General features: G+C 40.4%; 2 protein-coding genes across 4 annotated transcripts; both read left to right on the top strand.

Annotated features, from left to right (window-relative positions):
• The first annotated feature begins 49,251 nt into the window (after window positions 1–49,251).
• LOC134216757 (S-phase kinase-associated protein 1-like) lies at window positions 49,252–50,090 on the top strand. The gene has a single exon (XM_062695570.1). The coding sequence runs from the start codon at window positions 49,324–49,326 to the stop codon at window positions 49,822–49,824; it is 501 nt and encodes a 166-aa protein (XP_062551554.1). The 5' UTR covers window positions 49,252–49,323; the 3' UTR covers window positions 49,825–50,090.
• A 32,996-nt stretch (window positions 50,091–83,086) lies between these two features.
• LOC134212626 (diphosphoinositol polyphosphate phosphohydrolase 1-like) lies at window positions 83,087–138,903 on the top strand. 3 transcript variants are annotated; one of them, XR_009979314.1, is made up of 5 exons: window positions 97,034–97,646; window positions 126,265–126,661; window positions 136,847–137,002; window positions 137,070–137,574; window positions 138,747–138,903. XR_009979314.1 is itself a non-coding variant. In XM_062690639.1 (4 exons), the coding sequence occupies exons 2-4, from the start codon at window positions 126,563–126,565 to the stop codon at window positions 137,487–137,489; spliced, it is 675 nt and encodes a 224-aa protein (XP_062546623.1). In that variant the 5' UTR covers window positions 97,035–97,646; window positions 126,265–126,562; the 3' UTR covers window positions 137,490–137,754. The 3 variants fall into 3 exon arrangements, 1 of the variants encoding a protein (XP_062546623.1); XM_062690639.1 differs by lacking the exon at window positions 138,747–138,903 and having other exon boundaries at window positions 97,035–97,646; window positions 137,070–137,754; XR_009979313.1 differs by lacking the exons at window positions 136,847–137,002; window positions 137,070–137,574; window positions 138,747–138,903 and adding an exon at window positions 83,087–83,960 and having other exon boundaries at window positions 96,983–97,646; window positions 126,265–126,547.
• Window positions 138,904–144,179: the final 5,276 nt, after the last annotated feature.

Below are 144,179 nucleotides of genomic sequence, written 5' to 3'. Positions count from 1 at the left end.
ATGGGTCGTAACAGACAGAACATCGTCAATCTACACGGAGTGGCCGTCAGCGAGCATGCTATCAAATCAATATATGTTTGACTCCCAACGACTTTTCGGAGCAGGTGGCTACTTGAGCCTGCCAAACATCACAACATCTTTCCGACGCGGTCGGTCCACCGTGCAACAACTGAGTCCGTCTCTAAAACTTCCGCCTTGGCCTTACTCGATGTCGAGAAGGCGTTCGACAATGTATGGCATGATGGCCTGGTATGCAAACTACAACGGTATCTCGACTAACGCGCTAACCATATGGACTATATACCAGATAAGGAAGGATACGACCAAAGGCTATCATAATCTACGTTTTATGCAATGTGAATGTGAGAATCATCATATATTCTCAAGTGGAAGTGTAACAGGGATAGCAATGAAGAATACAAGTAAAATTAGCACCTTGCAAATATGTGTCTTTTCCGTCATCAAGCTAAATGGAATCCGGAAGGTTGTGTGGGTCAAAGTGATACTGCTGTACGCGTTTCATATACTTGTTCTAGGAGGAGCCAACGAGATTCGATTAGATGTATTGATCGAAACCATATAAACCGACATAATGCAATGAGCGGCAAGGGGTAGGCCATCGCCCCCCCCCTAAATTGTGGAAAGATTTAACGGGTACTGAAATGAATTCCCTCAAAAATGTGCACTTTACCATCCAATCATATACAGAAATAGGTGGTTGAAATTCAAAAGATTCCCAAAACTTATTAGGGCATCCAGGATCCATAATATATGAAAGTTCAAAACAACTCCAAAAATTTCGGGCTCAAAAATTCTTCTTGAAATCCTTCTAGAAGCTCCCCTGGGAACTTCTGAATTCCTCCGGAAAGTTATCCACAAATTCCTCTGAAAATCGTTCGAAAATCCTTCTCATGTAATTGTGATTCCTCCTTATCTAGTAACCCCCCACTATTTTTTTGACGTAGGACTTACGTCTCTCTTTACTATACCGGGTGTCATTTCGAAATATTCAAATCGACCGCGTTACGCTGTGTTGAAAGATTTTAAACGTTAATAGCGTTCGTCTCAGTGGACAAATTTCTGCGGTAAGCCCCTCAATCGACAGATTTCAAGTATGCCTTTCATGTCTATGCTTGATAAGACCCGAAAAACATGTTTCAATAGGCCCAAAACTGTTTTCAAAGCAAAATATTGAATTCACGAGAACCTATAAATATGAGTACCGCATCCTTCTTGCATCATTCCATTGCCACGCTCTGATTGGTGCAGACGTCAGCGAATGAGCTCTCGCTAGGTCAGGAAGGCATAAAAAAGCGCAGCAAGATTTTTTTCCTCTCAATCTGACCCTGAGATCTGACAAGAACAGGCAAAGCAACCGCATCACCAGAACTTTTGAAGTGTTGCTCCATCGTCTCAGCTACGCAATCGCAAACTTAAGCTTTCTCAAGAGCAAGGCAGAATCGTCAGCATCATCGGCATTTTCGGTCCGGCATTGTCGAGGCCACCGCACAAAGGAGAAGCCTACCGGACAGTAAGCGCGGCTCGGCGGTGTGACGATAGACTGTCAATGACAACACTGATCAAGATGAATTATTGACAGTGGCTGATTTTCTACCCGCCACTTTCACAGCCAGGCGTTATCGTATATACGCAAATAGCCGGCATGAGTTAACCTCCAGAAATTGATATGGCGAAAGACATCTAACGCGGGTTTTCTCAAAATTAGGAACTTTTCATGAAAACTATATGGTACCGGTTATGATGGATGGTGTTCGCTAGTACGCCTACCAAATATTTTTGACGTAGGACTTACGTCTCTCTTTACTATACCGGATGTCATTTTAAAATATTCAAATCGACCGCGTTACGCTGTGTTGAAATAGCGTTCGCCTCAGTGGACGAATTTCTGCGGTAAGCCCTCAATCGACAGATTTCAAGTATGCCTTTCATGTCCATGCTTGATAAGACCCGAAAACTTGTTTCAATAGGCATGAAACTGTTTTCAATGAAAAACATTGAGATCAAGGGAACCTATAAATATGGGTACCGCATAATTCTTGCATCATTCCATTACCACGTTCTGATTGGTGCAGACACCAGCGAATGAGCAGCCGCTGGGTCTGCCGAGAAGCCATAAAATAGCGCAACGCGATTTTTCCTTTCATTCTGACCGGGACAAGCGAAGCAACTGCATCATTGATTGAACAGCACTTTTAATAGGGAATGAAGTCTGCACCGACCGCTTTTTCGGCTCGTCACCATCGAAGCGACCATCATCATCCGAAACCTAGCCAGCACATCAGCAGTCCACCCTACAGACCCGACAAAGCAGCAATGCTGAGCAGAGTCGAGCCGAGACCGGCCGGCATCGGTGCTGAGCCGAGACAGTCTGCAGAAAAGCCACATGATGCAGCATGTATGTCCATAAATCAAACGGTTCTTCAGAGAGCCAATAATAGAGATCAATATCAATGCTTTCAATACCCTTCGGGATAGAAATTGTACTTGGGTGCCAAATCCAATATTCTAGAGAAGAAAATTTGTGCGTGAGTTTCATAAATAGCGTCAAAACTAACAGTGGATAATTTTTCTGATTTAACCGCGAAGTGGACGAAGGACTTCGCTTGACCATGCCTTTAAAGATTCATAAGATGTCCAAATCTCTCACATAATCTTATTTGGATAAAGAAAACACCGATTACAGCTAAAACATTAATAAACTATCAATCGATTTTTCATCAAATGTTGGATTTTTTGGCATTGATCAAGAAATATCTAGATAAAAATTGTTTGATACTGACCGCACACAAAGCGAACGTGACTGAATGATCGTCCCATGTTACCAATTCTAAATCTTATCACCCGAAATCCCATGTCCGGGTGTTTCCTTCCATCTACTACTAACAATGTTGTCTCAGAAAAGAACACGTACTTCTCACCTGAACTGCAATTCTAAGCTCGCTTGCCCGGCTTATTGGCCTGCATCAAGCGAAAAGTCCCGTTAGGAAATAGACGCCAGCAGCGAGCAACAAGCGTAAAAAAGAAGAAGCCCTTCTCGAACGCGTTGATGATGATGACGCTTTGGCTGACAAAGAAGCGGGATACAAGACACTAGCTGATTGGCCCACCAATTGGGAAGCAGAGAAGATTCAAAATTAAGTAGTATAAAAGAAAAGTGCATTCGCTCGCAGAGCATTCAGTCTTTTTTATACCCTCACTAGAAATTCGCAGTTATTTGAAAAGATCGTTTTCTTACTTTTTGCACTTAGCCGAAGCAAACAGCCTTTTTCAAGGCTCTAAGAGTTTAAAAAAAAGTCCTCCTTCAGTCGCTATCGCTTTTGGATTAGAGGTGAGAAATTTGGACATATTATTTATCTTAAAGGCATGGCCAAGTCAAGTCCTACGTCCACTTAGCGGTTATGTCACAGACATTACCCACTGTTCGTTTTTGTAGGAAATTCACGAGGAAATTCCTTGAAGATTTCTTTTCTTCTCTCCAAGATTTACTTCTAGATATTTCATCATATACATACGGAATTTCTTCCCAAAATCCTACCAGAAGTTTCTTCAAAATGAATGACGGAAATCCTCCGATTTAGCTCCATAATTTCACTTGTAAATCTATAAAAATTCCTTCGAAATTCTTCTAGGAACTTCTCCGGGAATACCTCCAAACATTAAATAGTGAAATCATCTAGCATTCCAATCTGGAATTCTTCTCGCAATTACTTCAGAATATCCTTCAAGAAATCCTCTAGAAATATCTTCATGAATTTCTCCTGGAATTCGTCCAAGTTGTTCCCCAGAAATTCTTACAGGTATTTTTCGGGAGTTTCTTCAGCTACTTCTCCAGGAATTCCTTCAGGAATTTCTCCGGCAGATTTTCCGCGGAATTGTACTAGAATTCCTTCCGGACTTCACTCGAATTTACTCGGATATCTGCCAAGAGTTCTTCCAGAAATTTCTTTGGAACAATCCGCAGGGATTTTCTTCAGCAATTCATCTTGGAATACTTTCAGGATTTCATCTGGGAATTCCTGCATTAATTCCTTCTGGTATTTTTCTGGGAATTCCTTCAGATATTTTTTCGGAAATTCCTTTAGGAACTTCTCTAAGAATTATTTCAGGACTTCCATATGGGAATTCCTTCGGAAGTGCTTGTGAGAGTTCCTCCGGGAGCTCTTCCAGGAGTTTTTCCAAGAAATTCTCCGGTAATACCTCCAGGATCTTCACAGGGAATTCTTGGACGATATTTGGCAGGAGTTTTACGGGAAATGGGATTTCGGAAGTTCCTACAGAAATATTTTTTCTATTCCTCTAGGGTATTCCACCGGATGTTCCTCTGAAGTTCCACCAGTAGTTCTTTCGGGAATTCAATCAAGCTTTCTTCCAGGAATTTATTTAGCATTTCTTTAGGCATTTATCTAAAAATTCCTCCAGAAGTTCCTCGGAGAATTTCTCTGGGAGTTCTTACGGAAATTCCTCCAGGAGGTTCTTTTAAGAATTCTTCCAGGAGTTCCTCCTGGAATTCTTACGGAAGTTCCTTTGGGAGTTCATCCTAGAATTCTTACGAGAGTTCCTCCAGGATTTCCTCCGGAAATTCTTCCTGTAGTTCTTCAATAAATTCCTCCAGAAGCTCCACCGGCAGTTTCTCCGAGAATTCCTATGATAGTTTCTCTGGAAATTCCTATAGAAAATCCCCCGGGAGTTCCTCCGGAAATTACTCTGGGAGTTCCTCCGGGAGTTCCTTTTCAGAGAAACACCCGGAGAAACTGCCGGTGAAACTCCCGGAGGGATTCTCGTAGAAACTGCTGGTAGATCTCCACGAGGAAATCCCGAAGGAACTGCCGGAGGAGCTTCCGTAAGATCTCCCGTAAGAACTCCCGGAGGAATTTCAGGAGGAACTCCCGGGGGATTTTCTATAGGAATTTCCAGAGAAACTATCATAGGAATTCTCGGAGAAACTGCCGGTGGAGCTTCTGGAGGAATTTATTGAAGAACTACAGGAAGAATTTCCGGAGGAAATCCTGGAGGAACTCTCGTAAGAATTCTAGGATGAACTCCCAAAGGAACTTCCGTAAGAATTCCAGGAGGAACTCCTGGAAGAATTCTTAAAGAACCTCCTGGAGGAATTTCCGTAAGAACTCCCAGAGAAATTCTCCGAGGAACTTCTGGAGGAATTTTTAGATAAATGCCTAAAGAAATGCTAAATAAATTCCTGGAAGAAAGCCTGATTGAATTCTCGAAAGAACTACTGGTGGAACTTCAGAGGAACATCCGGTGGAATACCCTAGAGGAATAGAAAAAAATATTTCTGTAGGAACTTCCGAAATCCCATTTCCCGTGAAATTCCTGCCAAATATCGTCCAAGAATTCCCTGTGAAGATCCTGGAGGTATTACCGGAGAATTTCTTGGAAAAACTCCTGGAAGAGCTCCCGGAGGAACTCTCACAAGCACTTCCGAAGGAATTCCCATATGGAAGTCCTGAAATAATTCTTAGAGAAGTTCCTAAAGGAATTTCCGAAAAAATATCTGAAGGAATTCCCAGAAAAATACCAGAAGGAATTAATGCAGGAATTCCCAGATGAAATCCTGAAAGTATTCCAAGATGAATTGCTGAAGAAAATCCCTGCGGATTGTTCCAAAGAAATTTCTGGAAGAACTCTTGGCAGATATCCGAGTAAATTCCGAGTGAAGTCCGGAAGGAATTCTAGTACAATTCCGCGGAAAATCTGCCGGAGAAATTCCTGAAGGAATTCCTGGAGAAGTACCTGAAGAAACTCCCGAAAAATACCTGTAAGAATTTCTGGGGAAATACTTGGACGAATTCCAGGAGAAATTCATGAAGATATTTCTAGAGGATTTCTTGAAGGATATTCTGAAGTAATTGCGAGAAGAATTCCAGATTGGAATGCTAGATGATTTCGCTATTGAATGTTTGGAGGTATTCCCGGAGAAGTTCCTAGAAGAATTTCCGAAGGAATTTTTTATAGATTTACAAGTGAAATTATGGAGCTAAATCGGAGGATTTCCGTCATTCATTTTTGAAGAAACTTCTGGTAGGATTTTGGGAAGAAATTCCGTATGTATATGATGAAATATCTAGAAGTAAATCTTGGAGAGAAGAAAAGAAATCTTCAAGGAATTTCCTCGTGAATTTCCTACAAAAAAACGAACAGTGGGTAATGTCTGTGACATAACCGCTAAGTGGACGTAGGACTTGACTTGACCATGCCTTTAAGATAAATAATATGTCCAAATTTCTCACCTCTAATCCGTGCGATAGCGACTGAAGGAGGACATTTTTTTAAAACTCTTAGAGCCTTGAAAAAGGCTGTTTGCTTCGGCTAAGTGCAAAAAGTAAGAAAACGATCTTTTCAAATAACTGCGAATTTCTAGTGAGGGTATAAAAAAGACTGAATGCTCTGCGAGCGAATGCACTTTTCTTTTATACTACTTAATTTTGAATCTTCTCTGCTTCCCAATTGGTGGGCCAATCAGCTAGTGTCTTGTATCCCGCTTCTTTGTCAGCCAAAGCGTCATCATCATCAACGCGTTCGAGAAGGGCTTCTTCTTTTTTACGCTTGTTGCTCGCTGCTGGCGTCTATTTCTAACAGGACTTTTCGCTTTGATGCAGGCCAATAAGCCGGGCAAGCGAGCTTAGATGCAGTTCAGGTGAGAAGTACGTGTTCTTTTCTGAGACAACATTGTTATTAGTAGATGGAAGGAAACACCCGGACATGGGATTTCGGTGATAAGATTTAGAATTGGTAACATGGGACGATCATTCAGTCACGTTCGCTTTGTGTGCGGTCAGTATCAAACAATTTTATCTAGATATTTCTTGATCAATGCCAAAAATCCAACATTTGATGAAAATCGATTGATAGTTTATTAATGTTTTAGCTGTAATCGGTGTTTTCTTTATCCAAATAAGATTATGTGAGAGATTTGGACATCTTATGAATCTTTAAAGGCATGGTCAAGCGAAGTCCTTCGTCCACTTCGCGGTTAAATCAGAAAAATTTATCCACTGTTAGTTTTGACGCTATTTATGAAAATCACGCATAAAATTTTCTCTCTAGAATATTGGATTTGGCACTTTAAGTACAATTTCTATCGAAGGGTATTGAAAGCATTGATATTGATCTCTATTATTGGCTCTCTGAAGAACCGTTTGATTTATGGACATACATTTGGTTCATTCAGCAATGACGGAAAAGACACATATTGCAAGGTGCTAATTTTGCCTTGTTCTTCATTACTATCCTGTTACACACTTCCACTTGAGAATATAGTGATTCACATTCACATTCTACATAAAGCAGCAAATTATGATAGCCTTTGGTCGTATCCTTATCTGGTATATAGTCCATATGGTTGGCGCGTTAGTCGAGATACGTTGTAGTTTGCATACCAGGCCATCATGCCATACATTGTCGAACGCCTTCTCGTCGAAGAAAAAAATCAGCAGCGACTCATTGATTGTCAACAGACCAGCGTCGGAATCGTGACCAGAGCTCAAGTGGCTGACGTCTGAATCAGAGCGTAGCAATGGAATGATGCTGGAATGATTACTGTTGCAGAGCCAATGTGGGATCAGATATGGAATTGGCCGAGGTTTGGATTTTCATATTTTAGTTATTTTCCAGAATGGCTTAGCATAGTCTGGGAGAGCGCGGATCATATTGGAGAAATCACTATTTCTGAAATCCACCATTCTGGCCTGGATGATTTTTGTTAAGCGATTGCAACGTGCCTTAATGACGGCAGCTCTGTATGCTGTATACTGCCTCTGAGTGACATTTCGTAGACGGATTAAGTTTTTTGGTAAGTGTATCAATGGTTAGGGTGTTGCTTACCTGTCGAGTTTTTGGCACATGCTGTTCCCGGGCCACCGAGATTGCCTCCTCGATGAAACGCAGCTGCCGGTCGATTGCTTCAGGCGTCTCCGGCCGCGCCTCGTAGTCGACGTTGGAGTCAACACACTGCCGAAACCGCTGGCAGTTCACTCGATGATAGTTTCACCGGGACTGCGGATGCCGATTGACCGAGGAGACCACTCACTCCCGCCACCGGGTAAAGTTCCGAGCTGAGCTCCTGGTAGACGGCCGTCTGGGAGATGTGGTCATTAGGATGTACAATGCGATTGTTGAATGGACACCGGACCGACACAACCGAGTGGGGGGATCCAGGCTTGGTGCTTGGAATTCAGGTTGCCGGCAATGATGTACTGACCTTGGCTCGTCGTTGGCTTAACGATGTCCCTCCGAAGGGCGGCCGTTGCTCCGTCACCGGTTTTAGCTTGAGTTGGGCAGTGCACAGCGATGAGCGTGATTGCTCCGACAAAGGTAGTAACTTTGACACCGATGGCCTCGATGACGTACAGCTGGAAGCTTGGCAGCAGGCGACTGTTGATGTTGTAGCGAAAAGCGATGGCCACATTAGCTCCTCTGGTCAGCCGGTAGTGTTGCATGATGCGAAAGTCCGGGATGTAGACGCTCATCTCCGGTTTCAGGTGCGTTTCGGTGATGAACGCCACGTCTATTTCCTTCTTCTCAAGGAAATCATTCAACTCGTTGGTTTTGCTCTTGAGCGAGCAAGCGTTCCAGTTGACCAGACCCACTCTTGCGGTCATTTTCAATGATGAAATTACCGAGAGTGAAGACCTGGTCGAAGCGGAGAATTCCTACAGGACCTCCGGGATGAGCTCCCAGAGAAAGTATCGGAAGAACTTCGGGAGGAATTTCCAGCTTAATTTCTGAAGGAAGCCTAAATGATTTCCTGAAAAAAGCCTAAATAATTTTCTGGAATAGCTTCTGGTGGAACTCCCGGAGGAATTTCCGGAGAAACTCCCGGATGAATTGCTGGTGGAATTCCCGGAGAAACTCTCGAAGGAATTTTCTGAAAGAATTTCTGAAGAAACTCCCGGAAGAATTTTCAAAGGAGCCCCGGGGAAACTACCAGAAGCATTCTCGGAAACAAGAGGATTCATCTTATAGACAAATCTCGTCTAGCTAAAACCTTTGTTGGGGTTTGTAGCTGGACCATCATCATCATCAGAGGACCTCCCAGAGATTTTCCTGAGGAGCTCGCAGAGAAATTCTCGGAGGAGCTTCTGGTGGAAAATCTATATAAATTCCTGAAGAAACCTAAATAAATTCCAATTCTGCCGAAATTCCCGGAAGAATTTTCAGAGGAACTGCCGATAGAACTACCGGAATAATTCTCGAAGGAAATCCTAGAGAAATACTTGGTGGAAATGCCGGTGGAACTCCTGGAAGAATTCCAGGAGGAATTTTCGGAGAAACTCCTGGAGGATCTCCCAGTGGAAATCTTGAAGTTTCCACCGGAATTCTTTCAGGATTTCATTGCGAATTAATCTAGGAATTCCTCCGAAAATTCCATTGTTGATTTCTTTTTCGGTATAATTTCTGTATTAATTTCCAGTGGAATTCCTAGAGAAATTCTTTGAAATTTTCCCAACAAATTATTCGAAACAATTCACAGAAAATTTTATGGAATTTACACAAGAAATTCGAAGATTTTTCGTGAGATTCTCAGGAATGTTTACTGGCAATTCTGCGGAATTTCCACGGAATCTACTTATTCTTAAAAATTATGGGAAACAGCTTGCTTTTATAAACAAATTTCCAAATGATTGATTATTGAATTTGAGATTATTAAAAGAGATAAAAACATTGTTAAGATAAAATAAATGTTTGGTATATCACATTGAATATACAAAAACTTCAGAACAAAAAATGTATAGCGTGAAGTATTATTTGCTTTTCAACAATGTTGTACATTTGATACCGCTTAAATGTCGTTCAATGGTTGTTGCCTAAGTGTTGACCAGTACCCCCTAAATATCAAGCCTTATGACAAACGAGTACGATGAAGCCTGATGACAAATGGGGATGGCAGCAGTTCAAGGTATTCGCGTGTTCATCGCTGACCGTCGCCTCCCAGCGCCTTCATACCTGGGGGTGGATTTGTTTCTTTGTGTTTATTAGTGGCACGTTGACGGTTGATGCAACTATCTCAAGTCACAACATTTTTTCGTCGTAAGTGGTCTTGAGATTTCGACAGTTTTACTTGTTCCTTTCCCAACCAGTGACCGCATATTGTGGGTTTGTTTGCAATGTTGGATTGCACTTTTAATGTTTATGATGTGTTCCTTGGCGAGTTTTCTGTCTGGTAACGTCAAAGATCATCCCCTTCGTTTGGCACTACTTCGCCACGAACGAACAACGGGATGCAACAGGCAAATATTCAAATCTGATCGCGACGATGATCATTAATTTCAATTACTAGTGACGATAAATTTAATTTCACATGCAACATTTACTCTCGCCACCACCGCCGACGATGATGGGGACAACGGACGCAGCGATTTGTGTCTACGAGAGCGCACCATGTATTTATGTATGTAGGTGCAACAAGTGGAAAAGAGGGCCAGGCTCTGGTCGTCTGCCCGATATAAAACATATGTATAATTTATGCGCCAATCACATGCTTGCGCGATCTGCTCCATGGCCTATACACGCATTTCCCATGTAATGAAACTGGAGGAGGCCGTCTAGAAAATCGGAAACCATTGCACAGCTTCCGCGTCTGCAGGGATCGGCGGAATCACTAATGGAATAATCATTACGTTATATGTACTGTTCAATTTCCCGTACAATGGACATGAGAGCCCTTGTTACATTTTTAGTATGGTAATTTAAATGCATAAGTAATGTACACATTTGCGTATAGTTCGCAGAACTTTTGTGAAGATGTGGATGCTAACCTAAGTTAACTGAACTACCAATCAAAATTAAATAACTTTCCTGTAGCTTCATACAATGTTAGGGAGTTAATCGAAAATCTATTTAAATTATTTTAATTTAAAGAGTTCTACATATTTTCAACTGAATGAACTGTAGGGATAGCCAAGGACCATTCATCGATGTGAGATTGTGTCGCTTATAGTAGCCTACATTTCAGCGTTTCTGCCAATCTTCAATAAACTTTCAAGGCTTTTCTATGTCGTGGCAAATCTTCCACCATTATTTAAGTTCCACAGATTAAGCCCTGGAGGTGACAAATGCATCTAATGCGTGGTTCAGAGATTAAGATAAAAGTGTCATTCTCACCGTCCAAATAAATTTATTTCTGCTCCATCGTGTACAATGAATGGATGCTCCAGCCCCTACTCGGTCCTGATATCACCGGCAACGATGATGGCAACAAAAACCAGTAAAGAATGGCAACAAAAACTTCAAAAAAGCAACTTTTATGTGCCCCTCGTTATCGGCTCTGGTGGACCTATAACCGTCCTGCGACCGGCTTTCTCATTCCGAAATGAAGAGATAATAATAACATAACACCTAATTTTACCACCGCATTTATAGGAGCTGCACCGTCTGAATGGTTGATGGTGCCAGCCTGAATGTCCCAGCTACATAAAAATCTAAAATTTTAGATATGGATGGCCTACGCATGAATGGATTCCGACACCCACAACCGCACCAACGCAATCGCAGCCTCAGGAGCACTACAGTAGAAACAGCCGGCGTATGGCACATGACTCGAATGATCCCCAACTGAAGAGCTTAAAGAGCAAAAAGGTGCGTCCCGATACCAGTTAATTGCTCAATTTTCACAAAACAATATTTCACTCAAATTTATGTTGACTTTTATGATGGTTTTATTCATTTTATGGACACTTTACCGCGGCCAATATTTAATGTCTTCTTAATCGTTTATTTGCAGCTTTCCTCGCAGCGTGGCGTTTGCAAATCCAAAAACGAACAAGTGGCGGCGGCGCGGAGGTCAGCTTTTTGACCACTCACAGCGGTGATACCCCAAAATGGTAACGAGAGCGTTAATATGATACACTTTTTGTTCGACGTAAAACGGAACATTGTCGTGAACGCAGTCTTGAAAGCTTTACCGCTGCCTAAGGAGGGGGAGTGAGTGGAGTACAAAACAATACAGTGCCGTACTGATGTTTGCAACCGACTAAAGGGTACAACAATCTCGATCTGCGATCTGGAAATAAGAGTGCTGTCAAAAGTTTATGGTGTTTTTAACATCTTCAACCAGATCAAAGCTGGGTGGCATGAAGTCGGAAATCAAGATCTTCACATCGTTGATACAAATCTTCCAGCTGGTAAGATAACCCGTCAGGACGTCCAGAGCTCATTGGTGTTTTAAGTGAGAGCTTACATTGTAAACGACGAAGGTGTCACCATTGCATTGTACCTCCTGGGAGCTGGGACTGTTAGCGAGAAGAACAGGGATCCAAGAATACGGCTCTAATACAATCAGCTCGGTATGACACTGAACGTCCTTGCCGACAAACACCTATGATCTGTGAATCAGCTTTCTGAATCAATCTGACATAATCAGCCACATCTGCTAACTCTGCAGTATTACCGTTCATGGTAATTTTAGGATCTTTAACAGGAAAAAAACTGGATGACATGAGGAGAGCGAATAAGATTACCTTCTTTGCACCGCTACCACCATCAACAATGTAGGTGTCATTTGCGAACAGGGTGTTTGCATGTCAAGTGTGAAAAAATGAACAGCAGGAGCCTAATAATACTGTCTGAGAAATGCCTGCAATGCATTGCAATGATGTCGTGCCCATAGGATGTCGCTCCGCCGAGTGAAACTTGAAATGTTCTCACCGAAAGATAGTTTTTAATCATTTTCAACAGGTATCTGGAAATATTGTACCGTTGAAGCTTGTACACCAGGCCATCGTGCCAGATGTTGTCGTTAGCTTTTAAAACGTCCAATAATCCCATTGCAAATGTAAAACAATCGTGAAGAAATTCGAACTATTCTTCGCCCAATACGTTCAGCCGACACAAGAAACTGACGATGCATTGCCTTTTCAAGAAGTTTAGATAACCATAAGAAAAGGCTGATCGTACGCTAGTTTTGAAAATAGGAAGGATGATTCCCATGATTTCAAATAGGGATGACTTTACTTGACTTCCAGAACAAGGGAAAGTAGAATAAGATTAATGATGTACAGTCTCAAGGAAGCCCCTAGTCAGCACAGTCGAGCCCTTGCAGCCAGCGACCTACAGCCGTCCCGGCCCTGTGTACGAGCGAGGTGAAGGAGTCTTCCGCTCTTCTTTAGAAGCCAAGTTCGACGCATTATCAAGCAGCTACTACAACTGAACAACTCGACACCAGGGATTGAACTTATCATTTCATTATCATTTAGTATTTACACAATAACTCATTCCAGAGGCGGAATTCCAACTTCTAGCGCTGATTCCCCTCTACAACTTTGTCTAAGGGTAAATTGCTCTAGGTCTAATATTACCAGCGTGAAACGCTAGGAACACTCAATATACTAAATGATAATAAGTGTTATTATCATTTAGTATATAAAATGATACTAGCGTTTCCCGCGGTGAATATTGAACATAAAGCAATGTACCCTTAGACAAAGTTGTAGAAGGGAATCAGCGCTAGAAGTCCGCCATACAACACTTTTCGTAATTCCGCATCTGGAATGAGTTATTGGCTGAATACTAAATGATAACGAAATGATAAGTTCAATCCCGGCTCGGCACTAGTTCATCAAACGGCTGGTGGCCACATTTCGAACGCCTCTCATCATCGTTTACGCTGTTCCACGATGTCTTCTCCACCGGGACGCACAACTGCCTGTAGCCTTGAGGAAGCCCCAAGCCAACTCATCACAGTGGAGCCCTTGCAGCCAGCGACCAAAAGCTGCCCCGGGCCTGTGCTTGAGTCAGGTGAAGGGGTCTTCCGAACACTTTCCGCTGGCAAGTATATCAAGTCAGTGAACCCTCCGCCGCCTGATAGTTGTTTAACTTACAGCCACGGTCTGCCGCACAACTTACTGCTGTATTACCGACATGTTGGTGGAATTAACTCATTCGTCGAAGACTATCGCCTTGCAGTCGCCGACCATTGCTACGACGTCATTGTTCTGGTGGGTCCGCGACGTTAGGCATAAGTACGTTAGGCATAAGGACGTTAGGCATAAGTACGTTAGGCATAATGGACGTTAGGCATAACGGACGATAGGCATAATGTACGTTAGGCATAATGGACGTTTGGCATAATTCTGCCTTCTTTATGTCATAGGCTGTTCTTTGGGTCATTTTATGCCTATCGTCCATTATGCCTAACGTACTTATGCCTAACGTCTTTATGCCTAACGTCTTTGTGCCTAACGTACTTATGCCTAACGGGGTATACCCGTTCTGGTTGAGACTTGGCTCAATGAGAACACGATTTCCAGCCAGGTGTTCGGTTCGGACCTAGGTTCGGACTATGAAGTTTTTCGATGCGATCGAAGCTGTGACAATAGTCGGAAATCAACAGGTGGTGGAGTTTCGGTTGCTGCGACTACCGGCTTGAATTCACGAATCGTTGCGAAAATCGCATGGGCGAGTCTTGAGCAGATTTGGATGACAATCCAGCTTGGTGACCGTAATATTTTTTTGTGCGCGCTGTATATTCCTCCTGATCGAACCCTGATCCTGATCGAACCCGGGATGTTACGAGTACGTTCATGCTTATTGTCAATCATTTTTTTCAATTATCGAAACGGCCAGCACAATCGGGGGACTTCAATATGCCGCAAATCTCTTGGAAATCTTCACCTACCGGTTTTTTATTCCCGGACACTGAACATAGCACTTTCCACGCTGGTGCAGAGGCTCTACTCGACAGCTACAGTTCCGTCACTTTATTACAAATGAATTCTGTCGTCAATGAAAACAACCGTATTTTGGACCTATATTTTGCCAGTGATCAAGATCATGGTCCGTCCGTAGTTCAGGCTCCTGCTCCTCTGGTAAAATCGGTTACTCATCACCCTGATCGCTCATAATGCGGCGCATGAATTCAATGTTTCAGAAGTAACTGTTTCATACAATTTCTCAAGAGCCGATAATCGAAGTATCGATGAGTTATTGTCTTCATTAGATTGTGAGAGTATTCTGGAACAAGAGGACGTCGAAACTGCGGCGCGAATTTTCTCAAATACTTTAACTTACGTTATTGATCGGCATGTTCCAAAGACTGTGAGGGATGGGGAAACCGACTGTCCCTGGCAAACGACTTCATTACGCAAACTGAAATCAACTAAACGAGCTGCTCTACGTAATTTTACAAGGCACCGTACAGTTCCGCTTAGAAATCATTACGTCAGGCTCAATTACGAGTACGAGCGAGCCAATCAAAGATGTTTTTTTTTTTTCAATACGAGCAAGATATTCAGCGAAGGCTACGCTCTCACCCAAAACTTTTTTGGAAATATGTCAATGAACAGCGAAAGGGGTCTGGGTTTCCGTCCTCGATCCACCTGAATGACGAAATAGCCACTTCCACCCAAGAAACGTATCGTCTATTCGCAGAAAAATTCTCCAGCGTATTTAACAATGAAACTGCAAGCCACCCTCGCTGCTAGCAACGTGCCATTGGTTGGACAAATGCTTGGTACATTCGATGTGGATGCGGATGCAATTTCCAAGGCTGCATCTCAACTGATATCATCGAACAGTCCCGGTCCAGATGGGATTCCAGCATCGTTCTTGAAGAAACATATCTCCTGTCGAACATATCTCATTGTCGAAGCTCTTCGAGCTGATTATCATGGAACCATTGCTCTCGCATTGCAAACAACACCTCTCCTCAGATAGATCAGCACGGTTTTGCTGCTGGACGTTAAGATCGAACGGGCTCAGACAGATGTCATTTACACCGACCTATCCGCATCATTTGATAAGATAGACCATGTCATCGTGATAGCAAAACTCCACAGATTCGGTATTTGCGGCAACCTTCGTATCGTATTTGTCCGACCGACATTTGATGGTGTCGATTGGAGACATTAGATCTGATTGCTTCTATACTACATCCGGTATACAACTAGGAAGTCATCTAGGTCCACTGATTTTTCTACTCTACTTCAACGATGCGCACTTGATCATAAAGAGCTCGCGGTTATCGTACGCAGACGACCTTAAAATCTTCCTTTTGATCCAGTCAATCGCCGACTGCAGTGCAGGCTACTATCTGCAAGAGCAACTAGATCTCTTCGCCAGTTGGTGCCTGCTAAACCGCTTGACACTGAATCTTAGCAAGTGTTCCATCATCACCTTTTCGCGAAAGAGGCAACCGATCACATTCGTCTACAGCTTGCACGGTACCTACGACAATCAAGCGCGTGAAGGATCTGGGAGTTATTTTAGACTCGCAATCAACATTCAAGCAGCATGTGTCGTATATCGTCGAGAAAGCTTCAAAGACGCTGCACGGTGCCCCGGTAGACCGTTATTATAAAATAAAAATGTCCATCAAAACCAAGTACATGGCTCGATTCCTGTGGTAATTCTGCACCTCTGGATCATTTTTTAAGAAAATCCCTAGGAGGAATCTCGAGAAATCTTGATTTGAAGTTTTTAGTTAAGGAATTTCAAAAAAAAATCCATTTAAGAATCCAAAAATATCACCAAAAACCCTGATTAATCCACCTAGTTAGATGTCCTTCAATTCTTCTTGTACCTGCTGGGTCGGAAGTAACCACCAGCTTTGTAGGGTTGCTGTCCGGCATTCTTGAAATATGCCCTGCCCATCGTACCCTTCCAGCTTTAGCTACCTTTTGGGTACTGGGTTCGCCGTAGAGCTGGGCGAGCTCTTGTTTCATCCTTCGTCGCCACAGCACCATTCTCTTCCCGGGTAGAAGAAAACAGCAAAATAATATCAAATTTTACTATTAATATATGAATGACTGAATAGCAAAATCTGCTATTAGTTTGTTTGATATAGTTGCTAAAATAGCAAAAATAATAACAGACATTGCTCTAACAAATAACTCATAAATAACTCATTTTGCTATTATAATAACAAACCAATAGCAAAATATTTGAAGAAAAGAAAATATCAAAATCAGTTGTTATTGATATGTTGAAAATGCAAATGATAAATGAATAACAAACTTTGCTATGATTGCAAAATGTGTTCTTCATTTGTTGTTCTGCTCTTTCTTACAATAACATATAAATAACTAATTTAACTGTTATAACAAAACATGTTGTGGGGATGCTATTTTATGTTATTTATGAATATCATAAGAATAACTAAATCTGATATCATAGCAAAATTTGTTATTATTATGTTATTTGTTTGTAATTCACCTCTACCCGGGTTGCATAACACCAAAGATGGCCCTAAGCACGCGTTGCCGTTATTAGAACCATAAATATTTACAACTGACTTGTCTTATTTTAAGTATGTTTTTGTATGGCTAACTTGCTCGAGTTAAGTATAAGTGTTGCTTGACATGTTTAATAGAATGAGAAGTAAAAATTATTTTAAATTAGGGTTTATGTTTATAATGGAGAGCAGTAAGACCAGAGTTCGTGTAGAATAATAGTAGTTAGAATCTGTTATACTCACAGCACTTATTACCCGATCTTTGCTGCTAAATCTCGTCAAAGTTCTAATCAACAGACTAGAAAAAGCATGTTTGATATGTAAGCCAAGACCTATTCCCGTACCTTTACAAAACTCTGAAACATGATAATTCAATATATGGTACTTTGACGTTAATGGAAGCTGCGGCTTTTTCCAGCTGCTAGCAAAACCATCGAATGCTTCCTCAAAACCATGCTCGAGTTTTAAAGAGCTGTATCTTGCATACACTTTTCTGAAATCATTCAGAGCCTGCTGATTGAAATAATTATTAGAAAATTGGTAATATTTAAGCAGAGTAACTTACCGTGATGTAATCCGAAAGATCAGGATTCTAGTGAACTATATGCAATTTGTTGATGCCTCATCTGTACTTGGTTTACCCATAAATTTACTCAACATGGCGCTTCTTGAGCAGCTTTAAAATCGTATTAACAATACCGAACTAGATGTGTAGTGGCGGAGATAAGCAAAAGTTCATTTTGTTTCTTTATTAAAGTGTTTTTAAAAGTTCAAAAATTGAATATTTTATCTTCGTCGTAACCGAAAACCCAAAAGAATATGCACAAAGCTTGTAAAATTCTTTCTTTCTCTTGTGCATTTTCCCTGATGTTTTCCTTGGTTCTCGAGATCTCATTCTATATGCCGAGCTCACTGTTGAAAATCGTAGCTTTTCCTTACCGCCATCTTTGGAGTCATAACCAGTCCGATGATCCTTTTGCGGGGAAATCTCAGAATTTAATAAAGCTCAGTCAATTCAATTGTTACAGCATCTGACGAAGATCTAACCTTATATACTGCTTAACGACTACACTACTTTAAACAAATCTTTAAGCTGTTGGTTTTTTCATCACTTTCTTCCGTACTCCAATCTTTACTTCTGATGCTCGAATACATTTGTGAATACAATAAAAAACACAAACTTTAATCTGAATGGCATTCAACAAAGTATCTGCAGTCTGCACGTGAATTCCTGAATGGTTCTGAACAAGAAGTATCATTCTTGAAGATAGACGGCTTCAAGCCATACAAAAAACATACAAGTCAGTTTGGTGAGTCTAGTCAGCTGTAAAAATTATAATTGTAATAAAGGCAACAAATGCAAACTGGTTGAAAACAACTTGGACCAGTTTTTGGACGGCTTTGAAGGTGTTTTGGGGATATTATTGAATTAAAATATAGATTCTTTTGAAATTTCTTAATTAAAAACTTCAAATCAAGATTTCTCGAAATTCCGCTTAGGGATTTTTTTAAAAATTGGTCCAGAGGTGCAGAATTACCACAGGTATTGAGCCCTGTACTTGGTTTTGATGGACATTTTTATTTTATAATAACGGTCTACCGGTAGGGGGGGTCCCGTAGCGTAGTTGGCTACACGTTCGCCTTACAAGCGAATGGTCATGGGTTCGATTCCCAGCCCCTCCACCAAACCCTCGTTAGTCGCCAGATCCGCAGCCCATACGGTGGCGTTTGGGGTACGCGCCTTACCGTCACGGCTGCCTGATGACGACTGACAACTTGTTCTTCTCGGAGGCATTCCTCCAATGTTACCCGGATTAATGGCAACCGAACAATGCAACGATCATTGAATACACGACATGGACAAACGGACACAATGGACTCACGATGAGATGGACTGGCAACGACAACAATAATGATAATGGAAATCTAAAAATAGATTCTGTGTGGATTCTGCAGAGCAGAATACCACCACAGTAGATCTTGGCACAGTAGCGGTTAAGTAACACAGAGTGCCTAACAAATAAATAAAGGAATAAAAAAAAAACAGTCTACCGGCGCACCGTGGCTGGGACGACGACGCCAAGCTCCCGCATGAAGAGGGAGGGAAGAGTATCAGTATGGAAGCTGATATATCTCCACTGGCAAAAGGAAGGTGGTTTGATATGCTCATATACCATCGCGTGCGGAAGGGTTTCTATCGACGAGTACTGTCCCTAAATTTCAAATATGGCATCAGCACCAACTCGAATAAGATTTTTATTGCGCAGTTCTGTTTCCTCAATGCGTTTGTCTCGTCACAGCTTACTTAGCTATCTCGGAGCGAGCAAAGCAGAGTAAAGACATTCCTGCTATACCGTCGACCAACAACAGCTGAATTGATGGATGCCCCCACCAGGATTAGTACACTATTAAAGCAAGGGCTTGACGATCTCTCCCAGGCCATCTACGAGTTGTGGTGCCTGCCTAGGGTGTGGTGGGGTTCGACAGTGGGTTTTGTAAAACTTCTATAAAAAGCTGCATGTATCCGCAAGTAGGCTCCGCCAAAGCCACCGTGTGCCGCTCAAAGTGCACAAGCCAAATTCCTGGTGTGAGGTGGGACACTAAACAGACCTGAAACGAACGCTGCCTTTAAAAACAGCCAATTACGAACGACTAAGAAGATAACACGACCCGATACAATCGGCATCGACCTAGGCGACGCAAAAAGGATCATGATTGAAAGCTTGGAACATGGAACTGCAATTCGCTAGGCTTCGCAGGTTGCGACAGGATAATATACGATGAATTACATCCCCGCAACTTCGACGTCGTAGCGCTGCAGTTAATCTGCTGGACAGGACATAAAGTGTGGAAAAGCAGGCATCGAGCTACCTTCTACCAAAGCTGTGGAGCTGGGAACCGGCTTCATAGTGCTGGGCAAGATGCACCAACGCATGATTGGGTGGTAGCCAATCAACGCAAGGATGTGCAAGCGAGGATAGAAGGCCGTCTCTTCAACTGTAGCGTCACCAACGTGCACTGCCCACACGAAGAGAGACCCGACGACGAGAAGGAAGCGTGCTATGCACAGCTGGAGCAGACATACGATGGATGCCCACTGTGAGACGTCAAAATTGTTATCGGCGTTCATGTCGCACAGGTAGGAAGGGAAGAAATATATAGACCGGTCTTCGGACCGGATAGTCTGCATACCGCATCGAACGACAACGGCCAACGATGCATAAACTTTGCAGCCTCCCACGGAATTGTAGTCCGAAGCACCTTCTTTCCCCGCAAAAATATCCACAAGGCCACATGGAAATCACCTAATCAAGAAACGGATAACCAAATCGACCACGTTCTAATCAACGGTAAATTCTTCTCCGACATCATGACACGTACGCACTTACCACAGTGCGGATATTGAATCCGACCACTACCTCGTAGCAGTATGTCTGCGCACAACACGCGTCGAAGTCGTCCGCCGCGGCTAAACATTGGGCGGCTACAAGACGGTAGACTAGCTCAAGACTACGCGCAGCAGCTGGAAGTGGCACTTCCAACGGATGAGCAACTAGGCCCAGCGTCTCTTGAACATGGCTGGAGCGATATTCGATCAGCCATTGGTAGCACCGAATGTGAGCAGTTAGTGGAAGAGAATAATGCAGCATGAGCGAGATTGCTGCAACACCACACGAGGACGAACGAGGCACGATACAAACGGTCGCGGAACAGACCAAACTCGATTTTTCGGAGGAAAAAGCGCCAGTATGAAGATCGAGACCGTGAAGAGACGGAGCAACTATACCGCGCTAATAACGCACGAAAGTTCTATGAGAAGTTAAACCATTTACGTAAGGGCCACGTGCCACAGCCCGATATGTGTAAGGACATAAACGGGAACCTTTTTACAAACGAGCGTGAGGTGATCCAAAGGTGGTGACAGCACTACGAAGAGCACCTTAATGGCGATGTGGCAGACAGCGGTGTTGGTATGGCAATGAACCTGAGAGCATCCGGCTCCGGATCTCTAGGAAAGCCAGGAGGAGATTGGCCCGCTGAAAAACAACAAAGCCCCTGGAGTTGAACAACTACCATGAGAGCTGTTTAAACGCGGTGGTGAGGCACTGGCTAGAGCCGCAGGTTCTGCCGCAGGAGTGGATGGAAGGTGTCGTGTGTCCCAACTACAAAAAGGGCGATAAGCTGGATTGTGACAACTACCGCGCAATCACTTTGCTGAACGCCGCCTACAAGGTACTCTCCCAAATTTTATGCCGCCAACTAACACCAATTGCAAAAGAGTTCGTGGGGCAGTACCAGGCGGGATTAATGGGTGAACGCTCTACCACAGACCAGGTGCTCGCCGTACGTCAGGTATTGCAGCTATGGCAGCTAATGCACGAATACGAATTTCCAGATAAACTGATACGGTTGATCAAGGCGAAGATGGATCGGGTGATGTGCGTAGTTCGAGTTTCAGGGGTATTCTCGAGTCCCTTTGAAACGCGCAGAGGGTTACGGCAAGGTGATGGTCTTTCGTGTCTGCTATTCAACGTCGCTTTGGAGGGAGTAATACGAAGGGCAGGGATTGACAAGAGTGGTACGATTTTCACGAAGTTCGTCCAGCTATTTGGTTTCGCCGACGACATTGATATTATGGCACGTAACTTTGAGAGGATGGAGGAGGCCTACATCAGACTGAAAAGCGAAGCTAAACGGATTGGACTAGTCATCAACACATCGAAGACGAAGTACATGATAGGAAGAGGCTCAAGAGAGGACAGTGTAAGCCACCCACCACGAGTTTGTATCGGTGGTGAGGTGACGAAATCGAGGTAGTTGAAGAATTCATGTACTTGGGCTCATTGGTGACCGCCGATAACGATACCAGCAGAGAAATTCGGAGACGCATCATGGCAGGAAATCGTACGTACTTTGGACTCCGCAAAACGCTCCGATCGAATAGAGTTCGCCGCCGTACCAAACTGACTATCTACAAAACGCTTATTAGACCGGTAGTCCTCTACGAACACGAGACCTGGACGATGCTCGTATTCAAGTATTCAAAAGAAAAGTGCTGCGTACCATCTATGATGGGGTGCAGAGTGCGGACGGTACGTAGAGGAGGCGAATGAACCACGAGTTGCATCAGCTGTTGGGAGAACCTCCATCGTTAACACCGTGAAAATCGGCAGACTGTGGTGGGCCGTGCTCGTAGCCAGAATGTCAGGTGAAATTGGTTCTCGACAACGATCCGACGGGAAAAGAAGGCGAGATACACAGCGAGCAAGGTGGATCGATCAGGTGGAGGACGATTTGCGGACCCTCCGCAGACTGCGTGGTTGGCGACGTGCAGTCATGGACCGAGCTGAATGGAGAAGACTTTTATGTACTGCACAGGCCACTCCGCTCTTAGTCTGGTATTAAAAAAAAAAAAATTTAATGTTCAATCCCTATATCGGACTTGAGCACATCTAACAGAGATAAAAATGCCCATGAAAAGTCAAAAAAGAGTAATAAAAATTAACAAAAGTTCTGTAGAAAAATAATCAAAAATCAGCAATAAAATATGATTTTTCCTAGACTAAAGGGCTTGAAAAGAAGGTGTCATCTGTGGTTAAAATGTTCAGTTTCATTGATTTTCAATTATTAATGAAAATTTACTTATTTTTTTTTTCATCCCACGAAAAACAGAGCAATGAAAAGGAATTCGATTCGTTTATTATTTTTGTGATTTTTTTCAGCCGTGAGCACGCATGATAGCAAAAAGAACCGACGAAATTGGTGCTGTATTTCTTTGTTTCGCAATGAGATAAATATATGTTCAGTGAGATGGAAATCGATATCGATGTTTCGTGACCAAAATCTCCTTCTAGAAATTTTGGCATGATCTTTTTTATTCTTGTGGTCCCCAATGTTGACAGGACTCCTAGTTTCCAATTTATCCTACTGCCAGTTTTCGTTTAAATGAATTCAAACTGCGTTTGCTTGTAAAATTCAATCTCATTCACTATTGAATGTTTAGTATGCTCAGTTGTTGTTTTACATTTCCTCGAATTTCCAATACTTTTTACTATGTAAGCAATTCAAAACTCAAATGTTATTGAATTCAATCCGTTTTATTAATGGTTTTCTCAAAACCATTTTCGAAATTTAAATTGTTTTGCTAGAAATAAGTGTTGTCGAAGTATCGGGTTGTGAAAAACAAGAATGCAATGCATGTATTACGAATTACGATACACCTTGCTTTAAAAGATCCCAGCCAGTGTAGCTGATGCATTTTCGCCGCTGCACGGCCCCACACTATTGTCGTTCGTCTGCCGTCAATTGATTGGAAGCTGCGACCAACTCGTGATGCAAGTATTACTGCACGCGATATGTTGTTTCGGGTTTGGCCTTGCTGATGCGAACACAATCCCGAGAGTCCGCCAATGGGCCTCAGGTGACTCAAATGTTGTCCTCCACGCTTTGTAGAGGTTGTTTCGTACGTCCGCTTGTACCACCCACCTGCCCGTGCCTACTACTGCTAGTACCTAGTCGGCGACCTGCAAAAATGCACTTGCTCCAAGCTGAATGGAGCCTGAGAGGTAAACTTCCTTATAAGGTCATTAATTTTGTTGGCCGGCGCTACACGGTGCACAATTTGCTGGCACGACCGAGCAAGTGAATAGTTTCTGGGTAGGTGGTACTCAATCACGGTTGGTACTATCTAGCTATCCGCTTCACAAGTTTATTAAAGGTGACTCGAAAAGTACTTCTCGATGCCACCCATATGTAATGCTTCAAGTTAATCGCCATCCCTCAGAGTTAGTCGAGCATGTTGTTCCATCCCATCCAACCAGTGAACGTGTTAATTGCGACCTTTGGCATTTGTACCATGTGCGTTTTAACGACCAAAATCTTGGGCACATCGCCGTAGACCTCACAAAAATCCACCACCCTCTTCGCATGAGCAGCATATCTGTATGACATTCTCGGCCCTCGGCGCGACAGTTTCGGTCCCACGATCGTTGCAATCTTCCCAGAGGGACTCAAATGAGCAACAACAATGCATGAACTGTGTATCCCTGGTTGTCGTCTACACTGTGGCGATGCTTTCCAACGAATTAACGATCAACTTTGTTTTCTTCTTCGTTTTCTGTGTACCTTTATTACACACGTTTTTCGAATGAGAATGGTCCGCATTTTTGAGTTATTTATAACGATTCCTTTTTATTACCCCACCCGGTATGTCGCGTCGCTCGTCGTCACTGACTTGGGGATCATACCGATTCGCTATCTCACGGGAGTCGTCGTCGCCGTCGTCTTGGATGGCGTAGAGTAGAGGCAGTGACAATGCCACATAATGCACTAATAAGCAAATCTGTGTTTTTATCACCGTCACGGCTATTCAAGCTCAGAAGATCGTTTAGCGAGAAGGAATAGAAGGGATATCATCATCTTTGAGTAGAGAATTGTAAAATTATTTGATGTGACAGAATATAGAAGGGACAGCTGCTTCTAGAGATCCTGTAATTTACAGATTGCTGACTTTATGCCGAACATCCAGAAGATTCTATTACAAACAGACTGAGATTAATTTGATACATTTCCCAACTACTTGAAATCAAAAATTCTTAAGTACGAAAAACAAGCTGAGGTATTTGGCTGCAATTCCGAACAAATAGACAATTTTTAACTTAGCGGAAGACAAGGCCTTAAATTGCAGGATTTGCCTAACAAATTAATAGGATTTTTTGAGGATATCTGATCACATTCCTGAGCATGCAAGATCTAGATCTCCGAGAGAATTTCTATTGATCGATTCTAAACCAAAGCTTACATAGCCTAAATTTTCATGATTGTGCATAACAAGACCATATAAGCAATAAAAATTGTTTTGCCAAAAGCTTGGAAAACCTGCGTCCGATTATATTTCGTATAGTCTTAGCGCAAGTCTTGTATGTCTACCAAAGTTTATTTATGGAAACCTAAAGTTTAAATCTTGAATCAAATAGTGCCAAATCAGATACATAATTTTGTTTCCTTTGAGGCATGGTAACAAACGACTGTTTTGCGTTGCTTTCTTCAGAAGTTTAGAAGTTCAAATGTATTATTTTATCTACTCCAAATCCAATACAAAATCAGTTCAAATTCCAATCCAATCCAAATCCATTTTCAATCCAAATCCAATCCTAAATCCAATCCAAATCCAATCGAAAGCCAATCCAAATCCAATCCAAATCCAATCCAAAATCCAATCCAAATCAAATCCAAATCCATCCCAAATCAAATACCAATTTTAATCCAATCTCAATGAATCCAAATCCAATCCAAATCTAATCCATATTCGATCCAATTCCAAATCCAATCCCAATCCGATTCTGATCCAACCCAAATTAAATCCAATTCAAAGCCAAATTCCAATCCAAATTTAATCTAAATACAATTTTTCTTGATTGATAACTTGTGAGGGAAGTCAGATTTTTACTTTTTTTTTTGGAAAAGATGTTTAATTTTGATACACATTGTTAAGTTTGATACACATAGTTAAGTTTGCCATTTTAAGGTGTTTTTATGAGATATTGCGAAAAAAGGGGATACAGGGAATTTACTGATATCCCATCGTTATTAGCTGGTTAAGGAACAACTTCTCGCAAGGGCAGCTGTTGTATAATTGTTAATACGCCCGTGTACTTATTGGAATAGTGTGTGTTCAAGTCCCAGCGGCAGCCGAATCTTTTTTCGCAATCTTCTTCTTCTTCTTCTTATATATATATATATATATATATATATATATATATATATATATATATATATATATATATATCTTCTCTTCTTATATATAAAAATGAAATGGTCTGTGTTCGTATCCGCATAACTCGAAAACGGCTGGATGGATTTTATTCATTTCTTCAGCAGAAACATTCGTTATAGTTTCCGACGGGTTTATATGATATTTCCTAATGGGAAAATTACGAGTAAAGTTCAGCAAACCGTGAATAACTAAAATAGTGATTCCTATGCGAACTTTGCATGGGCAGTTCGGAATGCACATTCTCGCCTACTATGCAGGACAACGTCTGCCGGGTCGACTAGTATCTCATATAAACACCCTTAAATGGCAAACTTAACTATGTGTATCAAAATTAAACATCTTTCCAAAAAAACTAAATCCAATTAAAATATAATTCAAAGCACATTCGTCTCACTCCATAATGAACAAAACATCCTACAATAAACAAATCCTGGCATACAATAAACAAAACATACCTGTATGGAGTACTTTTTGCTCCGGAATAATCAGAAAATTACTCGGAGTCCTTTTCGCTCCGAGATGAACAAAAATACGAGTCCTACTTGCCCCGGAATAAACGAAAAATGTCTTGGAGTCCTATTCGCTGATAAATAACAATGGATAAGTTCTTCTCGCTACAGAATAAACAAAAAAGCCTCGGATTCGTTCCGGAATTCACAGAAAATACGTTGAAGATCACTAGCCCCGAGCTAACAAAATGCCTCGGAGTGTTACTTACTCCGAAATATACAAAATATGCCTCGGAGTCCTTTTTGCTACGGAATAAACCAAAAGTGCTCCAGAAAAACAAGAACAAAAGTGTTACTTGCTCCGGAATTAACAATAAATGCCTTGGAGTTTTACTCGCTCCGATGTAAACGAAAAGGACCTTGGAGTCCTCTTCGCTTCGGAATGAACGAAAAGTTCCTTGGAGTCATATTCGCTTCGGAATTGATCAAAAGTGTTTTGCGGTCCTTCTCTCCGGAATTGACCATAAATGCCTCGGAGTCCTGGAGGCTAAGAAAAGGCTGTTCGAGAGCTTAAGAACAGAAAGGTCTAACTGTTGATCAAAAACAAAAATCTGAATAAAAAAAACCTGCTAGGTCAACGCGTGTTTGGGTCCTTTAATTAGAAACTGGCTCAGTTTGTGGCATGTGAGTAAAACTTTCGTGCAGAATACTATAACTCGAGTTGAACTACGTACGTTTAAGATTTTGAAGTCCTCACGGCCAAGCCGTGAAGAGAAAGGGAATACGGTCGCAAAAACCCGTGCCCGGAAGTTGTACGACCAGAAGTTAACTTCAACTGATTTCAGGGCATTCAATGCTGCTTGACTATCAGACAATATGCAAATATTTGAATCCTGAACATAAGCCTAGAAAACAGTTGGCCACTGCGTCAGTCACGTCTACACCAGTCAGTCAGTCACGTCTACAATAAGTTCAGCTTTGAGCCAACGGTGTAAAACACAATTGATCCTGGACGAACATTAGGTCCACCATTTGTCCATATTAGACTGGCCCAGAAAACAAAATGTTATCGAATTCCACGGGGCACCCCTCAGGATTGTGTCTTTTGGTGAGAAAATCAATCTCTCAAAATTTCAGCTCAGTCGCTTGTTGCATAAGCTGGCGCATTTGATTTGAAGTTTGTACGGGGCCAAATTATATAGGAAAATACGCCTCAGTCACTCATTCAATCTGGAAATAAAATTGGTTCTGATTGCTCGATTGAGCTCGGAATTGCAGAAAAGGCAGTTGATATGTTACAAAACAATTTCACGGAACATTGTGCGATGATTAAATGAACTTTTATATAGTTTTCGGCACTAATAACACTAATTGACAAGCTTCCTATATTTGCTGATATATCTTTCATACATCTTTCATTGAATTGTGAGATGTGCAATGGAATGCTCCATCAATGTCAAGAAATGCAGCAGTGAATTTCTTTTGCTTCAAAAGATCATTCCAACTTTGTAACTAACTTGTGAAGCGCTGTTATTTATGATTTGCCCAGAGGCATTATATAGATTGTTATAGAAACCTACCAGAATCGTTTCAAAATCCCGGATGTTATCAAATCAGCATTTTACGACAAATCTGTCAAACATCATCTAGGAAACAAAGTCCAACCAAAAAATTAAATCTTTTCATAGTATATATGAATAATTCTGCATATTTTTGGTGAAGTTTGTGAAATCGCTCAATTTCCTGCAAAGTCAAGCTATTTCCCGGTACTTGCCTCCACCAAGCGGAGTTGCCACCTTCAGTTACCAAAACATGCATCTCCTTATAAGTGAACCCACACGCGCCTGCTTCTCTAATGGACAGCAGCAGGGCGCAAGATTCAACCGCACAGCCAGCCAGGTGATATGCTAATTTCATCCATTTCGAGCAGCAGCTTCATAATAATCAGCTTTATAAGTTTCCTTCTTATCATGCACATACACACGGTAGGAAGGATCGGTAACGGCAGCATGTAGTAAAGGCGAAACTTGTCTTGCGACCTCGCCTCTTCGTTCCAATGTCGAGCAGCACCAGCAATTGGCAGAATCATCGGCAGGGGCCTCAGTCAGCAAGTGATACGGATATGTCGGCAAGGTGTCCACTCCGCTGGCATTGCCCTCTCCCCCCTTTTTGAGGACCCCAGCTTGTTGGGTGGAGGTGGTGCTGACCGATGATGGCCATCCTGTCCACACTGAGGACGAGGTACACTACGAACCACTGATATTAGTGATATGCGGTGGCGCTGGCTGATTGCTGGTGGGAGAGCATCTGCTCGGTTGGTTTCCTGCTGGCGACGGCTGCCGCATTTCGTTGCGTTGGTGATTAAATGCGACCAAACGACTCAAGTTTTGCAATTTGTGCGCCTCCGGATCAACCTGGCGCGGCAGCAAATGATGCATGAACTGGCTGCACCACACAGTGGCGGATCTCCTAACAAGAATCATTATTTTCGTCACATTTTTTTGAAGATGTAAAAAAGTAGAAGGTATAGAACAGCCACTACGTGTAAACGTGGCGATGGTTGAAATATTATAGAACAACATGATGCTGTGGCTAGTCAGATATTACGAGCAGTATAGAAAAATGTAATTACGTGTCATTTAAACAGTTTGTCGATAACTTTTTGCGAAAATGAGACTGTAATGCTATCACCCAAAACAAAAATCTGGCAATTATTGTATAAAACCTTATATACAATTCTGTAAGCTTTTTATACAGAGAAGGCTAAAATATAAGAAACCTTTTTGAACGATGTTGCTATTCGACCTGCAGGCTGTCGGTAAGAGCGATGACCCATTCTGACACTTAAAAAAACGGAAATGTACTCTTACCCCACGCTCACTGTTGCCCCACTATACTCTATGTTGTTTGAAATTTCTAATTGTTGAAGCTAACCCGACTAGAAGGTCATATCAAAATTTTATCAACATATGTTATTATGATATACTAAATTTTTATAACAAAATTTGTTATAAACATGGTGCAGGATGTTGTTAAAATATCTAAATTTCTATCAAAGGTTACACTACTGAAAACAAAAAACTATCAAATTTTGTTACAATTTTATCATAAAAATAACATATTTTGTTAGAAATTTATAACAGAATCAGATACAAAATGTATTGCTTCTGAGCAGTTGGAATTTTTTACAGATCGTGATAGGTCTCCAGATTGTTTTTGTCTGAACAAGAATATTTTTCAAGAACATAACACTAACAACATTCCCAGTTAGGCAAACTTTTCAAATTGTATTGGCGTTGTGATATCTATGGCTGGGAGACTTTGCTACATCTATTTTAATTGCCTACTATTGGGCAATTCGGTATTCAGCATTTGTTTAATCATATTATGATAAAATCCTGTTACTACATTTGAAAGATAATTCCTACTAAGAACAAAATTGTATCAAAATAAGTTACAAATATCACAATATGTTAAAACTGTGTTCAATTTCTGTTATGCTATTCTAGTCGGGTACCGAATTGCCCAATAGTAGGCAATTAAAATAGATGTAGCAAAGTCTCCCAGCCATAGATATCACAACGCCAATACAATTTGAAAAGTTTGCCTAACTGGGAATGTTGTTAGTGTTATGTTCTTGAAAAATATTCTTGTTCAGACAAAAACAATCTGGAGACCTATCACGACCTGTAAAAAGTTCCAACTGCTCAGAAGCAATACATTTTGTATCTGATTCTTGATAGAAATTTAGATATTTTAACAACATCCTGCACCATGTTTATAACAAATTTTGTTATAAAAATTTAGTATATCATAATAACATATGTTGATATAATTTTGATATGACCTTCTAGTCGGGTACTCAGCATTTGTTTAATCATATTATGATAAAATCCTGTTACTACATTTGAAACATAATTCCTACTAAGAACAAAATTGTATCAAAATAAGTTACAAATATCACAATATGTTAAAACTGTGTTCAGTTTCTGTTATGCTCTTCTAGTCGGGAATCAACGTTATTGGCGCTTTGATGTTTCTAGAGGCGAGGGGCAACTTTTATAGGTCTTCTGAATCGTAGTTTTATAGTAGGGGAGGAGGTTCGGTTGTGGGCACTGTTCGGTTATGCGCATCCCTACGTATCTTTTGACATATAAGATGCTGTCATTCTGACAACCGTTATTAGTTTGCTATTGTAACATGATGTTTTGTGCTCAATATCGAACCGGATGGGGATCTCTACTTTGAAGTAGGGACAAATCAATTTCTTTTACAAAAAAAAACAACACGAATTTTTTTTGCCCTTTTTCGAAGTGTTATAAATTAAAGTGATTTAATTTAAAAAAAAAGAGTTTCAATGTATATATATATAAAGTAAATTTAATCTATTTTGAGGCTCAATGACGATTGCCATTAAAATTTTGGAGCGAAATTTTTTTTCTTCATTTTCCAAAACGACTGCAAAATTCGGTTGTGGGCACCTTTATTGGTTCGGTTATGGGCACTCTTATTTCATTGACAAATCATTCAATATCGTTTTAGTTGTCCCTAACTTATTTCAAATGCCGTTTTTATGCAGTTTTTATAATTATTTAGACATAATTGATTGAAATTGATGAGTTTCATTCATATTTTTGTTCTTTGAGTATGTCTAGTTATTATATCCACACTTTTAGAACAAATCGTTGACTAATTTGCTTGAAACAAGTTGCATTCGACGGGGAATCCTGTCCCATTGTTTCCTATTGAAAATTGGTCAGATCGGACTATGGGATCAAAATTGATGGCCAAAATATTAATTTTTGTAAAGAACGAGAAAGGCACTATTACCACTAGGGTGATTAATCAGGATTTTTTTGGCTGTGAGGTACATCAATAAAACATAAATCAATGAAAAATTGAAACCCATTTACCTAAAGTGCTATTTTAGACTTTTCTCAAGTGATTTTTTTTTTCAATATCCTCCCTAATACACCGATGAAGCCATCATCACTGCTGGGTGGATTGATCTGATTTTTTAGTGCCTCCTGGCTATTAGAATGAATAAATTATCCCCTTTCTTTCAATCTGAGTGGTTTCTATTCATGTTTTCTTATTTTTAGCTGAGTTTTCAAGAGTGCCCACAACCGAACCACAAAATTGAAATGTCTAAAAATGTCAAATTTTCAAAATTATCAATATCTTTTTTTTCAAACCCGATGAAATCAAACTATTTTTTTCGCTAGTAGTAGATTATTAGTCAAGCTTTCCATTGGTATACAAATGTCGGCATAAGATCAACTAGGGCCAAAGTTATTGATCAGAGACAAAATTGTGCCCACAACCGAACCTCTTCCTAAAAACGCATGAATATTAGTGCTTGGCACTATTTCCAAAAACTGTGAAACCAAATCCACAACCAACAGTAAAGGCTGGATCACAATAGCGTGTTGCGCGGCGCGTCGCGCTGGGCGTTGAAGTCTGCGTTTTGTACTAAAACGCAATGCCAATGAACTTGACGCATTACAATGCAACATTCGCGTTGTGCGTTTATTTAACAACAATAATGATTAAAACAATAATGGATTTAAAAATGCATGATTTATTACTCATCAGATATTTTTAAATAAAGTGAGAAAATTATTAACGAACTTAGTATTCAAAAAGAATATAAAATCGGCTATAACAATTATTATAAAAATCCTGCCTTCTTCCATGAGTTTTAGAAAACTAGAACCATACATCTGAATTTCTAAATGGATCCTCTCTGAAATAATATTTATTATGAAATAGGCAGAAAAAAAAAACAATATGCCAGCTTTCTCCAGGAATTTCTTCGACAATTGCTCCAGGGATTCTATCCGGAATTCTACTCTTGAGGAATGCCTCCAGCAACTTCTTCGACAATGTCTTCAGGAATTCCACCATAAATTTCGTCGGAAATTGATCCGAAAATTCCATCGTTATTTACTTCTCCTTGGAGGAATTCAGCATAAACAGCCCTGACACGACGGCCCTCCGACGAGACAGGAGGTTTGCGCAGGCCCAATAAGCCGCCTAGAAAACCAATCATTACGAACAATATAAGAGATAATGCGACTCGATATAATCGGCAAAGACCTAGGCGACGAATACAGGATCACGATTGGAAGCTTGGAACATGGAATTGCAAGTCGCTAGGTTTCGCAGGTTGCGACAGGATGATCTACGATGAATTACATCCCCGCAACTTCGACGTCGTGGCGCAGCAGGAGATTTGCTGGACAGGACAGAAAGTGTGGAAAAGCGGGCATCGAGCGGCTACCTTCTACCAAAGCTGTGGCACCACCAACGAGCTGGGAACCGGCTTCATAGTGCTGGGTAAGATGCGCCAACGCGTGATTGGGTGGCAGCCAATCAACGCAAGGATGTGCAGGCTGAGGATTAAAGGCCGTTTCTTCAACTATAGCATCATCAACGTGCACTGCCCACACGAAGGGAGACCCGACGACGAGAAAGAAGCGTTCTACGCACAGCTGGAGCAGACATACGATGGATGCCCACTGCGGGACGTTAAAATCGTCATCGGTGACATGAACGCACAGGTAGGAAGGGAGGAAATGTATAGACCGGTCATCGGACCGGATAGTCTGCACACCGTATCGAATGACAACGGCCAACGATGCATAAACTTCGCAGCCTCCCGCGGAATGGTAGTCCGAAGCACCTTCTTTCCCCGCAAAAATATCCACAAGGCCACATGGAGATCACCTAACCAAGAAACGGAAAACCAAATCGACCACGTTCTAATCGACGGTAAATTCTTCTCCGACATCACGAACGTCCGCACTTACCGCAGTGCGAATATTGAATCCGACCACTACCTCGTTGCAGTATGCCCGCGCTCAAAACTCTCGGCGGTGTACAACACGCGTCGAAGTCGGACGCCGCGGCTTAACATTGGGCGGCTACAAGACGGTAGACTAGCCCAAGAATACGCGCAGCAGCTGGAAGTGGCACTTCCAACGGAAGAGCAGCTAGGCGCAGCATCTCTTGAAGATGGCTGGAGAGATATTCGATCCGCCATTGGTAGCACAGCAACCGCTGCACTTGGCACGGTGCCCCCGGATCAGAGAAACGACTGGTATGACGGCGAATGTGAGCAGTTAGTGGAAGAGAAGAATGCAGCATGGGCGAGATTGCTGCAACACCGCACGAGGGCGAACGAGGCACGATATAAACAGGCGCGGAACAGACAAAACTCGATTTTCCGGAGGAAAAAGCGCCAGCAGGAAGATCGAGACCGTGAAGAAACGGAGCAACTGTACCGCGCTAATAACACACGAAAGTTCTATGAGAAGTTAAACCGTTCACGTAAGGGCTACGTGCCACAGCCCGATATGTGTAAGGACATAAACGGGAACCTTCTTACGAACGAGCGTGAGGTGATCCAAAGGTGGCGGCAGCACTACGAAGAACACCTGAATGGCGATGTGGCAGACGAAGATGGCGGTATGGTGATGGACCTGGGAGAACGCGCGCAAGACATAATTCTACCGGCTCCGGATCTCCAGGAAATCCAGGAGGAGATTGGCCGGCTCAAGAACAACAAAGCCCCTGGGGTTGACCAACTACCAGGAGAGCTATTTAAACACGGTGGTGAGGCACTGGCTAGAGCGCTGCACTGGGTCATTACCAAGATTTGGGAGGAGGAAGTTTTGCCGCAGGAGTGGATGGAAGGTGTCGTGTGTCCCATCTACAAAAAGGGCGATAAGCTGGATTGTAGCAACTACCGCGCAATCACATTGCTGAACGCCGCCTACAAGGTACTCTCCCAAATTTTATGCCGTCGACTAGCACCAAGTTCGTGGGGCAGTACCAGGCGGGTTTTATGGGCGAACGCTCCACCACGGACCAGGTGTTTGCCATTCGCCAAGTACTGCAGAAATGCCGCGAATACAACGTGCCCACACATCATCTATTCATCGACTTCAAAGCCGCATATGATACAATCGATCGGGACCAGCTATGGCAGCTAATGCAGGAACACGGTTTTCCGGATAAACTGACACGGTTGATCAAAGCGACGATGGATCGGGTGATGTGCGTAGTTCGAGTTTCAGGGGCATTCTCGAGTCCCTTCGAAACCCGCAGAGGGTTACGGCAAGGTGATGGTCTTTCGTGTTTGCTATTCAACATCGCTTTGGAAGGTGTAATACGAAGAGCAGGGATTAACACGAGTGGTACAATTTTCAATAAGTCCGTCCAGCTATTTGGTTTCGCCGACGACATAGATATTATGGCACGTAACTTTGAGAAGATGGAGGAAGCCTACATCAGACTGAAGAGGGAAGCTAAGCGGATCGGACTAGTCATCAACACGTCGAAGACGAAGTACATGATAGGAAGAGGTTCAAGAGAAGACAATGTGAGCCACCCACCGCGAGTTGCATCGGTGGTGACGAAATCGAGGTGGTAGAAGAATTTGTGTACTTGGGCTCACTGGTGACTGCCGAAAATGACACCAGCAGAGAAATTCGGAGACGCATAGTGGCTGGAAATCGTACGTACTTTGGACTCCGCAAGACGCTCCGATCGAATAGAGTTCGCCGCCGTACCAAACTGACAATCTACAAAACGCTAATTAGACCGGTAGTCCTCTACGGACACGAGACCTGGACGATGCTCGTGGAGGACCAACGCGCACTTGGAGTTTTCGAAAGGAAAGTGCTGCGTACCATCTATGGTGGGGTGCAGATGGCGGACGGTACGTGGAGGAGGCGAATGAACCACGAATTGCATCAGCTGTTGGGAGAACCATCCATCGTTCACACCGCGAAAATCGGACGACTGCGATGGGCCGGGCACGTAGCCAGAATGTCGGACAGTAACCCGGTGAAAATGGTTCTCGACAACGATCCGACGGGCACAAGAAGGCGAGGTGCGCAGCGGGCAAGGTGGATCGATCAGGTGGAAGATGACTTGCGGACCCTCCGTAGACTGCGTGGTTGGCGACGTGTAGCCATGGACCGAGCCGAATGGAGAAGACTCTTATATACCGCACAGGCCACTTCGGCCTTAGTCTGAATAAATAAATAATGGAGGAATTCCTAGATTAATTCCCAAAGAAATCCTGAAAGAATCCCGGTGGAAACTGCAAGATCCACTTGGAGATCCTCCAGGAGTTTCTCCGAAAATTCCTCCGGGAATTCTTCCAGGAGTCCCACCGGCAGTTCCTCCAAGAATTCCTCCATTCCTTCGGGAGTTATTCCAGTAATTCTATCGGCAGTTCCTACGGGCGTTCCTCTGAAAATTCTTCCGGGAATTTCTCCAGATTTGGAATTTATTTAGGCTTCTTCAGGAATTTATATAGAAATTCCACCAGAATCTCCTCCAAGCTAGGGGGTCCCGTAGCGTAGTTGGCTACACGTTCGCCTTATAAGCGAATGGTCATGGGTTCGATTCCCAACCCCTCCACCCTCGTCAGTCGTCAGATCCAACTTGTTCTTCTCGGAGGCATTCCTCCAACGTTACCCAGATTAAATGCCAACCGAACAATGCAACAATCATTGGATACACGGCATGGACAAACGGACACAATCGACTCACGAGAAGATGAACTGGCAACGACAACAATAACGAATAATGGATACCTAAAAATAGATTCTATGTGGATTCTGTACAGCACAATACCTTAGTAGATCAAGGCACAGTAGCGGTTAAGAACACAGAATGCCTACCAAATAAATACATGCTCCTCCAATAATTTCTCTGGGAGCTCCTCAGGGAATTCTCCGGGAGGTCTTCTGATGATAATGATGGTCCAGCTATATACCCCTACAAAGGGTTCAGCTAGACGAAATTTGTCTATAAGATGAACTCTCCAAGATTTTTTCAGAGAATTCTTATGGTAGTTTCACTGTCAGTTCCTCCGGGGGTTCCTTTTAAAATTCTTCCGGAAGTTCCTTCGAGAATTCCTACGAGAGTTTCTCCGGGAAATCAACCGGCGATTCATCTGGGAGTTTCTCCGGGGATTTTTCCGGGAGTTGCACCTGTAGCTCTTCCAGGAAATCACTCGGGCTTTTTCCAGGGAATCATTTAGGCTTCCTTCGGAAATTTATCTGGAAATTCCTCCCGAAGTTCTTCCGATAGTTTTTCCGGGAGGTACTCTAGGAATTCTTCTAGAATTTCCTCCTGAAATTCCTCCGGGAGTTCTCAGAGGAATTTTCAGAAGAACCTCCGGTGGAGTACCCGGAGGTGAATTTCTAGAGGAGCTTCCGAAATCCCATTTCCCGTGAAATTTCTGCCAAATATCCCTGTGAAGTTCCTGGAGGGATTCCGAGGGAACTCTTGGAAAAACTTCTGGAGAAGCACCCGGGCCACTATTTGCATGAGGTTCTTAAAAATGCCTAAATTTATATTCATTCGAAAGCTTTCGGCGAGTATATTAATGATCCGAGTTAAATTCTTCAGAAAGATGAACCCCTCGTTAGTTATACACGAAATCATTTTAATGGGCCCCTCGATTTTTGTCAATTTTTGACTCGCCAAAACTGTCATAGCACCAACATTTCTCAACCGATCATAGAGATCAGCATATCGTTGGAAAGAGGAAGAGTGTATCCTCAATTTAATAAAAATATCAGCAGCCATGTTGAATTTGGCAGCCATCTTCGATTTCTTTTTGAAAACTATTCTCTGCCAGGTTTGCAACCGCCTATTTTGAATATTAATACATCGATGGAAAGCTTAGCTTATATTGTGAATTTTGACCGAAAATCTCAGATGTATGTTTTTTCTATCAAAAGTTATGTACGATTTACCAATACCAAAATTCTTGAATTATTTAATATAATAACTTAAATACGGCTCCGTTATCCGTTATGGGGTCCAATAAAATGATGGCATGTATAACAAACGAGGGGTTCATCTTTCTGAAGAATTTAACTCGGACCCTTGATATTCTCGCCGAAAACTTTGGAATGAATATAAATTTAGGCATTTTTAAGAACTCCGTGCAAATAGTGGCCCGGTTTCAGCAAGAATTACTCTAATGCAGAAATTCCCAGATAAAATCTTGAAAGTATTCCCAGATGAATTGCTGAAGAAATTACCGGATGAATTCCCGGTAGTTTGTTCCAAAGAAATTCCTAGAAGAGCTCTTGGAAAATATTATGGAGGAACTCTCAAATTAATTTCCGAATGAAATTCTGGAGTAAATTCCTAGTGAAGTCCGGAAAAAATTCTGGGACAATTCCACGAAAATTTTCCTGGAGAAGTACCTGAAGGAATTCCCGGAAAATACCAAAGAATTTCCGGGGAAATACTTGGACGAATTCCGAGAGAAATTGTTAAAAAAAATTCTAGAGGAATTTTAGAAAGACTCCGTCCGTGAAGGCATATGGAGGCGCGTGGTACATCGTACGCTAGTATCGCATCGGCATTTCAGTTTTTTTTTTCAACCTTTTCGTTTGTAAGAAAGGTGCGCTGTAAAGAAACGGACGTGAAATTATATTTCCGTTCCGTCAAATCTATCATTTTTACCAAGAAAACATTTTTTTAAATTGAGTTTTAATCTATATAATAACGTAAATTCCAAATAATGGAACGAAGACCAAGAAAGGATTCCCCGAAAACGCACCATCTTCCCCCACGGAGTCAACCTCAGCAACAAGCCCCAGCCATAGGAGGCAGCGGCTACAAAGATCAGCAGCGGTGGTTGATAGCATTTCTGTTACCGTCAACAGACGAATCGATAACCGAGTTTGCAGCAGTGGCAGTGAATCTGGTGTTTGTTGTAAGTTCCCTTCGCCTAGTTAATCGGCTGGGAATGAAAACGAAGGACTTCGTCTCATGCGGCATGAAACTAAAAGGATCGACAGCGACTAATTCTACTGACTAGAAGGTGCTACCACGGCCGAAGATTCGGACCATGAAAACATAATGGCAAGATTCATGTTAATGTGTGCAAGGATGTTAATGATCATTCAGTAATTTGCGTTCGATCATTTAGTAGTTTGTCAATAACACATTCCAGAGACTGAATTTCAAAATACGTTATATGGTGGACTTTTAGTGCGAAGGTTTTTCTAGAACTTTGCCTAATGGTTCGTTATTAGAATTCAACTATTAACGGAGTTAGAACGCTAGTTGCAGTAACTCAAACTAAATGATTGGAATTTTGTTATCATTTAGTCTAAGTTACTGAAACTATAGCTATAACTCCGTTACTAGTGGAATTCAAACAACGAACCATTAGGCAGAGTTGTAGAAAAACCTTCGCACTAGAAGTCCACCATACAACATATTTTGAAATTCAGCTTCTGGAATGTGTTATTGACAAACTACTAAATGATCGAACGCAAATTACTGAATGATCGTTAACATCCTTGAATGTGTGAAAATATTGTTGGAAATTATGCAAGAAACCAAGCTTGTGGACGGAAATATCAGCTGGATCGCATCCGGTTGGATGAGAATGAGTCCTGGAAGTGATAGAATTTGTCGGCTGTAAGTTATTGGATTTTTGCCAGCAGCTGTTGATTCAAGGCACGATCAGTAAGTCAATTTAAGTATGAATATTTCTGGGAATATACGATAAGGTGAGTGTAATTTTGCTTTTACTTCAATAATAGATTGGCACAATTAGAGTGGTGTCAGAGTCAAATATTGAAATCAGGAGCCACATTAATTAATGCGTTTTGATTTTTTAATTTATTAATATGAATTTGGGATTTAGAGGAAAATAGTTATTTTACATATTGTGAACGTTCGCTAATTGTTTTTAGCAGCTAAACATCGAAATGTGATGTCAAAACCGCGTTGACGTTGACGTCTTTAGCGGGATCGATATATTTTAGCGCGTACAATCCTTGGTTCAACGCAAAAAGTAAACAGAATTGACACTTGACAAAATGCCCCAATTAGAGAACGATTACTAGGTGTTTCCAGAAATAAAATTTATCTTGTATGGCATGATCAGCTTTTACAACAGAATTTTATTTCTTCTGTTTCAACCCTATATTTCCTATGAAACTTGCCAATTATGCGCCAATCAATGAGACAAAGAACATCAGCACCCCCTTTCCGTATCCGGTTCGTCTGTCATGAATTATTAGATATATTTGAATATGTGATGTACCTCACTATATTTGGATACAAAATGAAGACTATGGAAATTAATCAACAAAATATTGATGAAATATGACGATCTTTGAATCTTAGATCTTTTGTTCAAGAACCTACATCCGTATTTGTTTTGTATTGTATTTGTATTATTTGTCAGAAAATACCTTGAACATCGCCACGTATAGTCGCAATTGAAAACGTTTGGCTTGGAAGATGTTTGAAACCTGTTTGTAATTGAGTAATTGAGTTTTGTGGCTTATTAAAATCTACCCGGGATTTTTTTTGTTTTTCAATTATTACTAGAAGTTTTTAAACGGAGACCCCAAGCTTGTTCTTTTATATACATGTTTATTAAGATGTCACTTCAGATGGTAAAGGTGTCTTGAGGATGATTTTTTTTTTCGTTTCTTCATTTTTAATGCTCACTCACCTTTCGCGAAAATTTGTGGTAAGCAATTTCAATAAATTGTGTATTGACGGGAGTAATTAAAAAAGAACGATTCCAAGCACGGATAATATGGAGATTGTAAGTAAAAAATGACATAATTTTATCGTTTTATGAGTTTTCACTTGTTTTCATCGCTTTTGTTTCTTTTTCTTTTTCTCGTTACAGAGAGCGAGTAATGGCGCTTTAACCTAGGCCTATATTTACATTGATGTACATAAGTATTCCTCATGTTTTCATAGTAATCTATCTGAATTTTGCGAATACTTTTATCCATCAGTGTATAAGCCAGGGCACTAGACTAAAAACTGTGTCCCATCCCAAGACGTCGAGGACCCAAGGAGTGTACATTAATCTTCTTAGCAAAGTCACTCCCAACGTTTCGTCAATCATATTTCCCCCTGAATGTGAAACGGTTGGTACGGCTGTCCCCGTTTCTTCCTTTCGTAGATTCAAAACTCTTCATTGATCATGTTATTTATTACTAAATAATCTGATTGCCGGGGAGTTATGGATTATCTCCCAAATTCAAGCCTGCACGGTGGGCCTGGCCGTTTTAGTATCTGTGTCATATTTACAATATGCCGCAAATATTAATGCAGACAAGAAAATGCTCGGGAATACAACCAACATTTCCAGGATGCTTTTCAATACTGGCTGTGCATGTGCTAAGACAAGACAAGACAAGACAAGACAAGACAACCTTTTCGTTTGTAAGAAATAGCTTGATTTTGATGAAATAATGAAAGGCCTAGTTTTAAGTAGCACTTGGTCCCCAATCTCCGGAGGAAACGTGACTGCCCATTTAATGTCAGCTATAATAAGCAAACATATAGATAATCGCAAACAAAAAAATGTTTGTTCTCCATTACGAAATGTACTGTGATTTGCATTTCATTCTGACTGATCTTGTTGCAGTTTGTTCTGCTTCGATCTTTTCACCGGATAACAGTAAGACTTTGTCCATCCTCCGGCCACTGCAATGTGCGCCTGCACACTTGACCGGCCTATTTGCAGCTCGAGTGTTGCGTATCATTGTACAAAGGTTCGGTACGTGGTATGAAGCTACACCGGACGACGACGCAACGGCGAGGATGATCGGCCCCACGCTCCTTTTCGTACCGGGACGAGCACGAACGGGAAAATAAGAGAGAGAGGATGGCAGTAATTATTTTTCAATGACACATTAATGTCAAAGCAGTTGTTTATTGTTGGGCTTGAGACTCTTGAGAGCAACAGCTCCAGTCTGCATAACTATTCACATATAGTCAACGAGGGTGTGGCATGGAAGGTGCCAAGAGCTGATGACGAAAGGACGAGTGGGCCTCGGGAACGTCTACGACCAGAACAGGTTGAACCATTCGAAATGTGTTTTCACGGCCATCGCCTTGGACAGGAGAGTGGAATCGAATGTAAAGGGAGGCTGGCCAGGCGGTGGGGTTTGGTCGCAGCATAATGACTGTATCAGTTATCAGGTTTACTTGTAAGAGCAAAAGCTGCGATACTTATCATGGGTCGTGGCAGATGTTTAGTGTTAGGAATCGCGTTTTTGCATACCGAACAGGTTTGTGCCGAATTATATCAAAGTTCAATTAAAATTTATTTTCAAAAATTAATTCATGATTAACTATTTATACACCAACTTTCATGGAATCGCAACGTATCGTTCGAAACATTTGGCTAATCTGTAAAAATATTATAGGTTCTCCGAAACGGTATTGAATAGTATACCCATCAATACTGGAGCAATAGTGATTCAGTAACCCTTTCTCCTAATACACTGGTGTCGCTTTTTACGCAATTTGTGTTTGGTTTATTTCTAGTTTTTGGATTTATTAAAACATTGTGTTGATCCCACGAGAAAAATCCACAAAAAAACGAACAAAATCAGTTTTTTTAATAGTGGAAATCGAGGTAGACCGAGATATTGATGAAATCTATCCGCATAAAAAGTGGTCCTTTTTCAATCAGTTACTGGAGTGCAATATTGTTCCGGATGATTGGAGGCAAGTGAGGGTGATAGCCATCCAGAAGCCCGGAAAACCCGCGTCGGATTGTAACTCGTATCGCCCCATCGCGATGCTGTCCTGTCTTCGGAATCTATTGGAGAAGATGATTCTCTTCCGGCTAGACAAATGGGTTGAATCGAGTACTTGTCATAAGACGAGTTTATACAATCCCATTGAATTCCACCACTTAATTGTATCTTGACAGATACGTATTTCGACCTCAACAGTAAGGCCGTCTTCAGTGTCTTGTACTTGACTCGACTTATCTTATATGAATCGAGTAGTTTTTTGTCAGATACACAATTTGGTTTCCGCAGGGGCAAGGGAACGAACGACTGTCTTGCGTTGCTTTCTTCAGAAATTCAGCTTACTTTCGCTAAAAAAGAGCAAATGGGCTCAGTGTTTTTGGACATTAAGGGGGCTTTTGATTCAATTTGCGTCGATGTCTTAGCATGAGCATGAGCATGATTGACCGCCCACGGTTGCTACTCCGTTATTGCCAGGTCAGCTGTAGTTACACAGAGAACCAACAGATGATGTTTGGGACTAACTTCATCTTCAATGTGTAAGAACTGGTGACCCCAAATTAAGCAATACCAGCGCCGGCCGTGTCCGAATGCAGGTCAATAAGGGAATTGGTAGGAAAATGTTGACGTGATACTCGATTTGATAGAAGCCGACGAGTCATCTGCACTTCCACGAGAAATCACTGGGATGTTGGATATATTGGGAAGGGAGTGTGGCGGGGTTCGTTTTGGTAAACGGAATGCCGGGTGTAGCGTGTAGTTTTATCGAGGTGTAACAAAATCACAATCGAACGCGCACTGATTAATTGACTTATCGACCGTACAAAGCAGAACACAATAGTACGATAATCGCGCGATCGTTCTGCGTGCTATTAGGAACACAATCGGACGCGCACTAAACTTGCTAATTAATTCACTCATTCGCACAACGCAGAACAAAATATGATCGCGCGACCGTTCTGCATGCAAAAGGAAACAAGATTAGACGCGCATTTCAAAACATGTAATTTTTACTGACATAGACTATAAACCGAATTGAAATAACATAGGTCCATGTAATATTGACCGATGCACTATCTTTTACATCTATAAACAAGATAATGCTTTAGTTGATTAACCCGATTAGAGTCACACGGCGAACACTGTTATGAACACTTATTTGATCGAAAAAAGCATTCCATGCATATCCCCACATAAAATAATAATGAATGCAGACCTCTTATAGTACTAAATAATCAATTAGTAACAACCAACATCATGGGATCAACCATCACCAATAGAACGATTTCGCATGAGTCCTGCTCCAATATTTGGAAAGTGACAATAAATGTTAATTCCACCCTTTCCATTTAATAACAGTTTTTGTACGTTTTTGAATTGTTACTTAATGATTTACTAATGTCCCATTCATACTGCTGCATTGATAGTTAACAAAACACTGCATATGACCAAGCATCAAGTGATTTAGGTTTTTGGTATTATAAACTCACTAATTCCCCAGCGGCGACGGTGCCCCTCTCGTGCATTACAAAATAGATAATAAACCCATTAGAATGGTTTCAAATAGTACAGAAAGGTGAATAAGTTATAAGTGCCCAAATGACGCTTTTATATATTATAATATTATAATGCCACATCCGTTCCTTTACGTTCAGTTCCTAAAGATAGATGAGGAATCTGATAGCCGATACATTGAACTGACAGAGTATCGATTTATGTCGTTGTAAATATGGTTATGAATTGTATACCCCCTGTGTATAATGTGCATAGCAATTATACAGTGAATTTAATAGATTTAACTAACATTAATGCGCTGGTGCATTTCATGTGCCATCTTCTGTAGGATAAGATTGTTTTAAAGATATTTCACTAGTTTGAACTTAAACAGGGGGCGATGCCATATTGTTTGATTATTCAATTTGCGTCGGTGTCTTATCCGACAAACTGCACTCGTGTGGACTTTCACCAATTTTGAACAACTATTTGTACAATTTGTTGTCAGAGAAGCGTATGAGTTTTTCTCATGGTGACTCGGCAACTTCACGAATTAGCTTCATGGGTCTCCCCCAGGGCTCATGTTTGAGCCCCCTTCTTTACAATTTTTACGTGAGAGACATTGATGAATGTCTCATGCCAAATTGCTCGATAAGACAGCTTGCGGATGACTGCGTTGTATCCGTTTCGGGGCCAACCGCAGTTGATCTGCAAGGACCATTGCAAGATACTCTGGACAATTTGTCTACTTGGGCTACAAAGCTGGGTATCGAATTCTCTCCGGAGAAAACTGAGATGGTTGTCTTTTCAAAAAAACATAAGCCGGCAAAGTTCCCGCTCCAATTGATGGGTAAGACAATCACTCATAGCATGTCTTCTAAATATCTCGGGGTCTGGTTCGACTCGAAATGCACCTTTGGGAAGCACATTGCATATCTGACACAAAAATGCCATAAACGGATCAACTTCATGCGAACAATAACCGGAACATGGTAGGGAGTGCATCCCGAAGATCTTATAATGTTGTATCGAACAACATTTTTTTCGGTCCTCGAATACGGTAGTTTCTGCTTCCAGTCCGCGGCTAAAACACACATGCTGAAGCTTCAACGGATCCAGTACCGTTGTCTCCGTATCGCGTTAGGTTGTATGAATTCGACGCATACAATGAGTTTGGAAGTACTTGCGGGAGTACTGCCTCTGACAGATCGTTTCGCGGAATTATCGCTCCGGTTCCTCGTCCGCTGTCAGATTCTTAATCCATTGGTCATTGACAACTCCAAGAAGCTGCTCGAACAAAACCCTCAATCTCGATGAGTATTTACCACTGGTATATGACGCTGGAGGTAAGCCCATCTTCGGTTGACACCAATCGTGCTAACTTCTTAGACTCTTACAGTTCCTCTGTTACTTTTGATCTGTCCATGAAGCAGGAGGTTCATGAAATACCAGACTTCATTCATGCGGAGGTCATACCTCCATTATTTGCAAGCAAATACGGGCACGCCAGCGAGGAGAGAAGCTTTTTCGCAGACGGGTCAAAAATGGATGACTCCACTGGTTTCGGTGTTTTTAACGTTTTTCATAGCGCCTACTTTAAGCTCAAAGAGCCTTGCTCCGTGTACACTGCTGAGTTAGCGGCTATACACTATTCTCTCGAGCAAATCGCATCCCTACCTCCTGACCACTTTTTCATCTTCACCGACAGTCTAAGTTCCTTGGAGGCTGTTCGGTCAATGAAACCGGTTAAGCACTCAGCGTATCATCTGAATGGGATACGAAAAGCTTTGAGTGCTTTATCACAACGGTCCTACACAATCACCATGGCTTGGATCCCTTCTCATTGCTCGATCCCGGGAAATGAGAAAGCGGACTCTCTGGCTAAGGTGGGCGCTATGCAAGGTGATATTTACGATCGGCAAATCACCTTCGATGAATTTTTCGCATTAGTTCGTCAGGAAACCTTGATCAGCTGGCAACAAAAATGGACAAATGGGGAGATGAAAAGATGGCTGTATTCAATTCGCCAACAGGTGTCGAAGCGACCATGGTTCAAAAAGTTGAATGTGGGACGAAACTTCATTCGAACCATGTGTCGTCTAATGTCCAATCACTACTCTTTAAATTCACATCTTTTTCGAGTGGGGCTCTCAGAAGGCAATCTCTGTGTTTGCGCCCCAGATTATCAGGCCATTGACCATGTCGTGTGGGCGTGCGAGGAGCATCGTGGCCCCAGATCTACGCTCACTGAACATCTTCGGGTCCGAAGAAAGCAGCCGAAACCTATTAGGGAAGTGTTGGCGGGTCTTGATCTCGAATACATGTCCCTTGTCCACCAATTTTTGAAAGTTGCTGACGTTAGACTGTAATCGTCGTCCATCCATCCCTTTTGCTGTTGTTATCCCTTCCTCTCGTTGCTGTCTCCCAAAAAATGTTTGTCTCATTACAGATGTGAATCATTGCCAAGCATTTCAACTGTTTGACCATCAGCATTATAATTATTTAGGAATCCTAAATTCCCTTCCTTTCCTATTGTATAATTGTATTCCCTAACCTCAACCAAACCGCGAGTCTTTCGGTTCCCCAAAGCTAACATTAGAGTATAAGAATCATGAAAAACTGTATTTAAAATCGTATCGCTTCACGGCAAATGAGCCTACCAAATAAACGATAGTTAAAAAAAAGTGGTCCTTTCATATAAGCTAAAACAATTATTTATAATTCCACAAAGCTTTGTTTTCCTAGGACACAAAAGTATAATACACTGGGGTTGCTTTTTTGCTATTTGTTTTTGGTTGATTATGGCCATTGGAATTAATGAGCCATGCGTTTACCGTACGACAAAAATCGAAGAGTAATCAGGCTTTGAATAGTTGTGGAAATTGATGTTAACCGAGAAATTAATTATTTTTTCCGCGTAAAAGCGGCCCCAGTGTACGCGATGGGTCGTGTTATCGCCTGGCGAGGTAGCTTGTCCACACAGACAGGAAAAGTTGTTTAAATTTACACGAAAGATAATGCATATCAGTGGCGCCGGGAGTGGGTGGGACAGGTAGGACATGTCCTATGCATGATTTTTTCTGGGTGGGACAGTCAAAGAATTGTCCTACCCATGATTTTGGTAAGAACATATGAAGTCATTCGATGGTAACAAATTTTGTGTTAGCAGAAGGTTAAAGCGCTCAAAGATGTCTAAACTTTACTTCTTAGACTATAAACGTTTTACCGAGGTGAAATAGAAGTTGTAGAAATCTGCGAATATATTTTTTTAGAAGTTATGATAAAGCACGATTATTAGAAGCCCACGGAAATACTTTTCTTCAAACCTTAATAGATCTATTGAAATTTCAGAAACCAGAAACATACCGAAGTCCGCTCTAAATCTGATCCGTAAGGAATTCTGAGCTCCCAAAACAGATTCTTTGGCAATCATGCGATTTTGGGTAGATGAGTATTGTTTCAAATTTCTGTGACCCCTGACTTCTTTTTGAAGCTGTAATCGATAATGGAAAAGCAATTATTGGCCTAAAAATCGAGGAAATTTTCTCAAACTATATAAATATTTTGGACGTAAGAACTTTTCAAGTTCTGATTATTTTTAAAATTGATTAAATGGCAAACATAACTTTCCCATAGCGAAATGGATTTCATATCAACATGGAACAGTTATGCTTTCAGTGATAGTATTAAGTATAGTTAGAATGTGCATCGATTTCTCATTACCAGAATTGTTGCCGTAGACAAGCTCAGTGGTCTAGTGGCTATCATTTCCGCCTATAAGCAGGAAGTCATGGGTTCGACCACAGCCTTTACCTTTTCCTATTCTGTATGGTTTAGTTTTTTTTTGTATTTCACGTTTTACCAAAACTATTCCTACCGTTAAACCACACTAACTGTTCCATAACCTCCCGTGGCACCGATGAGAAGACGTAGCTCCTTTCTAAGTATAGATATCCCAATTAATAATTCTTTTCCCTCCACCATTCACAAGAACATGACTCGACTATGCCTTGCTTCCATCTTAGAGATAGTGATTAGTCTAGAATCATTATTTGTGTAAACGGATGGAAGTGATGCTACTTCCATACAATATAGTCTACCCAAGTAACATTTTTAATTTAATAACAAACCATAATTTGCTTTCCATGACCTTCATAAAACCAGCATAAAACCAAAATGTTACTGGACTGCCGTAATCTGAAAAAGTGACGTATGCGCCATTTTACAATATACATGTTTTCCATTTTTCTGTTAAAGAGTACGATGAGTACTACTAAAAGATATTTTAGTTACTAGATAAAGATTGTCGCTGTCGTCGCTGTCCGGAACATCTTTTGCTGGCGAGGATAGGGGAGCTAAATGTCAAAGAAGGAAAATCCATACGATTTGACAGGTATGTACCACACATGTTTCGGACAGCAGAACAAAGGGAACAGTAGCGACAATCTTTATCTAGTAACTAAAATATCTTTTGTACTACTCGTTAACACTATTTTTGGAAAATTGCGTATACGTCACTTTATGCCAGATTACGGCAGTGGAGTAGGTTCACTTTATGCCAGATTACGGCAGTGGAGTAGGTTTGTTCTTCTTCTTCTTATTGGCATTACATCCCCGCACTGGGACAGAGCCGCCTCGCAGCTTAGTGTTCATTAAGCACTTCCACAGTTATTAACTGCGAGGTTTCTAAGCCAGGTTACCATTTTTGCATTCGTATATCATGAGGCTAGCGCGATGATACTTTTATGCCCAGAGAAGTCGAGACAATTTCCAATCCGAAAATTGCCTAGACCGGCACCGGAAATCGAACCCAGCCACCCTCAGCATGGTCTTGCTTTGTAACCGCGCGTCTTACCGCACGGCTATAGAGGACCCCTGGAGTACGTTTGTAATACCTGCGAATTTATATGAATCGCTTAATGTTACCGCCCAAATCGGCATTTTTCATTTGTCCTACCCACGACTCGGAACGTGGATGCGCCTCTGATGCATATAAAGGTACTGCAAGTTCCAACAATTTATTGCCTATACAATTTGTATTGCAGTTTGACTGATAAGCGTTCATAATTTTCATCTGTGTAGGAAACACAAAACAATTTACTATCCAATTCCTCCTTTTCGATTGTTATTTATATGGTTACATGATATGAATTCAAGATGCTGAAATCCTATAAAAAATATATTTACAATGTATGACTATGAAATAGTGCCTTTCTCGCAGGGGTAAGAAAAATCAAATTTTCAAAAAATCGAGTGTGTTCAACACTCACACGCGTACTTTTGAGTTTTCAATTAACCGATTATAGTTCGACTGAGATATTTGTTCTGGCTTTTTTAGACTGAAAAATATTCAAACGGGTTTACATTTACATTGCCTCACGTTTCGGCCGGGACTGGTATAAGTAAAGCTGGACATTTAGCTGGTATAAGTAAAGTTTATATTTTAATGATAATTCTGTGTTTATTATCGTTTGAGTCAAAGATTTGAGAAATTATCGCCGGTGACAACTAACCTCAACCCGTCGAGCTGAGTTGATTGGTTTGGAAAGCCAGCCTTCTTCCATCGTTTTTGAAGAAAACACGTATGTCCTTTTCGTACGAGTAAGTTGGAATTTGAAAATATTCATTTTCTAAATTAATATACCTACCATCACCATTCGTGTGATTCCGCAGAGAAACTTGTGTACAAATAATCTATTCCTAGGTACATATATGGTTCTCCTACAATGTACCTGTCGTATATATAAAGTTTCAAAATCTTACAAATGATATCACAATAACATTTAATCTGCATCCCCTAGTTCATCAAAAGCTTTTTCTTACTCAACAAACATGTCAACCATGAAACTACAGTCTGCTGATGGTGAAATATTCGAGGTCGAAACCCGTGTTGCCAAGTGTTCCAGAACCATAAAAACCATGATGGAGGATTTGGGCATGGACGAGAACTACGCCGAAGTGGTTCCTCTGCCAAACGTGCACTCCTCCATACTGCGGAAAGTTCTCGAGTGGGCCAACTTTCACAAAGACGATAAACCGCCGCTGGATGTTCTGGATTATTCGAACGAGCCTTATAGACGCACCGACGACATCTGTGATTGGGACCGCGAGTTTCTGCGTATCGATCAGGCAGTGCTGCTCGAGCTGATATTGGCCGCCAACTATTTGGATATTGAAGACCTGCTGGATGTGACCTGTAAAACGATCGCCAACATGATCAAGGGAAGGACACCCGAACATATTAGGAAAACGTTTCACATTGAAAATGATCTGACGCCGGAGGAGGAAGACCAAATTCGAAAGGAGAACGAATGGTGTGAAGAGAAGTACTGAGGATGGTTAATATAGTAGAATAAAAAATGTATTTAAATTAAAACTGTTTTCGTTAATTATTAATGAAAGAAGAAACACTAATCCCAAATTGCTGTATGAACCATCTTTGAAAAATCGCTGTTCACAAATAACCCGCAGTAGACCGTAACACACATGGAGATATTACGATCTTCATTTCAATTCTCCAATCTGCAGTGTATCGTTTTCAATCATCCTCTTGCATCGACGGTTGCCATCAATTAGCAGCGAGTGCAAGTCCATTCGCTTGTTATCACATATTTATTCAATGAAATAATAATAAAAAGATAAAATTTATAACTGTCAAATGGTAATTAATTGATTCGATTCACTTTTTCATCCGTCCGCAAAACCGATAGGTATGGCAAACGAACATACATATGTGTCCACTGTCCAGCCTCCGCACCGGCCGGACCAGTATCATTGCAGGTAAATGATGCATTCACTCAGTCTGTCGCCATCAGCAGCAGACACGCACTCCACCTTCTTCGGGTTAGCGGCTTCAGATGTCCCATCAGCCCGCGGACTCGATACCTATTGCTTACATTTCAAGGCACAGACACAGCGTTCCCTCGTTTAGCGCACCGCAGTGGGAAAAATTGAAATTAGACGCTCTGTTTTTCCAGACAATTTCCGCTGCAACACTGTGTGCTGTCCACGCCAAGACCAGATGTGAAGGAATCTTTCATGCGATATTTCCCATATGGGGAAGAAATGTGCATATTGGATGAAAGAATCTACATCAGTCTGACGATACAAGCAGACAGCGAAAAAAATCTCCTCGCTCAACATCCATTGCGTGGCATTGCCAAGGAGGGTTCATCGCTGACAACACTCAAGTCACCACGCACAAGCTGCCCGATCATCATCATCATCCGTTCGTCGTCGTCACAACAGGAAAAGGCAATTACACTATTAAACCCGACATGCCAGAGGCGTTGCAGTAGCAACAATATTTGCTATCGATGATCCATAACAGCTAGCTGATGACCATGACGACATACGCCTACCCTAGTAAGTGTAAGCAATAGCCATTTTTTCCTCATAGCTGATTCTCCGAACCGGTGTGGCCGCTGTGGACGTTGCGCGTCATGATAAGGAACAGTGTTGACATGCTCCCGCGGGGCAGAAAAACACACAAAACCAACATAATAATTATTTTGGAATATAGAATAGGCGAAAGAGCCCGATTGCAATATTTCCATGTAGACTAGAACCTTAGCTTTTTCATTAACGTCTTTTAAAGAATTTAGGAACCCTGCCAAAATTTGAAGCGATTTTGGGTGCAGTTTAAATAACAAGTTATGTTTATGAAAGAATGAATCTGCATGGGAAAAAATAAAATATATGTTAGGTTCAAGTTATTTTAACTTCCAACGTACAATCCTAATAAACATAGTAGCGTAGCTAGACTCCCTGCCATGGCCCCAGCTGGTGAGGGATAATATTCTATGGTGATATAGATCACTGCACGCCAAGGGTTTTTTTTATGCTTTAGCCATTTGTTGTTTATGCTCATTTGTCTTATTATTATTAACATAACTTAATAAAAATAAACTGATCTCTAGTAATGGTGTGATTTAGTGTCTAATTTTCATATTAATTATACTTGATTATAGTCCGACTGGGATGTTTATTGATATATTTTGAATTTTTCAGTCTGATATATTCAAACGGGTTTATATTCGCATTGCCCGACGTTTCGGCCCGTTTATTGGGTCTTTTTCAAAGGAAAAGCTGTCTGCCGTTAAGTGTACGAAAAACGGCAGACAGCTTTTCCCTTGAAAAAGACCCAATAAACGAGCAGAAACGACGGGCGATGTGAATATAAACCGTTTGAATATATCAGACTGAAAAAGCCAAAATATATCATTAATTATACTAATTTATAGATAAATGCGTGGCTCAGACTTTTTTTCATTCTTTATTATAGAGGTTTTTGCGAAAAAGAATCCACGTGTCTTGGAGGGAATCAGACCCTCAACCTTCTACTCTCTAGAGCAGCGGTTCTCAACCTTTTTCATGAGAGGTACCCCTTCGAACTTTTGCAATAATTGAGGTACCCCATCTCGCGTACTTTAGGTACGGGTCAACACAGTCAATCATCTTGAAAAAATAATTTCGAACCTCTTGAGCTTGAGGGTAGTTTTCGTGTCACTTAAAAGGAGGCTCCTTTTGCATCTTGAAAGGACGCTTCTAAACCTCTTGAAAGGAGGCTTCCAAACCACTTGAAAGAATTCCGAGCTTCTTGAAGTGATTCTACCAAACCTGTTGAAAGGAAGCATCTGAGCCTCTTGACAAGAGGCTTCCGAGCCTCTTAAAAGGAGGCTTACGACCCTTTTGAAAGGAGGCAACCTAACCACGTGAAAGGAGTCTTCCGAACCTCTTGAAAAGAGGCTTCCAAGCCTCTTGACAGGAGCCTTCCGAGCCTCCCCGAGCAACACAGGTCAGACAAAAATGGTTGCAGCAACTTGATTGTGACTGAATCTGGTCACATAAGTGTTGCAGTAACCTATGTTGAACATGTGTGCTGCTAGGGTCTTGAAAGGAGGCTTCCGAGCCTCTTGAAAGGAGGCTTCCGAGCCTCTTGAAAGGAGGCTTCCGAGCCTCTTGAAAGGAGGCTTCCGAGCCTCTTGAAAGGAGGCTTCCGAGCCTCTTGAAAGGAGGCTTCCGAGCCTCTTGAAAGGAGGCTTCCGAGCCTCTTAAAAGGAGGCTTCTGAGCCTCTTGAAAGGAGGCTTCCGGGCCTCTTGAAAGGAGGCTTCCGGGCCTCTTGAAAGGAGGCTTCCGGAGCCTCTTGAAAGGAGGCTCTGAGCCTCTTGAAAGGAGGCTTCAGAGCCTCTTGAAAGGAGGCCTGAGCCTCTTGAAAGGAGGCTTCTGAGCCTCTTGAAAGGAGGCTTCTGAGCCTCTTGAAAGGAGGCTTCTGAGCCTCTTGAAAGGAGGCTTCTGAGCCTCTTGAAAGGAGGCCTGAGCCTCTTGAAAGAAGGCTTCCTGAGCCTCTTGAAAGGAGGCTTCTGAGCCTCTTGAAAGAGGCTTCTGAGCCTCTTGAAAGGAGGCTTCCTGAGTCTCTTGAAAGGAGGCTTCCTGAGCCTCTTGAAAGGAGGCTCTGAGCCTCTTGAAAGGAGGCTTCTGAGCCTCTTGAAAGGAGGCTTCTGAGCTCTTGAAAGGAGGCTTCTGAGCCTCTTGAAAGGAGGCTTCTGAGCCTCTTGAAAGGAGGCTTCCTGAGCCTCTTGAAAGGAGGCTCTGGAGCCTCTTGAAAGAAGGCTTCCTGAGCCTCTTGAAAGGAGGCTTGAGCTCTTGAAAGGAGGCTTCTGAGCCTCTTGAAAGGAGGCTTCCTGAGCCTCTTGAAAGGAGGCTTCTGAGCCTCTTGAAAGGAGGCTTCTGAGCCTCTTGAAAGGAGGCTCTGAGCCTCTTGAAAGGAGGCTTCTGAGCCTCTTGAAGGAGGCTTCTGAGCCTCTTGAAAGGAGGCTTCTGAGCCTCTTGAAAGGAGGCTTCTGAGCCTCTTGAAAGGAGGCTTCCGGAGCCTCTTGAAAGGAGGCTTCTGAGCCTCTTGAAAGGAGGCTTCTGAGCCTCTTGAAAGGAGGCTTCTGAGCCTCTTGAAAGGAGGCTTCTGAGCCTCTTGAAAGGAGGCTCTGAGCCTCTTGAAAGGAGGCCTGAGCCTCTTGAAAGGAGGCTTCCTGAGCCTCTTGAAAGGAGGCTTCTGAGCCTCTTGAAAGGAGGCCTGAGCCTCTTGAAAGGAGGCTCTGAGCCTCTTGAAAGGAGGCCTGAGCCTCTTGAAAGGAGGCCTGGAGCCTCTTGAAAGGAGGCTTCCGAGCGTCTTGAAAGGAGGCTTCCGCGCGTCTTGAAAGGAGGCTTCTGAGCCTCTTGAAAGGAGGCTTCCGAGCCTCTTGAAAGGAGGCTTCCGAGCCTCTTGAAAGGAGGCTTCCGAGCCTCTTGAAAGGAGGCTTCCGAGCCTCTTGAAAGGAGGCTTCCGAGCCTCTTGAAAGGAGGCTTCCGAGCCTCTTGAAAGGAGGCTTCCGAGCCTCTTGAAATGAGGCTTCTAGGCTTTCCGAGCCTCTTAAAAGGAGGCTTCCTTTCATGTCTCTCAAACGAAGGATTCCGAACCATTCGATTTTCGATTTTAGTTCAGAAGCATATTCTTAACATATTATTCATCCTTTTGTTTCCAACAGTTATATAGATTGCATTAAAGAAAACAAAGTTCATTCGACGTTTTGTTCCGCAGCCCTTTATACATTGTACTGGTTGTGGAAGGCAGGAATCAATCGGATTTGATTTATTGATCGCATTGTACAAGACAAAATTTTGAAACAAAGAATACACAATTATTAAAACTTTATCAATGAGTTTTGATTGGAATTATTATACGTCCGCCATTACGCATTTTTGTCCGAGGTACCCCCTAGGGTCAGCGAAGGTACCCCTAGGGGTACATGTATCCCAAGTTGAGAACCGCTGCTCTAGAGAAAGGTGTTAACCCCTACACAACAAGACCACTTAAATGGCACGTTTACGGAAAAGCCATCAGAATCCGAGTACCGTCCTCGACCGCAGTAAGCTCTTTTCTGCAAATTGAATATCTTTCGGATGCTTGGCACATCATAGCGGGAATTCTGTCTCATTGTTTCCTATTACAAGTTGGCCAAATCAAAATATGGGCTCAAAAGTTATGGCCAAAATACTAATTTCAAAACCTGTATTGGAAAAATCACTTTTTTGGCACTTATGCCCATCCGATTTGGTTGCAACAAGTTCCGTTCGGCACAAAATGTGAAAAATAAAACCTTTCCACCTATCAGTGGAAAGACTTTGGACTTTTCTTACATCAGAAAAATATATTAAGCTCGTTTAGTGGAATGTATTAAACCGTCTAAGACGAATTAAGTACTGTCCATTTAATTCCACCAGTTAATTTTCGTTATCTTTGCAGATACGTATTTCGACCACAACTGTGTGGTCGTCTTCAGTGTCTTGTACTTGACTCGACTTTTCTTTTCTTACATGTTTCTCATTTTTTTTAAACGAACGAGAAATGCACCATCACACTAGGTGGAGTAATTAGGGTTTGAAACTTTACTACAGTGATTCTTATACCAGTATTTTGCGCTCCATAATGGCGGCAGAGTGAGTGTCTTTTGACATTCAAGAGGTAGAAAATATTTACATATTTTAATCAATGTAGGCGTAGATTATTTGAAAAACATTGGCACTCATCCGGTGTCTACAACAAACAAAATGTCGAATATTTTCAATATAGTATACCCGTTTTCCAATATTTGATAGCTTTCGCGCATATTTTTGAATTAATTTTACATTATTTTCTAGGAATATGTGCCACAACATTCCTCTACCTCTTAGTGAAGGTGCCCAAAAAGGGTGACCTGACTGTATGCGATAACTGGCGAGGCATTATGTTGCTGTGTACCGTTCTCAAAGTTCTGTGCAAAATTATCCTAGCCCGGATTCAGGAGAAGATCGATGCGACTCTCCGGCGGCAGCAAGCCGGATTCCGTGCCGGAAGATCCTGTGTGGACCATATTGTCACGCTCCGCATCATTTTGGAGCAGGTCAACGAATTCCAAGAGTCCCTTTACTTGGTATTCATTGACTACGAAAAAGCTTTCGACCGTCTCAATCACGAGAATATGTGGGGCGCCCTGAGACGCAAGGGGTTCCTTGAGAAAATCATCGGCCTCATCGAAGCACAGTACGAGGCCTTTTCGTGTAGAGTGCTGCACAATGGGGTCCTGTCCGACCCTATCCGGGTCGTAGCTGGTGTGAGGCAAGGATGTATTCTATCACCGTTACTGTTCCTCATCGTAATCGATGAGATTCTGGTAGATGCGATTGACCGTGAACCAAACCGCGGGCTGTTATGGCAGCCTATAACCATGGAGCACCTAAACGACTTCGAATTGGCGGATGACGTCGCGCAACGGCGCTCTGATATGCAGAGTAAGCTCAACGACCTTGCCGATCGCTCCTCCTCGGCAGGTTTAGTCATCAACGTCAACAAAACCAAATCGTTGGATGTAAACACGATGACTCCTTCCAGTTTCACAGTAGCCGGGCAACCAGTGGAGAATGTTGAAAGCTTCCAATATCTTGGTAGCCAAATGGCGTCAGACGGCGGTACCAAGATCGACATAGGCGCACGGATCAAGAAAGCAAGGGCTGCCTTTGCGAGTTTAAGAAATATCTGGAAAAACAGGCAGATAAGTGAACGCACCAAAATACGAATTTTCAACTCTAACGTGAAATCTGTGCTGTTATACGCTAGCGAAACATGGTGTGTATCAGTGGAGAACACTCAACGGCTGCAGGTGTTCATTAACAGATGCCTGCGGTATATAATTCGGGCCTGGTGGCCTCACAACTGGATCTCAAACAACGAGCTCCATCGTCGTTGTCACCAGAGGCCGATAACAACAGAAATTCGGGATCGGAAGTGGGGCTGGGTCGGCCACACTCTACGTAGGGGCGGAAACGAAATCTGTAAGCAAGCATTAGACTGGAACCCAGCGGGACATCGCAGCAGAGGCAGACCCAGAGGCTCATGGCGGAGAAGCCTCACTAAAGAAATAAAAGAAGTCGACCGAAATCTAACCTGGCAACAGGTTAAAGCGATAGCCGGGCATCGCTCAGGATGGAGATCTTTCAAGTCGGCCCTTTGCACCACCGGAGGTGTACAGGATCCATAAGTAAAAAAGTAAATTCCTCTACCTTAGCGTGGTGACAATGGAGATGCTACAAACTAAGAAATGAGTGTATATCAAACGACATCAAGCCATTCGTCCTGATATTTGTACATGAATCCAGGGCTGCCATATATACAGATTTATCTGTATTTTACAGATTTTTAAACGTCAATACAGACATGATACAGATTACAGATTTTATACAGATTTTTCAAATAGAGTACAGATTCGTACAGTTTTTTTGTTATTTTAAATGTTATCGTCCCTTACAAGATCTAATAAAATATTTAAAAATTCTAAATAAAATCCCTAAAGTCTAAACTGTAGAGATTATTGTGAGAATAGGCAAGCAGGTTTGGTGGAAAACTATCATATATACTGTCTGCCATGGTTCACCACAGGTATTCAACTGACGGCAAATTGCCACGATTTCTTTGAATCACATTTTGGTGGCTCTCCGGTGTGCTTCATATAAAGTCTTCTTCGATGCTTTCAAATCTTTTGGATATTGCCTTTCCATAATTCAAACCCAGTACCATTTCACTGTCACACATAAACCATACTTGAAACTAATAATTTAATAATAATATTATAAATTGAGTTGTGACTGCTTTCTGCGTATTTGACAAACTCAGTTGAGTTTCAGATAAAGTACTGTTATTTCTAATGAAATTGATTGGGCCTCAAAAAAGAACACCAAATATGTTTTAAAGAAGTTTCGAATATTTGAGCCTAAGTAAGTAAGTAAGTTTAATTATCTACCTTGATTATCTTGGCCAAAGCAGTCAAATGTTGATAAATATACAGTTTTAATGAATTCTCAAAATACTAAACCCGTTAAATCACGAGTGTTAAATTGATCATTACGAGCTTACAACCACTTACAACCATTTAAAACCATAACTGCTCAAGGTGACAAGAATAGTACAATTCGGTTAGACTGCCAGCAGTATTATTACTCCGCATCGATTTGCGGACTCCGGAGGATTTATGTAAGGGATTGATAAAACGGAATTGACTATTCGATTTATAAAAAAAAAAGCTTCCGTGAAACAGAACCAATAGTGGTTTGTACCACTAGATTCTAGCGATCAATAAGGGAAGATCCATAAAGTACGTCACGCAAAAATTGGCGATTTTCGAACCCCCCTCCCCCCTTTGTCACACTTTTTGTATTAAACCTCTAAAATTTTTGTATGAGTCGTCACGCTGCTCGGAACCCCCCCTCCCCCCTAGGAGCGTGACCTACTTTGTGGATGGCCCCTAAGTCCAGTGCGACGCTTAGATTGAAAATGTGGCCAAGCTGTAAAATAAAAACAATTCTTTAACGAATGTCAGTATAAATGATTTGATGGACTTGACGAGTAGATACAATATTTTTTTATGATAGCTCCGTGTAAGGTTATGGCTTCCAAATTCCTAGGAAATAAAAAAATGTTACAAAAAAAATCATGGGAAAACTATTTATACCAAAACAATAAATAACAAGAAGGAAATGTTTTGACATTGTTGTTTATTTTAAGAGTTCCGATGCTTCTTATTGAATCAAGGCCTACACTGATTAAAATACGTAAATATTTTCTACCTCTTGAATGTCAAAAAGGCACTCATCAGAACTCACTCGGCCGCCAACATTCTACTCTTTGACGCGATGTATTAGTTTTGATTTTTTTTTGCTTAAAATTGAGAAAATATTGTTGACCAAAAACATTTTTTTTGTGTCGAATTGGTTATTTTTGGAAGGTGTTTTCTGGTAAATTAATATCTAGAAAAATAAAAAAAAGGTTTAACTGTTAGATCAATATAATTTTTTAAACTGACGCATACAAATATCTGTTTTGTTGCATTAACGACGAGATCCGGTTGAAAAACAATTTCAGTGACATAAAAACTCCAAAAATCCTCAAAAATTATTTCTAAAAATGAATATCATCATTAGTACGGATGTGGCTATAGATCAGACGATTTTCAAGTGCGATATACCATCGGTTTGATTAGTGAAAACGAGAGCTCGTAATTATTTTTCATGTTTTTCGGTGCTAGTCGCTATTAACTTGAAACTGTTCATGTTCTCGTCCGATCGTTATCATTTAAGTCTATAATGCTTGTTAATGAGTACAAAAACTAGATGAAATGGATTAAGTACAAAGGGGGCCCAGTGGGGATGTAATGTCAATGCCAAGAAGAAGATAAAAAGACAAATAAAACAAATAAGAAAAATAAAATATATTAGACAAATAAGACAAATAAACTAAAGCGATCACAGAGAATGTAAATCATGCTTGACGAAAACTCTAATCGCCTGATTAAACATTCTGATTTATTTAAAAATTCAATCAACTTTGTCGTCGGGGAATACATATCGTTCGTTACATGTTTTTGATATTGATGTCGATAGACCCACCTGCACATGTGACACGATCGCCGTCATCAGTCATGACTTCGCAAGAAGTACAAGAAGAGAATGACACTCATTACAACGGAATGCACGCGTACATGTCGTTTGTCAAGATTCCCATTCATTGCTGCTACCGCGGTGGTGCACCGTCTGATGCCGCAATTGGTTTCCGCTCAAGTAGCGCGATCCCTCTGTAGTTATCATTGTCCCAAAGGAGATCATGTCGCCAAACGGCACGACAACACGCAGCATGCTGTTCAACAAAACGAATTCCCATTCTTAATATTTTGAACCATCGAACCGTATGTTTGCACACAGAGCGCGAATAATAGCCACCATGATGAAACTAGCAGAGCATCATTTCGATGAGTTTTTGTTTGTTTGAATTGATGTTTAATTATAATACTAAGAACAATTCCCCTAATCGGTGTTCAAAGCTTACTTACTTACTTACTTACTTACTTACTTACTTACTTACTTACTTACTTACTTACTTACTTACTTACTTACTTACTTACTTACTTACTTACTTACTTACTTACTTACTTACTTACTTACTTACTTACTTACTTACTTACTTATTTACTTACTTACTTACTTACTTACTTACTTACTTACCTACCCACTTCACCACCCACCCCACCCACCCACCCACCCAACCCCACCCCACCCACCCACCCACCCCACCCACCCACCCCACCCACCCACCCCACCCACCCCACCCAACCCACCCACCCACCCACCCACCCACCCACCCCACCCACCCACCCACCCCACCCCACCCACCCACCCACCCACCCACCCACCCACCCCACCCACCACCACCCACCCACCCACCCACCCACCCACCCCACCCACCCACCCCACCCACCCACACCACCCCACCCACCCCACCACCCACACCCACCCACCCCCCACCCCACCCACCCACCCCACCCACCCACCCACCCACCCCACCCACCACCCACCCACCCACCCACCACCCCACCCACCCACCCACCCACCCACCCACCCCCCCCCCCCACCCACCCACACCCACCCACCCCACCCCCCCACCCACCCACCCACCCACCCACCCACCACCCACCACCCACCCCACCACCCACCCACCACCCACCCACCCACCCACCCACCCCACCACCCACCACCACCCACCCACCACCCACCACCCACCCACCCACCCACCCACCCACCCACCCACCCACCCACCACCACCCACCCCACCCACCCACCCACCCACCCACCCACCCACCCACCACCCCACCCACCCACCCCACCCACCCACCCACCCACCCACCCACCCACCACCCACCACCACCCACCCCACCCACCCCACCCCCCCCACCCACCACCCACCCACCCCACCCACCCACCCCAACCACCCACCCACCCACCCACCCACCCACCCCACCCACCCACCCCCACCCCCCCCCCCACCCTACCACCCACCCACCCCCCCCACCCCACCCACCCACCCACCCACCCACCCACCCCACCCACCCACCCACCCACCCACCCACCCACCCCACCCACCCACCCCACCCCACCCCACCCACCCACCCACCCACCCCACCCCACCCCACCCACCCACCCCACCCCCCCCCCCCCCCACCCCCCCCACCCACCCCCCCCCCCCCCACACCCCCCCCACCCCCCCCACCCACCCACCCACCACCCCACCAACCACCCACCAACCACCCAACCCACCCCCCCACCACCCACCCACCCCACCCACCCACCCACCCCACCCACCCACCCACCCCACCCCACCCCACCCACCCACCCACCCACCCACCACCCACCCCACCCACCCACCCACCACCACCCACCCCACCCACCCACCCACCCACCCACCCACCCACCCACCCACCCACCCACCACCCCACCCACCACCCACCCACCCACCCACCCACCCACCCACCACCCACCCACCCACCCACCCACCCACCCACCACCACCCACCCACCACCCACCACCACCCACCCACCCACCCACCCACCCACCCACCCACCCACCCACCCCACCCACCCACCCCACCCACCACCCACCACCCCACCCCACCCACCCACCCCACCACCCCACCCACCCACCCCACCCCACCCACCCACCCCACCCCACCCACCACCCACCCCACCCCACCCACCCACCCCACCCACCCCACCCACCCACCCACCCACCCACCCCACCCACCCACCCACCCACCCACCCCACCCCACCCACCCACCCACCCACCCACCCACCCCACCCCACCCACCCCACCCCACCCACCCCACCCACCCACCCACCCCACCCACCCCACCCCACCCACCCACCCACCCACCCCACCCCACCCACCCACCCCACCCACCCCACCCACCCACCCACCCACCCCACCCACCCCACCCACCCACCCACCCACCCACCCACCCCACCCACCCACCCACCCACCCACCCCCCCCCCCACAACCACCCACCCCCCCACCACCACCCACCACCACCCCCCCACCCCACCCCCCCACCCACCCACCCACCCCACCCACCCACCCACCCACCACCACCACCACCCACCCACCACCCACCACCCACCCACTCCACCCACCACCCACCCACCTTACCACCTTTACTTACTTACTATTTACTTACTTACTTACTTTACTTACTTACTTACTTTACTTACTTACTTACTTACTTACCACTTTACTACTTATTTACTTACTTACTACTTACTTACTTTTACTTACTTACTTACTTACTTACTACTTACTTCACTTACTACTTTTACTTTACTTACTTACTTACTATTTACTTCATTTACTTACTTACTTACTTACTTCATTTACTTACTTACTTACTTACTTTACTTACTTACTTACTTTACTTACTTTTACTTATATTTTACTTACTTACTTACTTATTTACTTTTAGTATGATCCATGAACAAACTACATAAAGTGTTAAAGTGTTACGTGAGAAATTATAAATCAGCTATGTGAAATATTTTAAACGGTTACGAACCGATGCAAAAATGTCGGCGTGATGTGATGCCAAAAATATTCGGCGGTGGCGCACACCACTATTTACAGGTTTTCCGTTGTCAGGTGTCAAGCTTAGCAGGTATCTAGGCTTAGTTTAATTGAGCTATGTTCAATTTAACCATGAATTGGTAAAAGGTGAAAACAAAAGAAGTGATTTGTCACATATCATACCAGTAGCTCCATTTTACCACCCCATTCAGCGATTGTCGAAAGAATGGTGCATCACGTGCCAGTACGCATCTCCTTTTCCTCCACTTGATGCCTGCGAAATCAAATTGGCTAGCATATCCTCGGGTCCAATCATTCTTCAGTGGAAGCCGACGACGATCCCCATATACAATTGTGACTGTGAGAGCGTTCACGCAGAGCGAACGCAGCAACACGGACTTTACTTTTAACTGCCAAGCAGGTAACCCGACTTCAACGTCAGACGGCGTGAGCGTGGAATTAAGATTGCGGGGGACTATGCTTTGCGCAATATCAGGTCAGAGACACACAGTTGGACTAAAGAAAGAGAGTGAAAATGCCAATACAAGTCTGGGCCAGTCCGCAAACGCACAACGATCGATGGCCGACCTGCCAAATGTGGCATACAGTTGGAATTTCAAAAAATGTCCAACACAATTGTTAAGAACAATCAATATGATTATAAACCATGTATCAACATATCGACCAAAATATGAACAAGTTTAGGTACATAATTAACTATTAGGTTATTGCGTTTCGACATACCATCTCAAACGATTTTTTCAAGTTTATTTTTAAGTTTCAATATTCTGGTGATTTTTATGCTACACAGTTTGTTTAGTATAAAACAAATCCAGGATTCTAATTCTAATTTCCAAAAAATTCTTGAAAAACATATGTAAACATAATAAACTATTTCATTTTTACATATAGGTATAGAGTGCATATCTTCCACTCTCTGAGGACCGGCAGGGCGAGTCCATCAACATTTCCCTCCCAAAAGTATCGACATCTCGTACTGCGGCGGCCTTCGATATAGGGGAACTGTTCCGTTTTCAATCTCACTGTACATATATTCATCTCATCGCGAAACAAAGAAATACGGCACCAATTTCGTTCCTTCTTTTTGCTAACATGCATGCTCACTGCTGAAAAAAATCACAAAAATAATAAACAAATCAAATACCTTATCGTTGCTTTGTTTTTCGTAGGACCAATATCGGAGCTATGAGATGAAGTCCAGGAGCAGTAACCCTAGGTTTTGTGTGGAAGACACACCAGTTTTGTGGGGGCTCTGTCGAGACAAGCTCGCGGCTCTAGATTCATTCCAAACTGATCCGAAAGCCGTCGAAAAAGTTCGGCCATTCGCTGCGCCACCACGCCACTCACGGGGAGGAAAATGGGAGTGAAGTGCCAATTGTAAACCGACCGAGCCCAAATCTACAGCATTGGAGATGTTACTTCATAAACTTCGTTGAAGGAGGAGGCATGAAAAAAAAAATGAAGCACCTAATAACAATATTATCCGTAGGTATCCGCTCCCACACTCTTATCAGCGACATGTAAAAAGCACATAAATAATGTATTGCCGTCGAGTGGAGTGGACTCTGTCGAGATAGTTGTGGGATTTATTCAAGTGGGTATCTTGTATTGGCACTTTACTCCAAGTTTCAAGCATGTTTTCCATTCTTACTCGTTGGTCTGTTGAGATAAGGGTATTCATTTTTTTCGACCAAATGGTACTCTTATACAAAGGAGCTGTGGGAGGATGCTATGCTGAGTCGTAAAAACCCCTGACCGTCGCATGCATATCATGAAATATAAAACACGTTCAAAATTTTAGAACTATCAATCAACATTAGAGGAGAACGGGGCTGGTTGCCCGAGGTTTGCTTTCGGAATTCGGTTTTCGAAAAACGGTTTTCACTTTCATAAATATACAAGGCTTAAGCACATTTGTGACATATTTTCATCGATGAAAACAAATTGATAAAAAAGTTATGAACAAAATCGGCCATGTTTGTTAAAATAAGTGATACACATTAAATGAATAAGTGAAAAATGTTTAAAGTGGGAAAAAGGTAGTGTTTGTATTTTTTTATATTTAGGCACGTAAACTATTAACTATTTACATCTTAGTTTTTCTAACATTTTTGATGACCTTTTATAACTCTTTTTGTGTTTTCTCCACCGTTTTTGACAACAACGGTTTTATGCCGTTTTCTCGAGAATTTTCTCTCCCTACAACGCTGATTTTATTGGAGAATCGGCCAAAAATTGTGTCGTGTATAATTTACTAAATTTTCAATTCGACCAAACAGAGAGAACAATCCGATTTACGAGAACAATCTCCATTTACAGAACAATCAAGAACACAAGTGTGTTATACCATTTTGTAGGATTTTGAATACTTTTTCCAGCGTACCACGTTTATGGAATCCGGATTAATTTAGGCACTAGCCCCAAAATAGTGAAAAAAAAACACAGATTAATCCACCCAGTGGTGACGATTCCTTTCTCGATTCAATCCCTTAGTTTTGTCTCAGTGTGATACACATCATAAATAATTGCCTACATTATGGCTCTTGCAAACGCTGTAAGGCAAATCAACCAACCAAAATGGTTCAACACACCATTAATACTTCATAACTTTTGAACGCAATGACCAATCGTGATCATATTCAATAGTGATCAACTACAACTACACGCACACACACATACACACACGGACTGACAGACATATGATCAGTTCGACGTGCTGAGTCGATTGGTATATAACATCAAGGGTCTCCGAGACTTCTATAAAAACATTCGAAACGAACGTTCGGTACAATTTTGTTGTACGAGAAAGGCAAAACGTGGTCCTATTAGAACGGAAACACAAAAATATCTGATATTTCATCCGTACATGGGCGACCTAATACCCCACCAAAATCACTATCTTCTTTTTCTTGGCCTGCTTTTCAACTTATTCTATTATCATTTCCTCAATTATTAATTGAAAGCTTTTCTATCAGAAAAATATATATAGCTCTTTTAGTGGAATGTATTCAACCGTCTAAGACGAATTAAGTACTGTCCATTTAATTCCACCACCAATTAACTGGTGGAATTAAATGGACAGTACTTAATTCGTCTTAGACGGTTGAGCTTTTCTATGCCCGCCATTACATGAGCATGTATCTTGTGTGGCAAGGAAAGGGAGTCGGCAATATTTCCCACGCATCTGTAGACCGGACCGAGAATCGAACTCGCCATCACCGGATTGACAATCCTATACGCCTTTGCTCGCAATGCTAACTGGAGACCACACTATAATGGACATTAAATGCACCTTGAATTTTTTTCACAAAAATCACTCAGCCAACTCAGCCAACCAAAAATCACTCAGCCAACCGAGTCTTCCCTAATATTTGAATTTTTAGAATAATTCTGTAAGCACATCATTTTAACTAAGAAATTGTTGAGAATTTATTTCGATGTGCAGTAAACTTCTGACAAGTTTCTACAAAACCTGTTGGGTAATCAGTTCATCTTTTTATCATAGACTTTTTTTTAACTAATTTTATTTGCTAATTATCTAATGCATGCATTCATCTCTTAGACTAGGTGTTCCGTGTTTTCTTAACACTATCATCCTTATTTGTTATGTTATTTTTTTAGTTATTATTAATACATTTCAATTGCCTCTGGCAGTTAGAATTTTTCCTCTGGTTGAATTGAACCATGTAGGAATTACAATGTTTTCAACTTAAACTAATCTAAACCTTTTTTATACTAAAGGTACAAGGAGTTAATCGTTGCAATAGAAGATTGCAACGATTTTTGTCTAAAATTGGAAATTATTTTGTTGGACATTTGTTGCAATGTCTCAATATTAGAAATTCTATGAAGTTCATTGGTACTATACCACGGAGGCAACTTCAGAATCATTTTCAAAATTTTATTTTGAATCCTCTGAAGTGCCTTCTTTCTGGTATTGCAGCAACTAGTCCATATTGGCACAGCATACAGCATGGCAGGTCTAAAAATTTGTTTGTAAACCAAAAGTTTGTTCTTAAGACATAGACATAGACACTTAATATATTTGTTACATTTGGCTTGAAGGCCTTCAATGTGATTTTTAAAAGTTAATTTTTGATCTAGCAGAAGTGCTAAATATTTAGCTTCGCTAGACCAATTAATTGGAACCCCATTCATAGTGACAATATGTCTGCTAGAAGGTTGCAAATAAGAAGCTCTCGGCTTATGTGGGAAAATTATAAGCTGAGTTTTGGAAGCATTCGGGGAAATTTTCCATTTTTGCAAGTAAGTGGAGAAAATATCCAAACTTTTTTGCAATCTACTACAAATGACACGAAGGCTACGCCCTTTGGCTGAGAGACCCGTGTCATCTGCAAACAAAGATTTTTGACACCCTGGTGGTAAATCAGGTAAGTCAGAAGTAAAAATGTTATACAAAATGGGCCCCAGTATGCTGCCTTGTGGGACACCAGCCCTTACAGGTAATCTATCAGATTTAGAATTCTGATAGTTTACCTGCAGTGAGCGATCTGATAAATAATTTTGGATCAGTTTAATAATGTACAGAGGAAAATTAAAATTCATCAATTTTACAATCAAACCTTCATGCCAAACACTGTCAAATGCTTTCTCTATATCAAGAAGAGCAACTCCAGTCGAATATCCTTCAGATTTGTTGAGCCGAATTAAGTTCGTAACTCTTAATAACTGATGAGTGGTTGAATGCCCATGGCGAAAACCAAATTGCTCATAAGCAAAAATAGAATTGTCATTAATATGAACCATCATTCTATTTAAAATAATCTTTTCAAACAGTTTGCTTATTGAAGAAAGCAAACTGATTGGGCGATAACTAGAGACCTCAGCTGGATTTTTGTCCGGCTTCAAAATTGGAACAACTTTGGCGTTTTTCCATTTATCCGGAAAGTATGCCAATTGAAAACATTTGTTAAATAAATTAACCAAAAAGGACAAAGAGCTCTCAGGAAGTTTTTTAATAAGTATGTAGAAAATACCATCATCACCCGGGGCTTTCATATTTTTAAATATTTTAGTAATAGATCTCACTTCATCCAAATTAGTTCCCAACGAAGGGTCAAAAACATTATCTTGGTTGAGAATGTCTTCGAAGCTTCGTGTAACCTGATCCTCAATTGGACTAGTGAGACCTAGACTAAAATTATGGGCACTCTCGAACTGCTGAGCAAGTTTTTGAGCCTTTTCGCCATTTGTTAATAAAATTTTATTTCCATCTTTAAGCGCTGGAATTGGCTTTTGAGGTTTTTTAAGAATTTTCGTTAATTTCCAAAAGGGTTTCGAACTGGGATCCAACTTCGAGACATTATTCTCAAAGTTGGTATTTCTCAGAATAGCGAAACGTTTTTTAATTTCATTTTGCAAATCTCGCCAAATAACTTTCAACGCGGGATCGCGAGTTCTTTGGTATTGCCGCCTCACATTTTTAAGACGGATCAGTAGCTGAAGATCGTCGTCAATAATAATGGAGTTGAATTTAATTTCACATTTAGGAATTGCAATGCCTCTGGTTTCGACAATTAAATTTGTCAAAGATACGAGAGCATTATCATTTTTGGTATCGAGAGGAATATAAACATCAAAATTCCTATCGATATACGTTTTATATAAATCCCAATCAGCTCTATGATAATTTAAAGTAGAGCTGATTGGATTATAAATGGCTTCTTGTGAGATTTCAAATGTCACAGGAAGGTGATCAGAGTCAAAGTCAGCATGAGTTACCAATTGGCCACACAGCTGACTTGAATCCGTTAAAACCAAATCAATTGTCGAAGGATTTCGAGTGGATGAAAAACAAGTTGGGCCATTGGGTTATTGAATAGTATAATATCCCGCAGAACAATCTTCAAATAAAATTTTCCCGTTGGAATTGCTTTGAGCATTATTCCATGAACGGTGTTTGGCATTGAAGTCACCAATTACGAAGAATTTTGATTTGTTGCGAGTCAGAATTTGAAGATCAGCTTTCAACAAATTCTTTTGCTGCCCATTGCATTGAAAAGGCAAATAGGCTGCAATGAAGGAAAATTGTCCAAAATTTGTTTCAACAGAAACTCCCAAGGTTTCAAAAACTTTGGTTTCAAACGAAGAAAATAATTTATGTTTGATACGTCTATTGATGACAATGGCGACCCCACCACAGGCGCTGTCAAGACGATCATTTCTGTAGATAAAATAATTTGGATCTCTTTTAATGGAGAGTCCTGGTTTTAAATAAGTTTCTGTTATAATGGCAATATGCACATTATGAACTGTTAGGAAGTTGAATAATTCATCTTCCTTACCCTTTAGAGAGCGGGTATTCCAATTTAGAACTTTCACACAATTATTTGGATCCATTGAAACGGAGTCCGATAACAATTTTTTGTGTGTACTTTATACCAACCTGAACAGCTTCAGGAATGGTATTTGCTTTGAACATTGAACAATCATGTGATGCAATTGTTCAGTTAAAAAATCAAAATCGGAAGCAGTCATGCTACCTGAATCGGTAACATGACCGTTATTTTCCGTTGGGACATGGGTATAAACCTCATTTTGAGAAGAGAAATTTTGTCTACCAGCAGCGATGTTTGCATACGTAGGTACATTCGAAAAATTGGAATTTACTGAAGTGCTTGCTACCCGTTGACGAGCGGCAAAATTTGTTTGTGAATTGTGGTGGGTATGAATTGCTCGACCGGTAACCGGTTTCGAAATTTGAACGTTTGAAAAATTTCTACCCATCGAATCTGGGATCCGATTGGAATTTCCCGTCATCAATTTTGCACGGGAATTCAAAACTTTTTGCGTGAAGGGCATTCCCAGAAATTGGATTTATGATTGCCCCACAATTTGCACATTTAAATTTATTGGAATCTTCTCTCACAGGACATGCGTCCTTGGCGTGAGAGGTTCCACCACAAATCATGCATTTAGCATCCATGTGACAATGTTTGGTTCCATGACCCCACTTTTGGCACTTACGGCACTGGGTGGGGTTTTGGAAATTTCCCCCAGGCCTGCGGAAATGTTCCCATGTAACACGGACATGAGACATAATACAGGCCTTTTCCAAACTTTTCATATTATTTAGTTCACTTTTGTTAAAATTAACTAAATAAAATTCTTGAGAAATGCCCCTCTGGGAAGTACCAGAGTGGGATTTCTTTTTCATCTTAATTACTTGGACTGGTGAAAATCCAAGTAATTGAGAAATTTCAATTTTAATCTCATCCAGTGATTTACGACTTTCAAGACGACTTTGAACAGTCGCTCAGTTTTGTCGTCGTATGTGAAGAATATATAGCGCTTCTCAGTTAAATACTGAATAAGACGTTTGCGATCGTCAAAGGATCCCGGCAAAACGCGGCAGTCACCCTTCCTAGCAATCTGAAATGAAACCTTGATCCCCTGAAGGTTACTCAAAATCTCATTCCGGAAGCCAGAAAACTCGGCAACAGATACCACAATTGGCGGAATCCTTTGCTTTTTCGCATGAATCGAATCACCTGGGCTAGAGGTATATTCGATTTGCTCAATTTCATCATTAATCAAATCGAACTGATTGCTCAGTTCGATTGGAGAAGAATTATTTCCGATATTAGAGTTAGAATAAATATCTGAAGTCTACAGCTTCCTTCAATTTTTACGGCGCTTTGGCAGGACGGTTTTGAAACCTTGTTTCTTTGAAGGAAGTAAATAATTCAAAGACTCCCCTTCCTCTTGTTTTTATTGCTGAACGCGGAGACGTGACCTTTTAAGATGTTTTTTTTTCAGAACGGTGTCCCTGCAGGATTACCACCGCTTGTCAGAATTTTACTTCCGCAAACGGGTCCAACGTAAAACGAAGGCACGGGTCCTTGCAAAGATCGTAACGGGATCAGTGGGTACAAATAGCGCTAAGAAGCACCGTTGAAATTAAAATAGCTTCGGGTAGTATTCCGCAAAGAGAGAAAGAACCGCACAGCACGAAAGCACGATGCGGTCTGTTTTATCATAGACTGATCTCGAGTGAGTATCTCGTATAGCTTAGCAACGCAATATGATCGCATATAGAAAATAATCAACAAAAGCAAATGTATTATTGATACCATATGTATTATGTATTAAGGTCGCTCCTGACGGAATCCAAGTTCCAAAGTGCTCGCGTTTTCGGGGGCACACTACTCGATTTAGAGGCGGCGCACAACTGTCATTTTTGTTGATTTAGCTTTGCTGCGTCGCAGCATGCGTGAAATAATAAAAATGACAGTTGTGCGTGGCTTCCGTATCGAGTGGTGTGCCTCCGAAAACGCGAGCACTTTTAAACTTGGATCCCGTCATGAGTGACCTTAATGATACCACATGATCGTCACTTCGTCAAAATATGCTGCATGCTAAATAGGAGGCTCGCGGCAAAAAAAATAGTTTCAATTTAACGACAAGTACCTTAAATAATCAGTGTTTTTCGAATCCAGTAAATTCCTCTGCAGCAGTGCTATTATATTTACGTGCACTTTAAACACCATAAACATAAATCAAATCTTGACAACAGGTGCATCTTTTTCGCGCCAGAGAACTATCGTTTTGCCATTACTCGTTGTACATAGGAATCGGTCATACGAACAAGTCTCGATGCCTCGGATCTATGAAATCGAACTAACAGAGCTATTGGCGTTGGGGGACCACACCATGACTCTGCAGTTCACACTCAGTGAAGGCTAGTATCATATCCTTTATTGCTTACATAGTTTCGTTTCTGAGTAGAACGTTCACTTTAAAATTTAGAATAGATAAATCACCTGCGTTTAATTCATCGTTACGCTCAACATACTCTATCAGAAAGGTGTCGTCAGCCATTTCCAGGGAAGCAATAATCGGGCCGCTTAACAATATACCCTTTGTTATCAACTGAGGTTGTTACTGACAAACGCACCTCGCAACAAGCCTTTATCGGAACACGAACACAATATGACAAAAATCATTTGCCTTCCATGTTCCGATATTTCCGGGAATACGATGCTATTTTTGTAATCAAGGTTAGATTGCCGAATATTTCCCCAAAAGAAACTGCCAACACTTGCCAATGAAATTATCCAAAATTTTAGATAAAAAGTTTGCAACAACAAAAACAAAGCTGCGTCATATGTCGTTTGTCTGTATTTCAAGAGCACCGATCAAATTTTGATTCACTTTTCTATATTATCACACTTCTTTTTCCCCTACCATCTTCCTTCCTAATCTTACGTTTTCCTTCATCCTTTCTTCATAATTCTTCTGCGATCTTCCTTATTCCTACTTCCTTATCCCTCTTACTTCTTCTTTTTCCTTCTTTCTTTATTATTCTTTCTTTATCTTATTTCTCCTATCTTCTTTCTTCTATAAACGCTGTCGCCAGATTTTAGAAGATGAAGCAGGTGGTGAATGGTTTGATATCTTCTGGTCATTTCCATATCGTACATCGTACAGTTTCATTTCAGTTTTTCGCCCAAGTAGCGGAAGGTTACTTGAGTTATCTTCTCTGCTAATACCCTGGTTCCCCAAGGAACTGCCTCCCAGCATTACTTCTGGGGGATAGGCAGTACTTAATGTACTCGCTCATTCACGCTCACACAGGCACTCATCCCGTATGAGGCTTACTTGGGTACTCTCTCTAACATACCCTCTGACACACCCTGCCACTCCTCCTGACACACGCTCTGACACACCATGTGGGACTTACTTACACGGTTAGAAAAAAGTACCTAATTTTAGGTACTTTTTTTCTCTTGCATCTCCCTCACTCTTCCTTTTGTTGTCATAAAATGAAGAGCAAAACCACTCAACAAGGGCATTAAAGTGTGGGAACCCAACGTTGAGTAATCTCATGTTTACAAAAGTTGAGTAAAATTTACCTAACTTTTGGTTAGTTTCTATTTAAAATTAAGTATATTTTACTTAATATTGAGTGAATTTTATTTAATTTCAAGAAAAAATTACTTAATTTTGGGTTCCCACACTGAACCCCCGATTTGAGTGAAAAGTACCTAATATTAAGTACTTTTTTCTAACCGTGTAGGTTCTCACTTCTGACATATGCCATGTGAGGCTAGGGACGTTCCGATACTTCCGATTTATCGGAATATCGATATTTTTGTTTCGATATCCGATATTTTTGTATCGATATTTTGCTTTCAATATATCGGTAGTATCGATATATTTGCTTTCGATATCGATAAATATATTGAATCAGAACAAAGTAACACAAAAATAACAATTTCGTTGTATTTTGTGAAAGAAAATACTTAGAAATGAATCCGAAATGCAGCATTTTTAATGGTTTAGAAGATTTTTCTCGGTAGCGCGGATGGTGTGAGGTGTGCGCTGCCGTCACAAATAGTTTTGGAAACTCGACACTAGGCGTGTTGTGCAACATCTGTCATGCCGCTGGTCCCTGAATCCTAATGCGAATAATGCAATTATATATTTGACCTGTTCCTACAACCATAAAATAAATCGCAGATTTCTGTGAAATTTCACCGAAATCTCAACAGCAGAACTGTTTTCATTTTTTTTATGTCTTTATTAGCGAGACTTTCAGCCCTGGCCTGGCTCGTTTCGTAGCAGAACTGTTCGGTGAATAATTTACAGATTTTCGGTTGTTTTGACAGTTGAACAAAGGAAAAATCGCAGAAAATTTGGTGAAATAATTACCGAACAGTTCTGCGAATTGAAGCAAAATTCACCGAAATCTATTAAATGATTTGAGGAAAAGGAAATTTAGAAGAATTGGAAAACATACGAAAATTTCCTTCAAAATAATGCCTCGTAGGAGTTCAAGAGAATTTCCTTAAAATATTTCTGATGAAAGTTTTGATTTTTTTTTTCTGGCGGAACTTTTTGCGTTAATTTTAAAGAATGCCTGTTAAAATCGAAGACAATTTCCTGCCGAAATTCAAGGGAGTTTCATGTGAAACAAAACGATAATTTCTCGTGAAAGTTTAAGAGAATTTTGTTATTAGTTAAGCATATTTTAATGGATTTTCTGAAAATTCTAAATTTCTTTTGAAAAATTAAATCAACCTTAAAAAACTTCCGTGGAAATTCGCAAAAGAGAATTTTCGGTTGTCAAGAATCAGAATAACCCGAGGAGAAATACAGAAAAATTGTCAGTGGAATTTCAGCAAATTTCTCGATTGATCAGTTGATTTTTTCGAGTAAACGGAAACTAGTGAGGTCAGCAGCATTCCAAAAACGACGCCGCTACCGGTTAAAAATACGCCGCTGCCGATGATTATTGAACAAACACCCTCTAGAAGCTGATTGGATTAAGTAATAGAAAAAAGGTCATTTCTAATAATTATTGTTAAGAGGTACTATACGGTAATACGATAGTAGTTGAATAACCAAATATTCTAAAAAAATTCATTTACGAAATATCATATGATTTTCCGATATATCGATATTTTCATTCCAATATATCGGTGATATCGATACTTTGATTCGATTATCGTATCGAATCAAATATCGATATTTTCGGAACGTCCCTATGTGAGGCTGACATGGGTGCTCGCCATCAACATGCCATGTAAGTCGGACCTGGATGCTCACCTCTAACGTACGTGGTTCGTGATTTGCCCAACTAACTGAAATCAACAGATGTCGTTAGTGTTTGAACGACGATGAATTTGATAAGTAAATGTTCAATGTGTTATGTCTGTTTGTCTGTGGTTCTACGCTACGACCCTCCTACATCGCCATGTGCTGTCCATACTTACACCTATGCGCTCACTCTTCTGCCATGCCTCATGGTGGCGACTGCGGTTGCCACCCGCTGCGCCACTCTTACCTCGACATGTGCAAACCTCTCAATCACTTCCCCGCGCTCAGCCTGCTTTCGCTCTAATTAATCAATCAAAAGTTAATCATGCATAGGCTGCTGCTCGACGCGCCAGATTCGCTGCAAGCTGTAGGCAATCCGAGTGGTTGCAGTCGAAATTGCGTTCCACTTCTCCACCGCTTGGCACATTCTCTGGACATCCGGGGTTGTGTCCCGACCGCGAACGTCTAGCATAGCAGTTTCATCAACACCTGGGTATTCAGGGCAGACGGGGCTCTCCGCGTGTAGGGTGACCATATGGAATTTTCTCAAAGGAGGACAATTCACCCGAATCGTAGCGAAAAAGGAGGACATTTGATCAAAAAGGAGGACATAAAAAACATCGATCGGTTTTTGTTTTTATTGCAAATTTCTTCCAAAACGCGAAATGCAAAGATCTTGCAAGAAGTTTCCGACCAAAATGCAAGCAGCGAGCTGTCAACTTTTTGTGTCAAATCCTATCCTTCCTATGAGCTTGAAAGAGAAGGACGATTAGACGTCAGCTGAAAGCTGTCCGTTTGTTTTCGTCGAGCTTTTCTATTCGATGCGCGCCAAAAACAGTGATGCCAGACTTTCAGGAATGATTTTAATTATATAATTACGACAATCAAAAAATATGCCTTTGAAGTGAAATTTGTCTTGTTTAAACAAGTATTTTACTGTTTTGAAAATTGAACATTTCTTGGAATATAGCGTGGCTAAAAACCAAAGATTTTATTTAACTCCTCCAAGACTGAAAAATATTGTTTTACGAAGTTCAAAAACATTTTTATCTTAATTGCCAACAACACTGGTTGCAAGATGTTCAGGCGTTCCTCAACATTTGCTAGCCAGATTGCATGCATTTTGACATTCCACTGCAACCTGCAATAATATGATTTGTTAGACTTATGCACATTAAAGTTTATTGGAAGTAGTTTTTGTAAGTCGAGGCAAATACGGCATCTTCTTCTACTTCATTAACATTACATCTATAGATGGAACATTTCCATCCCTCATTACTCAAGTGCTTTCCAATTATAAACTGCAACCACCATCTTTATAATAGGAAAATGGTAGCTTCAACTAATTTTAAGATCAACAATGAACAAATGTTGAATATCCTTATGCTGGCAATATTACACAGAATTTTAACAGGAAAAGCTCATCGCATTCTGAACATTCAGCAATAGATAACATGTAAACATTAGGTTATAATAGAAACAAACACAAGTTCGATGGTCATTTTCCCATCGTGGTTAAAATTTTACCCTGAAGCCGACCCATTTGAGTTTTGACAGATTGATAGTTATTTGGAACAAAATAGATTTGACGCCAATTTTATCGCGAACAAAGTTTAACTATCTAACTGTCAAATCTAACCATGCTCCGGAGCAGGGTTATTTTTAACCACAGAGAAGTTTTAACTAAATGTTAAACGAATCGGTGGAATGGTTCACAGCCTAAATAAATTTAAAACTGTTCGCATTTAAACCGAAGAAACCCAAAACTGTTTTAATTAGTTCAGATTTCCATTCCATTCTAGGCATAATTTAGCGACTGCCCTTTGCGTCACATATTCAAGAAACATACCGTGCGATGCGTTCAAAGGGCAATTCGATGGGTGAGAAGTATATGCATTTTTTCCTAATCCATTTTTTTACAATTCCGATTCTTTTTGATATCTGCGACACATTAAATTTATTCGAAAACTTATGAAGGAAAATATGTCTGATTAGAAACCAAAAAAGCATAAACGTGTGCAACTTTTTGCACCGGATGGATCTCTGTTGTAGTATTGTTTATTAATATTAAGTTAGAAAAGGTTATTCATGCTACTGTTTTCTCAAAATATCTAAAAAGGAGGACATTTTTATGCAAAAGGAGGACATCTGATTTTTAATGAAAAAGGAGGACATGTCCTCCTTTAGGATACCATATGGTCACCCTATCCGCGTGCCCAGACCTGTGGAGGTACTGCCGGAAGCAGCCATGGCCTGACAGGAATTGTGTTAGATGGTAGTGAACTTCCCCATGAGGTCATCGCGATATGTTAGGTATCAGCCACCTACCTTTAGAAGAGTTATCCCACTCGCGCTGTCATCTGGCAACTGAGGTCACCCCGATGCGTTCGCGGGCTCCTCTGGTACCACGTGGCTCGAAACAATCCTCGTCTTTCCGGATGATTAGCCGGACTGGCATCATGCTCGCTATCACGCAGACTGCATCGTGTGATATCGTTCGGTAGGCAGGTATTACTCTGAGACACATTGCATCCTTCGTCTAGCCTTGAGGCAGGTTGATCGAAGGGGCGCAATTTCGGACTCCACCAGTATACCGGGCGTCTGCCATTTCTCGGCAGGGCTTTCCTCAGCATGGTGGCGTCGCACGCGCGTGATAAGACAGCAATAAGGCAAAGACAAAGGTGCTGTTTGAACGAGATGGCGCCACAACATTTAAAGTAAAATGAATTTCCTTGTATGGACAAATCATCCGTTCTCGTTAACTACGCATCGCATCAATATGAAACCTAGGTCAAAAAGCAACAAATAATTTTTAGATTTTTTGTTTCCACGACTTGTTTTACAGTTCTAAACAATAAAAGAGATTTCAATGTACCTCCATACTAAATTCTAGCTGTATACTTTCAATTTCTTCAAGACTGTTCTCCACCTCGTGTGTGTGGAAGGAACATTAAAAGCTTACGATATCGAACAGCAGATGTCACTAGTGTATATGCAATATTACATTGATACAAACACACAGCAACACCTCCTGTCGTCTGATAATGGAAATATTGCAATTATACCATCAGGTGTAGTGGCTGTTGTTAAAATATTTAGGAAGGGCCTCAAGCGGAATTTTTGCTAGAATGCAACTGACGATCTCCTATTAATGCATCCCCGGTTAGACCTTCAGTATTGGCTGTTATAACGGCCACCTTGGTGGGGCATAGCAGCTACAAAACAACACACCCTTGATCTTGGCTATCGCGACACCCTCAGCAGAGGAGTGTACTACCTCTTGGATCGGGTAGCCCGGATAAAAAATACAATGGAGTTGCAATAAAATATCATAAAAATACAATACATTTTATTTATGAACATTACATTCTACAGTAGCCGTTCGATAACTGCAAAATGTTTACTTTTCAGTTAACGAATGCCGTTCGATAACTGCAACGCATTCTAGACGTCAAACGATTGTCAATCGACGTCAGATGCAATAAAAGTGCACCTGTGCAGCGCAATGCAGCTGTCATTGAGTTTGACATCTGTTTGAAGTTTAGCGGTCCGATAACTGCAAAACTGTTGCAACTATCGAATTGCAGTTAAATGTCTTGCAGTTATCGAACGTCTACTGTATTGTTTTTATATCATACTAGTCGAACCGGCAGATGTTGTCCTGCATAGTAGGCGAAAATACCAATGCGAAATTTCCATACGAATCTTCATTTTAGTTTTTACGATTTACTCAACCTTACCCGTGATTTTCGCATGAAAAAATATCATATAAACTCGTCGGAAACGATAACGGACATATTCGCTGAAAGAATGGAGAAAATCCAACCAGCCGTTTTCGAGTTATGCGGATACGAACACAGACCATTTCATTTTTATTATATAGATCAACTAAAGTGCCATATTGTTGTAGTTCCAATAGACGCACAATAGATTCTATTGCCAGTAAAAAGTTGGCAATAGAATCACCATAAATTCAATTGTAATGGCAAAAATTTGTTTAAAAAAAAGATTTTTTTTATTGTAAAGATACATATCAACCCCCATTTTCTGTTGTAAAACTGCCATTTTCAATAGGCTTTATGGTTGAAAACAATATTTTTTGATGTTATTCTATTGGGAGCCACCATAGAGTTTACCGTAATTACTATTAATTTCAGCGTAGTGTTACAATAATTTCTATTGTAGGGTAAATGGGTAGCGAAATTTTGCTCTTTTTGTCATAAAGAGTAGAAATTTTCAACATATTAATTCTGCTTAACATCTAATACCAAGTCCTGCATCTCCATCTTAAAGTCTGACTGAATTCGCCCCATAGTAGACCCCCTGGGGGTCCATAATAGGAATTTGCTTCCCTATAGTCGACACTTCATTTAATTTTTATGTTCCGTTTCGGGACGTTCTTCTTCCCTATTATGGACCACCCAAAATATTCCTATAATGGACACTCTCGTGTTTATTTTTTATGGAACTGTAAAAAATCATTTAATTTTACTTTCCATAGCATTTCCAATGCATGTAGTCAAATCATAGGACTGTAAGGTAGGTTCTCCCGATGGAATTTCATAGCAAAATGTTAATATTGTGCTGTAATAATGCAAAAATGACTGGAGGGTCCACTATTGGCTGGAGGGTCCACTATTGGTTGGGGGTTCACTATTGGGCACTTTACCCTAATTGTTTTGGAATTTTTTATTAGGGAGACCCGTCCGCCACCCAATTGCCGCTATCTACAGGTAGAGGTGTGCGCCGCCGCGCCACGCCGCCGCCGCCGACATTTTTGTATCGGCGCGCCGCCGTTTAAAAATTGTCACGCCGCTTATCTATAATTTTCCACGCCGATACAAATTTGAAGATGTCCGCAGAATTTTGGAAGTGGAAGTGGAAATTCTGAACATTCAATGGATTTCCTGTATAATTTCCTGATCCATCACGTTGAAACACCAGAGATTTTTCCGTGAAGATACCAATGATTTCCATACTTGAATTTTTGAAAATCACTCCGTAAAAACTAAGAAAAACTTTGTGTGTAAATTGCGAAGGATTTCTCTTTGAAATCCAAAGAATTTACCATTGAAATTAATTTTTGAATGGAAAAGAGGCGTTCAGCAGAAAGCCATATGTAAGGAGATCACAAGGCTGAAAGTTGTTTCGCCGAATATGTCGTTTAACCGAAAAGACTATTTGGTAGAAGCCTATCCGAGCAAAGATTGAGAGCAAATCGATAACTTGTTTCAATGTTGTGAAATAATGGATTATTATTACTTAACTTGATATCTTTTTGGTCGTTTTAACGGTTGAGTAACAAAACGTATAGCAGAAAAGTCTTACTGTGACATCAAATCGAAAGCTATTCCTGCTGTCATTGAGAGCAAATAGAAAACTAATTTTGATATTGGTTTCCGATAACAAAACAAATACACAGTTTGATGTCATATCATGCAGTTTAGTAATCTACAGCAAAATTAGATCAAAATATGTAATCAATCATGATTATTCATATTTGAAAACAAATTATGAATCAATTTTAAGTCAAAATCAAAATATGTTTTATAGATGCACTCATTACATTTTCAGACTTTGCTAGGGTATCTAGCATAGAATGTCATTTGGTCGGATAGTTTCTTTGGCTGAAAGAAATGGTTAGATGAATAGCTTAATAGGCCGAAATAGTAATTTGGTCGAAAGGGCCATTTGACCGAAATGAACATTCGATCGAAAGTTCGGCTGAATCGGTCATTTTGGATATTTTCAACACATTAACGGGAGAATCTTTTGAATTTCGTCAGAAAATTCTTCAAGTTTTTCAAGAATATTCATTTGGAAATTATTTTCAGAGTTTTCACGGGAAGTTGTTCAAAATTTCCTTAGGAAAATATTCAGAATATGCACGGAAAGTTCTGTTGAGAATTTTTCGAAATTTACACTTCCTCAATCTACATCATTTAAGATGGTTAGTTTTTTTTATTCTTTATTAGATTGCTTTTTTTCGCAGGGAGAAGTTCATCACTAGACGGCTAGATTGGCAAAGCCAACTTTAAAACAGATTTTTTTTTTGCAATATCCGCGGGAGACTGTAGAATTTTCACGAGAAAAACTCCGGCATTTCCAATTCTTCAAAGTTTCTGCAGAAGATGGTTCAAAATGTAGATTTCAACGAAAAATTCTTTGAAAAATTGCTCGGAATTTTCAAGAAATGTTTTTGGATTACTTCAGAACATTCTTTCTATTTTCGATAAGAAATTCTTGGGAAATTCCATTGACGGAAGGCGACAGACGGGTAATTTGGCACAGAAAGCCGTTTGTCCTAACAGGTCGTCTGGCCGAAAGCATCGTTGGCCGAAAATGCTGTTTGGCCGAAAAGGTTTTTGACAGAATGGGCCATTCAGCGGAAAATGTCATTTGACCATTGAACAAAATTTCGTAGCCTCTCTACTTTTAAGTCGATACTGGCTTTTAGGCCAAAAGTAATCTAGCCGAGTACCATTAGCAGAACTAAGCGTTTAACGGTAACTGTTATCTGGTCGAAACAGGTTTGACAGAAAATGTAGTTGAGTCGTAAGCGACGTACAAGAACATTTGGCCGGATTTTGACCGTAACAGTTTGTCCTAACAGGCTGAAAAAGTCGTTTGACTGAATACCCAACAAACAATTAGGGCTGAATAAGCTAGTTTTTTATTGTAGAAGACCATTTTTGGTTGAATAAGTGCTCTATCAGCTCACAATGTTTATTACAAAAAATGCCGGTTGATTGTCATTTGGGAAAAGGAGCCATTTGGCCCAAAAATGTCCTGTCTGCAAGACAACCTTCTTCAAAAAGTGTCGTTTGACGGAATTGAATAAAAAAACAAGTTCGGCCGAATAGGTCATTTGACAGAAATTGCCATTTGGTCGGAAGGGTATTTTGCAGAAAGGATATTTTCGTGTCAAATGACCATTCCTACCACACGGCATTTTCGGTCTAATGATTTATTTGGTTAAATGATTTTTTCGGCCTAATTACCAGTTCGGCCGAATGTTCCTTTTGGCTGTATGTCGCTTTCGACCAAACTACATTTTTTTGTCAAACCATTTTCGACCTGATAATAGTTGCGGATAAACGTTAAGTTCAGCTTAATAGGATTTGATTAGATGACCTATTCGGCCAAACGACCTGTTAGGGTAAACGATTTTTTCGGCCAAATTATCAGTTCGGCCGCTTGACGCTTTCGGCCAACTGAATTTCCCAAGAATGTCTTATGGACAATACACTAGTCGTTCGATAACTGCAACATGTTTTCGTTTTAGTTAGCGAATGCAGTTCTAAACGTTCTAAACGTCCAACTATTGTCACGTCCGACAACGTCAGATGCAATATAAGTGCATTTGATTGTTCAGCGCAATGCAGCTATCATCGAATTTAAAATCGTTTCGAAGTTTAGCGGTCCTAGTTCAAAACTGATGTAACTATTAAATTGCAGTTAGAAAGCATTGCAGTTGAATAAGTTTCAGTTGTCAAACATCTATTGTACAAAGAATTTCCTAAAATTCCTTAAAAATTCCGAACAATTTTCCGTTTAAATGCAAAGATTTTTCATATTAAAATCTACATTTTGAACAATCATTCGCGAAATTCTATTAAGGTGATTATACAATCAAGCCATGTGGTGAATTTCAAATTCACCACACGGTTTTCTACTCCTAATATCAGAAGTTCAAATCTAGCGTAATAATTTTCGTTCAATGCTGAAATTAAAGTCGATTGTTTAGCATGAGTAAGCAAACCATCTACGGATGTTTCATCCCCGTGGGCGTTGTGGTTCTCTAAATCCGAGCTCTTGAAAAATCACCAGAAATAGCACGTGGTTTCCAAGATGGCCGATTTGTGGATTTGTTGTATTACCACCTTAAAGTTCCCGTCAAATTCCGGAGACTAATTATTTTAGTCTGAGCAAGCCAACGTTAAAACACCGATTCTATCAGTCGCACACAGAGAAAAAAAAAGTTGGGATTCCAACATTTTCTAATTTTATTTTAAGAGTATGGGAAATTTGGTATTTTTAAAAGCTTAATCTTTCAAGTACAATGCAAAATTGATAGATCTGACAGTTTTTGTTCAGTTTAATATTCTGACTTTCACAGCGAAAATTGTCAGAATAAAAATTGTAAAATAATCAAACATACTTGAACATTTCTCATTTTTGGCAACTCTGTCAGGATAAAATAATGTAACTGGCAGCCTATCACTGTCAGTGACAGTTGCAGAAAAGAATAAAATTTAAATTGTTTCGAATGCCGTCACCGCTCCCGCAAAACAAAAAAAGATCCAAGCAAATTTCTGCCAAGGTTTCTGCTGTAAGTTGAAAATATGAATTTTCCTCATTTTATTAATCGTCTTAACCACACATTTCTTCCAATTCCAGAACGATAAGGACCCTCGCATGAAGAAAAAATCTCCCCACAACTTTAGCTGTGGCACCGCAGGTCAAGAAATTTCGGCGAACGAGGAAGACAACATGTTGCAGCACATTTGAGCGGGTTTTTTGACCACAAGATGCCCCGGGTTAGGATGGACTACTGCTGCGGAGAGTGCCGGATAACGCGGACCCAACAGATAAGGCTGTAAAATTTAGCCACGAAAGGGACACATAATCGGCCGCTTTCGGAGCTCTGAATACAGGCCGTTTTTTGAAGTGGTGGGCTACGCCTTTTCTAGCCCGGACAACAAAAGCAGTATGACAAGTGTGACGGAACTTAATAGTGTGAGTTATCATATAACTAGTATTCATAAATGACCATTCAGTATCCCCCCATCTTCTATGACACACACATGTTTATGTAACCGAATGTAGTAAGAGAAACAGACAAATAAATCAGTTATTGTTAGACACCCGACCAAGCAAGTTGTATTCATTACATGGTGTCAGAGTCGTGGATTCGACGCGCGCGACCGGCGGAATCGCAATGAGTTTAAAAAATCAGCGGAAGTTACGAAATCTATTGAAATTTTGATACAGTGTCATCTGGTGAAATGGCGAATGCAAATATGAGTTTGGATCAGAAGGCTATGTCGTCGCTTGGCGCGGTGATTAAGCCTCCAAAGCCATTATTGATAGAAGAAAACATGGCGTCTAAGTGGAAACAGTGGTGGCGTCAGTTCCAGTGGTATGCAGTAGCAACTGAGTTGGATCAAAAACCACCACATGTGCAGGCAGCAATGTTGCTTAGCTGTATTGGTGAAGACTGCATTCGCGTAATGGATACTTTTGGTCTAACGGATGTGGCGGAAAGAGATATCAACGTTTTGAAAGATAAGTTCAATGCGTATTTCGTGCCAAAATCGTGCCTGACCTACGAAAGATACGTGTTCGGTAAAATTGTGCAAAATCCGGGAGAGCAATTTGACACCTTCCTGACTCGTGTGCGTTAGCAGGCGAGAAGGTGCCCATTCAGTGTTTTGAGTGATTCCATGGTGAAAGACAGACTAATTTCTGGGACGATTCATACGAAGCTGGTTCCTCAGCTTCTTAATGATGATTTCGATCTACAAAAATAATCTACATATGCCGAAACCATGAACAGTCAGTGAAACAATCACAAGTGATGCTAAAAAAATCAAGTGCTGAGGTGGATTTGCTCAGGCAGAGAAAAACACCATCTGATGAAGTGTTTCGGTGCAATCGCTGCGGTTATGATCACAAGAAGAGATCGTGTCCGGCGTTCAACAAAGTATGTGTGAAGTGCAAACGCAAAGGTCATTTTGCCGATAGATGTTTTGGTACAACCGGTACCGAGAAGAGAAGCAATCAATACGTGCGAACAGTGTCATGCGAAAAAGAAGAAGAAGACGATAGAAACGAAGAACTGTCAGTGGAAGAACTGTACATTGGTGCGGTGATTGACGATGACGAAAGCAACGATGATGTATGGTTTGAAACAGTTCAGATTAACGGTAAAAGCATTTGTCTGAAGTTGGACACCGGCGCAGCGTGTAATGTGTTGCCATACAGTGTTTTTTGCGTGCTGGGAGAAAAATTGAAGCCATCAACAACGAAGCGTTTAGTATCGTACAGCAACCACAAATTAGCAGTGAAAGGGGAAGCAGTTCTACCAGTGATTGTGAAAGGACGACTAGAGAGGGCAGTGTTCAAAGTGGTCGACGGGGACGTGACGCCTATTCTTGGTCGTAAAACGTGTGTTCGTTTCAAGTTAGTTGCTAAAATGGAAGAGTTGACAATGGATGAATCGTTGTTCAGTGGCCTGGGTTGCGTCAAAGGATTCGAATATGACATCGACCTAACCGAAAATCCAACGTTCCAGTACAACCCACCAAGAAGAATCCCACATTCTCTCCGGGATCAGGTTAAAACCGAGCTGAACTCCATGGAGGAGTTGGGCGTAATAGAAAAAATCAGTGAACCTACACCAGTGTTGAATTCAATGGTAATCGTCAGACAAAAAGGTAAGCTTCGTATTTGCATTGACCCGTCACAGGTGAATAGGAATATCCTTCGCCGTATTCACCCCCTTTCTACCATCGAGGAAATTTCGAGCCGAATCTGTCATTCAAAGTGGTTCACTGTATTGGATCTTAAGAAAGGCTTCTGGCAAATTCCAGTTACAGAACGAACGAAGAAGTATTTAGCATTCGGTACCCCGTGGGACAATATACATGCAAACGATTACCTTTTGGGCTCGCTTCTGCACCAGAAGTTTTCAAAAACTTATGAACTCTGTCTTGGAAGGCTTGGAGGGAGTAGAAAGCTCTATGGATGACATTTTGATACATGCTCCGACAATTGAAAAATTGGAAGAAATCACGAAAGTAGTTCTCAAAAGACTAGAGCTGGCAGGATTGAAGCTTAATAAAGAGAAATGCCTGTTTTCCAAGCAATCTCTCAAGTTCTTAGGTCACATTGTGTGTCACAAGAAGGGCTTAGGGCAGATCCTGACAAACTCACTGCTGTTCAACGTCTCAGACGTCCTGAAAATAAGGTCCAGCTTCAACGAGTATTAGGAATGATCACTTATTTGGGGAAATTTGTCGAAAACCTTTCTGCTATTACGGAACCTCTCAGGAAACTACTAGTTAAGAATGTTGAATGGGACTGGAATAAGGAGCAGGAAGAATCTTTTGAACAAATAAAACAATTAATGCAACATCCTCCAATTTTGGCCTATTATGACGTTAGAGCCGACGTTACATTGTCAGTCGATGCAAGCTCAAAGGCGCTAGGGGCTGTTTTATTACAAAACGGTAAACCGGTCGCGTACGCCTCGAAATCGCTAACGCCTGCGCAGGAAAATTATCCTCAAATAGAAAAGGAGGCTGCAGCGATTCGTTTTGCTTGCAATAAGTTTCACGAATACGTTTACGGGAAAAGGTTAATCATAGAAACTGATCACAAACCTTTGGAGTCCATTAGCAAGAAGACATTGGACCGAGCACCTCCCCGTTTGAAAAGAATTCTCCTTGATGTATTGCAATATGCTCCTACTATAATCTATAAAAAAGGCTCGGAGATTCCTATTCCTGATATATTAAGCAGGGATGTTGAAAATGCTCTTGAAACAGAAGCATTTGATGAGCTCGAAGTACATATTGTTTTGCAAATGTCGAAATCTGCAAAGATGGAATTAATCGAAGAAACTTCTCGGGATTCGGAGCTAAATCTTCTAATATCGGCGATAACGAAAGGGTGGCCGGATCATAAACTAGGGGTACCTGAAAGGATTAGAAAGTATTGGAATTTTCGGGATGAGCTCTCGGTTTATGAAGGGATAGTATTCCGAGCACACCAGGTTTTAGTGCCTAACAACCTGAAGCAGAAAATGTTGCAATCGATACATGCCGGTCACTCGGGAGTTCGAGGTTGTATCAGTCGTGCAAAACAGATGCTTTTTTGGATAGGAATGGTCAACGATATAACAAGGATGGTTGAGCACTGTTCGGTCTGCGAGAAACATCAACGTTCTGCAACAACACATGATATTTTGGAAACCGAAGTTCCCACGTTACCTTTTGAAGTTGTGGGATCGGATTTATTCCAATTTCAAGGAGCTGATTTCATTCTAATTGCCGACAGCTATTCCGGATACTTTGATTTTGTGAAGCTCAGGGACACTTCGTCAAAGTCAGTGATAGTCGAACTAAAAAGATGGTTCTCAATGTTCGGAATTCCAAGAGTATTGTTCACAGACAATGGGCCGCAGTATTCCTCCTTCGAATTCTCGAACTTTAGCAAGCAGTGGACCTTTGATCACGTCACTTCCAGTCCTCACTTTCCAAGAAGTAACGGTCTATCTGAAAGGTACGTGCAAACTGCGAACAACTTATTAAAGCGTTGCACGAAAGATGGATCAGATATACATCTTGCGCTTCTTATGCAAAGAAATACTCCAAGAGATCCTCAACTATTATCTTCTAATCAAAGATTGATGGGCCGAGTCTTGCGAACAACGTTACCGGCAATGAAGAAAGCGATACAACCTAAGCTGGTTTCTAACGTTCCAGAAAATTTAACACTTCTTCGGAACAAGCAGAAGACTTACGCGGATCGCGGTACTTGCAAAGCTCCTGAGTTCGCAATTGGTCAAAACGTGGTAGTGCAAAATACGAAGTCTCACCTCTGGGAAAAGGGAACAATAGAACGTAAACTGGAACAACCTCGTTCTTATAATGTCAAATTAGCTAACAACAGTCTATTACGTAGAAATGTTCGGGACATCAAGCAATCTAGAACGTCAGCTGATCCTGTGGACGACGATACATTCATCGTTCCTGCCACAATATGGGAAGGAGAAGCTGGAACAACAAGAGTGGATCGCACACCTGTGAGCACTGGAAGTGGTAGAGACAGTTCAGAACAACCTACAGTCAATGAGCCAATTAGAACGAGAAGTGGTAGAGAAGTTCGAATGAGGAGAGACTTTGATTTTGAATATTATTAAACGTTTCATTGAAGGGAAGATGTGACGGAACTTAATAGTGTGAGTTATCATATAACTAGTATTCATAAATGACCATTCAGTATCCCCCCATCTTCTATGACACACACATGTTTATGTAACCGAATGTAGTAAGAGAAACAGACAAATAAATCAGTTATTGTTAGACACCCGACCAAGCAAGTTGTATTCATTACAACAAGGAATCGATCCGAAATCTAAACTGTAAAATCTGAAAACATGTAAACAAAATGATACCAATAAATAAAATAGAAAGAAATTGAAATGTGTACAATTTTATTTTAACATGCTACATTCAAATTGAAAGCGCTCATAACTTGTTATTTTGAATGCTTCATTGGTAAATTCTAATGTAAAATACATATTTAGTTTTAAGAAGAAAATGTCATTCTAAAAAGTCGGCACTTGTTAGAGTTTATACAGAAGTAAAATTTTTACATTGGTAGATTTAACAGTCGTATACTTTCTACTGAAAATCACTAACTGATTTTCTTAATTTTACTAACGTTTCTTTGACTTTTACCAACGATTTTTTTTTGTGTGAACTTTCCTACAATTATGAAGTAAATTTCGAAGAATACTCAACAGAAACTCGACAAGAACTTTCCGTGTATATTCCGAGGATTTTCCTGTAGAAATTTGGATCAATTTCTCGTGAAAATTCTGACGAGTTTCTCATGACAAATTTTTTGCTGAAAGCTTCTCTTGGTAATTCCATAGATTTGTCTAAACTTTAGGTAGTTCCTGAGGAAAATTACAATTAACTGCATATTATTCGGCAACTCGAAAACCTTTTTTTTGTTGAATATCTTGGCTGTGCATATGCACAGCACATGTTTCAAAATGGACAAATTGATATGAAATTTGCGAAAAAGAATCCACGTGTCTTGGAGGGACTGGAACTCTCAACCTCCTACTCTCTAGATAGGCGTGATAACCCCTACACAACAAGACCACTTAAAGGTCACATTTGCGGAAAAGCCATCAGAGTACAAACCTCCATCGCGGTTAGTTTTTTTGCAAATTGAATATCTTTCGGATGCTTGATTTGTCCTAAATAATTTCCAAATAAATATTTAGGAAAAAGGCAAAAAAATTAAGGGACGTGATAAAAAAAACGCCACGCCGATGCACGCCGCCGCCGACCAAAATTCTGACAAACGCCGCCGCCGATGAATATTGGACCGGCGCACACCTCTATCTACAGGGACGTTGTACGGGTCGGACAGGAGGGCAACATCGGTCCTCGACTCCGAGACCAACTGCCACGGCAGCTGCTGGGCAGTTGCACAGTGCGGTTAAGATTCAGCTGTATTACTTGCACGGCTTATTCTTATTTTTCTCTCCGATGGGACACGAAGATCCACCCATAACGTGGTTACACCACAACGACGACACATGTTGCTACGGTCTGGGCCCTTACAGTTGCACTGAAAATATTATACACGCCCACGCTACTGGTTTCACACATGAATTTTCACTAGTTGCTTGTCATAAGATAATAACGTGTAATTCCAGTTCCAAATGTCAAGAAACAGAACATTCGATGCATTTCAAGAACATAAAGAAAAGAAATGAAAAACACGTTAAATCTTTATGAATTTTTTTGGCAGGAAACGGCTGAAACAGGGCTGTTTGTTTTTTACCAGCTCCGAAATGTATTGAATGTACGCACACTTAAAATAAATCGCCGAATTCGGTAAAATTTTACCGAAATCTCAACAGCAGAACTATTCGGTAAATAATTTAACTGATTTTCGGTGATTTTGACAGTTGAGCAATGGAAAACATTACAAACAATCTGTAAAATAAATTACCGAACAGTTCTGCTGTTGAGATTTCGGTAAAATTTACCGAATACGGTGAAATGAGTTAAGTGTGCGAATATAAATAAAACACATTTTAAATTTTGCTTGTTGACACATTTTTACATTTCTTTATTTGTTTTACATGCTGCGGAAGGATACCTTCAAATACTTGTTTAATTCACAAGACACGGTTTACATCACGGACGTTCACACCTCGGTTCACACAACATATGCCATCCTTGATTTACAAAAACTTTCATTATCCTCGAGACCGTGCTGGTATATACGAATGGCTGGTCACTCGTTTTAGATATGCTTATATACCTGTAAATTTCATAATATTTTTTTGAGAATTCAAGAAAAAGTCTGCCAATTAGCTTACCTTCTTAATAAAATAGTTTGCATTGACGCTCCTCTCTGGTTAATTTTCGCTGAACTTTCAAGATTGCCACAAATTCTGATGATGTATGACAGCGCAGCAAAGTTTTCCTTTTCTTGTTTTAAAAGAGTTCAATATACCAAACCGATACAAAATGATGTTCAAAACACGTTATATTGAACAGGATCGGCAAGTGGTGTCGATTCAATTAAATTTACGATAAGTTTAACGTGGATCGCTAGTCATAATTAAAAATAATAAGACGCGTTAGATACACGTGAGAAACAATATTGAAATTAATGTGGAATATTGGTGAAAAGCTGGGTGCTGCGGATAGAGCCGCTTTTCTGCGCTCAAGCGAGTAGAGGGATATTTTGAAATCACTCCCATAAACAAAATTATTTTGCAGTTACTTGACTGTCAAACATTTCCCGCTCTTCGAATTTCTCTTTCCACGCTGCATGAGGGCGCACTTATGCGCTAGACTCTACATGACTTTACGATTGTTTACATACATTCATGCTCCAATCAGCTGCTGAATCTCGTGAAATTTCGTAACGAGTGCTTTTTAGATGCATTCCTACTAATTTTCCACTCGAAATATAATGTGAACAAAGTTTATTTTCATTATTTCCCCAAATAATAACAATACTTATCAATATTAGATCAGAAACGAACATAACCACAATCTTCAATGTTTGGCTCCGGCACAATAGAAAATTTTGGCTTCAGTTTGACAACCAAATCGATTCTATTCGCACCACCCAGGTGAAAAGAACAGGTGATGGAACACGTTAAATCTACGTTGTAAAGAACATTGAACGAGCGTGTAGATTATTTTCAGTGCATGTAGAACTTGTGCCAGGTTATTGGTTCCTGCTATAGATAGTGGAATATATAGATGAGCGAAGATAAATCCACTGTCTCCAAACGAACTGTCAAACGTGTCTCCAAACGAGCATGACGTCACGATTTCAATGGAAACGTTAAGGGCTGTGACGTCACATGCGCGTGTGCACGGGCAAAAAAATCGACTCAGCCATGCTTTCGCTCATCTATAGATTCTACTATCTATAGTTCCTGCTATAGATAGTGGAATATATAGATGAGCGAAGATAAATCCTCTGTCTCCAAACGAACTGTCAAACGTGTCTCCAAACGAGCATGACGTCACGATTTCAATGGAAACGTTAAGGGCTGTGACGTCATATGCGCGTGTGCACGGGCAAAAAAATCGACTCAGCCATGCTTTCGCTCATCTATAGATTCCACTATCTATACCCAACAAACATTCACTACACTGAAAGAAGCGGCATGGTAATATCTACCGAATCGAGGGTAAAATTAAAAACATTTTACCACTTGATTTGTGCAGACTACATCTTACACTTAAATCGACCATGACTGCGGTTGATTTTACTATGGATTCTTTTTGACACTTCTTGTCGAGTTGTACTATAATTTCAGTTGAAACTACTATGTTCAGCAGTAAACACTGCAGTTGATTCTACCATGCCCGTTTTCGATCCATAGTAGTATTAACAATGTATATGGTTATTCATATTGTGGTAAATGAATAGGTTTATTTTATTGATTGCATATTAAATTTATTGGCATTTATTATTAAAGATTCGAATTACAGAGCATTTGCACATTGGAAAAATTATTAGTGATAAACAAAACAAAATTCCTGGTCGTCATTCCACTGGTTCTCCGTCGTTTTCGGCAGCAACAGCATGTACGTTTGCTAGTGAGCCACCAACGCCAGATCACTTTGATGGTCGCTTTCTTGAGGCCTTTATACTGGTTAACCTGCAGAACCTATGACGAAAATACCGAGCCAGGGCAAATTGATGCGAACCACTTCCGAGATTGCAAATAATCTGAAGCTGACATGGTGGCCGACGATAATCTGTAAGACAAACATGCGTATCAATATCACCCACGAATTCTTTCCCATTGTCTAAATCTAAAAACTAAAACATTAAATACTTACCATCATGGCCCAGAGTATTGAATTGAGCAGAATTGAGCCAAAATAACTTCAGCGAAATTGATTTGCCACCCGCAAATTCCGAACAGTATTCTTGGTGTTGGCCCGAAAATGGTGTTTACTTTGTGAATTTTCTTCACCACACATTGTTGTTCTTTGGACCATGCGTGTGGTAAAATTTACAACAGTGTTATTGTTATTTTAAATATGCTTCGTTTATATCAACAACAAACTGAAATAGTGATTTTAAGCGCTGCTCCATAGTTAGTATTACTACAACATTATTTTCAGTGTAGTTGAACTAACATCAGTGTGATGATTTAATTCAGCACTGTGTTGAATAATGTCTGTACTATTTCTTATCACAACTTCTGTTCAAGCTTTGTTCACACAATTTTGGCGAAGTTATACAACTACAACATCTCATTTTGAAAAACAACTTTATTAACTGATTTGTTAAACCTTTAATAAGCATTTTACTAAGCCTCAATTCAGCTACATGTGAATTCTTCGAAAATAATAACGCATAGAAGGTAACATCAGTAAGATCTCCAATGAACGTATTTTGAAGCAATTGCTATTTTCATATATGTAATCATTTTAAAATTTTCCTAAATCGGGTCTCGAACTGCTGTCATTTGATCATCCGCCGGTATCGTTGCCATCCGCGCCATCCTTGATTTGTTAGATATGGCTCACTCAGTGCATAACATAAATAATCTTATTGCTGAATATGAATCATAATTGGACTCTTATTCAATAAGTCGATCTGTCAAACTACAGTTTGTTAATAACTGTACAAGATTTTTATTTCAACCATTGTTCAGCCAGTCATAACCATCGCACACTAGGAAAAATACGTAAAAATAATGTCGATAAACGATAAAATAAAATCCGTCCCTAATGTTATTTATGGATTTATGAAAATTAAATCAATGTATATTCGGCCTTCCTCAGAATCTCTTGATAATCGGTTGCGATATGATTGTCAAATGCTAAGATTATTCCAATTTCGCAGCAATAAAGATCAACATCCATGCGATAATCACATCAAAGATTCAATAATTTTCCTATGTTATTCAATGGCGTTATGTCCGGCTTTTAGTAAATTTAGTTCCGCATGAATGCATGATTTTTTTATTGCTCCAGTAGTTTCGTTCGTTATAATCTCCGACAGTTTGATAAATCACGAAAATAAAAAGCATGTCTTGAAAGTAAATCATTATTTTCCTATAAATTAAAAGATCTAGAATCCAGATTTTCTCTCAAACTGAAAAAGCATGTTTTTCCCACTGTGCGATAGATCAGATAAATGTGAAATCCAATGGTTAAGAAGGACAAAGGTAAAGAAGGATGTCTAATGCCTGCTTATTAACTTACTATTCAAACTCAATTCGACCACCATTTCAGAGCATCACACCATAGTCGAATAGAGAACCTCAAAAATCATTAGTTCAGTACATTGTTAAACTTCCCCAATGTGCTGAAATGTGATAAAACGAAAACGTAACTTCGACTTCAAATAAAGGTAGTAAACAAATAAATAGGCCATGTCGAATATTAGTTAGATTAAATACTGAAATGAAATCTGTCTAGCAAATTATTCAGCATCCATTTTATTCAGCTACAAAGATCACAAATAAACAATAATTCAACCTAGATGCTTATTTGTAGCTTGTCGTTGTTTGTTGGGTAGTTCCTGCTTGTGCCTCAACTCTAAGCACCGATAGCATCCGTCCACTGAAGGCGGCTGAAGTTTGCTCACTGGGCATACTGACCAGCCGATCTTCAACTTCCCTCACTCCATTACTTTTTTGGCTTCCGCAACCGGTATAGGTAGACCTCTATACCGCACTGATGGTCTCTGACGGCAAATACGACGTCGTCCGCGTTCGTAACCTTATCCAGTTGCTTGCACTGAAGGGTCACTTCCGCCCCCAACGACCTCACCTCGGCTTCGTCACCCAAGACCTCTTGGGCCAGCTTCCTGAAGTCAGTCCCACTAGCCGGCGCTTCGCACGTTCTGACCCAGCGCCGAAAGTTTTTCGGCCGCTTACATTGATTTAGTGACTTCAGCGTACTTTTCCTTATTAGCTTTCACAAAAGATATTTTAGTTACTAGATAAAGATGGTCGCTTCGGTTCCCTTTGTTCTGCTGTCCGGAATTTCCTTCTTTGACATTTAGCTCCCCTATCCTCGCCAGCAAAAGTTGTTCCTGACAGCGACGACAGCGACAATCTTTATCTAGTAACTAAAATATGTTTTGTTTTCACCAACAAGGCCTCGCCTGTGTCGCCGTTCAACTATATTGTGTATCCGGAATAAATTTATACCGCTTTTTATACCGAAGTTGGATTTTTCTCCAGGTACAACGCATCAATTAGTTTGACAAATAAAACTTCGGAAGAAAGTTCGGTTCGGAAGTCCCGACTTCTGAATTCTAACTTGGTGCTACGCCGACAATATATCTTCTCGCCAGCACTACCCGAATAAAAAAGTCCAATAGAATTACAATAGAAATTATTGTAACAATACGACAAATTTAATTGTAATTACAATTAACTCTATTGTTACTCACAATAGAATAACAATTAAGAATATTGTTTTCCACCATAAATCCTATTGTAAATGGAAGTTTTACAATAGAAAATAGGGGTTGTTAGTTACCGTAACAATAAAAAATCGTTTATTTCTCGAACAAATTTTTGCAATTACAATAGAATTTATAGTAATTCTATTGTCAACATTTTTCTGTCAATAGAATTTATTGTACGTTTATTGGAACAACAATAAGGAAAATTAATTGATACAATAAAAGAACAATAGAATTGATTGCTCATAAGGGCCCATTCACAAATTACATAACGCTTTTGGGGGTGGGAGGGTGTCTGTCCGAGCGTTACGGCAAAAGATATTTTAGTTACTAGATAAAGATTGTCGCTGTCGTCGCTGTCCGGAACATCTTTTGCTGGCGAGGATAGGGGAGCTAAATGTCAAAGAAGGAAAATCCATACGATTTGACAGGTATGTACCACACATGTTTCGGACAGCAGAACAAAGGGAACAGTAGCGACAATCTTTATCTAGTAACTAAAATATCTTTTGTTACGGCCCATACAAATTTTAGAACCATTCCATACAAAAAAACGTTACGAGGGGGTGGGTGGGGGTTAAAAATGGTCAATTTTAGCGTTATGTAATTTGTGAATGAACCCTAAATAAAATGCCCGCATAATCATGGACCATACGTAGACCGCATCTGTTATAATTGAAGAGAATAAGTGGTATTGTAGCGATGGTCTCACTAATAGTAGTCAACTATAAATGGACAGTCTCATATACTGTTTCAACAGTAGCTAAGATGGTAAACGGCCAAACTACCATATGAGTAATGGGCGGTTAAGTATAATTAACATTTAAATCTGGTCGTTTTTTCGAACAAAATTTTCGATGTACCATACATCAGTTGGTAGATGTACAATTCAAGAACTATATAATTACACATCGACAGCATGTTATGTATTAACAGTAAGTGTTGATGTAGGCTTGGTATGGTGAATCAAGCTTAAAATTGTATGCTAACAATGAAGTGAATAGTGACAATATATCTTATAACACATATGTAATTTTGACTGCATGGCATGTCGTTTTTCATTATGCGGGTGTATTGTAATTTTATGATATTTTAATGTAATTCTATTGTATTTTCTATTCGGGTAAATTGAATTCCGACTTCCGACTTTTTACTTCCGAAGTGTGGAAATCGACTTCCGAACTTCAATTCGGTGCCAGCTACGTTGTCAGCGACAAAACAAGCTCGATTTCGTGACAGATAATACCGTGCAGTGCTGCATATATTTATTTTATTTTTTTCGTGTGAATCTCGTCGGAAGTGGGCCTTGCTTTCAGTTTATCAGCGTCATACAAACAGTTTGGGTCTAAATCTCGGGTACTTATTCAAAAGGACGTATGTGATTTTGAAAACAAAGATTCAAACGTCGATTTGTCCAATCTGATGGCACTCCCACGCAAACCAACACCACCAACACGTAGCCGAAGGAGTCGGAGTGCCATCAGATTGGACAAATCGACGTTTGAATCTTTGTTTACAAAATCACATACGTCCTTTTGAATAAGTACCCGAGAAATACACAATAGAAATCTTAAATATTGCCGATTTCACCAATTTGAAAGGTGGGTGTAGATTGTGATTTGCCCGCTTCTTTTTCTCACACCCACTCTTTTCAGGTTGATCGATTTTTCTGTTTTTTTAAGTGTATTATGCATCTCGAGAAAATATAGAATACTGCGGCGTCCTGCTGGCTGCTTCTCAGGTAATCGCAACAGTCACTAAACACGACAGAGTCAATAAAAATCTTACCCACCGTATGCACTTGTCATGATAAACACTCTCCATGTATGTACTCAGTGACTCCGGTTGCCTCTCACTAATACAATCGAGTACTGCTGTCATTTGGCGAAAAGCACGTGGTTTTGTTTTGAGAGGGAAAATTTTCCCTATTTTTTAACCTGGCGGCTATCTTGACGTCTACCTTCGCAGTCGAGCCTGCGAGAGTACGACCGCCGCGAAAGTCTAGAAAAAGATAAGCGCGACAATATTGAGTGTGGGAAAAAGATGACCGTGAGAAAAATATTCCGCAAAACTCTTCACTGAGCAAAAAATCCATATCAAGTTTATGTGTGAGCGATATAGATTTTTGCAATAGCTTCCATCTAATGCATTTTATGTGTAAGCCTTATAGAAAATGTATAAGTGAGCACACATATAATTTATTTATGCTTAGATAAAATTGAATGGATTTGATTAATTAAATTCATTTCTTAATTCATTTGAAATCACAATATAAATATATTGGTATTCGTAACATGAAAAAATAATAAAACGAACTTTTGTATTTGATTATATTTATTTCTTCATTATGAGTAGCAATTGGAGCATGATGCAATCGGAATGGCGAAGATCTTCGTTTTTCACAATGTCTATATGCTTTTCACTATCAGTAATCCAGAAACGACTGTGAAATCCATCTAATGGTTAAAACATAACTAACGGCACACAAATTTGCCAATAACGTCCCTAATGTTTGCCTCATCGTGTTTAGCAGCAGACTTTCGGCATCATTGTTGAGCTTCCCGATCTTTATTCAGCACCTTCTTTCTAGTGTCCGCATCAGGCCAACAGGCGGTTCAGCAGCATTATCCCCAACATCCGCAACAACCGTCTCCAACTACATCCGCAATCCAACATCCACAACAACCGCAACAACCGTCTCCGTCATCAAATCAAAACGAATCAAAGGGAGAAGGCATCCCTTCCGGAGAAGGAAACATGCATTCGGCCCGAATTCACTCAGCGGGTTATCAATCACAATTCACAACACTATTTTTTAGCTTGTTCCACTCCCGTTGGCTTGTTCCCATTCGCACAGCATCTGAATTTATTGAACAAAGAACCATAAAATGCATTAAGTATAAAATAATAACTATAGTATGTATGTATGTATGCAATAAAAATTAGAAAATGAGAACAAAAAACATTCCATTTAGCAAATCAAATAAATAAAAACCGAAAACTCCCAAAAAAATTATTCCCCAAAATAAATTAATTCAACATCATACATTTTGGACGGTTTTACATCACATTCATTAATACATCGCTTCGATTACATCATCTTATTTATTACATCGGGAGAAATTACGTCGCTCTTGTTTATTACACAGCAAGCTCTCGAGTGCGTCGCGCAGTGTAATATTCATATTCCGATGGACTCAACTGGTTGCAGCGATTTCGATGTAATATTCAACAAATTTTTTTGCTGTGTAGGTATAATTAAAAAGTCCTACCTGCAAGAAAACCCAAATTTCCGAAGCGTCGTTCAGCATGCGTTCACTTGTATTTTTGTCCTTCCTTTTGACACTTCTCGTGGTTTTGCGCATGGTTAGTATCAGTATCAACTATATGTTTCATCATTGTCTGTTTTATGTGTGAGATGTTATGGTTTTTAACCATTGGTCCCCACATATACTTTCTAAAAGAGATGCAGTTGTTTGTTAGCATTCATGCTTATTAAGAGTATCTGCATGATTTTATGTTCTATAAAGCCCATATAAAATGTATAGCGGATGATTTCTGATTGTTTTATGTGTCATTACATATGTAGAAAATTATTGATTTTTTAGCAGTGTTGTAAAGTGCAAAAAGCGCAATAATGGCAATAATTTTTTTTTCTTTACGTATCTTTCGTCGATCGCGTGCCCACTGTGCGCTTTTCCGACAAAAGTCCGACAGTAAAAAATTTTACTTTAATTTTCAGAACACAAAATAACAGTGTATATCATACGTCAATTTGACATCTTTAGTTTGACAGCAAGCCGGACGGGAATAATCGCACGGTCGGAACGGACAGCAGGAGTGACGGAGTGTGCCGTGGGGTGTTGTGTCGCATTTCGCCCGTCGTCGTTTTGTGTGTGTGTTTTCCATCACCATCAGCCGAGCCGCGGAGGAACTACTAGTTGTAATCGGAATACTTTTCTTCTTGCTGGAAAAGCGAGAAAACTTTCTTTTTGCCGGAAATTGTGCAAACGAACGGATCGAGAGGAAGATATTTCGCGATCCCTCAAACGGTGAGCTCGGCACGATACATCGCAGTGTAAGCATTAAAAGTGCAGCTTCCCGAGTTGTGTGTGATTTGTGGATGGTTGGAATTTAAACGGATTTGCCGACGAGGATACTCGCTTGGTGAGAAGCGAGGGCGGCTTTCAAGTGCCACCGCATCAACGAGTTCAAAGCGGATCCGGCCTACGGTGGGATCTCGGAACAACGCACAACAGGGAGAAGCAATTCTCTAACCCAAAGCTATCCTTCAAGATGGATGCTCTGCCGGATTCGGTCCAAATTAGTAAAAATCGTTCGTTGATTGTGATCCGTAGCTAGCTGCTTTGTGCCGCAACCAAAGGAACGGAGATCCCTTCCGGGTGGTAAGTTGAATCTTGGGGTGGGACTGACAAACCGGTCAACAGGTGTGTATCTCAAGGGCTTCGCGGCTTGAGTATAAAGACGAGGCAGTAATTTGAAGGTTGTTTCACGATTCAATATGTGTGTTGCGAATAATTTTATTTTTGTTCGATAAGAATAAGCGGTTTACCTAGTCATAAAATAGAAGAAGCAACACTTGCAACAATCTTGGAAGCATTACAATAAAAGTCATATTTAATTTATTAGGTTTTTTTCATAGCGGGGTAGTTCATCTTTCAGAATGGAAAATATTTGTATAAACAACTAAACAAAGCTACTAGTCGGTTATCACAGATATGACTCATTTGCTTTCCATATGAATTACAAAATTAAACCACAGTATGTACAAAAATAGTTCCACTAAATTTATATAATCCTTCCATAAAATCACATGAGTTTCTGGCTTTGGTCTGTTACGACTATGACAAATGAAAAGCATCAAAATCACAAGAATTCATTCGATCGTACTGTTTTTCCAGGGCTAGTGGCGAATCAGTTTGAAATGGATTCATCATTTTAAGTTTTGGTATTGGCTCAGGAAGTTTATTAGAATCAATCCTTTAGCTGCCTTACCTATACGAATTTCTTGAAATGATATTCTGGACAGCTCCATCATTGTATTCGAAGCAAACCCAGCAAAGTTTGTTATTGGCATTCGCATTTTAATTTCAAGCTGAAAATCAGGTAATTCCAAAAGCATGCTTACGCCAAAATTAGGGCATTCGAATGTTTGCATCGTTTGCATAGTGTCTGATAGCATTTTGCACATCCAAACTTGTTTGAAAATTTGTTCAATCACTTACAAAGTCATGGATGCTCGTATTGAAGTAAACATATATGTATTGGATTCATAGTAATTGTGGTTAAATAAAACTAACGGTTGTCCGACATTTCACGGTAAAACATTCCGCGGTGTACCATTTCGCGGTCTGTATCATTTGGCGGTAATCTGTTTCGCGGTTTATACAATTTGGCGGTATTCCGTTTCGCAGTATGTATAATTTTGCGGTGCTCCGTTTCGCGGTATTCAAGCTTAGCTTATCTTTTAAACTTTATTTTTATTTTTAAGAGTTCGCCATTCTTATCTACCAACTCTTAATTTCCTCTTCTTTATATGGCCGTTTCTTTCAATTATTTTCCTCTTTTCTTTTACACACTATTGTATGCTATTTCCAAAAAACATATACATTTCTTGTAATTAACAGTACACAGTGGTTGAAACAGGAACAAAAGTTTATTGAACTGATCTCGTGGAGAGTGGAAATGGAATGAACAAATTTTCTATTTAGTTCTAATCAATAGGTTGCTAGGGTGGTACTCTATAGAACCAATGGTAGCTTTGACTCCGATTATATGTATCAACACCCCCTCTTAATCGGCCAGTCCAAGGGATTTGCACAGTTCTTGAAAGTGACTTTAAGTGCTTTAGTGCTTTAGTGAAAACATCTGCCAATTGCTTGTTGGATGAAACAGATTCAATCTTGATATTTCCTTTGATGACATGGTCTCGCAAAAAGTGGTGCTTTACATCAATGTGTTTCGCCCTCTTGCATTCAAGATTTTTTGCTATTGAGATAAATCCGTGATGACGCAGCGGAGAACAATGTCGGGTATATGGGTCGAAGTCGACGGAACGATTGGTTCGACGAAGAGTGCAGACAGATTCTGGAGGAGAAGGACGCAGCGCGGGCGGTCGCGCTGCAGCAAGGTACCCGGCAGAACGTGGAACGTTATAGACGGAAGCGGAGACAGCAGACCCGCCTTTTTCAGGAGAAGAAACGCCGCCTGGAAGAAGCGGAGTGCGAGGAGATGGAACAGCTGTGCCGTTCTCAAGATACACGCAAGTTCTATAAGAAGCTCAACGCATCCCGCAAAGGCTTCGTGCCGCGAGCCGAAATGTGCAAATGTGCCGGGATAAGGATGGGAGCATCTTGACGGACGAACGTGTGGTGATCGAAAGGTGGAAGCAGCACTACGAGGAACATCTGAATGGCGCTGAGAGTACAGGCAGTGAAAGTCAAGGCAGCGGAGGAGATGACAACGTCAGTTCAGCGGACGATGGAAGCCAACCAGCCCCACCTTGAGGGAAGTTAAGGATGCCATTCAACAGCTAAAGACCAATAAAGCAGCTGGTAAGGATGGTATCGGGCTGAGCTCATCAAGATGGGCCCGGAAAAGCTGGCCACTTGCCTGCACAAACTGATAGTCAGAATCTGGGAAAACGAACAGCTACCGGAGGTGGAAGGAAGGGGTTATATGCCCCATCTACAAGAAAGGCGACAAGCTGGAGTGTGAGAACTTTCGAGCGATCACCATCCTTAATGCCGCCTACAAAGTGATATCCCAGATCATCTTCCGTCGTCTGTCACCATTAGTGAACGAGTTCGTGGGAAGTTATCAAGCCGACTTCGTTGACGGCCGCTCGACAACGGACCAGATCTTTACTGTACGGCAAATCCTTCAAAAATGCCGTGAATACCAGGTCCCTACGCACCATCTGTTCGTTGATTTCAAGGCGGCATACGACAGTATAGACCGCGTAGACCTATGGAAAATTATGGACGAGAACAGCTTCCCTGGGAAGCTTACCAGACTGATCAAAGCAACGGTGGATGGTGTGCAAAACTGTGTGAAGATTTCGGGCGAACACTCCAGTTCGTTCGAATCGCGCCGGGGAGACAAGGTGATGGACTTTCGTGCCTGTTGTTCAACATTGCGCTAGAAGGTGTCATGCGGAGGGCCGGGGTAACAGCCGGGGTACGATTTTCAACAGATCCAGTCAATTTATTTGTTTCGCGGATGACATGGACATTGTCGGCCGAACATTTGCAAAGGTGGCAGAACTGTACACCCGCCTGAAACGTGAAGCAACAAAAGTTGGACTGGTGGTGAATGCGTCAAAGACAAAGTACATGCTTGTGGGCGGAACCGAGCGCGACATGGCCCGCCTGGGAAGCAGTGTTACGATAGACGGGGATACCTTCGAGGTGGTCGAGGAATTCGTCTACCTCGGATCCTTGCTAACGGCTGACAACAACGTTAGTCGTGAAATACGAAGGCGCATCATCTGTGGAAGTCGGGCCTACTACGGGCTCCAGAAGAAACTGCGGTCGAAAAAGATTCGCCACCGGACCAAATGTGTCATGTACAAGACGCTTATAAGACCGGTTGTCCTCTACGGACATGAAACATGGACAATGCTCGAGAAGGGACTTGCAAGCACTCGGAGTATTCGAGAGACGGGTGCTTAGGACCATCTTTGGCGGTGTGCAAGAAGACGGTGTGTGGCGGCGAAGAATGAACCATGAGCTCGCCCAACTCTACGGCGAACCCAGTATCCAGAAGGTAGCTAAAGCCGGAAGGGTACGATGGGCAGGACATGTTGCAAGAATGCCGGACAGCAGCCCTGCAAAGATGGTGTTCGCTTCCGATCCGGCAGGTACGAGACGGCGTGGAGCGCAGCGAGCGAGATGGGCAGACCAGGTGCAGAACGACTTGGCGAGCGTGGGGCGTATCCGAGGATGGAGAGATGCGGCCTCGAACCGTGTATTGTGGCGTCAAATTGTTGATTCAGTGTTATCTGTTTAGATGTTAACTAAATAAATGAAATACATCCGTGATTATCTTCATAGATAGTAAACGATTCATTCATCGACATTATATTTAAATCTGTAAGAATTTCTTCAACCATATGCCTTCAGAAACAGCCAGACTAAAAGCACCATACTCCGCTTCACTTGAAGATAATGCCACTGTTTGTTGTTTTCTACTGGCCCAAGATACCGTATTTCCGAATACTTGAAAAACTTATCCACTTACTGACGTCTGTACTGTCAGAGGCCCAGTCCGCGTCGGCACATCCAATTAAAACTGAAGAGGACTTGTTACTCGTATATTGGTGTTTGAGATTTTTCGTGCCTTTCAATTAACGAGCTACCCGCTTGAGGGCTTGGAAATGTGAATCCACAGGGGTTTGTTGATATCTCCCGAGGTATCCGACAGAATAACTGATGTCCGGTCTGACACACAACATTGTGTACATAATACTTCCCAGTAGCTCTCTGTATGGCTTAGTTGTCGAATTCTTTTCTTGTACGTTTAACTGACACCCTTTTTCCATTGGAGTCTTCGCAGGGTTACAATCTTGCAGTCCGAACTTGCTTAGAATGCGGTTGATACCAGTTTCATGCGAAAGATACAGTCTTCCTTCGGCTTTATCATATTGGATCTTCATTCCCAAAAAGCAGTTCACATCACCACAGTCAGTCATTTGAAATTTCTTGAACAGTATCTTCTTAGCTTCAAGGATGTTATCGATCATTTAGTAATCTGCGTTCGATCATTTATTAGTTTATCAATAACTCATTCCAGAGGCTAAATTTCAAAATGTGTTGCATGGTGGACTTTTAGTGCGAAGGTTTTTCTACAACTCTCCTTAACAGGTCGATGTTCGAACTCCACTGCTAAAGGAGTTATGGTGCTAATTGCTATACTTATACTAAATGATAACAAAATATGCAATCATTTAGTATAAGTTACTACTACTAGCGCTATAGCTCCGTTATTAGTGAAATTCAAACAACGAATTGTTAGGCAGAGTTGTAGATAAACCTTTGCACTAGAAGTCCACCATACAACACATTTTGAAATTTGGCCTCTGGAATGAGTTATTGACAACTACTAAATGATCGAAGGCAGATTACTAAATGATCGATAACATCCTTCGGCCTGTACAGAATTGATTTCGTCTCCAAAAATTAAAACGTCATCGACATATATTATTAAGTAAATGTTGCCTTGATTGTTTGACTTGGTATAAAGACAGTAATCATGTTTTGAGCGTGTAAATCCATTCGACAGCAGGGTTTCGTTGAGCTTGTTATTTCAGCAACGAGGGCTTTGCTTCAATCCGTAAAGTGATTTTCTGAGCTTGCACACCAAGTTTGCTCTCACGCCATCAGCCAAATAAACTGTTTCTTCAATATCACCGTACAGAAAAGCGGTCTTCACATCTAATTGTTGAATATGTATCTTGCATTGAACAGATACTGACAGGACGGTCTTAAGGACATAGTTGGAAGAGTACCAAGATGGCAGTCAATATGGCACCGGACCTTCCACGGATCAACCCCACACCTCCCGCACTCCCACCAACATTCGAATGCATCGAACAGCATCGAACAAAAGTTTAATGTTCAGATTACTAACCTGTTCACAGTATATTTATGTACTTCCCGTGATAATTAACATGTTTCTTCAAAAAGTCCTATGCATTTCGGCTCGAAATATACCCTAAACCAGCAGTTTCGTGCCAATTTAAATGTCGTCCGCGATTTTTTTGGTTTATCACTGCACTTCACTTCTTCTCAAAGGGCATTGAAAAAATCATTTTTTCACACACTTCTCCGCACATGAGCACCCCGAAATGTTGATGGAATGCAAATGAAACATCACTTTATGAAATCAGTCACTTGTTTGACGCGAAAACTTAATATAAACTGCTATTTTTGTTCGAAAAAAAACGACTAAAAACTGATCGCGGAGCGAATGTAAACACCGGTACCGATAGCAGCAAACTAATAAACAGGGTGGCTCAAAACTGATTTTGCTCCGCCGCGCTCAGTCGGTTATGTTTCATATTTTGGGTGTCGTTCGCTGGTTTCGGCTGGTTTGAATAGGGGCTTACCGTGCTCGAGTCGTTTCAGGTTTGTATGGCAGTTGATATGGCGAGGTTGAATTTTACATTATTCTGATTGTGGCACTCCGTGATTGGGCGCTGATGAGGGGAAGACCATATGACTGGATGAAATTCAAGGGCTTTAACTCCTTAGACAATGCATATTAAATGAACGTTCCAATAGTTGGGAGTCGATTTTAATCGAGGTTGCAAATCTTTAGCATGATAATAAAGCCCCAAATACAATGTCGGCGGAACAGAAACGGAAACGGCAAATTTGACAGTTAGCCCATATATTTTCCGTCAAATTTGCCGTTTCCGTTCCGCTGACATTGTGTTTGTGTAATTCAACAAAATAGCAAGATTTTTTCTGTGATACATATCTATCTCACCAGGAGCAGATACTTCATACAAAAAGTGTGACATGGGGGTGAGCGGAGTATAAAATGCTATTTCAACGGATCTTTCCTAAGGTGCGTTCAGTGAAGTTTCTGGAATGTTGCTTTCAGCTATGTGGGTTCTCTTTTCACCAGCGTTTGGAGGGGAGAAGCTATAGCCAGTGTAATGAATGGTTTAGTTTCCCATAATAGTTTTCATACAAACTTAAATCGTTCAAACTTGTTCTCAATCAGTTTTTGTTCAAATCGGCTTTTGGAGGACACTCGGAGCATGGGACAGAATCAAGTGAGCGTGGTGGAGCTGGGTCGTTTTTTGAACCACCCTACTAATATTCTTTGTTTTTTTCATAAATACGACACCAATACTACTACAGTATATGACAGTTTGTATTGTACCAATACTTTCAAAGCTTTGTTTTGGTACTCAACCCACCTTCACCTTAATCGTTGCCATTCTCACTACTGGTGCATAGGTTTCACCATAATCCAAATTTGTTGAAATCCCTTGGCTACAAGACGGGCTTTATAGCGGACAGGGTTGTTTTCCTTGATGCGAAACACCAATTTCGTATCGATCGGTTTGATTCCTCTAGGACATTCTTCAAGGCACCACACATTGTTTTGCTTGCTCGTGGTTACCGTATCAAGGTTTGAACCAAGTTCTTGTTGCGAAGGGAGCGCTTCTGGTATCGAAGTTTCTGTATTGGATTCACCATCTTCGGATTCGTCATCTGTCATGAGCATCGCATCTGAACCGACATTTGCAATATTCTCCCCCTCTTGCTCGGGTCTTGGTGCAGTTTGAATTTCTTCATTGATGTTTACATCCAGATCGTACGGAACCACAATCAAAGGAGTCGCCGGTTGCTTCTGGTTAGCGAACGGAAAAGAGAATTCATCAAACTTCACATCTCTGGATATGAACAGCTGTCTAGACTCGATGTTCCATAAACGGTAGCCATTTGGCGCATAGCCAACCATCACTGCCGCTCTGCTCTTCGGATCCAGTTTCTTCCTTTGCTGCGACGGTATCCATGCATAAGCTTTGCATCCAAACACCCGAAGCTTTGTCAAATCCGGTTTTTGTTTCTTCCACAATTCGGCAGGGGTTTTACGATCAACAATAGCACGTGTTGGACTTCTATTAATTAGATAAACGGAAGCAAGTACCGCTTCGCCCCACAAAGATTTAGGGGCACTTGACTCGACCAGCATCGAACGCACCTTTTCTATTATCGTCCGATTCAATCTCTCGGCTACTCCATTCTGCTGAGGTGTATATGCGGCTGTTGTTTCAACTTGAATGCCTTTTTCCTCATAGTATTCCTTTTGATCATTGGAACAATATTCGCGGCCTTGATCAACCGTGAGTTTGGATATGGCATGACCCATTGCTGCAGTTGCCATTGCCTCATAACAGCGAAACTTCTTGAAAACCTCGGACTTAGCCTTGATTAAGTAAACGGCTGCAAAATGCGTAAAATCATCTACAAATGAGACGAAATACCGCGAACCATCCCAGGCTACAGGAGTGATAGGACCGCAAACATCAGAATGGATTCTTTCCAAAGGACGAAGGGTGCGAGGTCTGGTGCCGTTGAATGGTTCACGGCATTGCTTTCCAAAAACACAAGCATCGCACATTTCCAGCTTACCATTCAAGTTTGAAATACCTGTGACCATATCGAATTTCAAGAGCGCTTCTAAATTACCACAACTAATATGGCCTAAACGACGATGCCAAAGATTGATATCTTGCACAGCACACGAGTTTGCAAATCCATCAACAGAGTAGAAAACATCGAGCTCGTAGAAATCGCCTCTTAGCGGGCACTTTGCAATCACCGAGTTATCGTGTTTTATTTCTCCAAATTTTGGTCCAAAACTCACCAGCCTTGGTCATACGCTTCACCGATAGCAAGTTTGCACGTAGATTCGGCACAAACAGCACGTCATAAATGGTCATAGCTACACCTTGATGGTTAACACAGAAAATTGTACCTTTATACCATGCGGTCATTGACTGGTCATTCTTCGCCACACCAATAACGACAGGTTGCTCCAGTTTCTCTAATGACTTGAATACTTTCTTCTCATTAGCTAGATGGTGACTTGCCCCGGAATCTAGCTTGAATGTTATTATACTACGGGTATCCTTTGTTGTTTTTCTTCCAACCATGAATGCAACGGCTTTGTTATCCGTGGCAACGTTGGCTTCTCCATGCAACTTGACACGACAGTCTTTCGCCATATGGCCCTTCTTCTGGCACCTGTTGCATTTACAATATGTGTATAAGGAAAATCACCCAATTACGGCATCAAATATTAAAATCTTAAGAAATGTCTCTTCCCCATGGAAACTCGATGTAGCTGAGAGTTTGGAAATCCACCGACAGGTACAAACAGCGCTGTTGAATAAGGATCAGGGAAATGGCAGCTTTTTTTTTTTTTTTTTTTTGACGTAAACTACGTCTAAGGGGAAGACTCGGATACAGGGTGACAAATGAAAATTTCCAAATTCGAGACCGTCACGAAATCATGTAAGATTTGTAACATTAATAGGTCTCTTATCTTTCAATGGATTTTAAAGATTTATATATCAATCGATTCGCAAACTCTCCACCAATTTGATAGTAGTATTGAAACTCTTGAGTATCAACGCTAAACTATTAAAAAATTTAGATCTGTCATGCTTCATTCATCTCCTATGCAGCGCGTTCCAATCCTTGGTAATTGCCTACTTTTAGGGAATTTCGGGAAGCCCAGCTGCTAGACAGTGGGGTCCCTACTCCCTCACAGGGTGGGGAGTGCTGCTAAAGCTGGGTATGTAGTAATGTCGGTGGGATAGTTCCTTCTCTTCTATATAGAGCGGAATATATGGCTCAATGTACTATATTTGGTTTTACGTAGTTTACGTCGAGCGGTCGTGTCTTGTATACAACCTCAAACAATTTTTTTTATTAGCTTTATTAAGGAGACTTGCAGCCCCAGGCTGGCTCGCCTCCGGAAAATGGCAGCTCTTGGCTCTTCAAGTTTCTACCTAAACAATAAAGTTATTTACTGTATAGGTAAATAAAGTAGGCAAATAAGATTAGATTAGGTACCTAGCGTAGTATAAATAGTGTAAGTTGCGATTGTTTTCTTTAAGTCGAGTCAAGTACAAGACACTGAAGACGACCACACAGTTGTAGTCGAAATACGTATCTGCAAAGATAACGAAAATTAACTGGTGGAATTAAATGGACAGTACTTAATTCGTCTTAGACGGTTTAATACACAGTGGTTGAAACAGGAACAAAAGTTTATTGAACTGATCTCGTGGAGAGTTAGAAATGGAATGAACAAATTTTCTATTTAGTTCTAATCAATAGGTTGCTAGGGTGGTACTCTATAGAACCAATGGTAGCTTTGACTCCGATTATATGTAAGTATCAACAACATTATTGTCAATATGATAATTTGATATGTGAACTTTGTCATCAAGAATGTATCTTCCTTAAGTGTTAGCCGGTATTAGGCGAAATATCATGTGCTGCCTTCTTTAAATGTTCGCATTTGCCCGTAATAAGGCAAAATGTTTCGTCTTCTTTAATTTTTTGCATTTGCCCGGTATAAGGCAATGTGTGTTTTGCTTTCTTCAAAAGTTTGCATTTGCCCGATATAAGGCAAAATCTGTTGTCTCGCCTTCTTTAAATGTTCGCATTTGCCCGGTATAAATCAAAATGTTATGTTTCGCTTTCTTTAAATGTTTGCATTTGCCCGGTAGAATGTGAAGTCTGTTGTTTTGCCCTTTTTAAATGTTCGCATTTGTCCGGTATAAGGCAAAGTGTGTTGTTTCGCCTTCTTTACATAGTCGCATTTGGAAATATGTTCTGCTACCGTTTTTTTTATTTGAATTTATATAAGTTTGGTATAAACTCATGTACATTATAATTAGGTGAATTTTGAGGCTTTAAAAAGCTAAAGAACACATTATTAAGCTACTTAATTGTAACATTAGTAAAATTAAACCTGCGAATTGGTTTTGACCGTGAAAAAGTTCACCGCGAAATAGTACTAACCGCGGAATGATATACCGCCAAATAATATAATCCGCAAAATGTTGCACCGCGATAAGATCTGAACGCGAAGTGGTACACCGCGAAATGGTTAACCGCGGAATGTTTTACCGCGAAATGTCGTACAATCAAACGAACAAGCTGATATGCTGGTTCATCTGGACAACTTATTTTGTGGCGTATCGCCGTTTTCTCTTAGAAAGGAACACAAATCTTGGGATCATTTAAAATAGAGAGGTGAAAAATTGATTGTGAACTTAAAACATTCTTACTCTGTCATACAAAGATACTAACACATTTACAGGCCTCTCTACATCTCAATGTTCTATACAAGGATGTTATCGATCATTTAGTAATTTGCGTTCGATCATTTAGTAGTTTGTCAAAAACTCATTCCAGAAGCTGAAATTCAAAATGTGTTGTATGGTGGACTTCTAGTGCGAAGGTTTTTCTACAACTCTGCCTAATGGTTTGTTGTTAGAATTCCACTAATAACGGAGTTATAGCGCTAGTTGCAGTAACTTAAACTAAATGATTGGAATTTTGTTATCATTTAGTCTAAGTTACTGAAACTATAGTTATAACTCCGTTACTAGTGGAATTCAATAAACGAACCATAAGACAGAGTTGCAGAAAAACCATCGCACTAGAAGTCCACCATACAACACATTTTAAAATTCAGTTTCTGGAATGAGTTATTGACAAACTACTAAATGATCGAATGCGAATTTCTAAATGATCGCTAACATCCTTGGTTCTATATCTCGATATCTCTCCCTATGTCAATGGTTTTACCGGTCCCTTCAATCTACATACATTTGGGCATTCTCCATCTCTATTCGCTTTGACGCAGCCGCGCTGTTGCCATCTAGCGGCGACGGACGTGTGCGTGAAATCACTGTCTTTCAACATGGTGAAGTATAGGAAGTATATTTTAAAATGCTTTTTACAAGTTATTAACAGTGATATGTTGAAAACTTTTAAATACGTAGGGTTAGAATTTTGAAAAACTACATGTTAGGCTCCTTATCTACACATGTTTTTTTAATCAAAATAATTCAACTTTCGTGTTACCTATATGAAAGTAAATTAAATTTCTAACCCAAAAAAGTGAAATCTTAGGCTAAAATGTGTTTTAACGTTTTAATAAGAATTTTAAAATTGACGTCCTATATCCCTTGCTGGGTGAAATAAAAAAGCATCAGCTGGCCCCCATTTTGTTTTCTCGCTTTCGTCAGGGAAAATAACCTCCCTATCTCGATATCTTCCTGTGTCGATATTGGGCACTGCACGGACGAATCTCTTCCTCTTTCGTTCTTCATGAAATTTGACGTTTACTGGCCTTGTTGTTTTCTAATTCCTTTGCAGTGAAAAAGAGACAAAGCAGTCCGTGCAGTGGCCTATAGGGCACTGCACGGACTGCTTTGTCTCTTTTTCGCTGCAAAGAAATTAGAAAACAACAAGGCCAGTAAACGTCAAAATTTATGAAGAACGAAAGAGAAAGAGATTGTTCCGTGCAGTGCCCTATTAGGTTCTGCAGCATGACGTCACGAATGAATTCGGTCCTCGTCGAATGAACTTTTTTGACAGTTCAGTAGTACTTTCGACTGACTCCGACAACGGTCGAGCTCGTGATTGGTTGGCTGCCCCTGAGTCCAACAAGAAGTACTACTGATCTTTCACCAGATTGAGGTTACGTACAGATGCTGCAGAACCTAATAGGGCACTGCACGGACTGCTTTGTCTCTTTCTCGCTGCAAAGAAATTAGAAAACCAAGATTCTTTTATGTACAGGTTATCCGACTTCGTCAGTAGATGGGAATAACCAGCGCGGGGGGGAAACATACATTTTCAGTGCAAAAAGTAAACAAACGAGCATAAATTCCATACAAAAATCCAAGATGGCTGAGTTGGGGATATTGACAAGTCGGATAACCTGTATACATAAAAAATCTTGTAGAAAACAACAAGGCCAGTAAACGTCAAACTTTATGAGGAACGAAAGAGAACGAGATGTTTCCATGCAGTGCCCTTATAGGTTACTAACAGTGTTGCCACAAGTACAGATTTATCTGGAAAGGTACAGATTTTTTGACAAATTGTGGTACAGATTCTGTCCGGTACAGATTACAGATTTTCTCCAATAAGTACAGATTGGTGCAGATTTTTTACAAACCAAGCCTTACAAAAGAATATTTTGTTTCAGTTTCCATCGAATAGATGCTTCTGCTATAAAAAATATTTAACTCATGGAGGTCAAAACGAAAAGTTCGTCCAACGACATTTCAGTCTCGATTATTCGAAGGCTAAATTATCAGTAAAAAATGTTTGACCAATGGTCGCTAATATTAAGACATTTTCAAAGGATCCATTCCAGATATAGAAATCTACATTTACATTTGATTGTATGTGATGACAATCAGAAACAGATGCAAAATGAACATGAATTACTTAAAAAAATGATTTTCTTTGACAATTTATTTTTCAAATTTCCGGATAATTTCAATTTCCTTCAGGGAACGATGAAGCTAATCATCCTGAACGCGTCAGATATTATCCCGAGTCAGAAGTCATCGGTTCATGAATTCTTGATCTATCGTTTGTAGCCATAAACGAGGTAGAGCTATTTTTAGATATTGTGAAAAAAATTACTAGATACTTTTCAAAAGTTGACCAAGTTTTTTTATCTATGCTCTCCTATGAGACCATCCATCCATCCAAATTGAAAAAACTTTTTCAATAATAAATTGAGTTGCATTGCATATTTTTAAATATTTACTCACAAATTTACCATACTGTCTGGTACAGATTATAGTATAGATTTTTGAAGATTTCGGTACAGATGAAAAAGATTTTTGAGCCCATGGTACAGATAAAAATGTGGCAACACTGGTTACTAAACCATACGCTAGGAGAAATGTCAAAAAAGAAAAAGTAGAATCACGAAAAAATTTCCACAACGAGATATGGGATGCAATACTTCAAATAATTTTAAAATTTTCAAAATGATATGTATTTGAGGGCCCTCCTTAGCCGTGCGGTAAGACGCGCGGCTACAAAGCAAGACCATGCTGAGGGTGGCTGGGTTAAATTCCCGGTGCCGGTCTAGGGAATTTTCGGATTGGAAATTATCTCGACTTCCCTGGGCATAAAGGGCTCATTCACAAATTACATAACGCATTAAGGGGTGGGTGGGTACACAATATTGCGTTACAAAATGTTACGGTTTGTCTAGGGGGTGGGTGGGTTTGTTTAGTTCTGTTACGGGTGACATTTAAGATAATAAAATAATATAAAAAACGAAATTCCTAATTAAATTCAAATTTGACAGTATTATTATGTACCATGAAGAAAGTTAAGGAAGAGTTCGCTAAAAATACCAATTTATCATTTTTGTGAAATTTTGGTAAGACGTTATGCGTCACAGATGGGGGTGGGTGGGTATAAAGGAAATGTTACAAACAAGTCACGGAGGGGTGGGTGGGGGTTCATATCTGTGTTTTTTGCGTTATGTAATTTGTGAATGAACCCAAAAGTATCATCGTGTTAGCCTCATGATATACGAATGCAAAAATGGCAACCTGGCTTTTTTTATGTTGCCGCAGCCTAAATAGATGTCGACAAAAAAATTGTAGTGGCGGACTATGAACTAAAATTTTCTGAACAAATCAAGACAAAATTTTCAAAACGACTTATCTGCTTTTGTAAACAAAGATTCAAACGACGATTTGACGAATCTGATAGCTCTCCCACGCAAACAAACACCATCAACAAGTAGCGGAGTCTTTCACCTACCTATTGATGGTGTTGGTTTGCGTGGGAGAGCTATCAGATTCGTCAAATCTTCGTTTGACTCTTTGTTTACAAAAGCAGATAAGTCGATTTGAAAATTTTGTCTTGAAATGAGTCTTTGAGCTCGAAGCTCTTCAAGGAAGTAAGCTTAGAGTGAAATCAGGAGTGATTCAGTTTCATTCCAATTTTTCGACCACTATTCTAGTTTGAATCTTGAGCCAAATAGAACAAACTCGCTGGTTTCCCCAGTATTGTTCTATTAATGTTTTTCAAATTTCCAATTAAATAAAATCATCATGTTGGCGCCAAGAAAGGCGCCGTAATTGCAAAGTGGATTGATCCGTAGATAAAGTAACTCATTCGTACACCAAAACCATTGCAAATATTTGAATCTCGTGATTCAATCGTGGTTCAAATCTGCAGTAAATAGAACGGAGCGTTATACCAGTTTTATTTTGTTTGAGATTTGACTGGTATAAAAAATGAATCTAGAGCAGCTGCTGGGAAAATGAATGTTTCAGATTCATATTCAAACTGACAGCCCCGAACGATTTGAATCACTGCTGATTTTACCCTTAGAGTGAAATCAGTAGTGATTCAGTTTCATTCCAAATTTTCGACCACTTTTCTACTTTGAATCTGGAGTAAAATAGAACAAACTCGCTGGTTTCCCCAGCAGTGTTCCATTCATGTTTTTCAAATTTTTAATTAAATAAAATCATTATGTTGGCGCCAAGATAGGCGCTGTAATTGCAAAGTGGATTGATCCGTAGATAAAGTGACGCATTCGTACACCAAAACAATTGGAAAATATTTGAATCTCGTGATTCAATCGTGATTCAAATTTGCAGTAAATAGAACGGAGCGTTATACCAGTTTTATTTTTTTGACATTTGACTGGTATAAAAAATGAATCTAGATCAGCTGCTGGGAAAACGAATGTTTCAGATTCATATTCAAACTGACAGCCCCGAACGATTTGAATCACTGCTGATTTTACCCTATTAATAAAGTAAACTAACAATTCAAGACAAAATTTTCAAATCGACTTATCTGCTTTTGTAAACAAAGATTATTTCCACGGTAATTTCCATTCAAACTTTAAATGATGCGTGCACAATCAACCAAAAAAATAAACAAAACAAAATTAGTAGGCTGATTAAAATGGCAAATCTAGTGAACAACAGTTACTGGATAGGGGAGGGAAGCGAAAAAGTCAAAATTTGAATCACTCTAACGGGGCATGCATATATCATAATAGATCAGCTATTGGTCACAATCCAACAAAAAAAAATCGGTTCGAGGCTCCTCCAATTTTTAAAATTTGAAACAAGAAATCCGAAAAGTGTGCAATTTTATTTTGGATTAACATTCGCCCGATTTTGGATTAACTTCAGACCAGTTTATACTGTAGTACCATTTCATTTATTTTTCTTGATTTTGAAAATAATTAGTGGTGTTTAAAATAGGTATTTCTTTGGAAAGTTGATCTTAAATATGTCAAAGAATTGATAGAGACAATATATCCTTTATGTGACCGATCTGTAAAATCGCTATTCGGTAAGCATAAAGCCGCGTCACACTGAGAATCAGAAGACACCTGTATGGTGGACTTTTGTCACTGGAACAGGCAATCTGTAGCGTTATTCTAGATAACCAGCTGCCGACACCACACGGCTATCCGGGCTGTTCGTGGAGAGAAATTGAAATAAAAACGTATACCATCCACATATTTTTGCAGTACCAAACCATAAACTGATTTACATTTGTAAAATAAGTACAAAAATTGAAAATTAAAAATACCGACTTTAATTTATTATCACTCTAAAATCTAAAAAGGGTAAAAAAACGGAAATTACATATTCAAAAAATCACCCCCTACATCAAATTTCATGCGTAAAACACTATTTTCATTATAAATTAGGCGACGTCTTTTAATTTCGGGTAATATGCAAATGTAGTCTGCACCAGCCCTGTGCACAACTCATTTGAAAGAGCTGTTCTTAACATACAATATACGAGATTGAAGAGGTTCTATTTGATCATCACTCCCATTCCCGCACACAGCGACCATATTATTACTTGATTCCTATTTCTAGAATCATTTTGTTAAAAAGCGATAGACTATAATTGGTCAGAAAAACTAATACGAGGCACGGGGGTGCTGCTTTCCAACCATAAGTTTATCATATCACCAAAAACAATCCGTATAATCGTACAGATCATATTATCATGATACAGGTTAAACGAAATAATTCCTAAAAAGTGTTTTAGAACGTAAAGGTTGAATAATGTAGGAGTGTCATGCGTGCCTCCAATTTTTTCGTTTATTCGACCGAACATATGCATAAGATGTAGGAGGCAAAATTAATTAGGTAAGCAAAAGCAGGATTTCAAGCCAATGACGCATGCAGAATGTGAGCACGAGATTCAATACGAAATAACCGCGCATAGGAGATGCGAACTGAAACATCTTGATGTACTATAGTTTGCGGTAGGTAGATAGATGGGAGTTAGGAGACAAACAACTAACAATGAATGATCGCTGGTCGCGGTAAAATGTCAGTTCATTGATAACTCCTGATGGCTATAGGCAATACAAAATGCTCTATCACCATTTACGATGTGGCGCCTTCGCTTCAGTACAACCAGGGCCGGATTTAGCCGGAAGGGGGCCCCGGGGCCGACGGTATGTGGGGGCCCCAAAATGTACAAAAAGGTTGGTTTTGGTACATAAGATTTGTGGGGGCCCGGGGCCACGGCCCCCCCGGCCCCCCCATAAATCCGGCCCTGAGTACAACTATAGAATATATACTTAGATTCATATTCGCTCGGGAGTCGCGTTTGCTTACTACAACATGCCTCATCTGTATAACTATGGATAGATTGATTATTTTATTTTAAAAAGTTGTTTAGTATTTGACTTGCAGTGCTAACAGAATCAAATATGGAAACAGTTCTGAGGTAATGTATCAAAACAATGCTTATAATTGCACGCTTTTCGTACGAGACGCTTCTAAACAATAATTTTTAATATGTGAGTAGAATTTCATACATTCACGTTTACATTTTGCAAAACTTGAGAAGAAATTCGCCTAAGCGAATGTAATTTGTATTGGTAGTGTTGAATAAGCCTGAACGTTCCCGTTTCTCTTCAGTGGAACAGAATCTATACGACCGTGCAATGATGGTGCCGCTCCGCTGCACGCCAGATCTGCCAATCGCACCTTTGATAGCAATGTAGGACAGCAAAACAGGTTAAACAGCAGGGACACAAGGATACTGCCCTAGGGAATGTCCTGGCCGATAATTAATAACAGATAATTGATGATGATCTTTCAGCAGGCAGCGGGGAATATTGTAGCGTTGTAGTTTGTGCGGCCATAATGCCAAGCATTATCGAATGCCTTGTCGACATCTAGTAAGAAGGCCATGGCAGAGGTGTTTGATCTTGTCTGTTCTTGAAACAAACTTGTTCGACCTGAGGACGTTGGTAACTCGAGTCAGTTGGTGTACGATTGACACCAAAATGATTCTTGAACAAGATGTAGAATCAAGTAGCCTGAATAACCATGAGAGAAGGCAGATCAGACGTTGAATTTGAAGAGGGGAAGGATTCTCTCCAGGCTTCCGGATGGGGATGACTTCCAGTAGCTAAGAAGCAGACACTGATTAAAGATCGATTATTTAATTGCTATAGACCGTCAACTCGTCAGCTGAGATTTTCAACTCCTCCAAAAAGACGTTGGAAGTCAAATGGTTGTTGATGCTTGTTAACAGTTGCTTCGACCTATATCGGCAACCTTCCCTGCAGAAGTTATCAAGCGATTCTTAGACCCGTTGTCGTCTGGGACGTCTGGGATCAAATTGACCTTTCCCGTCAAAAACTTTTATTCGCTCAATCGACTCTTCAATTTATTTGAGGTCATCTTTCCCAACGAACCCATATTTTTAACTATTCCCTAATGAAAGTTTCGCCTGACATTCGCCCAATTTCGAACCAATATCAACCCGGTTTACACTGTTCACGTTCCCAGCAAGGCTGGGAGAACGCGAATCTTATTGGAGAAATAACTATTTCTGAGGTTCACCATTCTGGTCTGGATAATTTTCTGTCATTTGATTGCAACGTGTCCTAACCACAGACAGTCCAGTACGTTGGTACTGCCTGCGAGTCACAATACGCAAATGAAATCTTTGATGAGCGTATCAATATTTAGAGCGTTGCTTACTTGACGAGCAATTATTGGTACATGTGGTTCACGGGCCTGGAAAAACGCCTTTGCTGTGAAGCTACACGTCAACTTCCTCAGTTTATGGGTGGATATCGTTGGTAATCGATGTTGTCTTCCACGCACCATTAGACCAGCCTCAGTCGACTCGGTGATATCTTCGACGGGACTGCCCAATATCGCCCCTTTAGAAGGCGCCATTTTGACTTGTCTTTGGCTTGATGTTTGGCATTTAGGTCGGCAATGATGTACTGACCCTGCCTGCCCGTTAACTTGATGATGTCTCTGCGAAGGTCGGCCGTTATCCATCGCCGGTTTTGAAGTGGTAAGGAGGATTGGAGTGATAATTGACCAGTGCATGATGACGTAGGTTGACAGTTCACAGAGCTTTTTCTCCGGGACTTAGCCTCCGGCGCAGCTTCCGATAAAAATGTTTCGTCATTTTATTCGTATGTAGATGTTCTTTGCGATTGATTTCTTGCTGAATGCAAAGAATAACACTAAAATATTCGGATCACAGCAATTTTAAACTAAAAATATGAATTTTAATTTTCCCTTCATCGATTTTTCTTCTAACACCTTGTAAACAAGCTCTGTGAACTGTCAAAATAAGTGAGGTTAAGTTAGAGTTTGCATTCACGGTTACTGGCTAAAACCCATTAATGGGTACTATGGCACCCATTTTCGTCAAAACCGCCACTACTCATTTAATGAGTAAAACCGGTTTACCCATTAATGGGTAAGTCATGTTTCTGTCAGAAGATGGGTATTATTTTACCCATCGGGACAAGCTCAAATTTTTGCAAAATGGGTAAATAAATACCCTTTTTCCGGCAATGAAATTGTGTTTGCTTTGATACAGATTATTTGCAGATTCTTAAACATGAAAACAAAAACGAAATCAACAAAAACACATTTTTATTCACCAAATATATCTACTATGTACACTATAGATAGTGGAACGTGTCTCCAAACGAGCATGACGTCACGATTTCAATGGAAACGTTAAGGGCTGTGACGTCATATGCGCGTGTGCACGGGCAAAAAAATCGACTCAGCCATGCTTTCGCTCATCTATAGATTCTACTATCTATAATGTACACCTAATTATGTGCCCCGCATGCAAATAACGCTTAATGAAATCTTCTTAGATGGTAACGGTTAGTCTCCGAATGATTTCTTCCATTAGTGGTCCGCATTTCAGGTGGTTTTCAGGCTTCTCTGGACCAAGTCCTTCATGGATTAATTACCCCACGATTTACCTGTAACGAAATTCTAATGAATCTAAAGCACTGTTCACATATTTATTTCAAAGACTTACCATTTCTCCTATTACGGAATCGTCAGGCAGAAATATAAGATGGTCGATTCTATTTTTCTCTGGAATTCCGCACCCGAAGACCTTGGAGCAATTAAGAATTTTTAGTAATAACGATAAATCGTATTTAAAAGACTGTAGTCTGTAGTCGTTTACTTACATCAAAGATGACTATAAGTTCCTTCCAGTTATCTTTGCTTACATTTAACGTGAGTTCGTTGATTTAATTTCCCTAGCAGTAAAAAAACGGGAGTACAGATGAAGAAATGTTTACAACTATTTTTTCACCCATTTTTCTCTCCAAACAAGATTTGAATATGGGTATTTTTTCACCCATTTGTCAGTTTAAAAATTTACCCCTTTTTTGACAGATTAATGGACCATCGAAAAATGTATACTTTTTTACCCATTAATGGGTTTTAGCCAGTAACCGTGTTGGTCTATACTCCATTGCACGGTGACGTATGATGGATATGATGCGTCTATCTTTTTTCCACCAGTTGAAAATTAGAAAACTACACGTGAAAAAATAACCTTATATGTTATGGCAAAAAACCATTCGAAAATACTTATACTCTTTATTATGCCACCTAATGAATGATCCCATATCAAAAAGCTAATGACATTTATAAGTTAATGAAAAGTATAAGTTTTGGAATGTATGTGACTAATGCGAAGTATAAGTTTTTTCTTATACATATCATTAAGCGCCTGCTTTGGCAAAAAAGTATTAGAAATCTTAATAATATTGCGCTTTTTGCACTTTATAAGAGTTCTGCGAGATTTTTTTTCTCACAGTCATCTTTTTCTCACACTCAATACACTCAAAAAAGTTTAATTTTCCGTGTATAATATTTGTGTGTGAGTGCTCAATTTGAAAACAAACAGACGTCAAATCATGGCGGGAATCGATTTAGTGTACACGCTTACATGTGACTAACGAGTAATGGGTTATAATTGGGTAAATTTCAGTAATAAAAATCGATCAACCCGAAATGAGAGTGAGTGTGAGAAAAAGAAGCGGGCAAATCACAATCTACACATAACTCTTCAAATTGGTGAAATCGGCAATAAATAACATTAAATTTTTTTACGTGTACAGGACCAGTACTTGTCAAATTTGACAGGTAGTGGTCCTGTTGTTTTCTAATTTTTATTAAGTGGGAAAGAGATAGCAAAGATTCGTGCAATGACCTATACCTCGATGAAGCTCAGCTGGAAGTTTGGCAGCAAGCGCCAATTGATGTTGTATCAAAGAGTGATGATCACACTAATGCTGTCCAATGAGCAGCTCGAAGTAACTCAAAGTTGTTCCCATCCCTCTCATGTCCATTTGTTGACAAAGAAGAGCGAGCAGGACGGGGACAACTTCGAGCTACTTCGAGCTGCTCATTGGACTGCCGGTCAACTCTCATGAATGTGCGGATTTGTAATGTTCACCTCCGGTTTCAAGTGGGTTTTGGTGATTTCCTTTCCTCGAAACAATCTGCAAGTTCGATAGTTTTGCTCTTCTTGAGCGATCAAGCGTTTCAGTTGATCGAACCCACCCTAGAAGCCATTTTCAATGATGAACATGCCAAGAGTGAAGACCTGGTCGAAACGGGTTTTGCAACTGCGCAGCCGAGTGGCGTGCTACGAGAAGATCGGAACCGGTTGTTGCAGAAAATTGTTCCGGTGGGGCAGTTTCTCAAAGTTAGCAGTTTCAGTTAGCTCAAAACCTTCATTTCAATCATAGGTTATTTCACGCATAGAATTGTATTGTAGAAACAACAATATTTCGGGTTGAATTCAACAATACATATTGTTGGCTCAGGGTTAATAATATTTACCGTTTGAAATAATCCATAATATTGTTGTTTCTACAATCACAAACATTAAATGATCCAACTGAAACAACAATGTTATTGTTGAAATAATTGTAGCTTTATTATTGTTTCAATATATATATATATATATATATATATATATATATATATATATATATATATATATATATATATATATATTTTTAAACTTTATTATCGTTTTTTTTTTATTTTACATATAAGTTCATCACGTAAGTGTTTCAATATATGAACAAAGTAGATTCAACAATATAATATTGTTTATTCAATAATGGTTTATATGTAGCTTATATTTTTTCCCTTTTTAGGTAAAAGTAAGAAATAAATGAATGTTGAGATTTTGTTATTTATATGTATTCTAGAATAAATTAGACACATATTGATACATTTTTTTAAATAACAAATCTTCTGATGCACTGGATGCCCTACTTCGATTGTTAGGATGTGACAATGAGTGAAAATTCTGAAAAAAGAGATATGGCTATGAACTTATCCTTTTGCTTCAAGGTTAAAATTTCATCTCTATTTACCAGACATTTTCACCATTTGTTCATTCGTTACGCTTATTTTTGACAACTTATAGCTTCTTCCAACATTTATTCTGGACACTGGAACTCTTTTATTCTGGAAGAGTTTAAAAAACAATCATTTTGGATTTAAATTATTTTAAATATTTGAACTTACATGAGTTGCCAGTACATCCAGTACAACAATTGTTATTAATCCTCATATGGCCAGGGTTCTGCCAAATCGCAATCTTGTAGCAGATTTAATTGATTACAAATCGCATCAGAAATTGTTTAACGCTTTCACTGAGGATATCCTACAATAAATGTACACATGAATTGACATAAAATCATTTCCATTTTCCGTTTGTGGACAGATTTAAAAAAGTCAGCCAAAATGTCGCTTGGTGCGGTTTGGCAGAACTCCAACTATAAAGCATGCTACTGCAGGCCTGGTCACTTTTTAGTGCATTGGTCACTTTTTTCGGGTCAGTCACTAAAAAGTCTCTTTTTTCGATCTCAAGTAACTAAAGTCACTTTTTCTCGGAAAAATTCACTATTTTTAATTATTTTGATATATTTGACTTTGTTCCGTGAGCATTGTCGTGAAATGAGAAAAACTGTTGAATTGAAACTTTATCTGTCGAAAGATGCTTTATTCACGACGGACATGAAATGACGAATTAAAAAAAAAATGTACCTTATGGCCCAAACGCTGTTCGAAACTTCTTCGTGATTCCAGATTTGCTGTGAATCTCGGTGTTGTCATTAGATTTTCAACAGCGATTAATTGAAGAGGTGTTGTGTCACAGTTTATGATTGGGTATATAGTAATGAAAGCAGGATGGGCACAGCGGATTGAGTATCTACATATATTCACAAAGCAGTTGACAATCGCTTCTCGCGCGTGGTAGACGTTTATTCCGATAGCTAGAACCTTTGCAACCTTTGACGAACATTGCACTCGACGCAATATGTCACACAGGAGAAACACACTTGTCGTGGACTTCAGTGGCCTACCAACGCGACCCAGTCTAGAGATAGTGAAGAGATTTTTTGATACTAAACTCAAATTAAACATGGATGATGTGAAAAACATTCAACTCCACAATATTAAAAACTGCGTAATTGTTGAGCTGAGCGATTTAAGCGAAGCACTTCGGCTGCAGAAGCAACACCACCTTCGGCATTCATTCGTGTATCTCGATGTGCACTACTACATCCCCATGTACGTGGATGAATCTATGACAAAAGGTCGAAAGACAAAAGGTCGAAAGGACAAAAGGTCGAAAGGACAAAAGGTCGAAAGACAAAAGGTCGAAAAGACAAAAGGTCGAAAGGACAAAAGGTCGAAAAGACAAAACGTCGAAAGGGACAAAAAGTCGAAAGGACAAAAGGTCGAACGGAACAAAAGGTCGAAAGGGACAAAAGGTCGAAAAGGACAAAAGGTCGAAAGGGACAAAAAGTCTATCCAGAACAATTTGATAACAAAATGGGTGTATTCCAAAAGAATTTATGAAATCTTAATTAATATCTTTATTAATGAGGTTTTCGGCCCTGGGCCGGTTCACCTCGTAGTAAATTATGAAATCTATTTACTTTCAGGCAGAAATAATTCACTCATCCTATCAATCAAAGTTGAAGAATGAGCAATTTGCAAAGAAGGAGTAATAACTGTAAAAAAATATTATGAATATCTAGATAGTTCTGATAGAGATAAAAAAGATTGTTGATAAGAAATGAATAAACTTGTATTTTGCGAGACAGAGTTGTCCTATACAGTTGGCAAAAAATGCTCTTTTATTTTTCACTATTTTTAACATTTAAATGAAATTCATTCAATGAGTGCAAATAATACATGAATATCTAGGTTTTCTGAATGTCACTTCGATCTGTCAAAATAGTGGACGCCGTAGCCACGCAGACGCACGCATTGAGAATACACCGCATATAATACACACTGGAGCAAGATTGATTCTCTCCGTTTCAGTTTCTTGTCTACTTCAAGCTTTTGTCCCTTTCGACCTTTTGTCCCGTTCGACGTTTTGTCCTTTCGACCTTTGGTCCTGTTCGACGTTTTGTCCTTTCGACATTTTAACGCCTTCGACGTTTTGTCCTTTCGACCTTTGGTCCCGTTCGACGTTTTGTCCTTTCGACCTTTTGTCCCTTTCGACGTTTTGTCCTTTCGACCTTTTGTCCCTTTCGACCTTTTGCCCTTTTCGACCATTTATCCCTTCGACCTTTTGTCTTTCGACGTTTTGTCTTTCGACCTTTTGTCCTTTCGACCTTTTGTCTTTCGACCTTATGTCCCTAACCCTACGTGGATGGTGGATGGTCCTATACAGTTGGCAAAAAATGCTCTTTTATTTTTCACTATTTTTAACATTTAAATGAAATTCATTCAATGAGTGCAAATAATACATGAATATCTAGGTTTTCTGAATGTCACTTCGATCTGTCAAAATAGTGGACGCCGTAGCCACGCAGACGCACGCATTGAGAATACACCGCATATAATACACACTGGAGCAAGATTGATTCTCTCCGTTTCAGTTTCTTGTCTACTTCAAGCTTTTGTCCCTTTCAACCTTTTGTCCCGTTCGACGTTTTGTCCTTTCGACCTTTGGTCCTGTTCAACGTTTTGTCCTTTCGACATTTCAACGCATTCGACGTTTTGTCCTTTCGACCTTTGGTCCCGTTCGACGTTTTGTCCTTTCGACCTTTTGTCCCTTTCGACGTTTTGTCCTTTCGACCTTTTGTCCCTTTCGACCTTTTGCCCTTTTCGACCATTTGTCCCTTCGACCTTTTGTCTTTCGACGTTTTGTCTTTCGACCTTTTGTCTTTCGACCTTATGTCCCTAACCCTACGTGGATGGCCCTTCCGCTATCGTGAGGTTGCATGATCTGCCGCCGAAACAATTTCATTATTTCGCTTCAGTGCTTTGTTCACTAAGTCCTTTCTAACACCGAATTACTTCAACTTATCCTAAAAACTTGTGATAATTTCAAATTCTGTCCCTTTTTTTGTTGTGGATCTTTACGTTTTGGAAGAAGTCTTATTTCGGCCGGAGATACGGGTTTGACATCATAACTTGAAGATTCATATGCGTACTCTTGCCCCACCGGTTCCTGCGTACTTTTACCCCACAGTCCCAAAAATTATTCAAGTAATGGTTTTGACTTCTTGGAAAACCAACCAGATTGGTGTTCTGTACCATAAAGTACTCTATACAATAGGTTATCGAAATGATATAATGTTCCCCTGATTGAACGTATATATGGTAATGAAATACTAGTTGCAGAAATCCAATTATTTTTAGCAAAATGACCAAAAAGTTATCTAACTCCATATCTCCCTTGTTGTTTATTCAAATCGTTTACAATTACACATGATAATAGTTGGCCAGAATACCTGTCAAACTGATGCAGTGCTGCTAGTTTATCTTTTTTTATTACTTCAAAAAATCGAAAACGTACTCTTACCCCACGCGCACTCTTGCCCCACTCTACTCTATGGCAAAAATATATCCATACACAACGAGATATGGAAAAGCTTCTTCCCGGGCATCCCGAACGGCGTTCGAGTGATACGACTGAGGCAAGAGAAGCAAATACCATCTCGTATTGTAATCGAAAACGAGTCTACACTCGTTACTTTCCGAGACGTAAGCAAGCCAGCCGAGCATCGTTCAAATGTCTCTGGTTCTGGTACATCAACAGTGTCGAACGAAGAAAATCAAAACCGAGAAGCATCAAACTCAACCGATAGACAGAACAACGACGATGAGCAAAACAAAGCAGATAACCCATCGGCAGGAGCCGATCCAAGTGAAGGCGAAAACGATGACGGTGACGGCAATAGTGAAAACGGAATTAACATCAACGAGATCGAATACGGCACCGCGGCGGCAAAGAGAAGATTGTCAACTGGAACAAACGAAACTAATGAAACGGAGCCCATAGAACAAGAATGTAAAAGAACTTGAGAAGATCAGAGCTGCCCAGACAACGACGGAAACTTTTCCAAATCAGAGTGGAAAGTCTACAATACTAGATCTAAGAAAAAATAATTTGAATTGTATTGTTTTTGAATGTAATACAATAATAATAATCTTTCAGAGACGAGCCAGCCAAGGGCTGCAAGTCTCTCTAATAAAGAAAAAAAAATTCACAAAGCCAATAGCTGAGTTGTAAAAACCTCTTTTAAAAAATGGTTAAACTCTACACTTTATTAGTTGAGCTTAACAGTTTTCAATAGAAGTTTTAAGCTGTTGAATATTCAAATTGATCTTTTTAATTTTAGATACATTTCCTGTTGTTTTGGGGAAATCATAAGTGAGCGAGGGCCTATTGCTCTAATTCTCATTAGGGCCAATTTCTTCACCTCCACTTAACTCTTAAGCGGTGCTTACCCATACGCTTAAACCTGGTTTAAGCACTAAGCGGAGGTGAAGAAATCGGCCCTTAATGCATCAGTGCACCGTTTGATTGAAGTTAAATATTAAAAAAAAACGCGTATAAAAGGGACCTGAAATGATACATCCAATACAAACGATTCATCTTTAAGCGTATTTCCCATATGTTTCATCAATCTGCTTCTAAGCTACATCCCATTTATCGTGAATTAAGTGAAGAACTAATCACTGTATCAACATTTACAAAAATAAAGTTTAAAATTACCATGAGCATCATTATCCTTTTTAATATGACAGATAAGACATCTATCTATCTATTCAATGGAACGATATCTTTTAATTTAAATTCAAGTTATTTCGTACAATGAGATGAATCTTAATAATTAATAATTATTGTTATAAGTTAACCAGAGCATTGAAATACATATAGTAAGAATGATTAGACGGCTAATACACATTTGTAATTAGCATGTCATACATATCAAAATAATCTAAACGTTCCTCAATTATTATTTTTTTCCATTTTTAGTTTATTCATTTTTTCCAAAAGAGCTGTTCTCATACCACGTGGACAGAAGTCAAACAGTTTTAGATATGTACTTCCCTCCACCAGCGTACACATCTGCTCATGCATTTTTTTATTAATTTATCTGAACGATGGACATTCTTCATACCTCTCTACCGCCTAAGTTGTCCACATGGTATATACGAACAGCTCGTAAATATTTTGGTTATTGGATTTGAAGAAAAAATCTTCATAAGCCAAAATCCCCATCAATATGAAAGACGCTTTTGCTCCGATGTGCTTATTCAAAGCCGACTTTTGCCATAGGCGTCTCATGGGGCATGGGACGCCCACGGCAAAAGTCCGGCTTTGAAAAAGCCAGGAGGATGAAACGCCTGTCATCCGCGGTACAAACAGTTTTATTACTTTACTTCCCATTTTTTATTTTATTATACTCATTATTATTATAATTGAGAATTTTTCACAAAACAAAAATAAATAGCACTTTTAAAAATAAAAATTGCAATAAAAGAAGTATTTTCCATGAAAAAATCAAAATGTTCCGCAAAAAAATACAAAATTTCCATAAATAAATCATTATTAGCAATAAACAATAACAAAATTTTCCATACTTTTTTTTCCACAAAAATATTAAAAACTTTTCACGAAAAAAAGAGCAATAAAAAATATTAAAATTTCCATAAAGAAATAAAAAAAATCAATAAATCTGAGCATTTTTCCATATATGACTCTTTCTTTAAAAGCGTTTAAAGTTCCACACTTAAAATAAATCGCAGATTTCTGTGAAATTTCTCCGAAATCTCAACAGCAGAACTGTTCGGTAAATAATTTTACAGATTTTCGGTGGTTTTGACAGTTGAACAAAAGAAAAAATACCAGAAAATCGGTGAAATAATTACCGAACAATTCTGCTGTTGAGATTTCGGTGAAATGAAGCAAAATTTACCGAAATCTGTGAGATGGCTTAAGTGTAATGGAAAATTTTATCAATTTTATTGCTTTTTATTGATTATTTTGTGTAAATTTTTAATTTTTTTTGAAAAAAAATTATTTATTTTGTTCAAAATTTTGTAATTGTTTATTGCTAATAGGGACACGGCAGGTATTTTCGTCTGTTCGCCATAGTCTCGAAAACCAATAAAAGAGACGCTTTTTTGTAAAGCTCATACGTACCAAATCGTAAGCTCAGGAGAAACATTCTGCTATAGTGGAGTTCTAGCAAATGTACCTTGCTTTCGTTGGTTTTAGCCCCTACGACGATGGACGGAAATATCTGCCGTGTCCCTACTAATTATCTATGGAAAATTTGTATTTTTTTTTTCGTGGAACATTTTGATTTTTTTGTGGAAAATTCTTCTTTTATAATTGCAATTTTTGCCTTGCAAAGTGCTATTTTTTTATGGAAATTTCTCAATTGTTTATGTAAATTTTACATTATTTGTGAAAATTTTAAATTTATTTATTGCTCATATCCTGATTTCTTTATTGACAATTTCCCAAATGTTCATTTTCTACATGAAAATTTCATTTTGCTGCCATTTTTAAAATTCATTATTCTTCACAGTATGTATTCAAGTTCTATACATTATGGACTCACGTTTATATGTACATACATTCTTCAATGTCTAACATATCAGGCACAATATTCGGCTATGTAGCGGTGCTGCGAATGACTTTCGGTAATCCAAATCGATTTGCCCAATCTTATTCACCACTGCCTCCAAAACAATGCATTTTTTTCGCGTCCAACTAACACAGTTCCTATACCAAGCCAATTGTTAATCCGCTTACTTTTTTTTCTCTTCTTGATTCACAGTGCTTAGAGAACGAGGGAGTGTAGTGCCAGTTATCACTTATTAGTTTGTGTCCTCCAACAACCACCAGTAGAAATAAAAACGCGCCGGAGTCGGGTCCTTTTAACAATAAAAGGACAAAAAGTTTTAAATTTCGGTTGGTCCCCCCTTGTTTAGAACAGAAGGTCAATACCCGTTGCCGAAGACCTTTGCAACGTGCACACCTTAGTAGTAATTAGTAACGATTAGTCTAAAAAAACGCGGTCCGGAGGAACCGACGAATTCTAGAACTGTGCGCAAAGATTCCTTTGCGCGGACATAATGGTCAAGGAAAAGCCCAATTCAACTCGAATCTACGATAAGGACGGATACCGACGACGTGCCGCTTGCATCTGTGTGCGGTCCGAAGCGGAAGCGGAGGTGAGTGGAAAACTAAAACTACTAAACGAAATAATATAATAATCTGACAGAAACTTAAGAAATTTAAATCCTGCACTGATAACGTACTGCTTAATTTGAATAAACATTAGTTGTACAAGCGACCATGTGAGGCGCCCGATTTTTTTTTAAATTCAACGCTTGCCATTTGACTTGTGATTTGTTCAAGTTAGAACAAAATCTGTGCAACGATAAATGTCTATTTGTCTTTATGCATCGCTGCACAAAATCTATCACGCCACTGATCCATAATTTCTCTCGACGGTAAAATTTTGCAGATGTCTACACCATTCTAGATAACCTGAAAAATTAGGCAAAATTTAATAGAAATCCTAGAATTCATAAGTGTTTCTGGCGAACATTCTGAAAAATTCAAAAGATTTTTCGGAGAAATTAAAAAAAATAAACGTGGATATTTAGAAACCAAAATAGTGTTGCGATTCATAATTTTCCAAGGAAATTTAAATTCGTTTAGGGGTCGTTCAAAAATGATGTCACAGATTCTAGGAAGGTCTAAGATGTTGTGACATTACAGTACAGAATTATTCAAATTTATACTTTTTCGCTCCCCTATGCCTTAAAGGTGATACATATTTGCGGTTTTAATAATTTTCCTAAGTTTTAGCTAATTTGGTTGTTATTTGACTGAGCACGCACAGTTTGAAAACGTGAGGTGACTCATTAACTTTTTTAACATATTCAACCCTGTAAATTCATAAAATTCTTCCTGAGCTAAAAGACAGTTGTTTTGGGGATCTGGCTTTTGTAAGCAAAGTTAAAGAAAACAAAAATGCTCATTATTGATATTGATGTTATTCATTTACGTATTAAATTGAATTTATCACGATTCAGCATTTCCTAAACAACTTTTCTTGCAAACATCAAATCGTTTCACAACAAAGACGATCCGTTCCCTTGCAGAATTTCCTTTGTGAGCAACGTGTTGAAACGGTTTTCCACAAAAATTACTGTGTACAGTAATTTTTATACGAATCCATTATTACATTACATAAAGGGTGTATTCGATAAAAATGGCACGCCGAAAATCTCCTATAACTTTTGAACCGTATGAGTAAAAAACCTGAAACCTGTAAAAATTTGACCAAATCTTATTCATAGTGTATTGTTTACATCTGCAGAGTTTCATATTTATTCATACAGTGGTTCCAATCATATCGTCGGAACAAGAAATTGCCAGTGAAAAAAAATTGTGCACCTACAATCAAAATCCGGAGGCGTCCCACCGATCGATAGCAAAACACTTAGGATTGCAAATTCAACTCTATCTCGTGTAACTTCCTGGGCATGAATACTTCGTTGCCAAGTCCAAGTTTGATATTCCGGAGGATGTCCGAACAAAGAAGTTATTAAAATTTGCTAAGAAGTCAGGCGATTTGCGGATGTGGTGAAGTAAGCGCTCCTTTCATTACCTCCGGAACATTCAACAGTACGATTTAGACCGAATAGTGTCTCAAGAAGCATTATTTCGCCATTCATAAGAAAACACAAAGTAACAACACTGTTTTGGCCTGATCTGGCGTCTTGCAACTACGCTCGTAACGTATTGCAGTGGTACCGAGCAAACGATGCTGAATTTGTGCCAAAAGATATGAACCCACAAAACTCACCGGAACTTCGCTCAAATGAAAAATTCTGGGCAATTGTGAAGACGAAACTTCGAAAACATCCTAAAAATATTAGCTGAAGATGAAGAAAATTTGGGAAAAAACAAAAATATAGGATTGTACAAAATTTGATGGGTGGAGTGAAAAGAAAGGTGCGCGCATTCGGGATGGGTAATGAAATCAAATGAAACAAATGTTGTAAATCATAACTTATTAAAAGTTTTTCATTCTCTGAAAATTTCAAGACAATCCGATAATCGGTTTAATTTTGGTGAGTAAATATGTGTGTGCCATTTCATCGAATACACCTTTTTTTTCATACTCACAAATTATTACTGAATTAACTAGAAATTTGGAAGGATTATTAAAACAGTAAATATCGTTTAAGCACAGTTGATCGAATATTACACAGATAGAAAAAGTTGTTGAAATTTACACGAAAGTAATGCACATAAAGGGAATGTCAAAAAGAGCGTAAATTTAAACGATATTATCACCTGAATGTATGCAATTTGTATTACATTATGTCAGTTTTTATACGAATAAGTGTCATAATGCTATGTAAAATGCATACATTTAGGGTAAATTTCCACGTCTTTATTGTTTACGCGTTGATTACTTTTCATTATTTTTTCTGTGTAGAATCACTATAATATATTGCGATTCTTTTCTAAAATTAGCATACTGGCTCACCAGTTACGCGCCGGGTCCCATGCGCCGAGTTGTGCGCCATGCAAAAAGTAAATAAACCAATGTCAAACAGGAGAGAGCTTTCGGTAAGCTTTTCCACATTCGCTTCTAAGGTATGCAGCATATCGTCGTCCCATTACGAAAAGATATTCTTTATTGAAATTGTTCGAGGTTTAATATTTTTTTGCTTTTCGTTCGCCTGCGTTGCGTTCGGTTTATTGTTTAAGTGAATTTTAGTAGTGCAATTGTGTTTAATTTGTGATGTCATATTCTACACTTAAATTGAGTAAGTACCACTTTATGACAAAATACCTTAGCGGCGCACAACTAAGCGAGACAGAGGTGAATGAGCAAAATGCTATATTATCTAGAGAATCACAATACATGGTATATAAAAAAAGCGTGAGTAGAGGATGTCATATTTGAACCACCCCTTCTTATGGCAATTGATTAATCAAGGTTCAGCACGAAGACTGTTTAATGTAGCCATCAGGTAATACAAGCCCGTACAACGCTGGTCAGAACTGGTTGTGCACATCGATTGGAAGTGCTGTCGTTCCAGCTGCTCAGTCATTTGCTTTCATTGTATTAATCTTCAATCGCCAGATATGTTTTTGTCTATCTAATTTGTCCCCTAGCCATGGCTGGTAGCGAGCCACTTTTCAGTGACTTAGTCACTATTTTGAGTCTAGTCACTAAAAAGTCAGTCTTTGCATCCAGAAGTCACTGAAGTCACTATTTTTCGGAAAATGGTCACTAAATTCACTTTTTTTATTCACCGCCGATTGTAAATAAAATCATTTGAACCTACCATTTATATCAACCAAATCAAATGTAAATCTTGTAGCAATAAATAAAGTTTGAGAAATTGCATTCATGTAAACTATGATCTTCTTCTCCATGAATAAAGCTGGTTAGAATACGAAGTACTGAGTACATAATTGAGGAGTATACTGGAACCAGGCTTTCCAATTAAAAAAACGACTGTGCGTTAATACCCTGAAGTGTCTAAAATAATGAAAAGATCTTTAGCTGCACTGCTTGACTCTATGTCAGGGAAAATGATGAATGATAATAAGGTGTCGATGATGGAAAGTAAACTAAAATCGTTTATGATTGTTTAATCCGTCTTGTGATCCTTCAAGATCCAATAATAGTCTCGAAAACAAAACTTAAAAAAGCGAGATATGTCAGAAGAAAATCTGCACTGAGGGGCCCTCCTTAGCCTAGTGGTAAGACGCGCGGCTATAAAGCAAGACCATGCTGAGGGTGGCTGGGTTCGATTCCCGGTGCCGGTCTAGGCAATTTTTGGATTGGAAATTGTCTCGACTTCCCTGGGCATGAAAGTATCATCCTGTTAGCCTCATGATATCTTCTTCTTCAATGGTTCTACTTTCTAACTGAAACTTGGCAGACTTTGTATTCTATTAGTATTTCCTCAGTTATTAATTGAAAGCGTTTCTATGCCCGCCATTGCATGAATATGTATTTTGTTTGGCAAATACAATGGATACACTATGCCCAGGGTGTCGAGAAAGTTCCCAACCCGAAAATATCCTAGACCGGACCGAGAATCGAACTCGCTATCTCCGGATTGGCAATCCTACGCCTTTGCTCTCAAGGCTACTGGAGACCCCAGCCTCATGATATACGAATGCAGAAATAGTAACTTGGCGGCGAGGCCGAAATGTCCCAGTAGGGGAAGTAATGCCAGTAAGAAGAAGAATTCTGATTCTGCACTAAGGAAACTGGACGTAAGATTTTCAATCAAACGCCTTATGAAAGTTAACCACAAGTAATCGTTATAAATTTAAAAAGCCTTATTAAAAACGATTTCAATTTAACTGGGTTCGAACCATGGGCGTCGGGATCGAAAGGCCTGTATGCTGACGACATAGCGAAGCTTGGACATACGTTTAGGCAACTCCGTATATAAAGCACAAGATTGTTACGACTACGACTACACCAACGGAGTCGAGTTACCAACTTCCTCAGCCGGAACAAATTTGTCTCAAAAACATCCGCCATGGCCTTACTCGATGTCGAGAAGGCATTTGACAATGTATGGCATGATGGCGTGGTGTACAAACTACAACGGTACAATCTTACCAGCTACCTGGTGCAAACCATCAACAATTACCTGTCGGTAAGGACATTCCAGGTCTCAATCAGCGGAGCGAGTTCCAATGCGCACAACATCGTCGCAGGCGTCCCCCAGGGCAGTATCCTTGGGCCCCTGCTTTTAGATCAGGTCACCTCCGACAGGCCAGAACCTCCAGAAGGCGGCATTCTGTCTCTGTTCTGATGATACCTCCATCGTCTACAACGGTAGGGTGATCAGAGCGCTACACAGTGGTTAAAATCCCGAAAAACGTGATCGTCAGCTTTCTCGGTGTGAAATCGTGTTTTAAATGGCATAGTATGTTCAGCAAGTTCATTGCATACATCAAGGGGTATCATTTGAGAGAATTTTATTTTTAATTAATTCACCTAAAAGTGTAAAGGAAATTTGATTTTTTTTTCAAAATTTGTTGAAACAAAATGGCGTCTATGGGAAACTGATATATATCGAGATAAGGATCAATTAAAAATTAAAATAATTACAGCAAAAAAATATTGATTAAATAGTGGAGGATCGAACCCAGATCCTCGAGATATGCTGGCTTAAACGCTAGCATTTGTGCCAATTCAGATCCATGAAGGTGGGGGCAGCAGGGACTTTGTCCAAGGGCTTGACGACCACTCCCCATGGGCACTGCGAGTTAGACCGGGACCATCGTCCCTAACCCCTAATCCCAAGGCGTCAAGCGACCCGTGCCGAGGGGATGCATGGCTAGGGGGGTGAAATAATAAGCTAGGCCTTTAACGGAGTCTGTGGGGTACCTGGGCACCCTCCACAGTAATTGTCCCTTACCGCGTCATGCTGGGCTCTGGCGTGGTGGACCTTTTTTCCCGAGCAACTCGTGGGACCAAAATGGAAAACCAAGTCAATTCTTCAATGAGTGGTAGTAGTGTAGGCGACAACCCCTTCGCAAGAGGTGGGTTGTTCAGGTCTCCGCCTAGGAGGCCAGAGGCAATAGTCGGCAGCTCAGTGCGCAGCGCCAGCGTGGGTCACTCAACCTTCCTCTCGGCTAAAAAAACGCCGGTAGGGGCTATTGACGGCCCATGGCTTGTGGAGGCGATGAACCGCAAACGCGATGGGCTTTCGGCCTTCGAGGTGGCGACGGAACAGCTGGACGCCATCATCGACTTTGCGTCATCGAAGCATAAGGACCTCAAGAGGAGCTTGCAGAAACTTCGAAAGTCGATGCTGGACGCCAAACTGGAGAGGGCGGTCGGGACGGCCAAGTGTAAACCCGTGAAATCGGTGGAGTCGAGGTCTACCCAGACTGAGGCCCAAGGATTCGCGGACTCGGGCAAGGTCGAATCGACCGAGGGCGTGCCAGCGAAGACGGTGGTACCAAAGTCTACCCAGGCTGAGGCTCAAGTATTGGCGGGTACGTCGGGGGTGACTGCTCCAACGAAGCAGACACAAAAACGGGGGAGACAGTCTCCAGGGGATGAGCTCCCTGGGGGCCGCTCCAAAACGCGGAGGGTTACTACCCCGAACAAGGGTAGTGGGGCTGGGAAGCTGAACCCCGGCCAGGTACCTCCAAAACCGGGGGAGGAAGGACCTGGAAAGATCCGTCCACTCAGGAAAGACGGTGGTAAGGGGTTACGGCAGGCTGAAAGTTCTCAGCCGCACCAGACCAGGGAAATAGAGGGGGATGACGCCTCCTGGACCCTGGTCAAGAACAAGAGGAAACCGAAGATTTCACATTTTCGCGCAATGCGTGACCAAATGCTTGCCACATGTGGTCTGGACACTACCCCGGACAACCTAGTTCGGAGGATGGTGGTCGAACTCGATCCTTTTATCGAACAAGTGGCCGCGCGAAGAACAACATGGTATCGTCGCTTTCGCGGCGTTGGTCCACCGGGCGGGTTCCGAGCCCGAGGACGGAAAGGGGTCCTCGTCAAGGCTGGGGCAGGCGTAGGCACCGCGTCGGCAAATCCCTCTGTGTGCTGGCGAATAGGCCCTATCGCAGAAAAGTCAATTTGGGGTGCACGCGGCATCATCATTCTTGATACAAGTCGTGCAGAGGGAAGCAGGCGCGAAGTCGACCCTTCCCACCTTCCGAGAACATAGGGCGTGGTAAGGCCACCTGGAAAGCCGGCAACGCACTGGCACGATACCATGGTGTTCTTCTAAAAAAGCAAGTTACGATGTTCGGTGCTGCAAGGACACGCAGCTTACCTCGAGGGTGCGTTGTGCACTGGCCCCCCTTTGAATCATTACTTTCTGGTTGTACCGAAGGGACTATGGGCTTGGAAACGGAAATGGAAACGGTTTAGCGGGTCGGGGATGTAGTCCTGCCTCCCTCGGTGATCCCTAACCCCGCACTTCCTGGTCAACCCAGGATATCTGTTGAGCAGATTCCCCCTCCATTGCTTAGGAAGAAAAAAAAATGATCCATGAAGGTTGTGCACTATAAAGTCACCGATGACGATTTTGACGTCCCGCAGTGGGCATCCATCGTATGTCTTCTCTAGCTGCGCATAGAACGCTTCTTTCTCGTCGTCGGATCTCCCTTCGTGTGGGCAGTGCACGTTGATGATGCTATAGTTGAAGAAACGGCCTTTTATCCTCAGCTTGCACATCCTTGCGTTGATTGGCTGCCACCCAATCACGCGTTGGCGCATCTTTCCCAGCACTATGAAGCCGGTTCCCAGCTCGTTGGTGGTGCCACAGATTTGGTAGAAGGTAGCCGCTCGATGCCCGCTTTTCCACACTTTCTGTCCTGTCCAGCAGATTTCCTGCAGCGCTACGACATCGAAGTTGCGGGGATGTAATTCATCGTAGATTATCCTGTCGCAACCTGCGAAGCCTAGCGACTTGCAGTTCCATGTTCCAAGCTTCCAATCGTGATCCTTTATTCGTCGCCTAGGTCGTTGCCGATTTTATCGAGTCGTATTATCTTCTATGTCGTTCGTAATGGTTGTTTTTAAAGGCGGCTTATTGGGCCTGCGCAAACCTCCTGTCTCGTCGGAGGGCCGTCGTGTCAGGGCTGTTTAGCGTCCCACCTAACACCAGGACTTGGGCTTGTGCGCTTTGAGCGGCACACGGTCGCTTTGGCGGAGCCTACTTGCGGATTCATGCAGCTTTTTATAGAGGTTTAACAGGGCCAAACTGTCAAACCCCACCACATCCTAGGCAGGCGCCACAACTCGCAGATAGCCTGGGGAGGGATCGTCAAGCCCTTGGACATAGTCCCTGCTGCCCACGACTACTATTTAGATAATCGACAGCATAATTTGATGTAAAGCTGCTATCATTATGACAACTGAGGAATGCATATTGAAATCATGTTGCGATATCAATTTGTTTAATTAACAATTTACATCAAATTGTGTTTTCGATAAAATCTTAACAGCAGAGCTTAATATCAATTTTCTCTCATGTTGTTAACCGGCTTTGCTCGGATCTCCAGCCATCTTCAAGAGACGCTGCGCATAGCTGCTCTTTCATTGGGAGCTGCTGCGCATAGTCTTGGGCTAGTCTACCGTCTTGTAGTTGTCCAATGTTTAGCCGCGGCGGACGACTCTGACGCGTGTTGTACACCAGTTTTGAGCGCAGACATACTGCAACGAGGTAGTGGTCAGATTCAATATTCGCACTGCGGTATTGCGTAGTTCGTGATGTCGAAGAAGAATTCATTGTCGTTGATTAGAACGTAGTCGATTTTGTTTTCCATTTTTTGATTAGGTGATTTCCATGTGGCCTTGTGGATATTCTTGCGGGTGGAAGAAGGCTGCAAAGTTTATGCATCGGTGGCCGTTGTCGTTCGATACGGTATGCAGACTATCTGGTCCTGGTCTGGACTATTGGCTGCCACCCAAACAAGCGTTGGCGCATCTTGCCCAACACTATGAAGCCGGTTACCAGCTTGTTGGTGATGCCACAGCTTTGGTAGAAGATAGCCGCTCGATGCCCGCTTTTCCACACTTACTGTCCTGTTTAGCAAATTTCCTGCAGCGCTACGACGTCGAAGTTGCAGTAATTCATCGTAGACTATCCTGATTAGTATCCCATAACACGGTAGATCACTTTGACGTAGTGTGTTGCTGTGTAAGATCTACCAAACAGAGCCCTAGCCTAATCCATTTTTCTAGCTAGGGCAATAATTTGTGGTAATTAAGGATTCATCGTATTTAGTCCTCGCTACCAACAGCAGTCTCAGAAATAAAACATAATTAATGTTACCTTGCAGACAGTTGAAAGACTCGAATTCCTCTTGTTTGAGGCTAAACTGTATGCAGCGGAAACAACTTTTCAAGCAATTAGTTAAAAAACCTCGGGTCCAGATCCTAGGCTGAACTGACTGCTGGAAAAATCGAAAAAAATTAAGGGCTTTTCCAATAAAAAAATTCCGAGAGAATCTGGAAGAAAACCTGAAATTATTCTGGGAGAACTGCTAAAGATTCTGAAAAGAACACAAAGATTGCTGGGAACTCCCGGAGGGATCCAAGATGAATTTCCAAAACAAATCATTTTGATGAACGACAAAAAAGAAGCTTTTCTGGAGGAACTACTTGAAGAACATACTGAACAATTACTAAAGGAACCTTCTGAGGCATTCCTGGAAGACCTTCCCTTGGAATAAATATAATAACAAAATAAAAACAGTGGAATTTTCTTTCGCGAGAAATCCGAGAAATCCATGAATATATCGGGCTCTGCCGGGTGCCGGTGCGCATCGCTCCTCATTATAGCTGATCCATTACTGTAATTATTTCTTCGCGGAGTTGAACTGGGACACTAGTTACAAAAAAAATTAATATTCTCCTTGTTTTTTAATTTACGTCGAAATTGTTCTGAAAAAGAAAAAAACAGATTTTTTATCAATACCAAAGTGACGTTTCACAAAATAGCAACCCTGTATGGAAATTTAGCAACCCAGTATGGGGCGCTAAATTTGGAGACTCACTGCTAATTTTGAGTTGCGTTCTTATTTTACATTCCCGTTTAGATACCTCCGGTGTAAAAGTGGGTCCCTATTAGGGGCCCGGAAATAGCGATAGGGACCCAGATGGGGACTCCCGTGGAGGTGCTCTTAGGGGTTTAAATACGTACTAACTCTTCTTACTACTTACTCCTTACTACTTACTACTACTCTTCTTACTTCTTACTCTTCTAACTTATATAATAGACTCTGCTTGAACTGTAAACAATGGTAGTGAGAGGAACACACGGAAGTTCTTATTACTGAACAATTTTTTTTGCTTGAAATGGTCTTGTAGACAGAGCTAAATCCCGGGTTTTAAGAGTTTCACTGGTGATATTCTAGAAGCAAGACAAGGATGTGGCTAGGGCTCCGATGCATGGCCAAAAACAGTATTACTGTTCTGTTTTCTTAAGAAAGGATTGATTTCCTATTGATAAGGGGCGCGCCTTCAATGGGATTGCTCTCTATGAAGGGTCTAAATAGCGGGACCTTGTCATGGTGGTCTTGAGAAAACAAAACAACAACTGTATCGAAATCGATACTGCATTGCCTCTTAATAGCACTGGAGTAATTCGACATGCACTTAAACACTAAGGATACGGGTAACGCTACAATAGATCTAATAATTGGTCGCAGTGGCACACCCGAACAGGAAAAAAAATCCTGATTAGTCCCAAATCAATATCTGTGGAAACGGATGGGAGTGATACTACACTCATACAATAGTCTAGGCTTGTACCACCTACGAATTTCCGCGAATTGCTTAATGCTATTAGACTGTATTAAGGCGATATATCATTTCTCAGGTATTACTAGTTACATCATCAAGACGTCCTGAACTATGGATAGTTCCAGGTGGCGGAGTCGAACCGGACGAAGAGTCCTCATTGACGGCTACTCGCGAAGTCTTGGAAGAAGCAGGAGTTATTGGAGAGCTGGGTAGATGTTTAGGGATTTTTGAAGTAAGTAGTTCAGTTTTTAGATTTATTGTAACTGTCATTTAAACGTAACCATCTTTCAACCATTCAGAATAGTGAACACATGCACCGGACCGAGGTGTTCGTTATGGTTGTCACCCAGGAGCTGGACGAATGGGAAGATTCTAAAACCATCGGCCGCAAACGGCAGTGGTTCACCATCGAGGAAGCTCTCACGCAGCTGGCACTGCATAAGCCAACCCAGCGTCACTATCTTCTGCAGTTACGCCATTCGAAAAATAATTCGTCACCGACAGAAAATTGCATACACGTGGTTACGGACGAGGCGGATGACGAGCCCGAGGGGGTGCCTACTAGTGCGACGACGAAAATCAACGAAAACAGGACGAAATCACCACCACCATCACCACCGCCACAGCCTCCCTTGACGGAGGAAGATGGACCGACTTCTGCTGAAACGGAAGATCAACCGGCCGCCGACACCGATGAACTATCGGAAACGACCTCCTAAACCGTCTTCAACACTATTTCGAATGACTTTGAATATTAGTTGTTTTTGTTGTTTCTCCGGCACAAAGGGACGCTTACAAGTTCAGGTAAACTTATTTTTAAACGTATTCTTCTAATTGTTGATGCTACTGGCACTCCCTAATTTTAATGGGCCATATTCGAACATTGCACAACATCAGTGATTGTGGTGGTCTACAAAACATTCTGTAAATTATTGCACGACTAAGTGAACGCTTTCTAGTAAAAACTTAACAATTCAAAAGTAACGGTCGATTTGTATTTTGTTTTACAGTCATTAACAAGAGTCTCGAATTTGAAGAAACGAATTCGTTCTGTGTGTAACATAAACGCCAGTCATCATCACCGCCATCTACCTTTTCAGATGGTTAAAAATGTCTTCGCAGGAACAAAATGTTCATTGAATTCCTAAAATTGTTAAACTTTTAGAAATTACGAAGAGATATTTCTCTTCTGGAATAATTCTCGAACCTATTTTTGATCCTTAATGTTCATTTTGCGCTAACAGAGGCGTTTAGGGACAGGCCTCTCGGAATCCAAAACAAAAAAACAAAAAGCATTAGCGTTTTCAAGGGCACCCCATTCAAAACGGAAACAACGCACAACCGTTAATTTTATAATTTCATTCATGATGCGACGCAGCAAAGCTGGTTTAATAAAAATTGCAGTTGTGCTTTGCTTCTATGTGCCTTTGAAAACACTTTTTGTTGTCGATTCCGGGAGATTTGTTCTAAAGCCCCATCTACGTGGAATGATAATCCTTTGAGAGATGATTAAATAAAAAAATATCTACCTACTTTGTGTGATGATCAAATTGCATCAAGCGTAAAGTGAAAATTTCTTGTTTTTTCAATAAAATTCCTTGTGAAATTTACAATTAGTTACAAATCATATCAAATTTTTAATATACACTTATCTCCATTGCAAGCTTTTCTAAAAATACAAATGGATAAGTTTCGGTGCTCTGCAACTGGTCACTTGGAAAAGTGCTTTGTTCAGTATAGCCGAACCCCGACCATTTATGATCAAAATTAATTTGCTTCTTTAGAAATTATGAATCTATTCATCTTCCAATAACTGGAGCACTGATTCACTGTTAGGCAATCACACTTTGAAAGAGTTGCAGTTCTCCAAAAATTTCAATCCTGTTCTTTGTTGAAAAATTTACAAGGAATACGCTGATATGATTAATGATAAAATCTAGACAAATTTTACTGTGTCATGATCTTTTCGTTTTTAGGTATGGTCAACATAGCTGCCGGACAATTTACAACTTACGCTCACTCTAATGTGAATGTGTAACAAATATGTGGAAGCATTGGTTTGAGAAATGGATTGTGAGTGCTTCGACTATGCGTTCGATTTGGAGAATCTCGGGCTCATTCAGCAGCTGCTAAGTTGCGAAGGCCGATGTAGGTCCTTCGTAGCTTAGAGTCATGGGATCGAGTCCCATCGAAGGAAAGCGGGTTACCTCCTATACATTTTTCAAATCAAAATCTTCCACATAATGTACATATTCACATGCTAGTTTTTCAGAACATTGGTCCACTTCCATTGGTTCTAAGAGTACTTATACATACAGCCAGATAAATGAGAGGAAGGCCACATTTTGTTGCCCATCATGAGATAGTCAGTCGTACAAATCGCATCAGAGCAAGAAGGACATGCGTCTCTAATGCAAAATATTACAACCACAATGAGCACAGTAAATCTCAAAAATTGTCTCTCTCAGAAGTAATTAAATTCTAAGCCGCCTTCAGAGACAATCAAACCTTGTGAGTGTTTTGAAGATGATCGATCAAATCTCAGATATTCTCTACTTACACTTGTTATCTAAACCTCAGTGTTTTGCTTATGTTTGATTAATTCTACTGTTGTTGAAAGGTGAACCACTTTGAATACCATACGTGAGAAAACTCTCAAAACGGCTCCTATTTATATCAACGAACCAATTGAATCCAGATTCGTATAACTAGTTACTGCTTTTAATGATAATCTTGTTACGTGCTACCAAGGATTATCTAAATTTCAAGCCACTTCACGCAGAACGTCTTCAATTTGTAAAATTCGTAGAACCTATCATCAAACCATTGAACCCATATCCACTTTTCTTTTGTGGTAGAGATAGCTCAACAAAGAACTATTCTCGCTTCCATTAAATAAAAACACGCTACGGTGTGCAATCTTGCTGTCGATTATCTGGTGAGAGCTAATAAAAATATTGAACAGCAACGTAGGCAACAGTGAAAAATAGAGCAAAAGTTATTCGATTTATACAGCAAATAAAAACGAATGAAAATACCTATTTTAAAAATAACAATATAAGTATTCTACCTAAAATACCAAGAACAAAAGAAAACAACTAATAATGCAAAAAAACATCCTAAAGTAAAAAGAATAAACTTTCTACTGAAAAACTTACGACCGTAATTCAATAGAAGAAACCAGATTGTCATGTCATAAGGAAAGTCATCCTCCGAATCTGTTTTAAGGCTTACTTACCCATCTGGTCCAAATAGATTTAAAAACTGCTCTGAACCAATTTGTTGAGATCATCCAGGAACTGAACTTGATTTCTATTTATAACAAATGCCTTCTCTCTATGTGGTGCGCCACCCCAATGGACGCATTTTAATTGTGTACTAAGTAAAAGAAAAGAGATTGACGCCAGCTTGAGCGACGTAAGGTGCGAGTGATTAGTTTCCCTTAATACAGATAATTTTAATATACACTTATTATGAGGAAAAACGGAAAATCTTCAATACTGCAAAAAAAATTATGAAGCTAACACCTTTTTTAGAGCTAGTGGAGACCACAGGACACAATCTTAACCCTGGCGTCGGAGAACGATATGTTGAAACTATTGCAAGGTATGTGGTAAGAATAAAAGAACGGAAGTGATGAATATTAGGATTTCTAAATTATACTTTGAATACTTATACGGATAAATCATTATGAATAATTTATTAATATTACACAGCTGTATAATGTAATTATTGTCAGGAGAAAGAAAAAAAGGAGGAAAATTTTCTTTAAAGCAAAAAATGCATCAAATGTATTTGAATTTATTATAAAAAAAATCAGCATAGTTTTACTAAATCCGAAAGTGTTCCATTTAGATGTCGCAGGAGTAATTAGAAAAGCGGGAGATTTGGCAGTGATTTTATGCACCATAGAAAAAGTCTAATAATTTCGTGTCGTACAAATAGACAGACATACACTCAACCCTCTTTTTACGTCACTTATTGGGAGGACGTAGAAAGATATTTTTTTTAAATGACCACTGTACGATACGGGGTGTCCTACGAAAGGCTGAAACACATAAGGCTGAATACTCATAAGGCTGAATTCAAAAGGCTGAAATCCCGACAGGCTGAAAGTATCAGAAGGCTGAAATGTATCGAAAGGCTGAAATAGATGGGATGAAATGAATTCCAACCATACGATATGTTATACTAACTATGTTTAGTAGTTGGTGAATAATGAATAAAGAATAGAGAATGATGGATAGAGAATAAAGGTTGAAGAATAAAGAATAAATAATAATTTTATTTTCATTAATAAAGAGGCTTTCAGCTCTGCTGGTTTACCTCTGGGTAAAGAATAAAGAATAAAAAATAAAGAATAAAGTATGAAGAAAAAAGAAAGAATAAAGAATAGAGAATGATGAATAAAGAAAAAAGGATAAAGAATAAAGAATAACTAATAAATAGGAGAAGAAGGAAGAAAACGGAAGAAGAGAGAAAGAAGACGGAAGAATGGAGAAGGAAAAAAGATGATAGATTGAAGAAAGAACATAGAAAAAGGAAGAGGGAAGAAGTAAGATAAAGATGGAAGAAGGAATAATGATGAAGCAAGAAGAAACAAGGAAGAAGGAAAAAGGAGGAAGAAAATGGAAGAGAGAGAGAGAAGACAGAAGAAGGAAGAAGGAAAAAGGATGAAAGATTGGAGAAAAAACATAGAATAAAGAAGAAGGAAAAAGAAGAAGAAACAAGAAAGATGGAAGAATGAAGAAGGAAGAAAGAAGAAGAGACAAGAATGAAGAAAAAAGGAAAGGAAGTAGCTAAAAGAAAAAAGAAGGAAAAAGGGCAAAGAAAGGAAAATTATGGAAGAAAACAGGACGAAAGAAGAAATAAAGATGAAAAAACAAGGGACAAGGAAGAGGGAAAAAAGAAAGAAGAAGAAAGGACGAAAGAAAGAAAAGGAAAATAGGTTGAAAGAAGTAAGTAAGAAGAAGGAAGAAGGTAGAATGAATAAAGAATAGAGAAAAGAGAATAAGGAAGAAGAAATTTGTAAAAGGAAGAAGGTAGAGGAAAGAAGACAGAAAGGGTGGAAAAACAAGGTAATGAAAGAAGGAAGAAAGAAGAAAAAGAAAAAGAAAACAAGCGAAAGGAAGAAGGAATAAATAAAATAAAAATAAAGGAAGAAGAAACAAGAAAAAAGGAAGAAGCAAGAAGGAACAAGGAAGGCAGAAGAAAGAAGAAGGAAATAGGAACATGAAAGGAGGAATTAAGAAGGAAGAACTATGGAAGAAGAACTAAGAAGAAAGATAGAACGAAGGAGCAATAAAGAAACAGAAAGAAGGAACTAGGAAGGTTTTAAGAAGAAGGAAAAAAATTAATAAAAAAAAGTAGGAAAAAGAAAAAAAAAGAAGGAATTAAGAACAAATAAGGGAGAATAAAGAAGCAAAAAGAAGAAGGGAGAAAAGAGAAGAATAAAGAATAAAAAATAAGAAAGTAATCTTGGCAAGAATCAAAAACCAAATATGTACAAGAACCAAGAACAAAAAAGTCTTGTTCTTTTCTATGTTACCTCAACATTTTTTGAGCTGTGTAGACTAGAAAATAAGAATTCTGTATAAAAATTTAAAGACAACAAGAAGTTGCAAGAAGGTTGCGGATCATTTTAGTTTGTGCCCCTATTAACGTCAAATGTGAATTCTTCCACTGGTTTCTCGCGATTTTCAGCCTTTCGAGTTTCAGCCTTTTGTTATTTCAGCCTTATGTGAGATTTTTACTTTTCAGCCTTTCGTGTCCAGCCTTATGAGTTTTCAGCCTTATATGATTCAGCCTTTCGTGGAAGACCCACGATACGATACATGATCATAACGATCCAAATTGGATATGTTATGTTCTAAGAAAAGATGTTTTCGACCATTTAGTAATTTGGGTTCCATCATTTAGTAGTTTGTCAACAAATAGACAAACATTTTGAAGCTAAAGCTAAATTTCAAAACGTTTTGTTTTGTGTACTTTTACTTTGAAGGGTTTTTCTACAACTTTGCGCAACAGTTCGTTGTTTGAATTGCACTAATAACGGAGCTAAAGCGCTAGTTGGAGTTATACTAAATAATAACAAAATTTCACTCATTTAGTTTAAGTTGCTGCAACTAGCGCTATAACTCCGTTTTTAGTGGAATTTAAACATCGAACAGTTAGGCAGAATTAAGAAAAATCATGAGAAACCTTCGCATCAGGTGTTCACCATACAACTCATTTTGAAGTTCAGGATCTGGAATGAGTTTCTGGCAAACTACTAAATAATAGAACCCAGATTACTAAATGATCAAAAACATCCTTGGTTCTAGGTCTTCCAAGAATTCCCCGGATGTTAGGCTTTCAGGCCTTTTAGACACGGTAGGTACATGTAAAGGTGATAGAGAAAAAAAATTGAGTAGTGAATTGGCAAATACAGATTTGCCACTTCACTCGAGTAGTAATGACTAGTGAATCAGCTAGAGAGCATGTGCATTCTGTAAAGAACTGATTGGGCGATGGAGTTGGTATTAACAATTGGGATTGTCGTAGCGATAATACAACAACAGAAACTATTTTAGAAATGACAGACGTGTTGGTTTTAGAAATAGGTCACCATCGGCTAACAAGATACGAAACTCCGCGATACGATACGCGAGTGCAATTTGTAACTATTGTAAGAAGAAGGGTCATCTGAGACGAGATTGTTATAGATGTCAGACAGAACCGATATCCAGTGCGTTTTGTTGGAAGCAAGGATGATAAACACACTAGAACAGCGGTTCTCAACCTGGGGTACATGTACCCCTGGGGGTACCTTCGCCGGGTCCAGGGGGTACCTTGGACAAAAATGCGTAATGGCGGATGAATTACAATTTTATTCAAAACTTATTGATAAAGTTTTGATAATTTTGTATTTTTTTATTTCAAAACTTTGTATTGTACATAATATGCATGGCGATATGTAAATCATGGCCTATTAAATCCTGCCCTCTAGAACCAGTACAATGGATAGAGGGCTGTGGGATAAAAAGATCAAAAGGGCAAAACCTCGAATGAACGAATTTTCAAAATCTTCTGTGAAATCTACCTGATCAAAACTGCATGTTGAATAATATGTTAAGAATATGATTCTAAATTCAACTAAAATCAAGAGTTTCAGATTCAGAAGCCTCCATTTGAGAGACATGAAGACTTTTTCCCGAAAAGCTAAGCTGCTTCGTTGCAAGAAATTGGAAGCACCCTTCTACGCTTCTCGAAAGCCTCCTTCCAAGCAGTTCGGAGTACTCCTTTTAAAAGGTTCAGAAGCTTTTTTTTTCAAGGGGCCCGGAAGCCTCATTTAAAGTGACCCGGAAGCCTCATTTTAAGAGGTTCGGAAACTTTCTTTCAAGAAGCCCGGACTCCTTCTTTTAAGCTTT

This window comes from Armigeres subalbatus, chromosome 2, assembly GCF_024139115.2.
Source record: "Armigeres subalbatus isolate Guangzhou_Male chromosome 2, GZ_Asu_2, whole genome shotgun sequence".
NCBI classification, from domain to species: Eukaryota; Metazoa; Arthropoda; class Insecta; order Diptera; family Culicidae; genus Armigeres; species Armigeres subalbatus.
This window is presented reverse-complemented; position numbering and strand designations above follow the sequence as displayed.

What these genes read in the sequence shown, in the direction of transcription:
- LOC134216757 (XM_062695570.1), top strand. Translation starts at nt 49,324, where the DNA reads ATGTCAACCATGAAACTACAGTCTGCTGATGGTGAAATATTCGAGGTC.
- LOC134212626 (XM_062690639.1), top strand. Translation starts at nt 126,563, where the DNA reads ATGGTCAAGGAAAAGCCCAATTCAACTCGAATCTACGATAAGGACGGA. An exon ending in GGTCCGAAGCGGAAGCGGAG is followed by an intron (nt 126,662 to 136,846) that starts GTGAGTGGAAAA and finishes ATCATTTCTCAG; the next exon opens with GTATTACTAGTTACATCATC. An exon ending in GATGTTTAGGGATTTTTGAA is followed by an intron (nt 137,003 to 137,069) that starts GTAAGTAGTTCA and finishes TCAACCATTCAG; the next exon opens with AATAGTGAACACATGCACCG.